This window comes from Gorilla gorilla, chromosome X (assembly GCF_029281585.2).
Source record: "Gorilla gorilla gorilla isolate KB3781 chromosome X, NHGRI_mGorGor1-v2.1_pri, whole genome shotgun sequence".
In the NCBI taxonomy this organism is placed as follows: Eukaryota; Metazoa; Chordata; class Mammalia; order Primates; family Hominidae; genus Gorilla; species Gorilla gorilla.
In genome coordinates, this window is record NC_073247.2 from 147,685,140 (window position 1) to 147,796,441 (window position 111,302).

The 111,302-nt window shown below is 42.1% G+C and overlaps 2 protein-coding genes across 3 annotated transcripts; both read left to right on the plus strand.

Moving 5' to 3' along the window:
- The first annotated feature begins 7,338 nt into the window (after nucleotides 1-7,338).
- On the plus strand, nucleotides 7,339-68,730 carry SLC9A6 (solute carrier family 9 member A6). 2 transcript variants are annotated; one of them, XM_055376466.2, is made up of 17 exons: nucleotides 7,339-7,682; nucleotides 16,487-16,686; nucleotides 19,758-19,835; nucleotides 20,134-20,210; nucleotides 20,507-20,619; nucleotides 23,770-23,875; nucleotides 32,109-32,250; nucleotides 34,616-34,721; nucleotides 35,017-35,105; nucleotides 38,328-38,441; nucleotides 44,266-44,377; nucleotides 45,963-46,116; nucleotides 50,527-50,616; nucleotides 51,768-51,798; nucleotides 55,045-55,124; nucleotides 61,682-61,787; nucleotides 66,055-68,730. In XM_055376466.2, exons 1-17 carry the CDS (start codon nucleotides 7,358-7,360, stop codon nucleotides 66,325-66,327), a joined length of 2,196 nt encoding a protein of 731 aa, XP_055232441.1. In that variant the 5' UTR covers nucleotides 7,339-7,357; the 3' UTR covers nucleotides 66,328-68,730. The 2 variants fall into 2 exon arrangements, with proteins under 2 accessions (XP_055232441.1, XP_030861647.1); XM_031005787.3 differs by lacking the exon at nucleotides 50,527-50,616.
- A 30,359-nt stretch (nucleotides 68,731-99,089) lies between these two features.
- LOC115932114 (glyceraldehyde-3-phosphate dehydrogenase-like) lies at nucleotides 99,090-99,893 on the plus strand. Its single transcript, XM_055375824.1, has 2 exons — nucleotides 99,090-99,628; nucleotides 99,749-99,893. Exons 1-2 carry the CDS (start codon nucleotides 99,090-99,092, stop codon nucleotides 99,891-99,893), a joined length of 684 nt encoding a protein of 227 aa, XP_055231799.1.
- The last annotated feature ends 11,409 nt before the right edge of the window (nucleotides 99,894-111,302 follow it).

The following is a 111,302-nucleotide window of genomic DNA, read 5'->3' on the forward strand; positions in this document are numbered from 1 at the left end:
TTGACTCTTCTAGCTATTTTTCTAAGCTAAAGAGGTTCCTTACCTTTTTAGTCTTTCCTAAAACATCAATTGCTTCTCTACTTTGACTATTTTAATTGCTCTTCTCTGGACCATTTCCAGATCTACTAATATCTCTCTTAGGGTTTCATTACTACATCTGCACAAAGTATCCTAGGTTACTTGTGGGAGGTTAATATGATTATTCATTTCAAATAGCCTTCCTAGCTGGGCACGGTGGCTCACGCTTGTAATCCCAGCACTTTGGGAGGCTGAGGCGGGCAGATCACTTGAGGTCAGGAGTTCAAGACCAGCCTAGCCAACATGGTGAAACCCCATCTCTACTAAAAACACAAAAATTAGCTAGGTGTGATGGCGCATGCCAGTAATCCCAGCTACTCGGGAGGCTGAGCCAAGAGAATCACTTGAACCTGGGAGGCAGAGGTTGCAGTGAGCCAAGATCGCACCACTGTACTCCAGTCTGGGCAACAGAGAGAGACTCCATCTCAAAAAAAAAAAAAAAAAAAATCGAATAGCCTTCCTAATGACACTGCAAATCTTATTTGCTTTTTGAGCACATTGGGTTGGTCTGTTCAGAAAATAAAGTGAAACTGATCCAATATTCCCATAGACTGTTCTTTTTGATAAATGTAGAAATTGACCCTTCTAGTCTTAAAGCTTGAAACTTATATTTGTTTGATCTGAGTTCCTTCCTCAGGAAAGGACCTTCAGGCCTCTCAAAAAAAAGCATCAAAGAACTGAAATTCACCAGACCACCACACCAGATACCACCACACCAAATTCCAGACCCCTCATTCGTCATGATTGCTTCCTTGCCCCTCCCTACTTCTTGTTTTCTTATACATTATTGCATTTCTTCCCTGCTTTGTAAACCCCTAGTTTTAGTCGGTCAGGGAGATGGATTTGAGACTGAGCTACTGTCTTCTCGGCTGCAGCACCCAATTAAAGCTTTCTTCCTTGGCAGTACTTATTGTCTCAGTGATTGGTTTTCTGTGCAGCGAGCAGCAGGGCCTAGACGGGACCCCTGGTATTTCAGTAACAAAACTGAAAACCTCAGCATCCTTATCCTGGGTACTAGCTGTGACCTATTCTTTGTTCCACATGAATATAGGCATTTTCTATACTACTGCCTTAAGTCCAAGTCTCTTTATACCTTCTCTTATTTGGCGCTCCCACAGCGTCAGTATTATGCATATAGCTCAAAAATCCATCATTGGTCCAGTCTTTACTCCTGAACTGCATAGCCAAGTTCCTAAGTGCCTATGTTGACATCCGTTCTTGGATATCCTACCAGTCCCTTAAATCCAACCTGTCCATAGTTGAGCTCTACTTTCTGACTCCCACATTAATGCTACTGACAGCCCTCTGTTTTTCAGTTATCCAGGTTCAAACCTTTGGAGTCATCTCTCAGTTCTTCTTCCTCAGGCACTCCCCACTCACCCACCCAATCAATTCCAAGACAGGTTAATCCTACCTCTGCATTGGCTCTTTGCATCTAACTTTCCATATGCATTCCTACTGCACCTGCTAAGTTAAGGCCTCACTACTCTTCAGCAAGATGACCTTTATAACCTCCTAACTGGCCTCCCTAGTACTTACCTTTCCACATTTCTTTTCTTTTCTTTTTTCTTTTTTTTCTTGAAATGGAGTCTTGCTCTGTTGCTCAGGCTGGAGTGCAGTGGCACGATCTCAGCTCACTGCAGCCTCCACCTCCCAGGTCCAAGCGATTCTCCCACCTCAGCCTCCCGAGTAGCTGGAATTACAGGCGCACACCACCACGCCCAGCTAATTTTTGTATTTTTAGTAGATATAAGGTTTCACCATGTTGCCCAGGCTGGTCTTGAACTCCTGACCTCAAGTGATCTGCCCACCTCGGCCTCCCAAAATGCTGGGATTACAGGCGTGAGCCACTGCACTCAGCCTCCACATTTCATTCACCCCCTTTTCTGTTGCCAAATTAATATTGGGGAGGTTTTTGACCAGGAAAATGAATGAACTAAAATTTTCTGTGGCATAGAGGACTTCCACAATATGACTTCAACCTAGTTTTTCAGCCTGTCCCCCAATACATGATTTTTTTTTTTTTAAGACAGAGTCTCACTCTGTTGCTCAGGCTGCAGTGCAGTGGTGCAATCTCGGCTCACTGCAACTTCAGCCTCCCAGGTTCAAGCGATTCTCCTGCCTCAGCCTCCTACCAATACATGAATTATTTAATTCAGTGTTTATCAGGCACCTCCAACGAATCAGTGGCTGTGTTGACTAAACTTATCTATGCTGTTCAAGCATCTAGTATTACACTGAGTGAAGCTCTCTTTTCAGTTTATCCTTGAATTGAATCTCTCTACCTGGAGAAATTTAATGTTATCTGCAGATATGAAGATTGCTTTGACACTTCATTAAATTTAAGAGATATTTATTTATTATTTTTAGAGTCGGAGTCTCACTCTGTTGTCTAGGCTGGAGTGCAGTGGCATGATCATAGGTCACTGTAACCTCAAACTTCTGGGCTCAAGCAATCCTCCCACCTCAGCCTCCCAAGTAGGTGGGACCACAGGTGCACACCACCATACCTGGCTAATTTTTTAAATTTTTGTAGAGATGAGTTCTCACTATGTTGCCCAGGCTGGTCACAAACTCCTGGCCTTAAGCAATGCTCCTGCCTCAGCCTTCTAAAGTGCTAGGATTATACGTGTGAGCCACCATGCTTGGCCTAAGAGACATTTATTGATGCACAGATATGTTTTATGAAGTTCCTGTTTTGGTTAGGCCTTATGCTAGATGCTGTCAGTAAGGAAATAAATGCCTAGTTCCTGCCTTCAAGATGCTCATGACCTGTTGAATGACGAACTTGTCAATCAAACATGACAGTACATCATGAGAGCTACTAGGATAGAGATCTTCCCAGGGGGCCATAGAGCCCTTTCTGAAGAGGGGCCTTGTATTAGTCTGTTCTCACACTGCTATAACGAACTGCCTGAAGACTGGGTAATTTATGAAGAAAAGAGGTGTAATTGACTCACAGTTCTGCAGGGTGTACAGGAAACATGACTTGGGGAGGGGGATCTCAGGAAACTTGCGATCATGGTGGAAGGCAAAGAGGAAGCAAGGAGTGTCTTCTTATGGCAGCAGTAAACAAAAAGCGAGGGGGAAACGCCACACACTTTTAAACCCTCAGATATCCTGATAATGCACTCACTATCACAAGAACAGCATGGGGGAAACTGTCCCCATGATCCAATCACCTCCCACCAGGTCCCTCCCCCAACAGGTGGGGATGACAATTTGACATGAGATTTGGATGGGGAGACAGAGCCAAACCATATCAGACTCCTAACTCAGCCTGAAGGCATCCTGGAAAATTTGGTGATCTTTAATCTGAGTTTCGTCAGACAAGTAGAAGTTAGTTAGGTGAGGAAAAAGTTGAGGACTATCCAAGCAGAAGGAACACATGGAAAGGCACATAGACGGCAGGAAACCACATGAAGCATTCAAGGAACTAGAAGGAGTTCAGAATGGCTGAAGCAAAATATATTTGGGAAATAAGCACGGATATAAGGGTGAAGAGACAGTCTGGAGGCAGGGTGTGTGGAGCATTGGGTGCCAGGCTAAGGAGCCAGAGCCAAAAGCAAGGCAGGGGGCATTAGAGGATTTGTGTTCCAGAAACACCCCTCTTATAAAAGTGTAGAGGAATGATTGGCAGAGACTAAAGAAGAGGTCAGCATATCTTTCTGGCAAAGGGCCAGATAGTATATATGTAAACTTTGCAGTCCACAGTCTCTTTTGCAACTGCTCAACTCTGCCCTTGTAGTGCTAAAGCAGCCATAGACAATAAGTAAAGGAATGGACATGGCCATGTCCAATAAACCATTATTGATGGACACAGAAATTTGAATTTCATATCACTTTCACATGTCACAAAATATTCTTTAATTCTTGTTTTCTCAGCCCTTAAAACATGTGAAAAACATTCTTAGTTTCAAGACATACGAAAACAGATAGCAGGCTGGATTTGGCCCTCAGACTGTAGTCTGATTTTTGATAATCCCTGGACTATCCCTGCACTCCCTGGATGGGAGTGCAGAGAATGCAGACAATTCCTTTGAGAAGCTTATCTATGAAGAGGAAAGGAGAGATAGTGCAGTAGCTGGAGGGGTGTGGATGAAAAGGTGTTTCTCAGAGGAGACCTGAAAATGTTCATGGAGAGCAGAAAGAGATGATAGAGAAGGAGCCACTGAAGATGGTGGAGGTGGAGGGCGGGGGTTGTGGGGGGCGGTGATTGTTGGAGTAGATCCTGGAAGAAGAGGAAAGGAAGTGATGACATGCAGAGTACAGTTTGGTCAATTCGCTTTTTTTTTTTTTTTTGAGACAAAGTCTCACTCTGTCACCCAGTCTGGCCCAGTATCAGCTCACTGCAACCTCCATCTCCTGGGCTCAAGCCCTTTTCCTTCCTCAGCCTCCTCAGTAGCTGGTGCTACAGGCACACGCCACCATGCCCGGCTAATTTCTGTTAATTTTGTAGAGACAGGGTTTCGCTGTGTTGCCCAGGCTGGTCTTGAACTCCTGGGCTCAAGTGATTCTCCCGCCTTGGCCTCCCAAAGTGCTGAGATCAAAGGCGTAAGCCACCATGCCTGGCCAATTAGCTTCATAAGGGAGAAGGAAATACTTCTTCCACTGTGGCTGGGGGGCGAAAGAAAGGATGGACACTGATAGGATATTTAAGTAGATAGCAGGGTAGGATTTTCCCAGAATGCCTTGACTTTCTCAGTGACAAAAGAAGCAAGGCTGGATTCCCGGTGAGTTGTCTATATGAGCAGTGAAGTCACTCAGGATGATGTCAGGCCTGGGGAGTGGGGTGAGAGGAGAGAGGAAGCCTGTGAACCAGATTCCGTAGTACTCAGCAAATGTGTAGGAGTGACCAGGAAGTCAATAAGTGAGGACCATGGGGAAGGAAAAGGTGTTAGAGCTTCAATGGAGGGTGGAGGGGTAATGAGTTTGAAACAATGTGAAACAATGGGAAGTGAGCACAGTGCCAACTCCTTCAGGCCACCTGATGCAGGGTGTGAGTTGTGTATACGTGTGTATATGTGTGTAGGACGGTGGGGCTGTGACCAAATGAACATGAACAACTTCCACTTGCAATAGCGTCAGAGCATGTGATATCCTGGGAGAGACATGGGTTCTGGTAATGAGAGGAGATGGAGGGGCCATCCATGCATTGACTGAGAGGGTTGAGTAGTATGTTTACAAGGAAGAACGTTCCAAGGAGCACACTGACTAAGATGGAAAGGGAGGGAAGTAGCAAGAGGAGAAACCCGGGTGTAGGCGTCAGAAGTATAGAGCAGTGCTGGATGGAGAGAGAAGTACATTCTCGGGGGAGCAGAAGCCTCAGGGGGATTGGCTGCCTGGTAGAAGTTATTACCATTTCAAGATTCCTCCTAGAACTCGAGTACAAAGAGATTGCTGAGGGGCATACTAAATTGCTGGGGCCACATAAACAGAGGTGGAGTCTGGTGCTTGAAGACATTTGCTGACTCTGGTCAGGGAAGCAATCTGTGGCTTCGGGTTTTTTTTTTTTTTCAAGTTCCAAACACTCAGTGAGAAGTGGGTTTATGCTGGGACAAAACAGCCTTGGAATGAGCAGTTAGCAGGTAAGCTCATTTACTAGGTCTTCTGGGGAGAGGATGATGGGGAGACTGGGAAGGAGCTTCACCTAGGTTTCTTGCTTCCACAAAGCCCAGCTCTGTGTGAACAGGACAGTGTGGTTCAAGTGGAGTCAGTGTATAGGGGAACAGGCAGCCATGAGGTTTCTTGGGAAGACACAGACCCAAGTACTAACAGCAGAGAATGAGCACACAGTCACTGGCTCTGATTTGGGACAGTTCCTGACCTGACAGGGACAGAAAGTGGAATTGGACATCGTTTGAGTGCTTTTTTTGTTTAGCTCATCATCCTGAGAGCTTAGAGAGCTGGTTAGTGAGGGTCAATACACACAGGGGCAGCTTGGAGTTGCCTGAGTATTACTTGTTTTAGCAAGGAGGTTATATGGCCATGAGATGGAAAGAACCATTTGAGAATCATGAGTTCCAGGCAGAATGATAGGAATTGAACTGATAGTGGTACCACTGATGGTATGAAGAATTTGAGAAGGAATTTGTACTTTCAGGGGGAATTCATTTCAAATGAGCTCATTTCAAAATATTTTTAGTTTTGAGGGTGGTAGGAGCCTCAACAGGGTATGCTCAGAATCCAACAGGTAGAGGCCTGAAGTTAGGGCAGCAGGCCAGGGCTTGAGACTTGTAGATCACTCATGTTGAAATCAAAGTCTTGAGAAAACAAAGAGCCCACACAAACTAAGGAGCGATCGGAGAAATACGGAAAAAGTAGGAAGTCACTGTTCTCAAAAGACAAAGCTCCAGTATGGAGGTGAGAACTGTGAAAATTCTGGTGAGAGAGGTTGGACAGGCTGAGAACAGAAAAAAAATACTGTCCTGAGGAATACTAAAGAGGAGAGATGAGAGATAGGGGTCAAGGGTGACTTCGGAGCTGGGGACATTTGCTTTAAAACAGCAGTAAAAAGGAGCAAGAGGAGAAGGAGAAATCCACCACACCACCCAGGATTTTTTCTTCGGGAGGGAAGTGTTTACGAGCATTGGGAAATCTAAGCACAAACCGATCCAATCTTTGCTGTAAGGTTGATGAGTTTCTGTGTACAGATTCCTAGCGTGAGAGATGACTTAGATGTTTACATGTAAAGAAAACCGACTACACAGACACACACATAATCCATACCTTTTGAGTCGATTGTTTTATGAACTGCTACAGTGCTCTGTGTGTGTGTGGTGTTTTTTTGTGTTTTTTTTTTTTCTTTCCCGATGAGGACAATACAAGGAGAATCCGATTTAAATTTAAATTACAGAGATGGAGATTGAGGCTCCTCCCAAGGGGACAATTTATCCTGTTAAGAGACACTGGGGGACGATATTGAGATGGGTTATGAAAGATCAATTCCCCTGAGAGCTCTGAGAATAGGATCAAAGTAGAAAGCGCAGTCTGCCTCTGCTTGATTACACTGAGCCGATGTTTCTTTAGCCAAAGGCAGTGGGCTAGTTTAGACGGCCTTTCATTCCCGGCAGCGCCTGTGGGTGCGTGTGACCTGGGACAGAGGGGCAAAGGAACCTGGCAGAGCGAGCTTGGGATGCCGCGGCCCCTTTAAGAGCGGCGGCGGCGGCGCGCGCTCCGACGGCTACCCCCGGGCCCCGCCCCTTTCCCGTGAGCCCTCGGGGAGTGGTCCGACCGCGGGCGGCCGCCGGTGAGGTAGGGGCGGGAGGCGGGGGGAGACATGGCTCGGCGCGGCTGGCGGCGGGCACCCCTCCGCCGTGGCGTCGGCAGCAGTCCCCGAGCCCGCAGGCTCATGCGGCCCCTTTGGTTGCTCCTCGCAGTGGGCGTCTTTGACTGGGCAGGGGCTTCGGACGGCGGCGGCGGAGAGGCTAGAGCCATGGACGAGGAGATCGTGTCCGAGAAGCAAGCCGAGGAGAGCCACCGGCAGGACAGCGCCAACCTGCTCATCTTCATCCTGCTGCTCACCCTCACTATTCTCACAATCTGGCTCTTCAAGCACCGCCGGGCCCGCTTCCTGCACGAAACCGGCCTGGCTATGATTTATGGCAAGTGCCTCAACCCTTGTCAGCCCCTTGGCGCTGCCCCTTTCTCTGCCCGCCGGCTGCTTCGCCTCCTCTGCTGGCCCTGCTCGGCCTACGTTCGGCTCCCCTTCTAATTCCTTCCATTTTCTGCCTCGCCTTCCCCCTACCCCGCGTTTCTCTGCCTCATCCCCTTTCCTCTTCAGCCTCGCGCCCCATTTTATCTGCCTCTCCACACCTTTTTCGCTTCCGACCCCACCCCCTTTTTCCTCCGCACCCCCACCCCCCACCCTTTCCCTGCCTACCAAGCTCGGGACCCGGGGCTGAGGATGGAAAACGAGTGGGCGCGGTGTCTGGAATTGGGCTGGGGGCTGGGGGAGGGGAGACACCATTGCGATCCATTTCTCTGGGGTGTCAGTTTGTTTAAGGTTCATTGAAACTGCAGTAGTATCTGTACTGCCCAGAATCTGGCGTTCTTTTGGAGCCAGAGTCGACCTTTACTCAACACCTAGCTCCTGCTACGCCCTGTCCTTTCGAGGTTGCAAAGGAAAATCTTATTCTTGTGGAGTCCGAAAAAAAACCCGGACGTGAAATAGGCTACAGAAGGCTTAGGGCATTTTTAATGACATCCCATTTATTGTACTATGCCTCTAATATCTGATATGGATACCTATGGTTGACCCTTCCAATTCAGGCATACAAAAGTGAGGACGAGGAAGAGTTAAGGTCCTTCCAGAAGTATAGTGTACTATACGATGATCAGGACAGTTCAGACAAACAGTAATTACAAACACCACGCATATGCAGTATGGGTGACTTGCTGTTGGCATGAGGTTATTGACCGATTGTAGAATAAATGGCTTCGATTCTTGTGTCTCAGTCTGCTTTCTGAGATTTATTATTATTATTATTATTATTATTATTATTATTATTATTTTGGTGACAAGGCGAGAAGGGGTAAATCAAAGTGTGGGCTCAGAGGCATTTTGAGCTGTGCTGGGGCCTCAAGAGGAGAAAAGAAGATACATATTGCCGACTGTATTAATCTGACTGTGCGGGTATTGCTAAAGAGATGAGGGCGGACAAACAATTCTTTCTGTGCAGTACATGTGTGAAGATTATCTTCATTTGGAACAGTTAAACCGATGAGCTTGTTGAGGTTTGTCTCTCAGACTTGCAGATAGGTAGATGAAGCTTTGGCACAAAAGACATTGCTCCATGCAAACCCCCGCCCCCTAGTAAATCCAGACTTCTGGAATGTGCATCTCTCAAGGATAGCAAGGAAAGGTAGTTGTGTGCCTCAGGAAGATGCATGAACTCAGGCTTATTTTTCATTTTTAAGAGAATACAGTTCTGAGCCTGCGTGTAAAATATCTCTGCTCACTAAGATTCCTAGTTTTTAGACATATTAGATGGTTTTTATATTTAATATGTTTTGCATTTCATTTGCAGTGCACCTTAAGCCAAATTGGCCAGATAAGCTATATATTTCTATATAATTTTCTGCATAACAATGTGTGATTTATTTACTATCCTCAACAAACATTTGTTGATAAACCTTCTATGTATTATGCTCAGAAAATACAAAGAGGTATAAGATCTTTGTCTTCAAGGAACTTATAGGCAGGTCATATAAAGAAAATAATGGCATCTTAAATTTGGTTAAATGCCAAATGAGTATTATAGAGTTAAAGTAATGAACTGATCAGAGATACTTCTTTTATAGAGAGAGATAGTATGATGTGGTAATTAAAGGTACAAGGCTTTAGACCAGAGGTCAGCAATTTTTTTTTTTTTCTGTAAAGGGCCAGGTAGTAATGATTGTTGACCTTGTATGGATACGTAGATCTCTGTCGCTGTTGCATTTTTTTCTTTGATTTTTTTTTCTTTTTATAAAGTTTTACAACATAAAAACTATTCTTAGCTCTCGGGCCATACAAAAACAGACCAAGGGCTGTAGTTTGCCAACCCCTGCTTTAGAATCAGACCTAGATTCCCGTCCCACTCTGCCCATAGGTATGTGTGATCTTAGACAAGTCCCTTACTCTCTTTTACCATCATCTATATGTTGGGGATGATGATAGTAGGATTACTGTGAGGAAGAAATGTTTTTAGACTAGTAACTGACCCTTAAGTAAATGCCCAAGAAATGATAACTGTGCTATTATTATTATTATTGCTGTTACAACTGCATTTTCTCAGATTAGGCCCAGAACAACTCTTTTAATTGGTCAGTCTCATAAGTCAAGGGACAAATACAGTCTTTTTAAAAGAATCAAATCGGGGCTTTGAATTGCCCTGGAAATATTTTCTCTTTGGTAGCTGATATCATTAACCTCATCTAACTCTAGGACTGAAGTAGAAAAGGATTACCGATTGCATTTTGTGAGGTTTCTAAGTTAATAAAAAGTGATAGAGTACCTTGGTGTTAGTATTTTTTGAAGGAAAAACAAGGGTATCTCTTGTGGAATGTAAAGTGCAAGAGTGTTAGTCTGGGAGTCAAATCTGGAGTTGACTTGGCGTTCTTTAGCCTGTCCTATTTTCTCATTGTGGGCAATGGGTGCTGTGGACCAAACAGCCTCCTAACTTAACTCGCAAGTCCAGTTCGAGAATAGATGGGATTGGGTCAAAGTTTCTTTCCTTCTTTCTTTCTTTCTTTCTTTCTTTCTTTCTTTCTTTCTTTCTTTCTTTTCCTTCTTTCTTTCTTTCTTTCTCTCTCTCTCTCTCTTTCTTTCTTTCTTTCTTTTTTTGTGGAGGGTCAAAGTATTTTCAATAGCATGAAAATTGAAGTTTTCTTTTTCCTTTTTTTATTTTTGATAGAGTGTTGCTCTGTCGCCTAGGCTGGAGTGCAGTGGTGGGGTCATAGCTCACTGCAGCCTCAACCTCCTGGGCTTAAGCGATCCTCCCACCTCATCCTTCTGAGTAACTGTGACTACAGGTGTGCATCACCACACCTGGCTAATTTTTTATTTTTATTTTTGTGGTGATGCGAGTGTGGGGGGGGTCTTCCCATGTTGCCCAGGCTGGTCTCAAGCTCTTAGCTCTTGGGCTCAAGCTATCCTCTCACCTTGGCCTCCCAAAGTGCTGGGATTATAAGTGTGAGCCACCTCACCTGGTCAGAAATTGAAGTTTTCTAGTCCTATTTATTGTCTGTTATTTTTCTTATAGCTCTCACAACATCATAGCTATCTTATTAATATATTATTTTAAAACCTTTATTTTTCGGCATGACTCTGGGGTCAAAATGGGATGCCTAGACCTCTAAGATTCAGCCCACTGGTGATCTTATTCCTGTGATATTGGGTTAGCTACGTAAATCCTGGAAAATGCTATTAAAAATAAGCTTTTCCTTTATCTGAGAAGCAAGAGTAAAAACAGTTTAAATTGCCAAAGTGGTCAGTTTCTAGATTGTAATATAGATCAATTGCTCCAGTTACAAACACACAATTGCAAAGTACCCACGTTTTGCTCCTTGGGTTAGCTTTCTTAAGCTTAAAAGTGAGTCACTGTTAGTAAAAGTTGTCGAGGTAGTTAAATTAAGTCTGAAAAGTGATCACTCACTACACTGTGCTTACAGATGGTATAAAAAGCAAAATATGGCAGAAATATTTGTATTGCCTTAAGCTTAAGGCATCCGAAGTCCGAGGTTTAACCAATGTGATTCATCAATAAATATTGATTAGATGTCTATGATGTATGGGATATGATGAGAAATACATGTTTGAGCCACAGTATCTGCCCTCAAAGCACTTATCATCTAATGACTATGGCTCATACCTTATTTCTCATCATATCTTTCACAAAACTAATCTGTAGAAATTGTATCAGTTTTGGTCACACTTAATTCCCTAGTGATGTTCTTCCTATATTTTTGACTATCAGAGGCTTCAGGTGTGATTGGCTGGAAGAATGGGCTGAAATCCATGAGGAAACCAGTCACTGCCAACTGGGAGAATCACACATTAGTAGGGCCTTGGGTGATGCTGATTTTTTTTTTTTATCACTGGGAAACTTTTCAGCACAGGAGGGTCAGGAATGTGTAGGAGGGTTAGGACCTCTCTGTTATCTCTTTGTGGTTGTGTTTTTTTTGTTTTTGTTTTTGTTTTGAGACGGAGTCTCGCTCTGTCTCCCAGGCTGGAGTACAGTGGCGCTATCTCGGCTCACTGCAAGCTCCGCCTCCCGGGTTCATGCCATTCTCCTGCCTCAGCCTCCCGAGTAGCTGGGATTACAGGCGACCGCCACCATGCCCGGCTAAATTTTTTGTAATTTTAGTAGAGACGGGGTTTCACTGTGTTAGCCAGGATGGTCTCGATCTCCTGACCTCGTGATCCACCCACCTTGGCCTCCCAAAGTGCGGGATTACAGGCATGAGCCACAGCACCCAGCCGTGGTTGTGTTCTTTGTTGCCTGTTAGTGGTCATTTAAAATTTCATAATATAAATATTTTCTGTGCCTCCCTCTATGTAGGAGGCTAGAAGTTTCTGCTTTAGTCTCTTAACAAAGCTCTGTTTTTGTATCCTTTCACTGAGAATTGCTTTGACTCTATGACTAGGATTTGGCCTTTTACAGAACCCTCGTTAACTTGATCTGTGAATTTTTTTCAAATAAATACCAATTTTTCAGATGCCCGGTGCCATAATAAAGGGATCTTGATTGTGTTTTCAACCTAAATAATTATTCTCCATGCTGTTGTTTTATCGACCAAGGTATGTGTTTCAAATTTTCCCAAGTGCTGAGCTCTCCTCAGGGTACCCAGTGATGCTTCAGCATAGGGTTGGGCAAACAGTAGAACCAGTGGGCACTCGGGAGGCGGAGGTTGCAGTGAGCCGAGATCACGCCACTGCACTCCAACCTCGGCAACAGAGTAGGACTCCGTCTCAAAAATAAATAAATAAATAAAATAAAATAAAAAGAACCATGGTTGGGCTTGGGGACATGGAAGGAATTTATGCTGCCATTATTAGCATTTGTAGTAGCTTGTCTGTGATTTTTGCATGTAAATATAAGGACAGCTTTTACTGAGCCTCTTAATTAGCTCTTGTGGAATAGTAGAGAAAAGAGCTGTTTCTATCTCATACAGGCAGAACGACTGGATCTACAGGCTTTTCTCTTCTAGGTTATGTCTGTCAAGCGCAGTTGCTATCTAACAGTCAGTTTTTAATTTTGTTTTTGGAGGTGAGATATTTTTAAAAGGTGTCTTTCGTTTATTTTAAATTCGAACCTTTGTTTAAACGTTTTTAAAGTTGGTGTCATTATACTACTGTTCACGAATGAATCATTACTACTCTAAAAAATATATGTGACTATAAATTGACCAGAAGGATCCCTCCTCTCTGCTCCCTCCCTGCTTCCTGGGCAACTACTGCGTTTTTTTTTTTGGACGGAGTTTTTGCTCCATTATCCCGGCTGGAGTGCAGTGGCATGATCTCGACTCACTGCAACCTCCACCTCCTGGGTTCAAGCAACTTTCCTGCCTCAGCCTCCCAAGTAGCTGGGATTACAGGTGCCTGCCACCATGCCCGGCTAATTTTTGTATTTTTAGTAGAGATGAGGTTTTGCTATGTTGGCCAGGCTGGTCTCGAACTCTTGACCTCAAGTGATCCACCCGCCTCGGCCTCCCAAAGTGCTAGGATTACAGGTGTGAGCCACTGCGCCCGGCTGGCAACGACTGCTCTTATACCTCCTCGTTTCTGCTTCATCACTTCTCACTTGGGTCTGGTTTCCACTCCTGCTACTCCACTGAAACTGCTCTTATCGAGGTCACCTATGGCCTCCTTGTTGCCAAACCCAATGGATACTTCTAATGCCTGCCTTACTTGACTTTACTGTAGCATTTGATAGTTTTTATCACTTCCTTCTCCTCAAAAATGATTTTTTTTCCTTTCTTCCTGACTTTGCCACCACTGGTTCCTTTTTTTTTCTACTCCTGTGGGTTTTCCTTCTCAGACTCCTTCATCAGCTCCTTCTCCTGTAGCAGCCCCTTAATGTTGGCTATTAATAGATCAAACCCCAGATCTATATCATAGTCTTCTTCCCATTTTATTCGCTCCCCTGGCGATCTCATCTACATCTGACTTCAACCATCTTATGACTGCACAGTGTATATCTCCAGTTGAGACCCCTCGCTTTAGCTCCAGATACCACATACTCAACTATGCGTGTGTCACAAGTACATCCAACTCAGCGTGTCCAAAACTGAATGTAGCCTTTTCCCCTGTAAATCTGTTCATCTGTGTATGTTCCTTACCTCATTGAATGCCCTTGTTATCCCCCTCAGTGCTCAGGCCAACTTACCCACCTGGTTACCAAATCAATTAAGGTTCCTCTTAGTCTTTCGTCTCCCTTCCTCAGTCACTAAATCTTCCTAAAATATAATACCTTCTAAAAATCCTTCTCCCCTCCTGTCGGTACTCTCTTAGGTTAGGACCTAAACTCTTATTGCCTGAATGCCTACAGTAGCCCTGTATCTAGCCTTTTAGACCCTCTTTAGTCTAGACCAGTCTTTCTAAAGTAGAAATCTGCTATCAAGCCTCTACCTTCTATGACTTCATTTTACTTTTGGGATAAACTTCAAATTCCCTTCCCCAACAGATAAGATCTTTTATGATTCAACTCCTGCAAATCTTTCAAACCTCAACTCTTGTCACTTTATAAGCCAGCCATACTGAACTACTTGATTCACTGGATGGGCTGTGTTGTCTCCATCCTTGACTGGATATGTACTACTATTCCCCTACTTGGAATATACCCATTTCTTCTAGTTTGTTACCTGCCCAGGTGACATCTCTGGAAAGACTTCCCTAATGTCTTACTCCCCCAGGGTTGCATAGTTATCTCTTTTCTGTTTTTATAATACCTTGTATACATATATATATATTGCATTATGATTGTTTATTCAGTCTGTTTTCACCAACTGGACCGAGTTTTCCTTGAAGGAGGTACCTTGTTTTCATCTCTGAACCCTGGAGGCCTACCTAGCATAGTACACTCATTCACATATTAAAAGAATGGCTGGCTAGTCAGAATGAAAGGCAATAGGAAGGTAAAATGCAGCTAGTAGTGGTATACTATGCATGGAGTTAAGGAAAGTTCCAGAAGTTTGGGTTTTATTTATAGTTGAGGTATGTCCATACAATGAAATATCGTTTGGTCGTAAAAGTAAATGAGGTTCTGATGCATGCTACAACATAGATAAACCTTGAAAATATTATGCTAAGTGAAAGAAGTCAGACACAAAAGGCCATATATTGTAGGAGTTCATTTATATGAAATGTCTAGAAAAGACAGGTCCATAAAGAAAGAAAGTAGATGAGTGGTTGCCAGGGGCTGTGGATTCGGGCATGGGGGAATGGAGAGTGACTGCTAGTAGGTATGGGGTTCTTTTTGGAGTGAAGGAAAATATTCTAGAATTAGATAGTGGTGATTGATATTCAACTTTGTGAATATACTAAAGACCACTGAATTGTACAGTTTTTAAAAGGATAAACTTTTGGTGTTTGAATTAGATATCAGTAAAGCCATTACTAAACAATTATAGTCGATCAATATAGTTTTATAGGGCTGGGCATGGTGGCTCACGTCTGTAATCCCAGCAGTTTGGGAGGCCAAGGTGGATGGATTACAAAGTCAGGAGTTCAACCTTGGTCAGGAGCCTGGCCAACATGGTGAAACCCCATCTCTACTAAAAATACGAAAATTAGCCAGGCGTGTTGATGTGAGCCTATAATCCCAGCTACTTGGGAGGCTGAGGCAGGATAATTGATTGGACCCAGGAGGCGGAGGTTGCAGTGAGCCAAGATCATGCCATTGCACTCCAGCCTGGGCAACAGAGCAAAATTTCGTCTCAGAAAAAAAAAAAATTTAGTTTTACAGTACCTAGAACATTGTGCATATTTGAATGTCAATAGGATGATCCAGCAATCTGTTTGATGTCATAGTGCCAGATTCAGGACTTCTATTCCATGTTTTGATTTTGAAGCAGATTTTTAAAATTAAAATCTGACCTTTTAGAAGTAGAAGAACTCAATCAACCTACAAATATTATTGACTTTTCAATTTGTTAAATGTGCATTGTTTGGCCAGTCATGTGCTTTGGGAATAAACTTGCGAAGTGCATTGTTTAAGTCTTATAAATTGATGAATGGAGGTGAAAAACAAATTTCTTTTTTTTTTTTTTTTTTGAGACAGAGTTTCGCTTTGTTGCCCAGGCTGGAGTGAAGTGGCATGATCTCGGCTTACTGCAACCTCTGCCTCCTGGGTTAAAGCAATTCTCACACCTCAGCCTCCTGAGTAGCTGGGATTACAGGCGCCCGGCTGATTTTTTGTATCTTAGTGGAGTTGGGGTTTCACCATGTTTCCCAGGCTGGTCTCGAACTCCTGAGCTCTCAGGCAATCCACCCATCTCGGCCTCCCAAAGTGCTAAGATTACAGGCATGAGCCACCGCGCCTGGCCAGAAAACACATTTCTAACACGATTGCACTGTCGAGTTGGGACACATTGGAGCGTATTCTGTCTACAGATGATTTGAAGATATTTTCTCCTTTTGTTACCTTCCTCATTACTTATTTAAATATTGATCTAGAAATGCAGCGATCTGTGCTGTTGTCCTAGGGAATGTTTTTCTCTCCTGTTTCACTGGATTATATGAAGATTGGGCTGTTTGTTGTATGAATTTAGTAATATTTTAAAACATAAATGCATTTCATCTAAAAATCAGTTCTGAGCTACAGGGAACTACCGTAAGAGATTTTCTCTTATCCATAGTTATGCGTGGGGTACAAAAGAAGTGGTCTCTGTTGGCAAGAAGAGCTTATGTTGTTCTTTTTTCCAGGTCTTTTGGTGGGCCTTGTGCTTCGGTATGGCATTCACGTTCCGAGTGATGTAAATAATGTGACCCTGAGCTGTGAAGTGCAGTCAAGTCCAACTACCTTACTGGTAAATGTTAGTGGAAAATTTTATGAGTATACGCTGAAAGGAGAGATTAGTTCACATGAACTCAATAATGTTCAAGATAATGAAATGCTTAGAAAGGTAAGTTCTTAAAGGAAATCTTTGAATCTTTTTTGTGTCTAGCAGCAAAATGATTCAGGAGAAAATAAGTAATGGATTTTTAATGATATTTAAAATAATGAGTCTTTTTCAATGGAGTAAAACCTCAATTAACAAATGTAATAATGTAAGGAAATGGATATGTCTGTACAACTCATTTTCTGATTGAGGTTAAGTAGTATAACTCTTTTTGTTTCTCTCTGGATTGTTCACAGCTTGTTGTGATAAATGGAGACTGGGATTGAGTTAAGCAGAATTTATAAGCGTTTCTTTCCATTTGCAGATGGTCCTTATAGTTTTCTTTTTCTTTTTATTTTTCTTTCTTTATTTTATTTTTTCTGAGATGGAGTCTCACTCTGTCACCCAGGTAGAGTGCAGTGGCATGATCTTGGCTCACTGCAGCCTCTGTCTCCTGGGTTCAAGCAATTCTCCTGCCTCAGCCTCCCGTGTAGCTGGGATTACAGGCGTCCACCACCACGCCCGGCTGATTTTTGTATTTTTTAGTAGAGACGGGGTTCTACCATGTTGGCCAGGCTGGTCTCCAACTCCTGACCTCAAGTGAATCCTCCGCCTTGGCCTCCCAAAGTGCTGGGATTACAGGCATGAGCCACTGCGCCCAACTGGTCCTTATAGTTTTATAGTACTTCAGCACATTGGCTTTATTTGATAATAACTAAAATATTCTATTAATATTTCTTTCAATTCTTTCTTGTCTTGCTTGTATTCTATACTGATCACAATTTAATCTTTCTTTGATTCACAATCTGACACAACTTCAGGGGCCCTAAGTGTGAGTCTGAGTTATTGTACCATGCTGTGCATAAAGCTTTATGTTAGAGTTTGAGTTGCAATTGTACTGGCTCCCAGAAATCCCTGGAGCTGCTTTCTCCTGTCTCCCTCATAGGTTTATCATGACGTTTCTCAATGCCACTTTGCTCATGTCTCTTTGTTTTCTCCTACCTTTGCTGTTTGCCTTCACTTCTGTCTGCTACATTGGCAGGACTTGACTTTTTTTTTTTTTTTTTGACACAGGGTTTTACTCTGTCACCCAGGCTGGAGTGTAGTGGCACGATCTCAGCTCTCTGCAACCCCCGCCTGCCAGGCTCAGGTGACTCTCCAACCTCAGCCTCCTTAGTAGCTCAGACTACAGGCACGTGCCACCATACCCGGCTAATTTTTGTATTTTTAGTAGAGTTGGGGTTTCACTATGTTGTCTAGGCTTGTCTCAAACTCCTGGGCTCAGGCGAACCACCCACCTCAGCCTCCCAGAGTGCTAGGAGTACAGGCAGGACTTGATTTTTATAGCTACTTGGTTGTGTTTCTGACCATCTTTAATGCTTTTAAAATTTCATATGAACTTGAGGTTTACCTTGCAGCAGGAGTTCTTTCCACCTGTGGAAAATTCCAATTCCTTAAAAGTTCTAGTAAACGAAGTTTTAGCATGGGTTTGTGTGTAGCTACTTTGTGTTCATGTCACATTCTACTGCAGCCTTATGAACAGAAGGGGGTATTTACATTTTTATGGTGACTAGGTCTTAAAATGAGTGGGCTATCGGAAGTAGAAATCTGAGCTGTACAGAAACTTTTTACTACAATATTATACACCTTTAGAGATGTTATCTATGTAAGAAATCTGTTTCTTTTGCCAACGATAATACTGTACTCTTAAGTTTTATATTACCAGTTTGGGGTTTCATTCATTCATTTATTTTTTGTTTTTGTTGTTTTTGTTTGTTTGTTTGTTTGTTTGTTTGAGACACACTCTCGCTCTGTCGCCCAGGCTGGAGTGCAGTGGCGCGATCTCGGCTCATTGCAAGCTCCGCCTCCTGGGTTCACGCCGTTCTCCTGCCTCAGCCTCCCGAGTAGCTGGGACTACAGGCGCCCGCCACAACGCCCGGCTAATTTTTTGTATTTTTAATAGAGACGGGGTTTCACCGTGTTAGGCAGGATGGTCTCGATCTCCTGACTTCGTGATCTGCCCACCTTGGCCTCCCAAAGTGCTGGGATTACAGGCGTGAGCCACCATGCCTGGCCTCATTCATTTATTTTTGGGATGGAGTTTTGCTCTTGTTGCCCAAGCTGGAGTGCAGTGGCACAATCTCGGCTCCTCCGCCTCCCAGGTTCAAGTAATTCTCCTGTCTCAGCCTCTCAAGTAGCGGGGATTACAGGCATGCACTACCATACCTGGCTAATTTTGTATTTTTAATAGAGATGGGGTTTTGCCATGTCGGTCAGGCAGGTCTCAAACTCCTGACCTCAAGTGATCCACCTGCCTCAGCCTCCCAAAGTGCTGGGATTACAGGCGTGGGCCACTGCACCCAGCCAGGCTTCTTTTATTTAAAGCGAAAATAATGTTCATGCTTTCTCTTTTTTTTTTTTGAGACAAAGTCTCACTCTTTCGCCCAGGCTGGAGTGCACTGGCGCGATCTTGGCTCACTGCAATCTCTGCCTCCCGAGTTCAAGCGACTCTCCTGCCTCAGCCTCCTGAGTAGCTGGGATTACAGGCACACGCCACCACACCTGGCTAATTTTTGTATTTTTAGTAGTGTTGGGGTTTCACCATGTTGGCTAGGCTGGTCTTGAACTCTTGGCTTCAGGTGATCCGCCCACCTCCGCCTCCCAAAGTGCTGGGATTACAGGTGTGAGCCACTGTGCCTGGCCCTATTTTTAACTTTTTTCTTGGTTTGTTTAGGTGGAGTCTTGCTCTGTCACCCAGGCTGGAGTGCAGTGGTGCAGTCTCAGCTCACTGCAGCCTCTGCCTCCCAGGTTCAAGCAATTCTCCTGCCTCAGCCTCCTGAAACATTTTTTAATGACATAGTATTTTAATACACTTTCCACAGATAGGCCTTAACTGATTGTTCCAATGCTATCTCCTGGTCGTTTGGTTGAGAAGTAGAACAGAAACTATCCTATATGAAATATTTTTAAGTTAGCACAGTAATGTTCTTGCCTTTGACTAGTTTAACATATAGTATTTTTTCTTTTTGATCATTTGATAATGGAATATGAGGTCTTCTAGGGAATTGATCTAAAATAACTCTTTATTTTAACAGGTTACTTTTGATCCAGAAGTATTTTTCAACATACTACTTCCTCCTATCATATTTTATGCAGGTTATAGCCTGAAAAGGGTAAGTCCTTTTGTCTTTCATATACTTTGAATAATCTTAAACTCAGTGGGCTTTGTCATATTTGACACTTCAGAAATGGGCTGTTCTTTCCAGATTACCCTCCTTTCTCCTCTCCTTATCCTTTTTAGATGCTGAAATTTATACCTGTACAAGAATGCTTTCTCTTATTTATCCTAGTGAATAATGCATTTAATCCTAGTGAATAATGCATTTAATATTAGCATAGCATAGAAAACCTTTTCTTTTTCGAGTAACTGGTAAGTATTCTAACAGTGTAACTTTTTTTTTTTTTTGTCAGAGACATTTTTTTCGAAATCTTGGGTCTATCCTAGCATACGCTTTTCTTGGAACAGCAATTTCTTGTTTCGTTATTGGGTAAGTATTTTAAGCTTAAAATACTTTGTAGCCTTCAAATTATAATTTTAAAATAATATATTTTTGATTTATGCAGTGTTATATATTCCTGACTGGGTCTAAAGACTTTTGCAATATTCATGTAGGTAATAAGTTGTTTGAATTTTCCTTAAGGCCAAAGTATTACCATATTTCAATGACATGAATTAAATTTGGGATTAGTCACAAAGTACTACAGTAAACCCATCTTCTTACTTTATCCTAATTTTTTTAACAGTTGATATTTTTTCTAAAGTAGGACTGTGTTTATTGAACAGGTCAATAATGTATGGCTGTGTAACGCTGATGAAGGTAACGGGACAACTTGCAGGAGATTTTTACTTTACAGATTGCCTACTGTTTGGTGCCATTGTATCAGCAACTGATCCAGGTATGTTTTATATGAGTGGAGTTTACATACTTGAGGTACATTGTTTTGCAGTCAAATACATGCGGGTTTTTCTTTCTTTGAGGTGTAGAATTCATGATTAGATACTTCCTTAGTACTATACTTTCTAATTGTGGAGGAAAAAACAAAATTCATGATTCCTTTTGGCTTCAGCACAAATTTGTTTTCCTTTTCCTTTTTTTTTTTAAATTACATTTGCCTATTACTGGTCCACAAGTTGACGCTGTTTCAACAAGGACTATAAGGTACTTTCTTCAGAAATTCATGTTGGTCTTTATCCCTAGTGATTGAGTATAGAAGAAGATGAACTAGATTATAGATTAGTTTAAATGGGTAATAATTATATATTTCCTTTCAAGCTTTTAGAAAACCAGTTCCCTAAAAATCTTTCAGTTTCTATTAAGCTGTATGCATTTAACAGTAAGAAAAAATGTTTACAGATGATTGTTAGAAGGCAGTTGTGCTAATACAGGTTTGATTTGGAGTCATTGGAGGACTTTAATATACATTAAAGAATTGTTTTTATAAAATTGGCTTTATGATTATACAGTTGTTTGTTTAATATTAACACAACTTGTTCCCCTGTGCTTTTAGTGTCAGATCTTCTAAAAGTTGTGTTCCAGAATGAATTTAATTGTACTGAGTTAGGTTTTAGTTTTCCTGATAGAGTATTAGTAAACTTAACAGCTACATTCAAATTAGGAATTTGGAGAAGACACAGAATGGAAAGGTTGGGGTAGGAACATAGACTGATGTTTTTGAACTAAGGATGAAAGTTTTTTTTTAGCATGCTTTAAGACTTTCGTTGAAGCTCATTTTGTTTTACTTTTTAACCTTGTAAGTTAATCATCTTTAATTGTCATCCAGCACAATTAAAGGTAGAATCCTAAGGTTATCTCTGCATTCCTGTGTTAACTCTGATAACACAGGGCTTTATGGGAAGGAGAAAAATGTGTTCAATACTCTATGAGAGATATTTTGGCTGGACACAGTGGCTCATGCATATAAATGCCAGTGCTTTGGGAGGCCGAGGTGGTAGGATCACTTGAGACTGTGAGTTCGAGACCAGCCTAGGCAACACAGTGACACCCTGTCTCTACAAAAAAAAAAAGAAAAAAAATAGCTGAGCATGGGAGTGCGTGCCTGTAGTCCTAGCTACTTGGGAGGCTGAGGTGGGAGGACCACTTGAGCCTAGGAGTTTGAGGCTGCAGTGAGGTGCAATGAGGCTGCAGTCTCATTCTGCCTGGGCGAGAAGGGCGAGACCCTGTCTCCAAAAAAAAAAAAAAAAAAGATTTTAAAGAATTAGTTAGAGGGCCATTTTAGAGAATTTGTGTAGTTTAGCATTTTTAAAACTGGAAATTAAATTGCTTCCTTAAAGACCACCAAAGCTGTCCTCTCATTGTTTGTAGCTACTCTCATTATCAACATGAAGGTAGGATGGTTTTGGCAAGGAGCCGGTGGTCTCTGGTTTCTGTGTCCTTTCATTATAAGCAAGGTTCTCAACTTTTCAAATCCTATGAGAAATCTGAGTCCATGAGTCCATTGGCTTGGCTACATTATTTCAGCTTTCTGGTTTTGTTTGATAGGACTATTGCCTGAATAACCCAAGCAAATATCTTTTGCTTATATAAAGTTGGACTGTTATTTTTTTCTGAATTATGTAAGCACTTGCCCCATTTCTATTATTTTGCCATTGTTAACTTGCTCTTAGAAGGGTGAGGTATGGGTTTCTTTTAGAAATTCTGCACTATTGCTCTACTCTCCTTCTCCCCCTCTCTTGATGAGCTTTGGTATCAGTATATTCCAGCTGCAATGCTTTGTAGTAGAAACTCTATCTTTTAAAATATACTGGACATGGTGGCTCATGTCTTTAATCCCAGTGACTCAGGAGGCTGAGGCAGGAGGATCACTTGAACCTAGGGGTTTGAGGCTGCAGTGAACTGTGATTGTGCCACTGTACTCCAGCCTGAGTGACAAAGCAAGACCCTGTCTCTTAAAAAAAAAATTAAATAAATAAAATGCAAGTTTCTTGTTTTTATGATTGGCATTTGAAAAGGCTCTCTCAGCTGGGTCTGGTGGCTGACGCTTGTAATCCCAGCCCTTTGGGAGGCTGAGACAGGTGGATCACGAGGTCAGGAGATTGAGACCATCCTGACTAACACGGTAAAACCCTGTCTCTACTAAAAATACAAAAAAAATTAGCCAGGTGTTCTGGCGGGCGCCTGTAGTCCCAGCTACTCGGGAGGCTGAGGCAGGAGAATGGCGTGAACCCGGGAGGTGGGGCTTGCAGTGAGCCGAGATTACGCCACTGCACTCCAGTCTGGGCGACAGAGCAAGACTCCATCTCAAAAAAAAAAAAAAAAAAAAAACAACAACAACAACAACAAAAGGCTCACCTCTGGTTATATTAATTTTTCATGTCTGCTTGGGTTTCTTTAGTAACTGAGCTATGTGACTTAGTAATTAAAGTTATAATATAACTTCAATCTCATCTGATTTTCTAAGATTTCTCATATAATTGCTTTCCTAAAAGGAGGATTTATTGTTTTTCTTCTTAAGCTGGAATATTCTCATAGTTGGCTTCTTATTAAGACAAATCCAGCAGCTGTAATTCTGGTCATAAATTTTACCCCAACCAAAAACTAAACCTATGTTTTCATTTCCTATTGTCTTTGCTAAACCTTTGTGCTTGCAATTTGTAAGTCAAGTACAAATGAGTTGTAAGGCCCAAAGAAACAAAGTTTGCAACATTAGATTCTTTTCATAATATTCTTCTTCATTAAAGATTAATGACTACATGGTCTATAAGAAATTCTGAATATATTCTTTGTGGGAAAGAAATGTACAAGACACGATTATTAACATCTGCGTGAAGAATGTAGGCCAACTCAGTTCTTCAGGGTTACTTTCAGCCATTTTTAAGAGAGAGAGGAGAAGTTTTTGCAGGTACACAATTAGAAAAGAAAAATATTTATATAAAATTACAGGGTCTTTAATATGGTAAGAGAATGTTTATTAGGATTGAATTCTAGGAGGAAATGAATTTCTAAATAACTCTGAGAGTCATCTACTGAGGAGAATATGTTATATTTGTAATGTCTAAGTATTCCTCTGACTCTTTTTACTTACTAGTGACTGTTCTTGCTATATTCCACGAGCTTCAAGTTGATGTTGAACTCTATGCACTTCTTTTTGGTGAAAGTGTCCTCAATGATGCTGTTGCCATAGTGCTGTCCTCGTAAGTGTTTGTTTTCTTATTATATTCTGAATATTAAGTGTGAGGGTACTAGGAACTGAAAGTCACTTATTGAATAAAGTACATTATGAATGGAAACATTTGGAAGAATGAGGCATTTTTTTCCCTCTTGAAGAAATCCATATTTTATAGATAAATTGGAAAATACAGGGAAGAGAAAAATAAGTACTGCCACCACCTAAAGACAATTACTGTAAACATTCTAGAACATTTCCTTTTTCTATGTATGATATTGTTACATAGTTGTGATTGTAGTATCTGTATAGTTTTGTATTCGGTTTTAACATTACAACATGAGCATTTAACTTTTTAAATTAGATTTAATATTTTCTTTCTTTTTCTTTTTTTTTTTTTTTTGGAGATAAGAGTCTCACTCTATCACACAGGCTGGAGTGCAGTGGCGTGATCTCGGCTCAATGCAACCTCTGCCTCCCAGGTTCAAGTGATTCTCCTGCCTCAGCCTCCCGAGTAGCTGAGATTATAGGCACCCGCCACCATGCCCGGCTAATTTTTGTATTTTAGTAGAGATGGGTTTTCACCATGTTGCCCAGGCTGGTCTTCTCCTGACCTCAGGTGATCCACCTACCTCGATTTCCCAAAGTGCTGGGATTACAAGCGTGAGCCACTGTGCCCGGCCTTAATTTTTTCTGAATACATAATATATTCACGTGGCTCATAAATTAAAGTCATGTAAAAAGTTACACACAGAAAATTCACACTCTTACATCTGTCCTCATCCACCTGTCCCCGTAGTTCCTTGTAGATAACTTTTTTTTTTTTTTTTGAGACGAAGTCTCGCTTGTATCCCCCAGGCTGGAGTGCAATGGCACAGTCTTGGCTCACTGCAACCTCCGCCTCCTGGGTTCAAGTGATTCTTCTGCCTCAGCCTCCTGAGTAGCTGGGATTACAGGCTCCTACCACCACGCCCAGCTAATTTTTGTGTTTTTAGTAGAGACGGGGTTTCACCATGTTGGCCAGGTTGGTCTCAAACTCCCGACCTCAGGTGATCTGCCCGCCTCGGCCTCCCAAAGTGCTGAGATTACAGGCGTGAGCCACCACGCCTGGCCTAGGTAACCATTTTTATTAGTCTCTTACCTATCTTAGTATTTCTTTATTCAAATGCAGGCACAACTGTGAATAAATAGTCTTATTTGCCTCTCATTTCTTATTTTTAAAGTCACATACTGTCTATCTTCTGGAGAACTTTGCATGTCAAAAGAGTGAATATTCTCATTCTTTGCAGCTATATAGTGTTCTCTGTGTGAACTGCATTATTGTTTATTTGCTCAGTCTCCTACTGCAGGACATTTGAAGGGTTTTTAATCCTTTGCTGTCCCAAAAGGTGCTGCAGTGATTAACCTTGAACTTACCTTGTTTTATACATGTTTAGGTATATTGGTAGGCTGAATGTCCCAAAGTGAGATTGGTAGGTAGGTTAAAGGGTAAAATCCATTTGTAATTTTGTTCGACATTGTTAAATTGCTCATCAAAGGAATTGTAGCACTTCGCACTTTCACCATTAAATTATTGGTCTGTTTCCTCACAGTTTCGCCAGCAGAATATTTGTCAAACTTTTATATTTTTGCTAACTTGATAATTGAGAAATATCTCATTGTAGCTTAATTTGTGTTTCTCTTATTTGACATAATCATTTCAAAACATTTTTAATCTCTAGAAGTGTTAATATATATTATAGATATGTAGTTATGTATTACTTATAACAATTTAATTGCAGACAATTTTGAATGAGCAATATTTTTTATCTAATTATAGAAAGTACTATACATGTTACTATAAGGTGTTTACAGGTTGAAGAATGAGTCTGAACCTCTGAGGAATTCAATCCTGCCTCCCTACTCTTTTTTTTTTTTTTTTTTTTTTTAAAGACAGAGCTTTGCTCTGTCACCCAGGCTGGAGTGCAGTGGCGCAATATAGGCTCACTGCAACCTCCACCTCCCAGGTTCAAGCAATTCTCCTGCCTCAGCCTCCCGAGTAGCTGGGACTACGGGCATGTGCCACCACGCCTGGCTCATTTTTGTATATTTAGTAAAGACGGGGTTTCACTGTGTTGGCCAGGCTGGTTTCGAACTCCTGACCTTAGGTGATCCACCTGCCTCGGCCTCCCCAAGTGCTAGAATTACAGGCGTGAGCCACCATGCCTGGCCCCTGCCTACCTACTCTTATTAGGCAAATATCTAACTCAATAGGCAGTTGCCCTTACTTCATACCAGAACTTCCTATGAGAGAGAAGTAAGAGCCCTTCACATTTTCTCTTTATTTTTATTTCTCTCCTTAATTTCCACTTTGTTAGTTATGAAAGAATAAAACATCACTGGCTCTGTTTTGCATAGCCTGATTGTCTTCTGCAAAGTTGGAAATTATTATTTCTGAGATGTAACATTAATCCCTTAAATGTTGTATATGAAGATATACAAAAGGCCATATCCTTTTTTGTGAATGCAATGTATGTAAATATTACCCCCTCCCCACCATATTTATTGCCAGATTTTTTTTTGCAGCTGTCTGCAACTAATATAAATTTAACTTGAGAAATAAAACCTAAAGGCTGTAACTCATATTGATACTGAACTTTAGCACCTTCAATGATGATAGGTGCAGAATAAGAGTTTTATATTATTTGAAGTAAGGGAGAAATGGATAGTATGGTTATAAAAAATGTTATAAAAAATGAAGCAACAAAGATTGTTGAAGCTTCCAGTACATAGGTACATGAGCGATTACCAGCACTACAAAGTAAAGAGAGTAGGTACAGGCAGTCACTTTTAGCATCGATTCCCTATCCTAGACAACTATTCTACTGTTCAGTCATCTTACTAGTAACTGTTGTCTTATCATTGCCCTAATGGCCTAATGGATTAAGAGTTAGAAAATCTCTGTTCTGGTCTTTTCTTAAACTGATGTGCCCTGAGCCTTAGTTTTTCCTATTAATAAAATTGCCTGTTTCCTGCATCTTTAGGAACAGTTGATTAGCGTTAGAGGAAAAGATAAAAACCCTCATTGAAAGATTTTGAGCTTGGAGTTATAAATAATCTATTTCCTGCAACGTTAGGAATAGTTGATTAGTGTGAAAGGGGTCAAAACCTCATTGAAAGATTTTAAGCTTGGGGCTGTACATACCAGTGTTGGTGAAGAATAAATGCTAAAAAGAGAGAGCCGGCTGGGCGCAGTGGCTCATGCCTGTGATCCCAGCACTTTGGGAGGCCGAGGCGGGCGGATCACCTGAGGTCAGGAGTTCGAGACCAGCCTGGCCAACATGGCAAAACCCTGTCTCTATTAAAAATACAAAAATTAGCCAGGCGTGGTGGCACATGCCTGTAATCCCAGCTACCTGGGAGGCTGAGGCAGGAGAATTTCTTGAACCCAGGAGGCGGAAGTTGCGGTGACCTGAGATCTCGGCACTGCCCTCCAGCCTGAGCGACGGAGCGAGACTGTCTCAAAAAAAAAAAAAAAAAAAAAAGAGAGCCCTTTCCATAGCATTTCTCACAAAGGGCCATACTTCTTCTCTTGCAGCCTTTCTCAAACAGGGTTTTCTGTGAGAGAATGAAGCCTTATAGGAAACAATTTGAGTGAGTCTTTTCTTATTTCACCTAAGGATGATAGCGAGCTAGTGCCATTTTAAATTTGTAAGAGATAATACGTTAACTCATTACAACCTCAGTGGGATTCTGGTGGAGAAGGACTGTATCTTGAGAGGAACATAACAGAGAAATTGTTAGCTCTGTGTCTTAATAGAGTTGAAAAAATGAGTTACTGCCCAAAAGCTGAAGGGAAAGCAGTTGTGTGCTCGCTGTGGGAGTTTACTAGCTGGAATGATCAGTGGTATCATGCTCATCATTCTTCATTTACCTTTTATGTGTTTTGAAGTGGGTTAGATGCAGATAGTCTACTTTGTGTTGAATTTTCTTAGTTTGAGGATTATCTACTGTCTGCATTCTGTGTAAGCAGCTTTGCATCAAAGGGGAGGGAACCCCTTTTTGAAGGAGTTCTGTTTGGCAGTTAACAGGTTAAGACAACTCATCTTGAAATTTATGTTGGAGGTTGTTTTTGTTTCTGTCTGTTTTTTTTTTTTCAACTTTTATTTTAAGTTCAAGGGTACATGTGCAGGATGTGCAGGTTTGTTACATAGGTAAATATGTGCCATGGTGGTTTACTGCACAGGTCAACCCATCACCTAGGTATTAAGCACAGCATCCATTAGCTATTCTTCCTGAAGCACTGTTTTTTTTTTTTTAACCTATTGGAGTAGCAGTTCTTTTATTTTATTTTATTTTTTAAAATAATGCTTTTAATCCAGTGAGAGTGAAGTGAAATTGACTCCCTCATACATGGCTGCATGAGGTAGATCTATATGTATATTGATATATTATGTTAGATACGATATATGTAGTTAGAGATAAAGTATACGTTGCATAGTATTCCACTGAATGGATTACCGTGATTAGCCTGGGGACCTAAATTCACATTAGTTTAAAATATGTTGTTTACAGTCGTTTATATTTTTATGAAAGAAGATGTACAGAGAGACAGCAAACGTGATAAACTGTTTAACTTCACTAATTACCAGAGATACATGCTAGGATCAGTAGCCATTTCTACCTATTCAATTAATAAGACATAACTTTTTTTTTTGAGACAGAGTTTTGCTTTTGTCACCTAGGCTGGAGTACAATGGCGCGGTCTTGGCTCACTGCTACCTCCGCCTCCCAGGTTCAAGCGATTCTCCTGCCTTAGCCTCCCGAGTAGCTGGGATTACAGGTGCACACCACCATGCCCAGCTAATTTTTGTATTTTTAGTAGAGGTGGGGTTTCACCATGTTGGCCAGGCTGGTCTCGAACTCCCAACCTCAGGTGATCCGTCCGCCTCGGTCTCCCAAAGTGCTGGGATGATAGGCAGGAGCCACTGTGCTCGGCCAGAATTGTTAATGATAATGACATAGTACAGTCATTCTTAGCCGGGGGCAATTTGCCACCCCCTCACCACACACACACAGGAGATATTTGACAGTGTCTGGGGGCATTTTGGCTGTCATCAATGGGAGGGGGTTCCTGTTGACATGGCCTAGTGGGTAGAAGTTTTCAATGCACGGGACAGCATTCCCCTCACCCCACCCCCATCACAGCCAACAAATAAATACCTGGCCACAAATATGAATAATGCTGTGGTTGAAAAACCCTGGTGTAGTAAAACTAGACCACTCATACATTGTTAACATTGAAATTGGTATTACCTTTTATCGCTATTTATGATAATGCTAAAATATGTTTGTGGCAAAAATTTAAAGCATTTGACTCAGAAAGTCGAAAATTCCTGAAATTTCAGCTCAGAAATAACCACTATTAGGATTTTAATCCAGACTTTTTCCATTAAGATAGTAGTATACATATAAATATGTTAATAATCTTTATAAACAATAAAGGCATAGTAGTATATATACTTTTCTGTAGCTTTTTAACTTGGATATTATACTATATTAATACCTCTATTATCACATTGGGTGGATGCATTACAAATTTACCTCTCCAATCCCCTATTGATTGATTAATATTTGGTATTTTCTAATATTGTATTATTATGACTAGCATGGCAGTGAGCATATTTATGTGTAAATCTTTGTGAATCCTTGTAAATATTTCTGTAGGGTATTTTTTAGGAGTAGAATTGCTAGGTCAATGGTACGATCATTAAAAAAATTGGGAGATATTATCATATTTCCCTCCAAAAGTGTAATGGAGACCTTTTGGAAGGCAGTGGAGCAACATGTAAAATGAGCCATAGGTATAGTAATAGTCTATTTTTAGAAACATAGTGCAAGGAATAGTCTAAAATATATAAAAAGCAAGAAGATGTTCTTTCAGTTATTTATAGTAGCAAAAATAGTAGAAGCAACTTTTAAATGTCTAACAATGAGGAAATGGTTGAATAAATTGTGCTGTATCCATTTGGACCATTGTGAAGTCTTAAAAACTGTAGTTATAAAGACTATGATTTTTTTTTTCTTGAGATGGAATTTTGTTCTTACTGCCCAGGCTGGAGTGCAATGGCATGATGTCAGCTCACTGCAACCTCCACCTCCCGGGTTCATGAGGTTCTCCTGCCTTAGCCTCCCAAGTAGCTGGGATTACAGGCATGCACCACCACGCCTGGCTAATTTTGTATTTTTATTTTTAGTAGAGACGGGGTTTCTCCATGTTGGTCAGGCTGGTCTCGAACTCCCCATCTCAGGTGATCCACCTGCCTCGGCCTCCCGAAGTGCTGGGATTACAGGCATGAGCCACTGCGTCCGCCCAAGACTATGAATATTTTTATGTCATTGTCAGTTAAAAAAGCATAATTCAAAACCACACATTCACTGTGATTACAGCTAAATAAGAATTAGCATGCATGTAACACAAAGAGGGGAAAGGAATACAGAAGGAAAATAAAATCGATCTATCAGGGTAGTGGAATGATGGGAAGATTTTTCCACCTAAACTGTACATTTTATTACTTTCAGGGTTTAAAAAAAAGTATTCATAAAAAATGCTACTGCCTCAAGATAAAATATCAATTGATACAGAAAAGATGAGTTAAGATTTCAATCCAGAGGCTAGTGTCTGCCTAAGAAAGAACAAAACGAGCCTGTCATCTGTTCTCAGCCCATCATGTTTCCCATGTGTCCTTATACATTTTAATGATTAAAGAATGAAATAATGATTAGTGTGAATCTTGAATTTACATGAACTAATCCAGGGAAAGCAACCTCAGGAGGCATGGCATAGATACTTTGTTCCAGAGAGCATTTTGAAAAATACCACCAAAGAAAAAGAAGATTGTATAGCAATTTTTTTCTTTTCTCCAGCCAGTTACTGTATTTTCATGTTATAATGAAATCAGATCTCATTTATGGTAGTGGGACCCTTTATATATATGTAGGTAAGGTAGCATGATGTTAAAGGCCATTTCATATTTATCAAAATGATATCAAATCTACTGTTCCAAAATGATCTGGTTACTTTGCACATTTAAACGTAAATGTTTAACATTTTCAATTTAGAGTGAGTCTCAGAAATTTCTGGATCCCATTATCAGAAATTAATATTAGTGCTATATTTCAATAAAATAAGTACAAATTGGGAGATTTTAGTTTGATCTTAGATTTTTTTTTTTTAACCTGGGAGATACGAAGAGAACTTGTACATGGTATAGCAAACATTTTTCAGCCTTGAATCAGAAAAAAACATTGCAGCAACCACAGGGAGAATTCATTATATTTTTAGGAATGTGTTTTTCCTTCTTTTCTTTGACGTGATTTGTATGATGTTGTTGAGTCTGGACTTTTTATAATTCTGGTCTCTCAATTAACTGAGATGAGAACTGATTTAGTAACGGTAAGCACCGTTGCCAAAGACCTGCTGGCAACAGCAATTTTCTCAGGCATTTCTATTTCCTGGGGTGGTAACTGTTATAAAAGAAGCTTTTTCAGACCAGGTTTGGACTGTGAGTTCAAGATGGAGAGCATCTCCTATAATTGCCTGTCTTGGCCTGGTATAGAGTGACTTTCTTTCAGAAGTTTGAGGTGGAAGATCCAGCTGGTTATGCTGAAAGTACTGTTGAGTGGATTCTAATTCCTTGGGAGGTCTTTCGAGTGCTTTTTCCTATAATAGTCCATTTCAGTGAATGAATAGATATTAGGCATTTGGCCCATTCTAGAATTCTAAAAGTTGGAAGGGTCCTTCAGTTACCTTTTTTTCTCATAGGAAAAACAAAATGTGACTGGGTTGAGTATTGAATAATGTTCTTTATGTTCTTATGCCTCTACTGGAAACAAGTGGGATTTTTCATTAGTTTGTTCACATTAGTATGTTAAGGCTTTCGGACACTCAGTACTAGTAATTCTGAAACAGAATCACAAAAGAATAATACTGCACAGTATCTTGGGGATGGGGGAAAAAGCTTGGTGCAATTTTCATATAGAGGATTTTACAATGTTCTACCTCCCCCCCCCCCCGAAATTAACATTTAAGGGAAAGCCAAGTTTTCTTGCTAGCCAGATACATTGCAGGATTTTTGGGTAATTTTGTCCTTATTTTGGCAATTCCAATTGAAAGCTTTTTTTCTTCTCCCTCTAATTTCATCTTTCAAGCTCTATACTACATAATGTTTTTTTAAAAGTAAAGGTTGTTTTCAGAAGTAAAAGCAGTCTCTCTTCTGTAGCTCAATAGTGGCATACCAGCCAGCTGGAGACAACAGTCACACCTTTGATGTCACAGCGATGTTCAAGTCTATTGGGATCTTCCTTGGAATCTTCAGTGGATCTTTTGCGATGGGTGCTGCTACTGGAGTGGTGACAGCTTTAATATCCTTTTGTTATATTTATCTTTTCTTGTTAACATAATATAGTAGTTGAATGCTGTATTCCGTTGTTTTTCCTAGTTCTATGATTAGAATTATGTTAGAATTATTAATCTTATAACTAAGTACTTGGTTTGAAAACATTAAGCAACAGTCTTTGCCAATAAATAAATAAAAGAACTGTATTGTTCTGCATAGGGTTTGGTGCCCTAAAACTTTCACTGCAAGTGTATAATTAGAGATGATATCTCTCTGAGGGTGAATTTTATAGTTGTAGATTAAATAGCTGTAAAGGTAGACATATTCCAAAGAGCCTCTGGGTGTTCTGTGTTGCTGGTCAGCCTGGCAGTCTTTTGCTCTTTGTTTAATAGGACAAATAGGAAATGTACAACAGCGATGCCGAATGAACAAAATGTGTTTCCTTGGTTAGGATATGTAAGAGTTCATCTCAGCTCTCCCGATTTTAAACTTTGTGCTCTAGAGCCCTGGACGGGAAGCCCAAAGGACCTGAGTTGTAGTCCTGGTACTACCACTTAGTCAAGTTATTCTTGTGTTCATGCAAAGGCCATTTTATCCCGGACTTCACCACCATGCAATATATCCATGTCATAAAACTGCACTTGTGCATCCTGAATCTATAAAAACAAATTTTATTTTTATTTATTTATTTGTTTTTTTGAGACGGAGTCTCACTCTTTCGCCCAGGCTGGAGTGCAGTGGCACGATCTCGGCTCACTGCAACCTCCGCCTCCCGAGTTCAAGCGATTCCCCCGCCTCAGCCTCCCAAGTAGCTGGGATTACAGGTGCGCAACACCACACCCAGCAAGTTTTTTTATATTTTTAGTAGAGATGGGGTTTCATCATGTCGGCCAGGCTGATCTCGAACTCCTGACGTCAAGTGATCCACCCACCTCGGCCTCCCAAAGTGCTGGGATTACGGGCATGAGCCACCGTGCCCGGCCTAAAAACATGTTTTAAACCCCCCACCCAAAACAAAAAGCCAGAAGGCATGTCTGGATCACCTGCTACATGTGCTGTGCTCTGTGTATCAAAGCTAAAGAAGACAAACATGACCTCTGCCTCCCTGGTGCTTTCGATATAGTGGCAGACACAAACATGCTAGAAGCTTTGACACTTCACCTCTTTGGATCTCAGTGTAGGAAATTGGAGGGTGGGGACGGTGGGAAAGAGGAGTGGGACCAGATGATGTCTAAAGAGTTTCCAGCTCTGGCCTGGTGCAGTGGCTCGTGCCTGTAATCCTAGCACTTTGGGAGGCCACGGCGGGCGGATCACAAGGTCGGGAGATCGAGACCATCCTGGCCAACACGGTGAAACCCCGTCTCTACTAAAAATTCAAAAAATTAGCCGGGCATGGTGGTGGGCGCCTGTAGTCCCAGCTACTCGGGAGGCTGAAGCGGGAGAATGGCGTGAACCCAGGAGGCGGAGCTTGCAGTGAGCCGAGATGGTGCCACTGCACTCCAGCCTGGGCGACAGTGCGAGACTCCGTCTCAAAAAAACAAAACAAAACAAAAAAGTTTCCAGCTATAAAACTTCTATGATACTTGTATAAAACAGATACGTTATTCTTTGTCAAGGACTTCTTAGTTTGGTATACTTCAGCCTTGTGCTGGAAGAGGCTTCTTTTATGGCTTTTTATAAGTGAACTGAGGCATAAAGCAGCAGTAAAAAGAGTTCTGAAGGTGATGCTAAGAGTGATAGTATCTCTTCCCCATTACAAGTTCCTTGAGGGTAGAGAGTATATCTTGTTAATCATTTTGTTGTAGTGCCTGGTGGTAGAAATGACTCTAGATTCTAGCCTGAGATTGGTCGTAACTCGGCACAGGCCCTTCCACTATCAGCTAACAAATACTTGTTAAACTAGTATAAAGCAGTGAAGTGCCTCAATTTCTTCATCATGGAATGAATGCTCTATATCATAGAAGTGGTAGAGGATCAAATTAGTGTAAAATCTCTTGGAAATTATGTATTTTTATAAATGTAAATTGCTATAATTATGGAAGCTGTCTAGCTTTGGGTCTCAGATTAATAGAGGTGGCATGTTATAGATCTGATCTGTTACTCCCATCTCTATCTATCCTTTACTGCATGGTTTCTGGCAAGGTGTGTGATACCCGTGAAACAACTGGAGTGGCTAAGCCGTAAGGCTTCCTCACTGAACGGAAGGCAGCTGACTCCTCAGTAAGATGCTCATTTTAAAAGTCTCCCTATTCTGGTGGTACCTTATTCTGAGATTTCTGTGTTAGAGAAGCTACAGAACCTTTCTTTCATGGTTGCCTTGCTTAAACTGTTATTTTTTCTAGTCACACTTTTGTGTTACAAGATCTCATTACTAGCCTTAACAGTCTTACGTGACAAAGTTCACCAAATTACGGGAGTTCCAGTTGTTGGAGACAGGCCTGTTCTTCTTGATGTCCTGGAGTACCTTCCTCTTGGCTGAAGCATGGGGCTTCACAGGTAGGTGACTTGCTCCCTTTGATTGTCAACCCTTAAAAGGAGTGACTTTGCCAGTCAATTTTGCTCCAAGTGGATCAGCTCCGTTAGTATTTGAACATACTTATTGTGGTTGGGATTTAGGTTGTTGCTTTAGAACATAAAAAAAAAAATTTCAGTGGAAGTGGTTCCTCTTAACAAAGTAAGTCACAAATGAGAATTTCCAGACAAAGCCTATAATCTACTGTGAAGAAAGAACCTCAGTATAAAAGGTGGGAACCATCCTTTTATGTGAACTTGGAATTTGTTGTCTTTATAGGTGTGGTTGCAGTATTGTTTTGTGGCATCACACAAGCACATTATACGTATAATAATTTGTCCACGGAGTCTCAGCATAGAACTAAACAGGTAAGAGGAACTTTATAGTTTGTGAATAGGCTTTTCCTTCTTTCAGCAAAATAGAAGTCTTTTTTACTAAAAAAAAAAAAAAATAGTCTTTGATCTGTTCAAGATGCTATCTACTCATTTTAGCTCCTCTTCCTTTGACTCTAAAAGTAGGTGGGATTGGCAAAATGAAGAATGACAGCATTTCGGGTGGAAATAGATCAGCAGAATAGCCAGAGACTGTTACTATTGTGGCTTCAATAACCAGTGATGTAGCTTCCCTTTCTCTCAGTGTTTTCCCAATTTAATGGCTTTTAAGGGGAATGTTTTGGAAGCTCACTCTGGTTTTACTCGAACTACTGCTGTGTGACGTAGATAAGGTTAACTTCTGATCTGACCAGACCTACTAAGAGATGACATAAAGATTAACTTCTGATATTACTAGACCTTCTAAGACATGATATAGATAAGATTAGCTTCTGATCTGATTAGACCTACTAAGAGAAGATCAACTTCCTTCAGTCCGCTCAGGTGCTGCAAAGCTACTATGTTTCCAGGAATGTCAGGGGACTAGTCAGTGGTCTGGTTTTATTTGGTACTGAATGATCAGTTGTGCAGGGTATCTGAAGGGAATTATAAAGGAGATAGGAATACAATTTTTCCAGTCTTAGGAGGTATGTGGGACAAATACATGAAAAAAGTGTAATGTCTGGAATAGAAATAGGTGCATACTTGATTATGGCTATAGTGAGAAACAGAAGGTTTAAATTTTGCCAAATGACAAGAAGGTTGTGGGATTCGCCTGAAAAGGAGTGGTGCTAAAAGCAGGAGCAACAGTATTTCTTCTTCCGGCTAGAGCCACAAATCAAGTTTATGACCTATGCTTTTCCCCAGCCCCTCAAAAGAGATTAGGCTTTTTCCCCCCAAGTGTATACATTAGGGCTACAAATCCTTTTTACAAATTAATTCAGTACAATAAGTAAAGAGAAGAAAATCAGCTGGCAGGGGGCGGTGGGGGAGGGGAGTCAGCATTTTTCCAGGTCATGGGAAGGGAATAAAAAACAAGAACAGGCTGGGCGCTGTGGCTCACGCCTGTAATCCCAACATTTTGGGAGGCCAAAGTGGGCGGATCACCCGAGGTCAGAAGTTCGAGACCAGCCTGGCCAACATGGTGAAACCCCGTCTCTACTAAAAATACAAAAATTAGCCGGATATAGTGGCTTGCGCCTGTAGTCCCAGCTACTCAGGAGGCTGAGGTAGGAGAATCGCTTGAACCCGGAAGGCGGAGGTTGCAGTGAGCCGAGATCGTGCCACTGCACTCCAGCCTGGATGACAGAGCGAGACTCTGTCTCAAGAACAAACAAACAAACAACAAAAAACTAGAACAGGGTAAGAGCTTCCGGTGTTGTTGGTGATATGATATGAAGCTTATGTACATTTAAGAAATATGAGGAATAGGAATCCTAGATTATGTACTTCAGATTATATGTCATAGAAGACATCAGAGAAGTAGGGGAAATGGTTTGAGGCTTGAGGATCTGGAAAGCTATCCTAGAAGAAACAGTACCCTTAGAAGGATGGGGAAGATTTAGGAAGGCCTAGGGGAGGCAGTACAGATAAAGGCAGGAATAAAAAGAAGGCAGTAAAGTGTAGAGCAGAGGGTGGCGGACTCCAGCCCTCCGGCCACATCCGGCCCTTGCCAGTGAGCTAAGAACGGTTTTCTTTCCATCCATTTTTAATTGGTTGGCAAAAGATCAAAAGAAGAATATGTTGTGACCCATGACAGTTATATGAAATTCACATTTCCATGTCCACCAATAACATTTTCTTGGCACACAGCCACACCCATTTTTTAAAATATATAGTCTATGGCTGCTTTTGTGCTTCACTGGCAGAGTGAAGTAGTTGTGACAGAGACTTCTTGGCCTGCAAATCCTCTCATGTTTACTCTCTGGCCATTCATGGGAAAGTTTGCCGATCCCTATGTTGCAAAGTAAAGCTGGGACTCTGGAGTCACTGTATTGTTTTAAATCCTGGTTCTACTACTTGCTGGCTGTGTGACCAGGAGGAAGTTCCATAACTTCTCTGTGCTTCAGTTTTGCCATCTTTGAAAATGGAGATAATAATAATACCTACCTCACTGAGTTTTTGTGGGATTAAAATGAGATAATGCATATGAAGTCCTTAGTATAGTATCGGACACACGGTAAAAACTGAAAAAGGTATAGCTGTTATCATTAGTATAAATAAGTAGTAATAATAGCATATTAAGTCATTTAAAGAAAAATAAATATACGCTTACTTATTTTAATTTTTATTCTCATTTTTGGGTAATAAGGCAACCCTGGTTTAAAGAGATTAACTAACTTGCCCAAAGCCACACAGCCAGCAAAGGGGAAGACAGGGCTCAAGCCTAGGCATTTTCATTCTTAAGCCCATGTTCTTAACCACTATTCTGTTATGTGTCAGAGGGCTCATAGTAACAAGCCATTGTAGATAACTCTGGTGGCCAGAGGGACACGAGATTATGAAGGGCCTTAACTTCATTCAGCAAGTATCATATACCGTTGCCAAGGCTATGATGTGAATGGGATGGGGCAGGCGGGCAGCAGGGTTTAGTTCTCCCCACAGATAGTTCTGCTATCCTACAGATCGATCTCTTCCACAATGTGGAAGCCCCTATCTGTAGGACGCTTACTCCCTATACGAGAGGAAGACCCACGCAAAAAGTGAAGTCACAGGGCAAGCCGGGAGTACGAGAGTTCTCACGAAGCACTCTATGCTAGGATCAGAAAGTTGAAATGAATCTTATAGCTTGCAAGAGGAAAGTATCTTGAAACTATCACTTTTAGAGATTCATTGGTTTGGGGGAGCTGGAGGATGAGGGATGGTTAGAGGTCCTTTCTCATCATTATGGGTAGGAAGTGATGAAAGTTCGACTAAGGCAGTAGCAGGGACACAGGAACATTAAAAAAAACTGACAGTTTGGAGGAAGAGGAGAGGAATAATTGAAGATGGGGCTTTGAAGAAGGGAAGCTGTTAGGGGAAATGAGGGGGCAACGTTTCTGGCTTTTTCTGCAGGACTAGAAATGTCGTCTCCACATTTGCTCCTTTCTGAACCACATATTTTGTGTGTATGCATGAAGTTTATATATATGAGTGTCTGTTTTAATATCTTAGTAATACTCATGCTTTCAAATTATGTAACTTTATTTGCTGGACTAATCTTTTACAATTTCATTTCAGTTGTTTGAGCTTCTCAATTTCTTGGCAGAGAATTTCATCTTCTCCTACATGGGGCTGACACTGTTCACCTTCCAGAACCATGTCTTTAACCCAACATTTGTAGTAGGAGCATTTGTATCCTTTATTATGTGTTTTATTTTGAAAATATTTTTAATTGAGATTTTCATGTGGGTTTTGAGTATGTGGTTCATAAGAATACATTTAAATATATACAGTTTTCCTCTGAGTAAAACAAATAAGGATTCCAGCTCTTTTTTCTAGTCTATTTATTTTATTATATTCTATTTCAATTTGTGGTTATTGCACAAATAATGTTGACAGATTAAAATGACAGACAAGTGTCCCACTGTTCTGCCAACCCCAAAAGATAAGTGTTTTCCCTTTATTACTACAGGGAAGGAGAGGTTGGATACTGGGGAGCAGTTAGCAGTCTGTGCCACAGGGCAGAAGGCGAAAGATAAGGAAATGTTGAATGAGGCCACTTTCTTTCTCTTTCTCTCCCTCCCCCAACCCCTCTCTCTCCCTCTCTCTTTCTCTCACATATATACAAAGAGTCTTATAAAAAAAAAACCCAACCTGGGCAATGTAGCAAGACCCCATCTTTACAAACAAAATTTTAAAAACTAGCCAGGTATGGTGGTTCATGCCTGTAGTCTAAGCTACTTGGGAGGGTAAGGTGGAAGGATCCCTTGAGCCCAGGAGTTTGAGGCTGCAGTGAGCTGTGATTGGGTCACTGCAGTCCAGACTGGGTGACAAAGGGAGACCGTGTCTCAAAAAAAAAAAAAACCAAAAAACCAAAAAACAGTTGGAAGGAAGAAACTGAGTATATGAAAGAGAGGAGGCAATAGTGAAAGCCTCTTGAGAAGGCAGGAATGAAATCCAAAGCATGTAGAGAGAAATTTTGCCTTCACTGGAAGGAGAGACAACTCCACCATGACTACAGGAGAGGATAGGGTATGTAGAAATGAAGGCACATTTGTAAGATGGAGCCATCCTCTCTGATGGCTTCTATGTTTATCTGTTAAGTAGGAGGTGAGATCATCTGCTGAGAGTAAGATAGGGAGTTATCTATTGTGTAACAAATTACCTTAAATTTAGCAGCTTAAAACAACAGACAGTTATTATCTCACACAGTTTCTGAGGGTCAGGAATCCTGGAGCAGCTCACCTGAGTGATTCTGGCTCCAGGATCTCTTAAGAGGTTGCAGTTGTGCTCTTGGCTGGGACTGCACCTTCTCAAGACTTGACTAGGGCCAGGGAATCCACTGCAAGCTCACTCAACTCACATCACTGTCAGCAAGAGGCTTCTATTCTTCACGTGGATATCTCCATAGGGCAGCTTACAACATGGCTTCTTCCCCCAAACTGAGTGAGCTGAGAGAGCCCTAAAATGAAAGCCGAAGTGCCTTTTGTAACCTAATCTTTGAAGAGACATACCAGCGTCACTTCCATAATATTCTATTGGTTATACAGACCAACCTGGTACAGTGTGGGTGGGGACTACACAAGGGTGTGAATACTAAGAGGCAGGCATGGTTAGGGACTATCTTGGGGGATGGCTTACACAGATCATAGGGATTTTGAGGAAGGTGGAGGTTCGTGAAATAGTTGTTGTAGAGAGTGGGAGAATAAGTTGACCAAAGAAACTCAACAGGACTGCTAAGAAGTACTAGGGATCCATTGTGTTTGAGAAATAGGAATTAGCAGTAGAACCAATCTGCCCCGTTGAATGACTTTGTCCAGCAGTACTTACTGTAAGCATGGAAAAAAGAGATAGTTGGCTCCTTCCAGGTTTGGAGTTTTTTCAAGTGGGTGCAATGAAAACAGAAGGACAAGAGATCATAGTGTTATTACATGACTGATGCAATCTAAACACTTCATTTAATGTTTAACATTAAAAGGTGTTATTAACATGATGATAAGAAGGGAAGTGAGGAAAGAAGACATTGTTTAAGGAAAGAATATAGGGATCTTTGGACTGAAGGTCCCAGTGCTATGGAGGAATGATCAGAGTGGGATAGTTGAACACGAAATATGGAAGGAGCAATTGTGGTCAGTGGGAATGTTTGAATAAGGAATTTTTAAAAGAAATATTTTAAAACCTCACATCAGAATGAAGATTCTGCCAAAGAGATTAGTGGAAGTTTTTTTTTTTTTTAATTAAAACTCTAGATAGGATCTCTGTTAGAAAGCGAAGTACTACTGAAATACTATTCTGCAGAGCCTTAGTCTGTGGATGAACTTTAGGCAAAAAAGATAAAGTACTGTTAATAGGAGAAGTTCTTAGCTGAAAGATAACCATGAGATCAGTAACTTAATGTCCTGCTAGTCTTGGAGAAAATTTGGAGCAGTAAAGTGGCTCGATCCACTATACTTAATCTGGAAACAAAGCTAAATATTCTCTGTAGGTTTCTGAGTCTGTTAGGAATTAAAATTCCTCAATACAAAATCCTACCATGAAAATGGCCTCGTAACAGGAGAGAGTTGCTCTGTTTCTGGCTATGTTAGTTAGGACATAGGTTGGTTTCATATGAAAAGATTCAAACTAATCCAGGTTTAAACAACATAGAAATTTCTTTCTTATCTAAAAATCTGAACTGGTATGGCAGTTCTGCTGCATAGGGTCATCAGGGACTGAAGCAATATTGTTGCTAACATCCTTAGGGACTTGCTGTTCTTGTGATCCAACGTGGCTCACCCCTGTCTGCCCATTGCCTTGAAGGGCTTGACCCAGAATGTGCACACGTCCCTTCCACTTAACATCATTGATTACACCTACTCACAAGGGAGGCTAGGAGTTATATACTTTATCTGGGTGGCTGCATAAAGATGAAAGGGAGGAGTGCCAACTACCAAGGAAGAAAGCAAGAACAGATGTTGGGGAGAACTAGCAGTCACTGCCACATTGGCCCACATGTTTGATGGTTACGTTTTCTTTTCTTTTTAGGGAATCACTTTTTAAAATAAATGTTTGATTTTAGAATAGTTTTAGGTTTACAGAAAAATTGTGAAGATAATACAGAAAGTTCTCATATGCCCCACACTCAGTTTCCCCTATTATTAACATATTAGCATGGTACATTTGTCACAGTGAATGAACTAATATTGATATTACTAACTAACGTTTGAACTTTATTCTGATTCCCATAGTTTTTCCCTAATGTCCTTTTTCTATTCCAGGGTCCCATCCAGGATACCACATTACATTTAGTTGTCATGTCCCCTTAGGCTCTGCCTGACTGTGACAGTTTCTCATATGTGTTCATTGTTTTTGGTGACCCTTGACAGTGTTGAGGGGTACTAGCCATGTATTTTGTAGAATGTCCTGCAGTTGGAACTTGTCTGATATTTTCCCCATGATTAGACTGGAGTTACATGTTCTTTGGGAGGAAGACCACAGAGGTAAAATGCCATTCTCATCACATTATATGAAGGGTATATACTTAATAATGTTGACGATAGTCTTAATCACTTGGTTGAGATAGTGTTTGTCAGATTTATCCATTATAAAGTTACACATTCCCCCCCGCCCCCCGCCATGTTGTACTGCGTGGAAGGAAGTTGCTATGAGCAAGGATTGAGGAATGGGGAGTTAGGTTCCACCTCCTTGAGGACAGAGTATCAGCAAAATTATTTGGAATTTTTCACACAGGAGATTTATCTATTCTTCCTCACTTATTGTTTTATTCAGTCATTTTTTAATTATTATTTTATTTTTTTTTGAGACAGAATTTCACTCTTGTTGCCCAGACTGGAGTGCAATGGCATGATCTCAGCCTACTGCAACCTCCGCCTCCCGGGTCCAGGCGATTTTCCTGTCTCATCCTCCTGAGTAGCTGAGATTACAGGCATGATCTGAGATTACAGGCATGCGCCACCACACCTGGCTAATTTTTATATTTTCAGTAGAGGCAGGGTTTCGCCATGTTGGCCACTCTGGTCTCGAACTCCTGACCTCAAGTGATCTGCACCTCTCAGCCTCCCAAAGAGCTGGAATTACAGGCGTGAGCCACCACACCCAGCCCAGTCATTTATTTATATCAATATGGATTCACTGATATTTATTTTATACTTTGAGTTATAATACAACTTTTTTATTTTCTTGCTGAAACTGTTCCAGCTTGGCCATTGAGAGCTCTTTTGGCAGGCTCTCCTGTGTGCCTTTGATATATCCTCATCATTGTTTTTAATTTTTATCCTCATCATTGTTTTAATTTTTTTTTTTTTGAGTACTTCCTTACTCCCTGGAACTATAAGATGCTTCAGGCTCATCTTGTATCTGTTCTGGCTCAGCCCAAGAATTGGCCATTTCTCCAAGAAGTCCTGGTTCCTTTTATTGGAGAATAGTATTAGAAACCAAAATCTGAGCACTAGGTGTGCTCAGTGTTACTTGGTGTCTTTGCTTCTAGGCCGTCTCAGCTGACAGATTGCTTCTAGGCTCTCCCAGCTGACAGAGCAAGGAGTTAGATATGTATATATCTATATATCCATATATGTAGATATATATACTAACTCATATATACACATATATCTATACATATTTCTGCATATAACCATCTGTATCTCTGTTAAGCTCAATATGGGTTCATACTGATGTCTCCAACTTTAATTCATTACCACATGGATGATTCTGGCCTCCTCCCCTTTCTGAACTGTAAACTCCCATTCTAACAGTAAGAAACCTTGTTGTCACCACTTGCCATCCATTTGCCTAATTGTTCAGTTTCAGTATACATGTATAATAGTTTCAGAATTGTTAACCAGTGTTCCCATGGAAAACAGCTTTGTCATGAGCATAGAATGCTTTTGTGCAGTTCCTTCTGTCTTTAGTCTTACAGATTTTTCTGTTTTCCAGAGTTACTTAGACCAACACCATTCCCCCCACCTTGTTTGTTTTGACACAGGGTCTCGCTCTTGTCACCCAGGCTGGAGTGCAGTGGCACGATCTCAGCTCACTGCAGCCTCCATCTCCTGGGTTCAAGCAATTCTCGTGCCTCAGCCACCAGAGTAGCTGGGATTACAGGTGTACACCACCACACCTGGCTCATTTTTGTATTTTTAGTAGAGACAGGTTTTTGCCATGATGGCCAGGCTGGTCTTGAACTCCTGGCCTCAAGCTATCCTCCTGCCCCGGTCTCCCAAAGTGCTGGGATTACAAGTGTGAGCCACCATGTCTGGCCTTGTTCTGTTTTTAATCTTAGATTTTCCCTTATATTTTTCTCAGGAAATGGGATGGAGACTGTATCGTGACTCCTGAAATAAAAATTGCCATCATAAAGCAGGAGTCCCATAGACAGCAAACTGGAGAAAAAGATACTAAAATTGGTTTCTAGTTAAAACCAATCTGAATTCACATTAAACTTTCCCTTTGAAGCAAGTTGGAAGTATAAACTTAGTGGAGTACAGTGGGGCTGGTAGCCATTTTAGTGCTGTGAGGTGGTGATTCAGCTGCCCTTTTCTTTGTTCTGAGGAAGGAAGGGGAAGTTTTCTCAGTATTACTCTTCTTCCTACCAACACTGACAATGAAAGTGAATTAACCTATTCTATTAATAATCTTAAAAGTATAGTAAAGAAACTGCTTTTAAACATGTTTCTCTTAATCTAGTAAATTTCCTGCATGTTACACTTGCTCTGTCTGATTTGGTAGCGACTATCCAAATGTGATTATTTTAATTTGAAGTAATTAAAATGAAATAAATTTTCAGTTCCTTGGTCACTCTAGCCACATTTCAGGTGCTCACCAAATTGGACAGTGCAGATATAGAAAATTTCCATCATTGCAGAAAGTTCTGTTGGACAGTGTTATGTTAGACAATGGAACCAAGAGACTGTGTGTTAGAAACTGAGTTCCCTAAAATAGTCTTTCACCATCTTGAATGTATAGTCTAAATAATATTAATAGTAAAATGAAATGATCCTTAACCTATTAATAATTTTAGGTTGCTATTTTCTTGGGAAGAGCTGCCAATATTTACCCCTTGTCCCTTTTACTTAATTTGGGTAGAAGAAGTAAGATTGGATCAAATTTTCAACACATGATGATGTTTGCTGGTAAGTTATAACTTTCTTCTCTTGCCCACCTCAAGCAACCATTCACAATGCGTATGCCAGCTTGATGTAACACTGAGATGTTATGCTGGTCATATAATACTCCTTTATTTTTATATTATTTATTTATTTAGAGACACTGTTTCACTCTGTCGCCCAGGCTGTAGTGCAGTGGCATGATCTTGGCTCACTGCAACCTCTGCCTCCCAGGTTCAAGCAATTCTCGTGCCTCAGCCTCCCAAGTAGCTGGGATTACAAGGCATGCACCAATATGCCTGGCTAATTTTTGTATTTTTAGTAGAGATGGGGTTTTGCCATGTTGGCCAGGCTGGTCACGATCTCCTGACCTCAAGTAATCCACCCACCTTGGCCTTTCAAAGTGCTAGGATTATAGGCATGAGGCACCACTCCTGGCCTATAATACTCCTTTAAACATTGAAGTTGCATCCTTGAATAGAAAAAGAAAATGTATATATATATATAGTGTCCCATTCCCTTCTGTGGGAATTTTTCATATTCTGATTCCAAATCCTTGGTTCAGAATTATGTCATACAAAGTGAGAAAGATAAGGATGAAGTCATTTTCAAACAAAAACCAGTAGGTGAATGTTTATAGCAGTTCTTTTCATAATTGCCAAAACCTGGAAACAACCCACTTGTCTGTCTCTCAGTGGTCAAATAGCTAATCAAACTGTGATACATCCATGCTATGGAATACTACTGTGCACTAAAAAGAACAAACAATTTACCCATACAGCATGGATGAATCTCAGAGGCATTGTGCTAAGTGCAAGAAGCCAGTCTTGAAAGGTTACCTGCTGTGTGATTCCCTTTATATGACATTCACAAAAAGACAAAGTCATAGCGATGGGGAATGCATCAGTGGTTGCCAGGGGTTTGATGGAGTGACAAGAGGTTAGACTAAAAAAGGGTAATACAAAGAAATTTGACAGGGGGAGGGATGATGAAACCATTCTGTCTTGATTGTAGTAGTAGTCACACACACCTCTATGAATTTGCCAGTATTCATGTGGCTATAGACCAAAAAGAGTGAATTTTACTGTTTGTAAATGAAAAGCGAATTTAAAAAAATTACTAAAACATCAATGCATGTCAGTAAGTAACATACACAAATTCTATTTCTATTTGTACTTTTTTTTTTTTTCGAGATGGAGTCTTGCTCTGTCACTCAGGTTGGAGTGCAGTGGTACAATCTCAGCTCACTGTAACCTCTGCCTCCCTGGTTCAAGCAATTCTGCCTCAGCCTCCCAAGTAGCTGGGATTACAGGCGTGCGCCATCATGGCCAGCTGATTTTTGTATTTTTAGTAGAGATGGGGTTTCAGCATGTTGGTCAGGCTGGTCTCGAACTCCTGACCTCAGGTGATCTGCCCACCTCGGCCTCCCAAAGTGCTGGGATTACAGGTGTGAGCCACCATGCGCAGCCTGGACATATTTAAGTATGTTAATATTTACTGCATATTTGTTCACATGCTTCTAAGTTTTCAGAACGTGCTTTCTTGCTCTGAATTTATGAAGCTTGCATTGGTAATGAGTTATTGAAGAAATACCTTTTCTGTTCCCCTGTAGGCCTTCGTGGTGCAATGGCATTTGCCTTGGCCATTCGAGATACTGCCACTTATGCACGGCAAATGATGTTCAGCACCACGCTTCTGATTGTGTTTTTTACCGTGTGGGTATTTGGTGGTGGCACCACTGCAATGCTGTCATGCTTGCATATCAGGTAAGTACTAAGTAGAGACCTCATTTTAAGATTAAATTTTAATTTGGTTTATTTTTCTGCCTGTTTTCAATTTTTAATCTTTGGAGAATCTGTAATGTTTTATTTTTTCCTTTTAAAAAATATGTAATATATAGTACAGAAAAAGGAAAATATATATGCAAAAGAAAAATTCATTGTTAAGACTTGGAGGGATATCTTTCCAGATCTTTTGCTATACATGCTATATATTTTTGACAAAAAGGGGCAACACTGAAGGTACTCTTGTAGCCTGATTTTTAAATGTAATATAGCATGGACATTTACATTGTAAATATATTTACATCATTGCTTTAATGGCTGCATATGTCCTGATTTATTTAATCAAATCCCTGTTGTTGGACTTTTGTATTGTTTCTAGGATTTTACTATTACCATTACCATTTGAGGATTTTGCTGTTACTATTACCGTTAACGATGTGAACATTCTTAAATGTATACACCACTGTGTACTTGTTTGATCATTTTTTAGAATGCATGTCTAGAAATGAAATTGCTTGTTCAAAAGGATATGTATATATTTAAGGCTTTTGATCAATATCACCAGGTCAGATAAAAAATTTGCCTTCCACCTGCAATGTATGAGACAATGCGGTTTACCCCAACCCTAATCACTACTAGATATTATCATTTTTCTCATCAGCACTGTTTTTAACCTAACAATCCAAAGCCGAGATCGTGAGGTCTTAGTCTTGAATGTGTACCAGTTAATGTATTCAATTTGAAAGCTCCCTTGTATCTCAAGAGTTCTGCATTTGTTTCCATGGATACAGCAGCCTATGCTGCTAAAGCCTGTGTAGATTTGAGTTCTGTGTTTGGCTGAAACTTCATAGACATTAAGAGCTACCAAGCTTCCAGAATACATAGGACTCATTAGAGAAAACAGTATTTCACACTTTATAGATCCTGTCCTCCATTTTTTAAAATTCTATTACACCTTTTTTAAGACTTCTAAAAACCAGCCAGCCCTAAATCACACTTTGAATGTTGTTGTTATTGTCTAAATTTCTCTTTACTATTCAAATCTCTTATAATTTCTGTGCTTTTATTGTGCATAGTATAAAATACACAAAAATAATGTTCTTATAACCTTAATTATTACTTTAGGGAGGACCTGGCATTTATTGAACACTTACTATGTGCTGGGCATTGTGCTAAGTACATTTTACATATTTATCCAAACATGATAACTCCATTTTACAAGTGATGAAATAGAGGCTTAGAAAGGTTCTGAGTTGTTCAAGGTCATCTGGATAATTAAATGGCAGGCAGAGGAGCCTCCAGTCTTTCTTAATTTCTTTTAGAAATTAATTTCATCAAATAATGGGCATGGTACATTTTGAAAGGACACAGTTCCTTTCTTTTCTCAAGAGCTTGTAGATGAAGACTTTCCCTCATTGTCCTAAGGATAACAAAATTAAATGTAAGAACAAACCAAACAAAATATCTACGCTTACCATCCCCGCAAAAAGAAAAGACAAAAACATACCTACTCATACAAAATTTAATCTACATCACTAGCTGTCAAAGCTCTTTGGCCGCATAGTGCTTGTCCTGTAACATAGTTGGTCACTTAATTATAATATTGTCTTATAGTCTTAGGTTACTTCTTATTTCCTTCTTGTTTTATTGGCATTATTCTTGGCCTCTTCGTGAACAGGGGCTGTATTTTAAGCTTCTCTTCCCTCCCCCCAAATTTGTCTAGTACAATTTTAAGGGCACTGCAAAGTCCTGAAAGTTTAAGATTCATGCAGACTTAGACTTGGCTTTGAGTTCTTGCCCCTTCACTGATGAATTCTGTGATCTTTGGCAAGTTCTTTAACCTTTTAAAGCCTCGATTTCCTCATCTGTAACATGTATGTTATAGTACCTACCTCCTTGGGTTGTTGTAAGGATTCAGTGAGCTAATATCTGTAAAGTTCTTAGCACAGCATTTCAAATTACCTTTTATTCATTCATTCAATAAACATTTACTGAACACCAGCCATGTGCCGGGCACTGTAGGTTACAACTCAGTGGTTCTTTTTTTTTTTTTTGGAGACAGAGTCTTGCTCTGTCGCTTAGGCTGGAGTGTAGTGGTGCAATCTCGGCTCGTTGCAACCTCCGCCTCCCAGGTTCAAGCAATTCTCCTGCCTCAGCCTCCCAAGTAGCTGGGACTACAGGCATGCGCCACCACACCTGGCTAATTTTTGTATTTTTAGTAGAGACGGGGTTTCACCATGTTGGCCAGGCTGGTCTCAAACTCCTGGCTTCAAGTGATTCGCCCGCCTCAGCCTCCCAAAGTATTGGGATTACAGGCATGAGCCATCTCACCCAGCCTCAGTGCTTCTTAACTGGGGAGAATTTTGCCCCCCGCCCAAGGGACATTTGGCACTTTCTGGAGACATTTTTGGTTGTCACAACTGGAAGAGGAGGCCGCTGCTGGCATCTAGTGAGTAGAGGCCAAGGATGCTGCTAAACATGCTACAATGCATAGGACAGGCTCCTCACCACCTGCCAACAGAGAATTATCTAGGCCAGAATGTCAGTAATGCTAGGGTTAAGAAATCCTCCTCTAGAGAACCACAGTGATCAAAATAAGATAGAAAAGGTTCCTCGACTTATAACATCTATACTTTAGTGAGAGAAGACAGACAATAAGCTAGTAACACATAAATGAACCTGATAACTGCAGATGATATTAAATGCTGTGATGGGAATCGGGCAAGGTACTGTGATAGTGACTGGGGATGGGGGTGTATTTGATACAAGGAGGCCAGGGACGGTTTCTTTGAGAGGTTATATTTGAGTTCAGTCTTACCTACGTGACTAGATGGTGCCAGTTAAACAGTCATCAGGAAGAAGAGCAGTCTAGGCAGAGGGAAGAGCAAGTTGTACAAATGTCCTGAGGAAGGGACAAACTTGGCCTGTTGAATGAACAGGAAAAAAACTCTCATGGCCGGAGTATAGTGACTGAAGGGTAGATAGGAAGTGAGGTTGGCAAGATCCTATGGAAGCAGGGGTTCTGCACACTTACTGTCAAGGGCCAGAGAGTAAATATGTCAGGCTTTGGAGGCCATATGGTCTGTCTCAGCTACTCAACTCTAGTGTGAAAGCAGCCCTCGACAATATATAAATCAATTGGTGTGGTTGTATCCCAGTAAAACTTTATTTACAAAAACAGAAGAGGTGCTGATGTGGCCCGTAGGCTGTACTTTGTGGACCCCTAATGTATAGTCTTGTGGAACATGGTAAGGGATTTGGATTTTAAAATACAATTGGAAATCCTGGAGGATTTTAAAGCAAGGGAGTGACATGAAGTCATTTACAGTGTAAAAGGTTCACTTTAGCTGTCATGTGAACGGTGGATCCACAGTAAATTTGAAACAGCCAGCTATTCCCATGTCCTTTCACATAGTTTGTGACAGTCACATTTGGCTCTCTGTCATTTACTACACATGCTTTGCACTTCTGCGTCTCTGAGCCTTTGCTCATGCTGTTCCCTCTGCCTGGAATGCTCTTTCACTGTCAGTAAATGACACAGCTAAGTGCCACCTCCTTTTCCCTCTGTTCTTTTCCCTCGGAACCACTCTTATGTTGGTGCAACATTGGGCCTCTCCATTGTAGCACTTATTTTATTCAGTCTTGTAATAATATTGTTATAAGAGCTGCCACTTAGTGTTAATGTTTCAGATACTCTTTTAAAAGCTTTTCATACATTTTCTCATTAAATCCTTGCAGCAACTCTGTGTGGTGGATATTAGCCCCATTTTCCAGGTGATAAAGTGATGATTTATAGGACTGCCTCACTTGACTGAGTTGACACAGCTAGAAAGCAGCCAAGTCCAGATTTGAACCCAGAGCTCCCTGATAGAAGCCCTTAGGGATCATGCCCTAGTTGTGTTGGTTTCCCCCACTAGTCTGTGAGTTCCTTGAGGGCAGGGGCCATGTTTAATTCATTTCTAAGCCCTGTGCCTAGTACAGTGCCTGGCAAATAATAAGTGCTCTATAAATGTTTATTACATTAACTTAGCTTCTAATAAGGTACCATCTATTACAAGTGTGCTATCTTCAGGACCACTAGATGTCACTGGAGATGCATAAATGTGGTTAGAGTTTAATGTGACTGAGAAGATGTTAAAACAGCTCCTGGCCATTTTAACAAAGGAAAAATGAGCCATTCTTTGAATTATGAATCTGGTCATAGCAATCTGTTTTCAGGTCCTTGACCATGGTTCCCTTGCTTTCCAGATGCAGCCTTGCATCATTTTCTCCCTTCAGTGTTATTTGTGTTCTGGGATGCTACTGCTACAGCTTCTAGTACTGCTATTTTTTCTGTGTTGTCTGTAGTAGTTAATTTAATCAATAAACATTTGAGCACCTATTGTGTGTCAGGTACTGTGCTAGACTCTGGGGATACAGAGATGAATTGAGACATGGCCTTTACCCTCAAGGAACTCACAGTCTTTTTGGGGAGACCGACAGGTAAATATACTCTACTGTGCTAAGTATCATAATAAAGGACTGTAGAAAGTGCTGCAGATGCACAGAGGAGAAAATGATTCTGCTTGAAGGGGTCATAGAATGGTTACTTTGGAACTTGAAAATCGCTTAAAAAATGAGGGAAAGCACATTGCAGCTGGAGAGAATAGCATGAGCAAAGGCATGGGAGGCTCAGGAGAGGATGGATTTCGGGAGATGAGCAGGCAGGTATAGCTAGAATGGGGCATGTAGAAGAGAATGATGGGAAATGAGGATGGAAAAGTAGGTTGGAGTGGGGTGGGGATGCTAGTTTGTAGAGAGTCTTGAATGCCCCACAAAAGACTTCAGACTTGACCCTCTGGGTTGTAAGCCACTCTCAGAGTCCTTTGTCAAGGGAGTAACACAGCGAGCTCTATGCTGGCGACAGCTGACTCTCGGGGAGAGCCTGGCAGCTGGAAAAGCTTCCACGACAGAGCCCGTGAGCCTCAGGATGAGGGCTGCCCTTGAGCAGTTGGGATGGAAAGGAGAGAAGACTTGAGAGACCATTTAGAGGAGGAATGAACAGAGTTTGTGAGTGCCCGTGTTTAGGGAATAGAGAGGAGCCAGAGAACTTTGTAATGAAGCTTTTCCCTGGGATACAGAAAGCAGGAATTTTAAGCAGATAAAACAAGAGTTGTGAAGAAGCAAGGCTAATGTCTATCCATTAGCCTATGAAAAACCTGTAATTGGACCCTTTCTTCAGTCATCGTAACAGAATGTTGCCATGAGAGCTGCGAAGTGAATTGCACTGTGCCATCCTTGTTTTTGGAGCTACCCGGTAATTCTTATTTAGCAACTGGGGCAGTGCTGCTCTCCCTGATTCCGCTTCGAGTGGACCTATATTCGGAGAAAAAAATGCTGTTTTTTTCTGAAACTGGTAAGTAAGATTGCAGGAAGAGAATCATGGGTACACCCTGCTTGCCTTAGAATCCAAGCTGTTGCTAAGGAAAGTGGCAGGAGCCAAAAATCTGCATCAACAGCTATAGAGAAGCAAGAAAACATTAACCATTCCATAGCTTCTGTGTTGAGAAAAGTAGTTGCCTGACAATGTACATGTGTGAATAGACCATTTTTTGGCTTCAAAATCTCATTTGCTCTTTGTCTTTCTCCTTTAGGGTTGGTGTTGATTCAGACCAAGAACACTTGGTAAATATGCATTTTTGTTGTTCCTGGCATTTCTGTCAAATGTGCAGTCATTTGGAAAGAAAACAATCTACTATAAACTTCAACCTTCTATTTAGATCCTGTCCTCTTTGCCTCAGCTTTGGAGGAATGATATCATTCCTGGCTTTTCTCACTGCTCCATAGAGACAAAACCAAGTTTGCCACAGTGCCATAGTGTGTGGTTATCAAGGGTGACAGCTTTCATGTCTCTGGGCCATCCTGCCTGGGCTTTTGTCCCAGAGGAGAGCAGTCTTTTAAGCACTCCTGGGTTTTCGAGTGACTCCTCTGGCACGGGGAGGCTTTTTCCACTTTGGTTTGCGCATGATGGCTTGTCTCTGATGTAAGCCCCACTCCAGCTGCTCTTCCTGTGTAACTTTCAAATCGGATGACCAGCAGCTGCCCTAGAGAACTGCCTAGAAGCTTTTGAATCTTCAACCAGTCTTCCCTGCCTGCTCAGGGAAACGCACTTTCTTACCTTGCCCCTCAGCCTTGGCCACGTTTCCTTGCTTCCTTCCTTCTGTTGTGTCAGTTTCTCAGTCGTTGCTATGAACTTGAGCCCGTTGGACTGAATGCATTGTAACTCGCTGCCCTCTCTAGACTGACTACCCTTGTCTGGTATTTTCCATCTGTTTTTCAATTGCTTCTGAGCACCATTGAATATGTGCCTCCATATCAGACGTTAGATGAGAAATCACAGAAATTAGATTTTTGAATATGGAAAGCATCTCTTTCAAAACACAATTTTTTTCTTGTCAGAAACAAACCACAGTCAGTATATTTGTCTTCAGGGTGAGGTTAAAAAAAAACATTTCTCAGATTCATTTCCTAAATGCTAATTTTGTTAGCTGTTGAGTGATGAGTGTGAATGTATGTATGAGATATAGTAAGTACTTGACTCTTGTGGTCAAAGCCTTAAAGTAGAATTCCATGGGCTTGACATACTTGTAAAAACCAAGCTGGATAAATTCCCATGATGCCGGGCTCCTGGTGTAGTGTCCAAGGGGTGATAATTCCTCAGTGCCTCCTCCCTGTGTCAAAACAAGAATAAAGTTAATCATGCAGTTCAAAAGACAAATGCTCGATCGCTCTCTGTGTAAGTCTCCACCAGCTGTGTCACCTGTGTAACCACAGAGGAGAAATGGAAAAGGAGTGACAGGGAGAGAGCCAGGTAGGTGAGTGCCAGTCGTGACATATAGAACAAAGGACCGTTTTTTTTCCCTTACCTTCAAAACCCTATGGCTGGGCTGGGCACGGTGGCTCACGCCTGTAATCCCAGCATATTGGGAGGCCAAAGCAGGTGGATCACCCGAGGTCAGGAATTCGAGACCAGCCTGGCCAACATGGTGAAACCCTGTCCCTGCTAAAAATACAGAAATTAGCTGGGCATGGTGGTGGGTGCCTGTAGTCCCAGCTACTCAGGAAACTGAGGCAGGAGATCGTGCCACTGCACTCCAGCCTGGGCAACAGAGCGAGACTCTGTCTGGAAAAACAAAAACAAAATAAAAAAAAACAACCCTGTGGCTGTCTTGGTTATATTGTTCCTTTAATATTTTGAATGTCCACGAGAAAGCACAGAGGAACATTATACTAAGTATGGAGTGTGTGGGGGTGGGGTATACAGGTGTTCATGTGGTGAGGGGTGGTGAAATGTTGTTCTTCAAGAGGTGGAGGCACAGAAAGATACTTCTATGATGTGAAAGGAATTGCAGGTGTTCTTCAGCTTTCGTAAGCCCATACAGTGTTTCCAAACATTTTTGTGTTATATATAAGTTGATACATGACACGTGACATGTTGAAGCAGAGAGAAATTTATTTTGAGCATTAGGAAGAACAGGAAGAAGCCAAAACCCAGAATCTAAACTCTGTGCTTTCTTGCTTATTTATTTATTTATTTACTTACTTACTGAGATGAAGTTTCACTCTGTCAGTCATGCTAGAGTGCAGTGGCACGATCTCAGGTCACTGCAACCTCCACCTCCCAGATTCAAGCAATTCTCTTGCCTCACCCTTCCAGGTAGCTGAGACTATAGGTGCCTGCCACCAGGCCCAGCTCATTTTTTTGCGTGTTTTTAGTAGAAACGGGGTTTCCCCATATTGGTCAGGCTGGACTCGAACTCCTGACCTCAAGTGATATACCCGCCTTGGCTTCCCAAAGTGTTGGGATTACAGGCATGAGCCACTGTGTCTGGCCTAAATTCTGTGCTTTTAGAAAAGAAGATTATGGAAACATAGAACATGAGCACTGGAAAGGGCCTTCAGAATTCTCTAACCCTCATCATGTTTTTATACATGAAGAAATTCGGGCCCAGAGAGAGAAAGGAACTTGCTTAAACTACTTAATGTCAATAAGCTGGGACTGGAAGCAGATTGCCTAACTGCCCAACTGCTGACTGCACCATATTACAAATAAAGACACAGTTTATATTTTTGGAAACTTTTAGAAGACGGCTACTTGCTATGTTAGTTTCTCCTCCTAGCTGGTCAGGCTTACCATGGAATTTCCCTACTTGTTTTTATTTTGCTAGTGTTTCAAGAACATAGTAGCAACTTTGAAGTTGCTAGTTATTTTCGAGATCCATGACGACTTCAAAATATAGGGATGTTGATGTGATATTTTCTAAGGTGCTATTATTACATTGAGAGTTAAGTCTTTCAGGTTCAGTACATGAATTATACCACATTGATTTTTTTTCTTTTTTTTGAGACGGAGTCTCGCTCTGTCGCCGAGTCTGGAGTACAGTGGCACGATCTCGGCTCACTGCAACCTCTACCTCCTGGGTTCAAGTGAACTTCCTGCCTCAGCCTCCTGAGTAGCTGGGATTACAGGCACGCCCCACCACGCCCGGCTAATTTTTGTATTTTTAGTAGAGACGGGGTTTCACCATGTTGGTCAGGCTGGTCTCGAACTCCTGATCTCGTGATCTGCCTGCCTCGGCCTCCCAAAGTGCTGGGATTACAGGCATGAGCCACCGCACCCGGCCCCCACATTGATTTTTTAAGTGAGAGTAGATTCGTAAGTTAGCAAGCAGCCTGAGTAATAGAGGTGTTCAGAAAAACATTTCAATTTCCTATTCCAAAGCTGCAATATACAAGCTATTAAATTTCTAATATTACCCTTGTTGGAGAGTGTCTTATAGTAGCCTCTATTTCTGATTCTCCAAAGGAATGGCTCTAAATAAATGTTCATATCTTTGTATAGATATTGATTTCTGTATTATCTATCTGCAGGGTGTTCCTGAAAATGAAAGGAGAACTACCAAAGCAGAGAGTGCTTGGCTTTTCCGGATGTGGTACAACTTTGATCATAAGTATCCTTAATTGAGGAAAAAAAAAAAAAAGGATAGTGTGGACATAGATAATTACAGTTTAATGGAACAAGTGTTTTGACTATTCTCTTCCTGGAGCGGAATATAAAACCTACCTTTCATCTTCCCTTTCCCCATCAGTGCTGTGGAAAAGGAAACCCACACAGACAGATTCCTCTTCAAACCCATGAAACCGTAGGGACTGGTCATTTCAGAAGCTGGCTGTGTAAAGGGAACCAAAGCCCAAATGACATACTTTCTTTGATATATAGGTTTATTTATTGAGCAAACTTTAATATTTGTTGTCCTTTAGCTAATTTAGTGAATCCCACAGAAGGTATTTCTTGGTTCTTGTCTGCGTACTTGGCAGGGTAAGAGAGGAAAGGCTTGGGAAAAAGCATGAGAATGAAATCAAAATGCGATAATGTTCAATACTGCGTTGTTCAGCAATACACTTTTTTTTCCCCTGACCTTTCCAAAGACTAGGAGATTCTCTCTGTTCAGCATGCCACAGATAGCTAATGTTTTTGTTTGCCAGATTTCCTTCTTGCCCTGTTGTAAGTCTGTTTCATAGCTGTACTTTGAGTAGTGTTGATATTCTATAACCTCTTTAAATCAGGGATCCCCAACTCCCGGGCCGCGGACCAGTACTGGTCCGTGGCCTGTTGGGAACCGGGCCACACAGCAGGAGGTGAGCAATGGGCCAGTGAACATTACCACCTGAGCTCCGCCTCCTGTCAGATGAGCAGCATTAGATTCTCACAGGAGCCCGAACCCTGTTGTGAACTGCACTTGCGAGGGATCTAGGTTACATACTCCTTATGAGAATCTAATGTCTGATGATGTGAGGTGGAACAGTTTTATCCCAAAACTGTTTTGTTCCCAGCCCCGTCCATGGAAAAATTGTCTTCCACAAAACCGGTCCCTGGTGCCAAAAGAGTTGGGGACCACTGCTTTAAATCATGCCTTTTAAACATTTTATCATTATTAAAATTAATTTCTTATTTGAAAATTCACCTAGCAAAAAGAGCCATGGAGTTCTTTCAGGCTCTGATTTATCAGTAAATGATTCAAAACTTGGTTTATGTTCTATTGAAGCAAATTGGAGACAACCGTGTAAGAAATTTGTCCTTGCTTTCAACTTTCTGATGAAAGCCTTGTATATTTAAGAAAAATCACTTGACACTTAATGATTAGAAGCTACTACTTACCATGTTCTGTTTGGTAATTTTTGCATTCACTGCTTGCAAGTACTTCAAAATTAAATTATTATATGGAAACAAGAATGCAAGCATATCTGGGGTATTAAGACTCCCATTAGAGAAAGAGAGCCTGGCTCTTAAAATTTTTTAAAGATTATGTCATTACTTTTGGCTCCATTGTCAGGGTTTTGGATATAAGCCACTCTCATATCTCTTGGGGCTTTTTCATCCCTCTAATTTAGCAATAATTTTTTAGTGAGTTTTCTGCATAAAATGTTTTGTACATTTTCTACATAATATATAAAACAGTTCAATGATCCTAATGTTGAGAAAGCGTAGAATAATAGCTTATTCTTCTGTATATTTTATGGAAGTAAACACCAAGGCTTGTTTGACTCAGTACTGCCCTATTAAGTCCTACTCAATGAAGACCTGATCATTTTAATACCTAGTGCCCTGATATAATTAAATATTCATTATTTTAGATTTCAGTTCATTTGTGTAGGCAAATGATTTGTTATAATTGAGATATAACTTGAATACAATAAAGTACACGAATCTTAAGTGTACAGCTTAATGAATTTCAACCTGTGTCAACAACTGTGTGCCTCCCACCCATACAAAGATACAAATGAACATTCTCTATCCCCCTCCACAAAGGGGTAACCATGATTCTGACTTTCATCAACATGGGTTAGTTTTACCTGATTTTGATCTTTATATATATGGATTCATATATTAGGTATTCATTTCTGTCTTGCTTCTTTCACTCGACATCTGTGTAATTTATCCCTATTGTTTCATGTAACAGCAATTCATTCTTTTTTTATTGCTGTAGTAGGGTAGAGCTCTGTAGTAGGAATATACTACAGGATTTTTGTTTTAAACCAGTCTACTGTTAATAAATATTTGGGTTGGTTCTAGCTTTTGGCTATTACAAAAACCTGCATGAATATGTATCTTTTGGTGGACATAGCACTCATTTCTCTTGGGTATATACCAAGGAGTGCAAAGAGTGGAATTTAGGACAAGTATATGTTTAACGTGTTTTTTGTTTGTTTGTTTGTTTGCAGTAGCGTCTGGCTCTGTCACCCAGGCTGGAATGCAGTGGCACAATCTTGGCTTACTGCAACCTCTGCCTCCCAGGCTCAAGTGATCCTCTAAACACAGCCTCCTGGGTAGCTGGGACTCCTGGTGCATGTCATCACGCCCAGCTATTTTTTTTTTTTTCTCAATGTAGAGACAGGGTTTCACCATGTTTCCCAGGCTGGCCTTGAACTCCGGGACTCAAGTGATCCACCCACCTCGGCCTCCCAAAGTGCTGGAATTATAGGAGTGAGCCACTTGCCCGGCCTGTTTAGCTTTAAAACAGACATTGCCAACCAACCAGTTTTCCAGAGTGATTGCAACAAGTTTAATTGGTTTTAACCAACTTGGTGAATTTATGATTATTTCCATCAGCAAATTAAGGGAGTTCTATTTTTCAGCCTTTTAAATTTTAGCCATTTTGATGGGTGTGTAGTGATACCTCATATGGTTTAATTTGCATTTCTCTGATGACCAGAGAGGCTGAGCACCTTTTCTTGTTTTTTGACCATTTAGATATCCTCTTTTGTGAAGTCTAAGTCTTTCATCCATTGTTTAACTGAGTTGTTTTTTTCTCTCATTGATTTATAGTTCTCTCTGTATTCCTGAATTGGGTTTTTTGTTGTTGATTATTGTATTTTTTCTCAGTCTGTAGCTTGCCTTTTCATTTTCTTAATCCTGTATTTAAGGAGTAGAAGTTCTTCAATTTAATGAAGTCTATTATATTTTGTTTATTTTTAAGATAAGTTCCCACTCTCTCACCCAGGCTGGAATGCAGTGGTGCAATCATAGTTCACTGTAGCCCCAACCTCCTGGGCTCAGGTGATCCTCCTGCCTCAGCCTCCTGAGTAGCTAGGACTACAGGTGCATGGCACCACATCCAGCTAGTTTTTAAAAGTTTTTTATACAGACAGGGTCTCACTTTGTTGCCCAGGCTAGAAGTCCATTTTATTCACCTTTTATGGTTAGTGTTTTCTGTGTCTTAAGAAATCTTCCATATCCCAAGGTTGTGAAGATATTTTCCTGTTTTCTTCTAGAAGTATGATTGCTTTAACTATCACATTTAAGTCTTTGATCCATCACAAATTCATTTCTGTGCATGGTGAGAGATAGTGGATCGAGATCTACTTTTTTCCATATGCATATCCAGTTGATGCAGCACCATTTATTGAAAAATATCATCCTTACCCCACTGAATTGCAGTACAATCTTTGTTGTAAATCACCTGGCTGTATAAGTGGGGATAAGTTTCTGGACTCTCTTTTTTAATCCTGTTTCTCTATTTTTATATCAATACCACACCCTTTTTATTACTGTACTTTATAATAAGTCTTGCTATCCAATAGAGTAATTAAAATCTGGCTTTGTTCTTCTCCAGTATAGCCTTGGCTATTTTGGGTGCTTTGCGTTTTCCTTTAAATTTTAGAAACAGCTTGTCAATTTACACACATGTGCATGTACACACACACACACACAACTGCTGGCAAGTTTATTGGGTTTGTATTGAATCCATAAATGAATTTGGAGAGAAATGATATCATAACAATATTGAGACTTCCATATCATAAACACAGCATATTGCTCCACTCATTTAGGTCTTTTAAAATTTCTCTCATTAATGATTTGTACTTTTCAGTACACAGCTCTTGTACATTTTCATTAGATTTATTCCTAAGTATTTGATGTTTTTGATCCTATTGCAAATGGTATTTACTCTGTTTTATACTTGTTTGATGTAAATATATAGATAGAAAATTGGATATTTATTTATTTATTTATTTATTTATTTATTGAGACAGAGTCTCACTCTATTGCCCAGGCTGGAGTGCAGTGGCGCAATCTCGGCTCACTGCAACCTCTGCCTCCCGGATTCAAGTGATTCTTCTGCCTCAGCCTCCCAAGTAGCTGGGACTACAGGCGCCCGCCACCACGCCCAGCTAATTTTTTGTATTTTTGGTAGAGATGGTGTTTCACCGTGTTTGCCAGGATGGTCTCGATCTCCTGACCTCGTGATCTGCCCGCCTCAGCATCCCAAAGTGCTGGGATTACAGGCGTGAGCCACTGTGCCCAGCCTAAAATTTGATTTTATATATGGACCTTGGGTCCAGCAATCTTGCTAAGTTCACTTATGATTTCTAATAGATACTTTTTGGTCTTCTATATACATAATTAAATGATCTATGACTAATTATTTTTTTTTTCTTTTCCAATCCCTGTATTTCTTTTTTGTGTCTTTTTACATCAGCTTTTTTAGGGGACTTCTTCAGTGCAATGCTGAATATAAGTGATGATACAGGACATTCTTATCTTATTCCTGACCTCAGAGGGAAATTTTTCAATATTTCACCATTAAGTACGATGTTAGCTATACGTTTTTGGATATATCCTTTAGCAGGTTAAGAGCATTCTCTTTTATTTCTAGTCTGCTGAGAGTTTTTATCATGAGTTTTTGTCTGCTGAGAATTTTTAGTATCAGATGCTTTTTCTGCATCGAGATGATCATGTGTTTATATTTTTCTTCTTTAATCTGTTATTTTGATTTTCATTGATTGATTGTTTGAATGTTAAACTAGTCTTGCATTGCTGGAACAAATTCCACTTGGTCATGATGTGTTATCCTTTGTGTATATCTCTGGATTTAATTTGCTAATATTTTGCATCTGATTTTTGTGTCTATTTTTATGAACAATATTGGCTTGTGATTTTTTCTTATAGTGTCCTTGTCAGGTTTCTATAACAAGATTAAGCTGGCCTCATAAAATGAATCGGGAAGTATTCCTTCATTTTCTGTTCTCTGAAGGAGTGATAAGATTAGTGTTATTATTATTTTTTTTAATGTTGGGAAAGTTTTACCAGTGAAGCCATTTGAGCCTGGAGCTTTCTGTAGGAGAAAGTTTTTAATTTCATTAATAAATACAGGACTATCTAGGTTTTCTTTTCTTTTTTTAAAACCATTTGTCAACATCTGGTGAGTTTTTTTTTTCTAAGGAATTTTTTCTTGTAGAGTCAAACATCAAGACTTGTTAGCCTCAGTACTACCCATTCAGTACCAGAAGATGAAGACCTGGTCATTTCTTTACTCAAAACACTAGTAGAATTCATCATTCCAGTTTTTTAGTAGCTTTGTGTTTGGCCAGATGTTTTATAAAGCGTGTTTATATACAGTGTTTTAATCTTTACTTAGAATTTATTAATATGAGGATTCATGAAATTTTCTCTGACTTTCTCATTTTTAATTGAGAACCATCTTAGGGTCTCATTTTAGAAAATGAGGAGGGAGGGCATGGAGGCTCATGCCTGTAAACCCAACACTTTGGGAGGCTGAGGTGGGAGGATTGCTTGAGGCAGGCTCAGTTCAAGACCAGCCCTAGCAACATAGCGAGACCCTGTCTTTGCAAAAATCAAATAAAAAAAAATTAGTTGGGCATTGTGGCACGTACCTGCTATGATCACCCACTGCACTCTAGCCTGGGTGACAGAGCGACACTCTGTCTCAAAAAAAAAAAAATAAATGAATAAAGAAATAAAGTGGGGAATTTGTGTGTCTGTATCCTTTTCTCCTTTTTCTTGTGATTCCCTCTTTTTTCTTTTGAGTGTCATATATTCTCATGTCTATTTTTATTTTTTGGCAAATAAATGAATACTGAGATGAGGGCCTATGATAAAGGGCCTCATGATACATAGTTTTTTAAAATGTCTTGAGATTTGACTTGCCTTTCCTTCTTATAGCTTCCTAAGTAAACAGTCAGTCTGATACTGAAGTTTCAACTTATAGCATGCAAGAGGCCAGCTGAATTCACAATAAATGATGAAAACCATTTTATTACTATGTTCTACTGGAACATTTAATTTCCTCTCTGGCCATTAACATTGTTTACTTTCTCCCTTATCTCCTTTAGTGCTCAATTTACAGTGATGTTCCTTTTGGTTTTAATAAAATCAGAAACGCAATGTGATGTAGTGGAAAGGGCACAAGATTTGAAATTCAGACCAATTTGGGCTAGCAGATTGGTCCCCATTTACCTCATTGTGTAGCTTTAAGCAGGTCATTGACCTCTCTGAGCCTCAGTTTCCATATCTGTGAAGTGGAGATGATAAAATACCCCTTTGCTGTTTCACTGCCATCATGTGAGGAGGAAATGAGACCATAGATGTGAAAGCCCTTTGCTGTCCTCCAAAGTGGTTACTATACTGTGATGGTGATTATTATCAAACGAGTTGCTCTTTTAAATTTGTAAAGAAAGGACCACAGCTCTTCCTTAACCACCGCAGCTATCTGAAGCCTCTGCTGACCCACAGTGGGCCTCCGCTGACAACAACACTCCCTGCCTGCTGTGGACCCATCGCCAGGTGCCTCACCAGCCCCCAGGCTTACGAAGTAAGTTGGTTTTATCCAAAACTAAATTCTTCAGTAAGTTAAATTTATCTGCTCTGTGGATGAGTCACTGGTTTTATTTTATTTTGGTTTGGTTTTTTGCCTTTGAGGTATAAATTCCATGAAAGGGAATTTAAGCATATTTTGCTCAACCAGAAAATACACTGAAACCTATAAATATAATTCACAGCCTTTGAAACAGCATTTGAAAACAGATATAGAATCGTGCCTCATCTTACTGTGGGTGATTTTAGTAAATAGTTCTATTTCCCTGCTGGCTTTCATTTCTTTGCAGCATGTGTCCTGAGCTCAGCACTAAATGTGTATGCTTTCATCCACAAATGAGGGTTGTCTCAGTTACATTTTGAGGATTTTAAAACAATTTTGACATCCCTAAAGTGCAACAGATTGTCTATTATTTCACACCTCCCAACCTTTGGATGTTTAGGAAAGCTATCTGCCTCTGTTCCACATTTCTGGGACACATGAGCATATCTAGATAGAATCTGAATTCCATATTTTTTCCTTAGCTACCAAAATGTGATTGGTAATTTGATAAATATTGCTACTAAGAAAAAAATAACAGAAATGCTAGCTGGCCTTTGTTTTTAAATGTGCACGTTTTTATTTTTCAAGTTCTTTTTTAAAAACCTTCCATTCTGGCCAGGCGTGGTGGCTCATGCCTGTAATCCCAGCACTTTGGGAGGCCGAGGCGGCAGATCACCTGAGGTCAGGAGTTCAAGACCAGACTGGTCAACATGGCGAAACCCAGTCTCTACCAAAATTACAAAAATTAGCTGGGCACAGTGGCGTGCACCTGTAATCCCAGCTACTCGGGAGGCTGAGGCAGGAGAATTGCTTGAATTGGGGAGGTGGAGGTTGTAGTGAGCAGAGATCGTGCCACTGCACTCCAGCCTGGGTGACAGAGTGAGACTCCGTATCAAAAAAAAAAAAAAAAAAAAGAAGAAAAAGAAAAAGCCTTCCATTCTAAACAAACCTTTCAGAAATAATCTATGACATCATATAGGCTCCCCTGTTAACAAAGCCCACCAGTTTTGACTACTTAGGTGCAACACGCAGAACCTTGAGAGGGGAAGCTGTAGTGAAGCTGTGTAGACATGCACCACACACACCTCCCTCCCGGTGCCCCCATTCCCTGTGAGTGAACCTCATGTGAAACCAGATTGTATAAGAAATGGACAGGAGAGAGTAGGCAGAGTAGGGGTGGCATCTGGGCCAGGGAGGAGCATCCTACGGCTTTGTGTTATGTCGTGTCAGTGCATGTTTCTGACAGACTGTGCCTGTGAGATGGGGCACACACCCCATGTTGCCCCTCCTCTCCCTTCCACATTGCCCAGGCTCGCCTCTCAAACATTGTCTCCATTTCCACCATGCCCTGTTAACCCACATAACTGTGCAGAGAAGTCAGCCAGCTCTGTTGGTTCAGGCAGTGAAGCTTGGCTCTTGGATTCCAGAGACCCACTCGCTGTCACCAAAAGCCAGAAGAGGTCCACAACAACCCTGTGTCCTTGGAATGTAGCGAAACACAACAGGCTCCCTAGAGCAGCTGTAACAAAGTACCAAAAACCGAATGGCTTAAACAATAGAAACTTATCATCTCTTATTTCTGGAGGCTAAAATCCAAAGTCAAGTTGTTGGCCGGGTCAGTTCCTTCTAGGCTGTGAGGGAGAATCTGCTCCAGGCCTCTCTTCTAACTCCTGGTGGCTTCCTGGCTATCTTGGACCTTCCTTGACTTATAGATGCATCACTATGTATCTCTACTTTCATCTTCACATGGGGTTCTACCTGTGTGCATGCCTACTTCCGTGTCCAAATTTCTCCTATTCATAAGGACACCAGTCATATTGAATCAGGGCCTACCTTATTTCCAAACAAGACCCTATTTCCAAACAAGGTGCTAGGGGTTAGGACTTCAACATCTTTTGGTGGGGGGTTGGGGAGGGACACAATTTAACCCATAACAACCATCACACTTAATTTTTTTTTTTTTTTAGACAGAGTCTCGCTCTGTCACCCAGGCTGGAGTGCAGTGGCACGATCTTGGCTCACTGCAACCTCCACCTCTCGGGTTCAAGCAATTCTTATGCCTCAGCCTCCCAAGTAGCTGGGATTACAGGTGTGCACCACCACACCCAGCTCATTTTTCTGTATTTTTTAGTAGAGACGAGGTTTCGCCATGTCAGCCAGGCTGGTCTTGAAATCCTGGCCTCAAGTGATCCACTCACCTTGGCCTCCCAAAGTGCTGGGATTACAGGCATGAGCCACTGCACCTGGCCCAAATGTAATTTTTTATATTATCTTTGTTAACTGCTTTTTTTAGTTATAAAACTAGCAAGCTCATGGCCAAATATCCATACAGTATGGAATGTGCAAAATGAAAAATCAAAGTTGCCTTCCTCCTACCTGCAGTCCTCGAGGCAGTCTTTATTATAGGCTCACTGTGGATACTTCCTGATATATTTTATTGCAAATTAATATGTGTATATATGGCTTTGTTATTGTTTTACACAAATGGGATTATAATAGGCATATTGTCCCATTACTTGCTTTTTTTTTCAATTACTGACAGATCATGGATACCTTTATATGTGGGTATATTAGATGTCTTACCTTCTCTTTTCATGGCTACGTCCTATTCCATTTCATAGCTGTAGCAAAATTCATGTATTCAATCTCTTATGGATAGATGTTTCAGTCATTTCCTTTTTTGCTATTATAAACAATACTTATAGTGAATATTCTTTTACATATAAACTTACCTAACTATGTAAAAGTATATAGAATAGATTTTAAAGGTAAAATCACTGGGTCAAAAGGCATGTGCATTTTAAAATTTGATAGATATTGCCCCAAACCTCAAACTTAATAAAGACATTAGAAGGTGCTGAAGAGCCCCTGTGGACCTGTGAAGGAGCCACAGAGCTTGCAAGTATTGCTGAATTAAGTGATAGATACTGGTTAGATAGACTTACTGTCCTAACTAGATTAGACAAGAAGGGATTTGGGCTGGTTGGTGGATATGAGTTTGTTTGTTTGTTTTTGAGATGGATTCTGGCTGTGCTGCCCAGGTTGGCCTCAAACTTCTGGGCTCAAGTAGTCCTCCTGCCTTAGCCTCCCCAGTAGCTAGGACAATAGACATGTGCCACCCATACCCAGCCGTTTATTTTTCAGTTCACACTTTTTTTGGTCTTTGAGTATTTAGGGGAATTTCTAGCAACAGCAGATTAAATTCCTTTTTAGATTTTGTCTAATAGTCTTCTCAGTCTATTTGATGGTCTTAGACAAATTCAAAATTTTCAAACAGACATGGGATTTAGAAAGCTGGAGAATATACTTCCCTCAAGGAGCATCAATGACAGACTGTTTTATGCTAGATCAATGTGAATATTTAGAATGATCCTTTCTCTTTAGAGTCATTTAGAAAAAATGACTCGTTCTGTTTTTTAAAAGTAATATATACTCATTATAATAAAATTTCAGATAATACAGAAACATAAAGAAGAAAAGACTTTTCTATACACACATTTTTTATTTGCCAAAATGGGACTATGTATTCCTGATACTTTTCCCTTTTGTAGAACCTTATTTAAGTATACTATTTTGGTCATAATATTTCCATGAGAACCAAAGCTTATGGAGCTGCAGTGAGGGCTTGATATGTTTCTCTGTACCCCAAACTGTATTAGGTGGTTGGACTATGTAGCATTCACCCTGTGTCTTCACCACATGTGAATCGGTCTGCTCCCGCCACACACTAGACTCTAAGCCTCTTGAGGGCAGATCGATACACACAGTTATAGCTCAAGGGTAAGTGCCACTACAGGGAGAGGGCCAAGTATAGGATGCCACGAAAGCACACAGGAAGGACAGCTAACCTAGTCCTAGAAGCTCAAGGGAGACTTCAGAGCAAAAGTGATAAAAGGATGTTAGTCATTTGAAGGGAAAGAGGGGTCATGTAGAAGGACCTGAAGGTAAGAGAAAGCACGAGGAGTCTGGGCAGCTGTCACACTTCAGTCTGGTTGGCAGACAATGGGGCCTTTGGTGTGGGAGGGGCAGATTGTAGCAGGAGAGGAACTAAAGAGGCCAAGTCACGCTGTATTTTAAGCCAAGGTATGGACTTTAGACTTTATCCTGAGGGCAGTGGACTACCACTTAAGGGTTTTAAATGGGGGATCCTCGAAAATACTCCTATTGGAAATGTCTCTTGAACTTCTCAAAAATTCTTAAATCTTACTTTATTTGCATTTAGAACCAGGAACAGTTGAAAGATGATGATTCTGATCTTATTCTCAATGATGGTGACATCAGTTTGACATATGGAGATTCTACTGTGAACACTGAACCGGCCACATCCAGCGCCCCAAGGAGATTTATGGGAAACAGTTCTGAAGATGCCTTGGATCGGGAGCTTGCATTTGGGGACCATGAACTGGTCATTCGAGGAACACGCCTGGTTCTTCCAATGGATGATTCTGAACCCCCGCTAAATTTGTTAGATAATACGAGACATGGTCCAGCCTAAGCTTACTAATACTCACTTAGTGATTTGTAAAATTTGCACATGTGATTGTGAAGAAATTTGTACTACCTAAAAGTCCCAGTGCATGTCTCTGAATGTGTAAGCTATATAAATGCTATTTATATGGCATAGAAAGAATATAAATATCCTGTACATGGCAGATTGTGAACAAACTATATTCCTTTAAGTTTTCCTGGTTGCACTCTGTAGACTGGATCTGTTTTAGGAAGTTACTTTCACAGTGATGTTGTGTGTTCTGTTAGTTTTATGTCTCAGTTAAAGTATAAAAAGTGACGGATTTTCTCTTTCTTAAACTTACCTGACACTTAACCAGAGTACCAAGTTCTCGTGATGTGAATTAATTTTTTTGTGTGCTAGGGGAGGGAGAGTGAGGAGGGAGTGTTATTTCCTTGGGAACCTAGGGAGGAGAGGTTCCTTTGTTGGGAAACTTTTGTTGATAGCTGCTGCCTTTGTCCTGACTGTTTTCTTTCCCTTTTCTCTGGTGGCCTGTTGTGGTGCAACGAGCTGATGGCATTTGATCTTGCCCCATTCAGGTTGGGGAGTGAAGTGTGGGGACCCTTTTCCCCCGCTTGCTGTGAAAGCACAGATTCATTGACTACAGTACACTGTTGTTCAGAAAAGAAGGCTGCAAATGACTTCTGAGACTTTATGTCTTTTCTTCCAGACCAAGACCGTAGAAGGAGTCACATCTAGCCGGCTTAGCCAAAGTACAGGTGTATATAGTTCAGGGCACTTGATTTAGATTTGGAGGGGCTGGGGTGGGCAGAGAGCAAGAGGCGAGTAAAGAGAATGGTGGTTTCAGAGATCTCTCTTCCCAAATGTGTAAATATTCTATACCAGATAAATTTAAATAAGAAATTTAATTGCTGCTTAATTTTTGATTATGTACTTTATCTGTATAGCAGGCTTTGTCGTCAGAAGTTTTTATATCGATTTAAATTGCTGCTCTTTAGCAGCCAAACAGGAGCAAAATGTAAAATTTTTGAACTTACTGTGTCTAATCATCATTTGTTAGTCTGTAGTTAATGTCAACAGTTAATTTATGAACCCACGATCGTTCCACACTGCACCAAAGTCAGTCATAAGAGAAATCGAATATTCTGGAGCACTGATTGCAGCAGGGTGGCTCCTTTGTGTGCAGCAGGTGTAGTAGTCTTCATTTTCATGGTACTTTTTAATATTAATTACCTAAGCTGCCATGCATTTTTTTTTTTACAGTTCTCAAGGAAGAGCACAGAACAATTTCTCATTTCATATTTGGAGTATGAAAGTAGATTCTATTTTGTAATGCTGATAATACCTAAAGGTGCATTGAATGCTTGGAAGAATGCTTTTTGATGTTGATTTTGACCTGTTCATGATTCAGAAGAAAAACAAACTTTTTTGGATTTTTTTTCCCTCAGGTCTGAGTAGCATTGCCTTAAATCTTATCCAGTTAGAACATTAGTTTATTTACATGATGTTCAGATTTTCCAGTGAAAAATACCCTTCTGAACAAAACATGTACTTACTCTCCAAAAGGCATCTGTGCTATTGCAAACACTCCTTGAGATTTTAAGGGAATTCTAATGTTGTACCCTTTCGTGGCAGCTTTGACTGTTGGCATAGCCATTTGTTATGTAGTGGTAGCGACTTTCCTGCTATGCAGGAATCCCTCCCATGAAGTGTATGTTTTACATGATGTGTGCCTCTTCACGCAGTAAATAGTTTCTTGTTAATGTATGTTTCAGGAGTTTGAACGTCAGTGTCATTTACCCACAAAGTTATTCAAGTTGTAAAAGGTTATACAATAATTTAACAACTACCTTTTTTATTCTGTCGGGTTACTGACCTCACTTTATGTAAATACTTCGCATGACAAATTCAGTAACTCGTCTATTTCAGCATGCATAAGACTTTTCACTAGGGAAACTGATAAAGCTTGAGTCAACTAAATCTGCCTTCATACTTTATCAAGGGGAACCAAGCCTGCTGTGCTTACATCAGCATCTGGAAGACTTTCCTCTCCTCTAATCTGTGTACACATCTCCAAGCAAGGAAGAAAAAACAAACTCTGCTCAGACGCCTATGAAACACCTGAATGAATTTTGATGAAGTACAGTCTGAGTTACCATCTTGCACAAGTAGAACTGCTCTTGGACTTGTTTTCCTGTTGTTTGTGGAACCTACGCGTTTGAATGGCTTGAACGTTGCATCTTTTAAAGTTATTTTTTAAGGTTTCTTGGCATTTATCCTAGTTGTCCGTGTTTGGCAATGTGCTGTTAAAGTAATAGACTTTTAATCTTTATGTATTTTTTGTTTTCTCTGGAGTACTTGGACAGATGTTATAGTGGTTTCTTTTAGGAAAATCTGTCATTAAAAAAGTTATAGCCTTGCAAATAACCACTCACAGTATTTGAGTCACAGTTTATTCTAGTGAGACGTAAAGAGTGCTGACTTCATTTATTTTTCTACCTATATACCTAGTGGAAAAGGGGAAGACTAATGTTTTCAAATAAACAAACAGAAACCTAACAGAACTTAACTTATGGGTTGGCAAATTTTTGGTGCTTATGTGTAAGGGTGGATGTATTTGCTTATGGTCACAATTGGACTCTTTAGGAAATATGACTCAAAGCTGTCAAATTCTATTACATTGATTTGTAGCCTGTTAGCTTAGTAATGGATAATGTTATAAAAATGCTGGTATGGGGAAAGAGAATTCTATATCCAGTTAGGTGGGAAGGCAGTTCCAAGTTTGGCTAAAAGCATGATCACACAAATACAAATAGTCCTCCTTCCAAGTTAAAGACACGCCTCTCTGTGCATGAGAAGTTTTATAGGCTAGAGTTTGCTGACTGCAAGTTTGTCTAGTCCAGCAATGGCACCAACCACACTGTCTGTTGTGTTTTCTTGTCATCCACTCCAGCTTCCTTGTTTATGGCCCAGTGAGAGACATTGGTGGGGGATGGTCCACACACAACAAGCTCTTTTCTTGAAGGAACCCATGTTTTCTAATTCTCTACACAAAACCCTACATTAGATCTGAGCAGGTACAGTTGTTAACCTGACCCAATGCAGGAGTATAATGAGATGAGAGTCCCCGACAGGACGTACGCCACACAGATGATGTAGTGTGAGGCTTGAAAATAAATTGGAAATGATAATAATAGTTCTCATTTTTGAGCCCTTCTTAGGTACTGGTCATGTGTATACAAGGCATTTTAAAATCTATATTTTAATTTAATCATGCATTGAGGGCACATTCTATCATCCTCAGTATACAGATGAAACTGAGGTGCAGAGAAGTCACACAGCGAGTAAGTGGCAGAGTCAGGACCCAAGTCAAGTCTGACTCCAAAGCCCAGATGCTTACTACTCTGCTGGCCCCAAGGGCAGGCTCTGCTGATTCATCCTGATTGTAACCAGAAGGATGAAGGGAATTGCAGAATTGCTTTCTAGCCTGCTGCCCCCGACCTGCTTGTCATCAGGCCAGGCTAAGGCATGAGTCTCAGCTCTGTGCTTCCACTTGCTGCTGTGTTCTTGGCTGTCTTGTTGGCGTTCCCTGATTGGGAGGGTCCTCGCATTCATAGCAAAGGGCCCTCCAGTGTCTTGTTGGGCCCATGGGCGAGCAGCCTGCCTAGCAGCATTTCTTCATGCTCTACCTCCCAACATTATCACCAAGGGGCCCGGATTTTATAGCAGAGTTTGCAGTCCTGAACAATGGCTTTGCATCCCCACAGTTAAGCATAGTAGAAAAAGCCCAGGCTCTGGAGTGACACAGACCTGGGTTCAAGCCCAGGCTCTGGAGTGACACAGACCTGGGTTCAAACCCAGGCTCTGCTGCTTGCTTATTGTGTAATGTTGACCACTTACTTCACTGAGCCTTTTAGTTTTCTCAGCTGTAAAGTTAATTCATTCAAGAAATATCTGAGTGCTTACTTTGTGCCACACACAGTAGAGATAGCAGCAAATAACTAAACAGTTCCAGCTCTCATGGAGAGTATTCTACGGGAGATGTAGCAATCTCATGGGGTTCTTAGGAATCATTCATGCAGGAAAGACTGATTGCCTTCTTGCCTTCTAGCAGGGGGGGATATCTTGTTTTTATGTTTTGTTTTGGTTTTGGTTTTTTGTTTGTTTGTTTGTTTTGAGATGGAGTTTTGCTCGTTTCGCTCTTGTCGCCCAGGCTGGAGTGCAATGGTATGTTCTCGGCTCACTGCAACCTCTGCCTCCCGGGTTCAAGCGATTCTCCTGCTTCAGCCTCCCGAGTAGCTGGGATTACAGATGCCGGCCACCATGCCGGGCTAATTTTTGTATTTTTAGTAGAGACGGGGTTTCACCACTTTGGCCAGACTGGTCTCAAACTCCTGACCTCAGGCGATCCACCCGCCTCGGCCTCCCAAAATGCTGGGATTACAGGCATAAGCCACCGCGCCCAGCCGATATCTATCTTAAGTAATCAACAAATAAAAGAATCGTGGCTATGTGCGGTGGCTCATGCCTGTAATCCCAGCATTTTGGGAGGCCAAGGTGGGTGGATCACGAGGTCAAGAGATTGAGACCATCCTGGCCAACATGGTGAAACCTGGTCTCTACTAAAAATACAAAAATTAGCTGGGCATGGTGATGTGCGCCTGTAGTCCCAGCTACTCGGGAGGCTGAGGCAGGAGAATCGCTTGAACCCGGGAGGCAGAGGTTGCAGTGAGCCGAGATTACGCCACTGCACTCCAGCCTGGTGACAGAGAAAGACTCCATCCAAAAAAAAAAAAAAAAATTGTAAGTGCTGGCTGGATGTGATGGTGTGCACCTGTAGTCCCAGACACTCAACCCAGGAGGTTGAGGAAGGAGGATTGCTTCGGGCCAGGAAGTCAAAGCCACAGTGAGCTGTGATCACACCACTGCATTCCAGGCTGGGCAACAGGGCGAAAGCCTGTCTCAAAAAAAAAAAAAAATGCAGGACAGTATGAGAGGGTACTGTAATCTGGTGGTAAGGGGACTGGGGAAGATTGTCCTGATAAAGTGACATTTAGACCTCAAGTAAGTCAAGGGTCAGCCATGTGAAGCAGGGTGAGGACAAGGATCATTCCAGGCAGAGCAAACATTGATATTCCACCCGACCTTTATTCAGTCAGAACATTATTGAGTGACAAACACACCACATGCTGTGCTATCCTGTTTACATAGTGAGGAATACCATAGACACAGGCCACCCTTGCGGCATTTACAGGTTAGTGGGGAAGACAGTAAGTATCCAACAATTACATAAGCAGAGCAAGGAGCATCTTGAACCAAAATCTGCCCCCGCAGCATCCTCTCCCTCGCCTCTGTCCCACCGGATCTCTTAGGGCGAGTTCACTCCCTGCTTTTGTGTTGCCACCTTCAGACATTTGAAAGGAGCTGGTATGTCTTCCCTGAGTCCTTCTGTCCCCATGCAAAACAACCCCATTCCCTTTCTGTCTTCAGGACGTCTTCCAGAAGTCCATTATTCTTTTATGAACGCACCCAAGCGCACACTGGCTTTGTTTCAGTGGCTTCCTCACATGCTCATCTTACAGTGGGTGGACTGTCCACAGAAAATCTGAGCCAATAGTGCCCTGCCCTCATAGAGCTTACATTCCAGTCAGGGAAGGCAGACCGTAAATCAACATACACACAAAATCATTCAAGTTGGGTAAGTGACAAATAGGAAATGAGATAGAGGGTGATGGGTGTGCGGAGGCAGGGTGGTTGTAGGAGGGACATTCAGGAGGTCTTGCTTAAGGGCTAACATTAAAACCAAGACCTGAAAGAGCCAGCCAGGCAGAGAACAGTGGAAGAGTGGTGAGAAGGTCTGGTTTGGGGTAGATGCTCACCGCATGTTTGTTGAAAATGAGTGAAATGCTCTCCTGACCTTTATGGAGCTGGATTTTGAAGTCCAGGGTGGGGGAATAAGGAAGCAAGAGGGTAACAGTCAGGAGGCCTGAGTCCTAGCCCTGCCTGCCACCAGGCACTTTTAGGAAGCCACTTCAACCTGCCTGAGCCTGTCTCTTCCTTTATAAAATGATGGCAGTTCGCTGAGCTATTACCATGTGCCAAGCACTGTGGTAGGTACTGGATACTGGTTCCAGCCCCAAGTCACTGCCAGGCCTATTGCGGGAGGATCAGATGAAGTGATGTACGTTGAAATGTTTTGACTGGGATTCAGAAGACTGTCGAAACCGAGTCTGAATATTCGGTAAGGTTTGCTGATGAGGTGCTATTTGAATAAAATACGGAAAAGTCTTTGCAGACCATGCAGCTACTTTGGGCTGCTTTTCTTTGGAATCTCCAGTTTAGCAATTTGGAGGTGCCCCAAGTGGTTGCCACGGTAAACACTGAATTCTGAGAACTGGCTTAGTTGGGGCTGTCATGGCTGGAGCCCGAACTCCATGAGACCTGGCAATTTCTGGCCAATTCTGCCCAGTGAAAGAACCCTTTCCTTTTTTTTTTTTGAGACGGAGGATCACTGCAACCTCCACCTCCCGGGTTCCAGCAATTCTCCTGCCTCAGCCTCTCGAGTAGCTGGGATTACAGGCATGCGCCACCACACTCAGCTAATTTTTTATTTTTAGTAGAGACAGAGTTTCACCATGTTGGCCATGCCGGTCTTGAACTCCTGACCTCACGTGATCCACCTGCCTCGGCCTCCCAAAGTGCTGGGATTACAGGCATGAGCCACCGCCCCCGGTCAAGAACCCTTTCCTTTACCATGAACCTGTACTGCAGTTGCAGCTTGAGGAGAGGACTCCTGTCCTCCGTATCTCTGTAGGACACCAGGTTGGCTCATTTTCCATTTGCTGCTGTCTGGTAGGCACTGGGTCCTGCTAAAGAGACACAGCTTAGTTGTGCATGTCACTTCTTTTTCAGTGATGAAAAAATGTATTGAAAGCTCTCTGCGCACTTCTTGGAAACAAGGTTTAATTTCTCCAGATTCGTTGGAATTTTGAAGTGGTTCACTGTATGTTTAAATACAAATCCTACAAAAACTGCATGAGAAGTATTCAATTTTTGGTTGCTTTGGGAGTCACGAGTCTTTATTGCATGATTTTTTTTTCTGTTCATTTGAATTTCTTATACAGCTGTGTTCCCATGTGGACTAGGCAAAAAGCATGTGAGCTGTTTTTTCACCAGAAAAAATCTGGAACACTTCTGTCAGATAATAGAAGTTGCCTGTTTTTTCAATCTTAGAGTTGGTTTCATGTGAGAAAGCAAGATAATGGCAATTGGACCCCCGATTGTGCTACAAAATTGGTTTTTTAACACTTTTTTGAAACTCAACAATCAAAGTTTCATTTGCTGAGGGGAACGAAAAGGTTGATATTTAAACACTCCAGTCAATCAATATTTTGCTTACTAACATCCAGTCAATAGACACTGAGAACCTCACCTGGGCTGAGCCCTGGGCCAGGCACTGGGAACGCAGAGGTGACAAAATCATAGTTTCAATTGAAAAACAAATGCAGCCAATTAAGTAAGAGCATTGCCATTGTATGAAAAGCATTAGAAGGGGGGCGCTGAATGAAATTCAGATTCCTCTCCTGCTGCTGCCTATGGTGGGCAGAAGAATGGTCTACCCAAAATATCCACACCCTAATCCCTGGAACCTGTGAATATGTTCAGTTACATGGCAAAGAGAATTAAGGATGTTAATGGAATTAAGGTTGCTAATTAGATGACCTTGAGGTGGGAGTTTATCCTGGATTATTCGGCGGGGGGGGGGGGGCGGGGGGGGGCCCAATCCCCTTAAAGTGGGAGAGCCTTTCCTGGCTATGGTCAGAGAAAGAGATGTGATAACAGAAGCAGGGTCAGCGAGATGCTACGTTACTGGCTTTGTTTTTTTTTGTTGTTGTTGTTGTTTTGAGACGGAGTCTCATTCTGTCTCTCAGGCTGGAGTGCAGTGACAAGATCTTGGCTCACTGCAACCTCCACCTCTCGGGTTCAAGGATCCTCCTGCCTCAGCCTCCCAAGTAGCTGGGACTACAGGTGCATGCCACCATGCCCAGCTCATTTTCGTATTTTTAGTAGAGACGGGGTTTCACCATGTTGGCCAGGCTGGTCTCGAACTCCTGACCTCAGGTGATCCACCCACCTCGGCCTCCCAAAGTGCTGGGATTACAGGCGTGAGCCACTGTGCCTGGGTCAGGTTGCTGGCTTTGAAGATAGAGGAAGGCAGCCTCTAGAAGCTGGGAAAGGCAAAAAAAAAAAAAAAAAAAAAAAAGGATTCTCCCCTAGAGCCTCCAGAACAAACACAGCCCCACTGTCCCCTTGATTTTAGTCCAGTGGGATCCTCGTCAGACTTCTGACCTACAGAACCATCAGGTGACAAGTGAGTGTTGTCTTAAGCCAGCGGTCCCCAACCTTTTTGGGACCAGGGACTGGCTTCATGGAAGATAATTTTTCCACAGATTTGTAGGGGGGGAGAAGGGGGGATGGTTATGGGATGATTCAAGTGCATTATTTATTGTGCACTTTATTTCTATTATTATTACATTGTGATAGATAATGAAGTAATTATGCAACTCACCATAATGTAGAATCAGTGAGAGCCCTGAGCTTGTTTTCCTGCAACTAGACGGTCCCATCTGGGGTGATGGGAGACAGTGACAGATCATCAGGTATTAGATTCTCATAACGGGTGCACAACCTAGATCCCTTGCATGCACAGTGCACGATAAGGTTCGCCCTCCTAGGAGAATCTAATGCCACTGCTGATCTGACAGGAGGCAGAGCTCAGGCAGTAATGCAAGCAATGGTACTGGTACTGGTCTGTGGCTTGGGGGATGGGGGCCCCTGTCTTAAGCCACTAAGTTTGTAGTATTTTGTTATGGCAGCAATAGGAAACTAACCCACTGCCTTTGAAGGAGAAACTATTGTCTCTGATGCTATTTTATTCTGAGTTCTGCTCTGTGCCAGGCACTGTGTGTAGTGCTGCAGATACTGAACTGAGCAAGACCCAGACTTCAGAGTCTGGTGGGAGAGACTAGCAGGTATACAGATAACCTTGGTGTGGTGCAAGAGAAGCCACGATGGAGAAGAGTCCAGGTGACAAATGCCAGGCTGGAGAAGGTCCTGCCATTTCTCTGACATTAACATTAACCTAGCTCTTTTTTTTTTTTTTGAGACGGAATCTCACTCTGTCACCCAGACTTGAGTGCAGTGGCACAATCTTGGCTCACTGCAACCTCCGCCTCCCAGGTTCAAGCGATTCTCCTGCCTCTGCCTCCCGAGTAGCTGGGATTACAGGAGCGTGCCACTGCGCCCTGCTAATTTTTATATTTTTAGTAGAGATGGGGGTTTTGCCATGTTGGCCAGGCTGGTCTTGAACTCCTGGCCTCAAGTGATCCACTCACCTCGACCTCCCAAAGTGCTGGAATTACAGACATGAGCCACCTCACCCAGCCTTTTTTTTTTTTTTTTTTTTTTTTGAGACAGCGGCTTGGTGCAGTGGCCCATGCCTGTAATCCCAGCACCTTGGGAGGGCAAGGTGGGCAGATCACTTGAGGTCAGGAGTTTGAGACCAGCCTGACCAACCTGGTGAAAGCCCATCTCTACCAAAAATACAAAAATTAGCTGGGCATGGTAGCAGATGCCTATAATCCCAGCTTCTTAGGAGGCTGAGGCAGGAGAATCACTTGAACCTGGGAAGTGGAGGTTGCAGTGAGCCTTGATCATGGCACCACACTCCAGCCTGGGCAAGAGAGTGAGACTCCATCTCCAAAAATAAATAAATAAATAAACAAACAAACAAACAAACAAATAAGACAGGGTCTTGTTCTGTAGCCCAGGTTGGAGTGCAGTGCCATGATCAAGGCTCGCTGCAGCCTCAACCTCCAGTGCTCAAGTGATCCTCCCACCTCAGCCTCCCAAGTAGCTGTTTATTACAGGCACGTGCCACAAAGCCCGGCTATTTTTTATTTTTTTATTTTTTATAGAGACAAGTTCTCGCTATGTTGTCCAGTCTGGTCTCAAACTCCTGGTCTCAAGCAATCCACCTGCCTCAGCCTCCCCAAGGATTGGGATTATAAGCATGAGCCACTGCACCCAGCCTAACCTAGCTTTAACTAGCACTTTCACATTACTCACTGGTGTAAGAATTTTTCCCAGGCCACCATGCTCAATATGTTACCAGGAGTGGCAATGTATGGAAGACATGATCATACAGGGGTTTTAGAAAGATCACTTACTGTAGCTACGGTGGAAAGGATGAATTATTTGGAAATGGGTAACAGTGGACACAGAGATGATGGTTAGAAGACTTGGTCAGGTGAGAGAGAATGGTGGCCTAAGCACAGAAATACAGTAGGGGTCGAAAGGAGGGGACAGATGCAAGAGACATCTGGTTGGTGTCGATTTGGAGACTAGCCGTAGTGAATGGGTGAGGGGGGCAGGTTACAGTGATTACCGGCAACCTGGATTGGGCAAATCAGTGGATGGAGTGGTGGGAATCATAATTTTAGAAGATACCTATTAGGACCAAGAGATTGAGAGATGTAGCGGTCAAAGCACAAATCTAAATTTGTTTCTGGATCACTTAGGTAAGGGTAGGTGGAGCCCAATTAAGAAAAGAGGGGAGGGAGAGGAGGGCTAAGGGCCCCAAACCAAAAGGCTGGGAAAGGATACGAGTTTGAAAAACATCAGGGTTTGCCATCCATTCTCTCATTATAACCTAAAAACATCTGGAGCTTTTTGCTATGGGTGGTGTCTGGGGAAAAATAATTGCTTTAACCAAAGTACAATGGATGGAGGAAAAAATAAATTTTTTTCCCTCCTTACGAAAAACAGAAAGCTACAGAAGTTCTCAGGGAATGATGGGCGGTGTTATTAGGAAACTTTCAAATGTACGTCACTCTGGATTTCAGTGTATTCACCTCCAGTCTGGCCAGAAGAATGAAAATATATGTTGTGGGCTCTCTAAAACACAGTTTTTAGCATTTTCCAGAAGGGTCAAGGGCCAAGGAATGAATACTGGATGTGGAAAGGAAGCCACGGCTAGTTGGCCAGTCTCTTTCTGGTTCTGTGTGGGTTTGCATGCAAGCTAAGAGACTGCTTCGCTTTTTGCTTTTCCTCAGAAGCTGTTGCAAGAGTTCTCAAGCAAATCCAATCTAGTGTCCAAGCCCTCTGGTATGCTGTTCTCAAACACTGTGTGCCACTAGCTTGCTGAAACAGTCCGTGCCTGACCTGTTGTCTTTATGGAAGTTTGAACCAAATAGCAACTGTTGGGATGGAGGTCATCCAATAGGCATGGATACAAACTTTCAAAATATTGGGCTTTGCCTCACTAGAAGGAAATCAGCAAGTGACAGTATAACTGAAAAAAGAAAGCTTAGGGGCCTATATTAAGATGAAGGAAACATCTGGTTTTTGTTTTCTCAACTTTTATTAATTCATCAGAGGTGTGAGTCACCAGTACACTCAGCCAATGTTTCCAAAATGAAGTCCTCATTGCCTCCGGAGTGGCTGGGAAAAGTCACTTCAGAACTAACTTGAGAGAAAGATGATGGACAAAGAGATGTCTTTTTTTTTTTTTTTTTAAGAAATGTAGTGCTGGTCCTGATACGTAGAGGTCTTTCCTAAAATTGCTTGTGTTAAACCCCAATTACATTCCTTCCTCGGCAGGAATTTATTTCTTCACCCAGAAACTGTAGGACTGATGTGCTGACCTAAAAAACATACATTAAACGCAGAACCTCCCCTTTACCTACAAAGGCAGTCCAGGACAAAGCTGGTTATTCTATGTAACAATGGAGCCCACAGCTCTGCTCTCATTACACTGAGCTCTGTTCTTTCTGACCCATTGGTAGGGATGTCAGTAGTGTGATTCCAAACTCTGTTTCATAGGAAACCAATGACTTGATTATACAAATTCTTCCTTCATTCCTTCTGTCTGATCTAGAAAGTCAGAGGTACATCAGGCATGCTGCCTGCCCTCAAGGAGCTCACAGTCTAGTGGTGAAGATAGCCTTGTATTAGATACATGGTTTTAGAGCTCAGCATTTATTAGATATGTGGTTTTAGAGCTCAGCATTTCTAGTTTGTAAATGTAATAGATCAAAATGGCCATTTTTTTCTTGTAGAGAACTTCATGCCATCTTTTCATTATGCCCTTTAGCAGGATCAATAGCTTATTATTAGATATTTTTGGTATTTCTCTGATTTCTCCACTGATTTTATTTGAACAAGCAGCATCTGTGCATGTAGTTTCTGTACCACGCATTTGGAGTCACTTCTAAGGATGAACAGAAGAACTTACAACGTAAATTAAAAACAAAAGTACCTGGCACACTGCTTCTATCTGTGCTGAGCCAGTTGCCACTTCCTCTCCATAACACTGGTATATTATAGAACTTTTTCTTGTTGTTAGGCTAAGGAAGAAACGAAAGGGTAGCTTCAGGCCAGTGGCTCACACCCGTAATCCCAGCACTTTGGGAGGCCGAGGTAGGTTGATCACCTGGGGTCAGGAGTTCGAGACCAGCCTGGCCACCATGGCAAAACCCCATCTCTACTAAAAATACAAAAATTAGCCAGGCTTACTACAGAGGCTGAGGGGGGAGAATCGCTTGAGCCTAGGAGGTGGAGGTTGGTTGCAGTGAGCCGAGATTGTGCCATTGCACTCCAGCCTAGGCAACAAGAGCGAAACTCCGTCTCAAAAAAAAAAAAAAAAAAAAGATAGCTTCAGATACCACTCTAATTATACAGCATCTAGAGTCTGTACTTATAGACAATGATCCAATTCTATATCAAATAAAGCACAAACCAGGTCTTAAATATTTTAATGACATGACTGAATTCAAATAACAGTGTGTAGTTGGGTAGTTCAGGACAGAAATTTCCAGCTTGTGGGCATTGTAGTTTCTTACTCTAAGATAGTCTTTATATCGTGTCCCTTGTAGTAAACGAAAACCTCAATCTTTATAAAGAAAATGATGTCATCGGCTTGCCCTTTTCTCTAGTCCCCATCAGATTGAATTTAAATATGATACCGGCAAGAACAACAGAGTAAATGATCAGTTTGTGATGCATCTGGTCCAAGGGGGATTATTTTGACAGTCTGTTCTAACCATACAAACAATGTTTCCAATAAAAAGTTTTATTAGGTGTTGTCACAGATATAAATGTTTCATAAAGATAGCACTCCAGTTGTAAATCATACTTGAAATCATTCTAAAGTCACCTCATTAGATACCAAGAAAAACTATGTCTTTCACATAAATTCTGGTCTCGAGTGACTTTAAAAAAAAGGAGCAAAGAATAAAAAAACAGAACTCAAGCCCCAGCCATCTAAGGCTGAACTTTAAGAGAACTGACAGGAATAAGAAAATTTCCCTTGTCTGTTTTTGTAATCTTTTTAAGATCATACAATTCAAACATTTCATTATCTTCCTGGGTCCATCAGATTCTCCAGAAATGATGGAAGTGGAAAAATAATCTAAACTCACTTTTTAGAAAAACTCGGGCTCATTGGCCAAGCGTGGTGGCTCACATCTGTAATCCCAGTACTTTGGGAGGCAAAGGCTGGCAGGTCACCTGATGTCAGGAGTTTGGAACCAGCCTGGCCAACATGGAGAGACCCAGTCTCTACTAAAAATACAAAAATTAGCCGGGCCTGGTGGCGCATGCCTGTAATCCCAGCTACTCGGGAGGCTGAGGTAGGAGAATCGCTTGAACCTGGGAGGTGGAGGTTGCAGTGAGCTGACATCACACCACCACACTCCAGCCTGGGCGACAGAGTGAGACTCTGTCTCAAAACAAACAAACAAAACCTCTGGCTTATTGAAGTATGATTTATATGCCATAAAATTTATCCTTTAGCATATAGCTCTGTGAGCTTTGAAAAACACAGACAGCCGGGTGTGGTGGCTCACGCCTGTAATCCCAGCACTTTGGGAGGCCGAGGTGGGTGGATCCCCTGAGGCCAGGAGTTCGAGACCAGCCTGGCCAAAATGGTGAAATCCCGTCTCTACTAAAAATACAAAAAATTAGCCTGGCGTGGTGGCAGGAGCCTGTAATCCCAACAATTCAGGAGGCTGAGGCAGGAGAATGGCTTGAACCCAGGAGGCGGAGGCTGGAGTGAGCTGAAGTGAGCTGAGATTGCAACATTGCACTCCAGCCTGGGCAACAAGAGTGAAACTCCATCTCAAAAGAAAAACAAAAAAGAAAAAAGAAAAACACAGACATGTAACTATCACCACAATCAACAGACGAATCGGGTTCATCTCTCCAAAAACTTCCCCTGTGCCCATTTGTAGTTAATCCCTTTCCTCACCCTGGGCTTCTGACAACCACTGACATATTTCCTGTCCCTGTAGTTTTGCTTTTTCCAGCATGTCATATAAACAGAAGCATACAGCACATAGCTTTTTGCAGACCTGCACTTTTGAAATTAATGACATTGTTTTCAGATTATAAAAATAATACATGTTCATCGTGGAAAAAATTAAAATATTTAAGAAATGAGACATGAAAATGCTGCCCAAACATAACCATTGTTAACATTTTAGTGAGGCTTCTTCCAGTCTTTTTACTCTATATGCATATGCACCCACACATTCAGAAACTTTGGAAAATTGAAATCCTACTGTATATAAGATTAACTCTTCCTTGAGAGTGAAAGGCAAGAGCCTAATCAATGGGCTGAGGGATAGAAAAGAAACAGGCACAGAACAAGATGCAGAGGAGTAACTTTCCAGGCTGCCTTTGGAGGCTTGGTGCCCTCTGCATTTGGTTTCCCAGGCTGCTTGCATTCACTTGTTTTAAACAAAGACCATCTTTTGTTTTTTAAAATTGTTTTGTAGGCAAAGGGTCTTGCTATATTGCCCAGGCTGGTTTCAAACTTTTGGGCTCAAGCAATCCTCCTGCCTTGGTCTCCCAAACTACAGGGATTACAGGCGAGAGCCACCACTCCTGGCCATCTTTTCGATTTGGATGCTGGCTTTTTCGTGAACTGAAACAAACACATTCCCAGGTTGAGTTCGATGCTGGTTCCTCTGGGGACTGACAGTGCCCTGTGCTCCTCAGCTGCAGAGAACTCCTCTCACTACATTAGAATTGTTCATTTATTTTATCCATCTCCCCCACTAGACAGCAAGCCATAGGTTCAGACACCCTTGTCTCAATCGTCTGATTTCCCCCAGTGTTAGGTATGTTGCTCAGCAAAAAGTAGATACAGGAACCTACCAAGAATGTGAGGGATGAACAAAGGAGCGAATGAATGAACAAACCAAGATCAAACATTCCCTTTACTGGACTAGTGACTGCCACTCATTTTCTTCTCCTCTGCTTTACCCACAGAAGAGGAAAAAATACCTTTTTGAGCATTACTCTGGTGGCTGTCACAGAAGGGGTGAATTCTGCTTTCAAATGTTTTGGCATTTTTTTGACTCACAGCTACACAACCTGACAAGATAGCCAACTAGCTACTTCTCATGTTTCTGTGGCATGCCTCATGCACTGCTCCGTGGAGCCGACCAAAACCGTACTGGCTAGGAGATGTAAAGTGCCAAAAAACGGACCTGGCAAGGAGAAAGAAGAGGTGATCTGCTTGGAGTTGCCATTGGTGGGCACACAAACCTGTGAGTGGCTCGTGCGTGCTTCTCCATGGCCATGCAAGCTTTTGCCCTCCCTGCACTTTACAGGGCTGGGAGAGAATGGAAAGTCTATGTTTAAGATCAGGATAAGCTCACGTCTGTAATCCTAGCACTTTGGGAGGCCGAGGCGGGTGTCTCACCTGAGGTCAGGAGTTCGAGACCAGCCTGGCCAACATGGTGAAACCTCCTCTCTACTAAAAATACAAAAAAAAAAAAAAATTAGCCAGGTGTGGTGGTGGGCACCTGTAATCCTAGCTGAGGCAGCAGAATTGCTTGAACCCGGGAGGAGGAGGTTGCAATGAGCCGAGATCCCGCCATTGCACTCCAGCTTGGGCAACAAGAGTAAAACTCATTCTCAAAAAATAAAATAAAATAAAAAACAGGATAAGTTGAGAAAGAAGAAGGTAAGGAGAGGGAGAAAGGGAGAATTACAACAACAGAATTAAGGCCATTGTTATTTTCCCCTTTGATCTGAATCGTCGGCTATTTCCCGCATGTAATAATAATAGCGGTTGTCTCTTGTTGAAGCACCTAATCTGGGCCAGGCACAGGGTTAAGCCCTTTATAAGCATGGCCTCATCGAATCCACAGAACAACTCTCTGAGCTGAGTGTCATTGCTATCCCCTTTCTTGCCGATAAGGAAGGAACTGGGGCTCAGAGTGGTTCAGCGAAGGTCCAAGATCACACAGCTACTTAGCACAGTGCCTGGCCTACAGTGAACACCCTGTCAATGGTAGCTGCCATGGCGATTATTACTATGATTAATCATAAGAAATGGCTGGTGCCACCATCGGCTCAAAGCAGACTGAAGTCTCAAGGCCCAAAGCAGGCTCTGAGGTGCAGACTCCCGGGTGCCTGCTCAACAGGCATGAGGACCTTGACTTCCCTTTGTGCTTCTTCAAGACCTGGGATGGTGGCTCCTTGGGTGGTGGGGAAAATGATGCCATACTTGTGTCTGGCTCCTTCTTGGTTCCCACAAATGTCCTTAACATTTTCCATTTTCTGAGCGGCTTTTGTGAAACTGCTCTGATGTGGTTGACAGAACTTATAGTGGGATCCAAGTCAAGCCTTCCTCCAGAGGAAAGTTGGAAGCCTTTAAGGGTCTTGTCAGTGCTCACGTAGCCCACAGCCTCCTGCCTAGCATTGCCCAAGGCCAAGGCTTCCCGGCAGTCAGCTCTGGATCACAGCACACTCATTGATTCCTGCGCTGTTTCCGGGGGTGGGAAATCAATCCCCTATCGGCCTGGCTTGGGCTTGCTGGGCCTTTTCTCCAGGGAGAGTTTCGCTGGGGCCTCTGATCTGCACGTGATGCTCTTCATGGTTCAAGGGCTGCCGTGTCCAACTCAAGATGATTTCCTTTTCCGTGTTTTCTGCAGCTTTTTTTTTTTCAGGACCCTAGAAAAACTTTGAAACTTAAAATTACTCGTGTGCCAGGAATTCCCACAGCCTCCTTGTGAGGGGTAGGTGAGCACCATATGCTGTTTATACAAAAATAAATGGCTTCCCCCCATGAAGCACATGGGCCCAAATCACTGGCTAACCCCCTTTTTACCTTAGCAGCTGGAGCAATGGCCCTCTGGATGAGAATGCGTACGCAGATAGAAATTTGGCTCTAAAAAGCCCTGAACAGTTTGTTTGTACAAGAGCTTGGTCTCCTAGAGAGGCAGGTGGTGGGCAGGCCAGTGTCCCTCTGTGGGACTAGCTGAAGAAAGCAGGAGAAGACCAACATGCAGTGCTGGACAATTACCTTGTCCCTCCCCGGGGCAGACTTTCAGGGAGGTCGCCTCATCCTAATCACCACTTCCCCAACATCATGAGCCCTAGGACTGGGTGCAAAGGAGGGGTATCTCTCTTTTTGAACTTAAAGTACTTGAAGTTATCGCTTCACTTGGGCAATAGATGTCTATTAATTCATTCCTCAATCAATTATTGAGTACTTACTATGTGCACATCTGAAATTGTACCAAGTGCAACTCCAACCACTTGCCCCAGTGCTGACCCAACAACAACACTGGGCCAAAGCTAAAAGTTTGGAAGTGATGGAGGCTGCAAGTTGACAGCCTGGGCAACTAGAAAGTGAAAGTGTCAGTTGCTGCATTTCGATGGGATTTTATTCACGCATGTATTCATTCATTCATTCATTCAACCAAGATTCATGAGTGTCTACTGTGTGCCACATAGTGTGCTAGGCACTAGGGCTATCAGAAGGGAGAAGGCCAGCTCTAATCAAAGGGAACTTCAGATAACAGTAGCTAACATCTACAGAGTGTTTATGTGTGCCAAGCACCATCATGAGATGCCTTCTCTCTTTTAATGCTCATTCCAGCAGTGGCAAGGAGGTCCAGACAGATGGGGAAACTGAGGCTCAGAGATTTTACTGACTTACTCAAAGTCACATAGCCAGAAAGTGGCAGAAGTTAACTTGCAAAATCCAAGTGAGCCCAAGGGCCTGAAGCTGTGTTCTTTGCTGGTTACTACACATTACTGTACATTACTGCCTGCTGCAGGGATTAGCTAGCTGCAGCCCACAGGTCGAGTCCAGCCCATTGACTGTTTTTGTGCTGCCTGAGAGCTAAGACTGGTTTTTGTATTTTTAAGTGGTTGTAACAAATCAAAAGTATATTTTGTGACACATGAAAATTATATGAAATTCACATTTCAGTGACCATCAATAAAATTTTATTGGAACACAACCATGCCCATTCATTCATGTCTTGCCTAAGGCTTTTTCACTACAGTGGTAGAGTAGAACAGTGGTGATAGACCTATGGCCCGCAAAGTGAAAAATGCTTACTATCTAGCCCTTTACTGTCACTGACAGAAAAGGAAACAGATCTCAGCCCGTCTCTGAGCTCAGGTGGTCCCCAGAGCCCTGCCTCCCTATCCCAGCTCTTCCTCAGCAACTCAGAAAGACCACCGGGGAGACTTGAGTGAGCATTTCAGATGATGGCTGCCTTTGAGTTATTTCCAGCACTTCCTTCAGAGTCTTTGAGGCTGAAATGTTTAGGGTGGTATTAGGTTTTTCATCAAATGTTTAGATGAAAATGTAGACAGCCGACTTGGGGTTATTTGTGAACAAAGCCCTGAAGGCAAATCTTATTGGTTTTTGCTGAGAGGTGCCAAATTATCTCAGGCTCCACTGGGAGCTGCTTGTGGGGCCTTATATGGGCATAATCTCCTAAGCCAGGCTTGCCTCACTCTGAGGCATGGTTGGATCCACTTTTAAGGTTATGTGTGAACATTTCTTGTCTTCCTGTTTGCTCAAGCTGTGGGGAACTTGGCTTTTGCCACACTTTAAGGGAACATAAATGCTGTCCACTCTGAGCACGTTTTATTTGTATGTCAAAGATGACAACTGCCTTCCTTTTGGAATTCTTCTCCCTTTATATTTGTCTGTAGGTGGAAGGAAGCATTTTTGTAAGTGCTGGAGTCGGGGAGATGTCGCTTCATTATCCTAGTTGCTTCCTAGGATTAGTGTGTCTGAAGAGACGTTGATAAAGGAAACATTTACTGTGTGTCTATAGGCAATGAATGTGTCTGAGGCATTCCATGGGTGTTAGCTTACTCAAACCTTGCAAAATGCCTTCACTCACTCTTTCAACAGGTATTTATTGAATGCCTACTAAATGCCAAGTCATGTGGTAAGCCAAGACAGTAATGGGGAGAGCTACTCCAGACTGGGAAATCAGGAACGGTCTCTCAGAAGACATTTAAGATGAGGTCTGAAGGATAAGAAGGTGCTGGCTGGGAGACTCTTGGTAATTGGATTGGAAATCTTGGTGCAGACATTTGAGTTAAGAGAGTTAATGAAAGAACTGCGCCAGCAACTCAGTTGACCAGAGCCCCATGCTGAGGAACCCAAGGCTACTGGGGATTTTGTTCTAGAGACCTCAAGATGGAACCCTAACCTAGGCTTGCCCTGGAAAATATAGCTCTGGTCCAAAGGAGATCAGCTGAGCAAGTGAGGCTCCCCCCACTATTGGACACCAAATTCTGCAAATGTTTATGGGGCTGTTCTCATAAGCCCAGCACCACCTAGGTTTTGGGAATCCAGAGACAAATCAGAGAGCAAGGAGCTCAGGGTCTAGTGGAGGAAATAAGTCATATAATCAAATAAATGACTCGACGATGTACTAGGTACAACAAAAGAAATATGTATAAGATCGCAAGGTAGCACAGAAGAGGGGGTGCTGAACACACTTGGGAGGCCCAGTAAACAGCCAAGGGAGGCTAAATTTTGAAGAGCCAGAAGGGCCCTTCCAGAACAAGAAACCTGCATGACCAAATGCCCAGAGACACAAAGCCACATGCCAGAGGCTTCATGCCACTGGGTCTTTGGGGAATAAGAAGACCTGTTATTTTCGAGCCTGAAGTACAAGGTAGAGAGTGGTGGACATTGAGATTTCAGCAAGGGCAGTTCAGGGCGAGCTTTGGGAATAAGTGTTTCGGATTTGAGCCACACTAAAGGTATGTAAACACAAGAAAGGAGATGTCTCTGTTAACTTGCCTTGATAATGCCCCTCTTGTTACCTAATCCCACTGGTTTCAACTTCATCTTCTGGGAACCTATGGTATTTCAAAGACACTGCCTGATCCCTTTCTAGACAAATTTTATGCTTTTGGAAGTGTCATTTCCCCCCTAAGTACTTTATACTGTTTTCTTACAACTTTCCAAAGCATCTGCCATATGGTATTTCTCCCAAGTGAGAGATTATTGCCTCTTTATTGGGGGTGGGGGGAGCTGAAATGAAGTCATCTGTCCACTGAAGTGACAGCTGCAAGCAGAGATGTACTCTCTAGGCAGCAGGCCTGCCGTCAGAGCCCAACCCGGTGCGCCTTCTCCAAGAGCGGCTGTCCCCTCCCAGCCTCCTGTCGCCGCTTTCCCTTTCTTCTTGCTTCCTGTTATATAAGAGCATTTTTGCAGAGATGAGCTCTGGGCTTGTTCTGAATATTTTAGGTGTCAAACATCCTGTTTTTCTCTGAGTAATGTGACCCTGTCAATGACCCACTGCATTTCAGAATGACATCATGGGATTCAACCGAGAATGGTTGAAGAGAAGTGATTATGGGAGCTCAGGGACCTCTGCTTGCCCCTTTACCTTTCAGCAAGTTGTTTGGAGATGTCAAACAAGAAGTGTGCAAACGAGTGTCTGCTTTGCACAAGAGCAGGGGTTGGCAGACTAGGAACTGCAGACCAAATCTGGCCCACAGAGCAAATCCATTCCCAGCTGATTTTGCAAATAAAGTTTTATTGGCATTCAGCCATGCTCATTTGTTTGAGTATTGTCTAAGGCTGCTTTTGCACTGCAATAGCAGAGTTAAGTTATGTAACAGACCCCATATGGCCGGCAAAGCTGAAAATTTTTACTATCTGGCCCTTACAGAAAAAGTTTGCTGAACCCTGTGCTAAAGCTCTCTCCTCCTACACCCTAGGAAGAGGGCACATGGATTTAGCGTGCTCTCATCCCATGACTGAGTACCCGCCCATTCCTTTCCCCTCTTCCCCAAACACCTGATACAACAAAAAAGGTAAAGGTTGATTTTCAACAAGCATATTGGGGCTTTTGTATGTATTAAATGTCATCAGAACTTGCACATTTATTAAATGTGTTGCCTTTCTAAGAAGTTCCCTAAAGAAATTGCACACACTTAGGCTAGGCACGGTGGCTCATACCTGTAATCCCAGCACTTTTGGAGGCTGAGGCGGGCAGATCACCTGAGATCAGGAGTTCGAGACCATCCTGGCCAACATGGTGAAACCCCGTCTCTACTAAAAATACAAAAATTAGCTGGGAGTAGTGGCACACACCTGTAATCCCAGCTACTTGGGAGGCTGAGGCAGGAGAATCACTTGAATCTGGGAGGCGGAGGTTGCAGTGAGCCGAGATCACGCTATTGCACTCCAGCCTGGGTGATAGAGCAAGACTCTTGTCTAAAAAAAAAAGAAAGAAAAAAAAAGAAAAGAAAAACGAAATTGCACACTTATTCCAATGTGGCTGCCAGTGTGCCAGACATTGCAGGGAGTACTCTTCAGAGCCAAGCTATGTGACACCTGAGAAAATCCACTTCACCTTCTTTTTGGACCCAAAGTAGTGCAGCCTTGTTGGAACATCTGCCTAGTTGCCATGGATCAATGTTGGCTTATTTTTTCAAACAACAACAAATTCAGCACTAAGGATATTCCAAGGAATTGGTTGCATGTTCTGAGGTTAGTTCCTTAAAAAGTGCTCAACATACGATGTCTTCAGAGGCAAGGTATCTTCACCCAAGGACTTGAGAGTCAAAGTTAGACTTTGGAAACAACTTTTGGAATTGTAGTGCATGTTTTCAGCATTTGGGCCATTCTATGTCTTACAAAATGAAATGTTCAGTGTGTGGCTCTCTCCTCTCTATTTAGGGACTGTATCCATACTTCAAAGGACTTTACCATCTGTCTTGTATTTCCCCATCTCTTCCCAGCTGCTGTTAGTGGATTTTGCTATGGCATGGTGCATTGTACCCATTTGGCTAATAATGGCATGAGCTGAGGGTTGAGGAAGCCCTCTGCTCAGTTCCATTTATCACAGCCAAGTTTGGATAGGAAAGAGTCCCCTAGGAGCTGGAATGTGGTATACTATGGATGGGTATGTCAGCATTCACTGGTCCTGCTCATATCATGGACCACAGTGTGCTCTGGACTGCTGGGGTGGAGGCGGTGTGGAGTTTGGTGGTTTTAGAAAACCGTGAAATGCCTACTTATTGCTCCACATTTTTGCTTTCTCATTATCCTTAAGCCCATTCCACAATGGGGTATTGGTGTGGTCACTCTTGAAGCAAAAAGATAACAAGTTGCTTTTCAGCTTTTTTGGTCATTTCTTACTTCTTTTCCTCCCCGCCTTTGCATCCAGAGCCACTGTCTCCCACACGAAACGTCTTAAATTTTTATGAGCTCACAGTTGCTTCACTGATTTCTGTGCTGCCAGAGTCTGAGATGCAGGACTCAGTGGGGACTTGCTCAGATCTGTTTGTGTATATACTTCCCACTAAACTCGATGTGCTTGCATGAGTGAGAATAATCAAGTGCATTATTCAGAAGAAAGGAAGAGTAGGGCTGGAGCCACAAGAGCAAATCCCTCCCCAGTTCTCCTGGATTTGCACCACCCCACCTCACTACCCAGTTCTGGATCAATCAGAGGTAGCTTGAGTTGAGAGGCTCTTTTGTTCTGAGTTTTTTGTTGTTTTTTTTTTTCTACAGAGACCAGAATTTAAGCTTGAGCTGCTATCTCGCCTGGGGAGAGGAGTGGGACCCAGTCCTGATATTATGGGGCCCAGTCTTTGTGTCTTGGTGCCCAAAAGAAAGCTGAGACCCTTAGACCACTCATGGTGCAGAGAGAGGAGCTGGTCACACCATATATGTGTGTACTACACATTTCTTCATGAACATATATGCCTTTTGCACACATGGTGACCTGGTCCCACTGGACCTTTCCAAGGACAGGAATGATGTCTTCTATTGTTTGTGCAACATCACACATAGACTAGTGTCTTGGACCAGAGGACACATAGTCTGCTTAATTGTCTACAACAATATGTAAATAGCAAGCAAGTGGGACTTTGAGGCGTTTGTTTTTTTTATTTTGAACTTAATTTCTATTCTGGTAGTACTTAATAATCAAGTAATTTGTCTGTGAATCCTCCAAGGGTCGAATCCCACAGGACTTCCATCAATCAGCCAGCATCCAAAGGAACTTGTGCTTTGTTCATAAAATGCCTGGCATCACTGGTCCTTGGGAGATGGCCAAACTGGCATGGCTCGCCACCAAAGAGAGGGGTGGGGGAGGGACTCTTGGCTAGAGAGCTTTTCGGCTTGCAATTTTAAAAAAGGAAAGTGGGTAACTTCAGAACTGTTTACTGGAAGGCACAGGACCTCAGTTTTGATGCTGAGAGAGGGAGAAGTTGTCTTGGCAAGGGCTCTGTTTCCGTTTACTTCTTAGTATTCACAGGGGTAAGGAGCCCTGTTTAGTAGGTTGGACACGTTCTGGTGGGCAAAGCTTCTGGAGGTGGAAATGATGGCTCTTTGTTCTCACTTGGGGAGGTTGGGGGGTTGTTTGAAGACAGCTCAAGGCCGGACAGAGATGCAATGCAGGGACTCTTAGCCCACATTCCTCCTCACTGCCTTCCAGAAAAGCTGAGATTGTTCAAAAGGACCATTAGACCTCCAGAGAGCTCAGCCTTGCCCTGGGTTCTATCATTAGCCAATGGTCTACTGTTTTTCATGAGTGTCCATGTGTCCATGTGTTATCTGTGTCCCAGGTCTTACCTGTCACTGACTAACAAGTCTCCAGCACCGACCCAAATTTCTAAAAAGCTGCCGTCTGCCAGCCTCTCCCTTCAGCCTGCCATAGGGGGCAATTTGTTTTTTTCTTCCTATATCAAGAGTCTGCCCCATTTGGAAACATAGAAAAAGAACCTTCCCTAGTGTCCTCCTTTAATTAGGGCCAGAGGTGATGCATGCTGGGAGAATGTAGGCCACCCCTAGGGAACATCTGATGACTTATCTTAGATCCCAGCTGGGGCAGCACAGGCTCCTCACTTGGTTTACCATTTCCACTTGAGGATTGCTGCTCTCCTCTGAGGGTTACCTTTGATTGTTTGATTGACTGATCATTCACTATCAGTTCATTCATTCAACTTATCCAACACTCATCCTACCACATTCCAAGCATTTGCCTAGATGCTGTGTTACAATGTGGGGCAAAACCAGACAAAGGCCCTGTTTCTATGGCATGTATATTCCTGCTGGTGAAAACAGCTAATAAACAAAAAAGAAACACACAAACATGGAAAAGATCCAAGAGTGGCAAATGCAACACAGAGAATGAAAGTACGGTGATGTGATAGAGTGACTGGGGGGCTAGCTCAGATAGCATGGTCAGGACAACATCCATGAGCAGAGCAGACTTCAAACAGCAATCTGAAGGATAAGTAGCCAGACTTTCAAAGGTGAGGGTGAGGAGTATTCCAAGTATAAGGATGAGCTGTTGGAAAGAGCCTGCTATGAGCTAGACCTGACATGCAGAGGGGAACAAAAGAGAAGAGGTAATTCCAGCTACGTGGGAGAGTAAGGTGGGAGGATCACATGAGGCCAAGAGTTTGAGATCAGCCTGGGCAGCATAGAGAGACTCTATCTCCAAAAAAGTATTTAAAAATTAGCTGGGTGTGATGGCTCATGGCTGTAGCCCCAGCTACCGAGGAGGCTAAGGTGGGAGGATCACTTGAGCCCAGTAATTGGGAGGCTGCCGTGAGCTATAATCATACTACTGCACTCCAGCCTGGGCAATGCAGTGAGACCCCCTTTCTAAAACTATTAATAATAAAATTAAATTTTTACAAAAAGAGGGAAGACATCCCTTCTCCCCAGTGCTAATAATTTAGTTAGGAAGACAGACGGATAGATAAGCAGTTACAATGCAGTTAGATCAATGCTATGACAGGAAAAGCAGACAGAAAGCTCTGGAAACATAGAGTAAAGGTTCTGAAGGCTGAGTGTAAGGATCGGAGAAGGCTTCCTGGAGGAAGAGGCATTTAAGCTGAGTAGAAGTTAGCCAAGTCAACTGGGAGAGGATGTGTGGTGGGAAAAATGCTCCCCTGTCTAAGCAGAAGGGACCACAAGTGTGAAGGGCCACTACTCACAGTGCAGCACATATCTGAGGAACCAAGAAATGCTCACAGAAGTTCAGGAAAGGGGAGGGGTTATGGGATATGAGACCGGAGACCAGACACGGGCATGTTATGGATTTGGGATTCTGGTTCTGACAATAATGGAGAAGCCATTAAACAGTGTTATGCTGGGGAGAGAAATAATCCAAATTATGTTTTGAAAAGACCATGGCTCGGCCGGGCATGGTGGCTCATGCCTATAATCCCAGCACTTTGTGAGGCCAAGGCAGGTGGATCACCTGAGGTCAGGAGTTCGAGACCAGCCTGGCCAAAATGGTGAAACCCTGTCTCTACTAAAAATAAAATACAAAAATTAGCCAGGCCTGGTGGCACATGCCTGTAGTCCCAGCTACTTGGGAGGCTGAGGCAGGAGAATCACTTGAACCTGGGAGGCAGAGGTTGCAGTGAGCCGAGATTGTGCCACTGCACTCCAGCCTGGGTGAGAGAGCGAGACTCCGTCTCTCTCTCTCTCTCTCTCTCACACACACACACACACGCACACGAAAAAGAAAAGAAAAAGAAAAGACCATGGCTCTTGCTAAGGGGAGAGTGGGCTGGAGGGGAGGAAGGCTGGAGGCAGTAATATCAGTTAGGAGACAAGTTCAGGCACTCAGGTAAGAGAGGGTGTTGGTTTGACCAGGGTGGTGGATGGAGATGAAGATAAGTGGACAGATTCATGAGACATGTAGAAGGTAAGACTGACAGGGCTTGATGAGGTAGTTGTATACGGAGGTGAGTGAAAGTGAAAGAGGAGTCAGTGATGCCCCTGAGGCTTTTGGCCTGAGCAAGTGGATATCGGCTGGTACTATTTAAAGAGATGGCAGAAGTTGAGCACTGTTGTGCATTCCTGTGGTCCCAGCTACTGGAGAGGCTGAGGCAGGAGGATCACCTAAGCCCAGGATTTCGAGGCTGCAGTGAGCTATAATGGTGCTACTGCACTCCAGCCTGGGTGACAGAGCAAGACCCCATCTTAATAATAATTAATAATAATAATAATAATAATAATAAAGAGATGGTAGAGACAGAGTATGATATATGGTGAGGAGATGGAGGCAAGGTGAGAGCTGTGCTCGGGACATTTTGAGTTTGAGGAGATGTCCAGCAGGCGGATGGAAATACAGGGGAGTGTTCTGGCCTAGGAAGAGCTGTTAGTCCAGAGATGAGAGTTGTGACAGTCAAGGCCACGGGAATGGAGAGGAATGCTAAGAGAAACAGGCACATTTAGAGGTCACCACATTTCGAGGTCAAGTAGAGGAGAAGGGAGAGTAGCCAGTGAGATAGAAGAAAACCCAGAAGTTGTTTATTTGAAGCAGATGAGAGGAAAAACTGTTTCAAGGAGGAAGAAGCTGTTCACGTGTCTAATGCTACTGCTGAGCCTTCAGATGAAGACAGTAGAATGACTGTTGCATTGGCTACAGGGAAGCCATTAGTGTCCTTGACAAGATCTATTTCAGAAGAGGTGAGGGGGCAAGGAAGCCTGATAGAAACAAGTGGAGAAGGGCATGGGATGTGAAAAAGTGGAGCAGCAACATTTGCAGGTTGTGGTGCAGTCTGTGGTTGCCGTCCTCCTGCCCTGCTGCAGGTCCTATGTGTATGTATTTTTAAATCAATGTATTTAAGTACTATAACAACCACAATAGTAACTGACCTCTGTAAAGGAATGTTTAGGTTACTAAACACTTTTACAGGTTATCTACTCTACTTGCCAGTTTTTACTTACAGTTTTCAACCAATATTGCCTTTCAAAAACAGGAAAAGATAATCTTCACTTAACCAAGATTAGCGTTTTTCATTTTCCCCCGAAAGTCCAGAATGGGAATGACTTGACATTGAAAAGCCTTACCAACAAATTAAGGAATGACATGTAGGCAGCACAGTCTTTCAAGGGGCTATTTTCCAAAAATTCATTTAAAAAACAGTTCTTGGCTGGGCACGGTGGCTCACGCCTGTAATCCAAGCACTTGGCCGAGGCAGGTGGATCACCTGAGGTCAGGAGTTTGAGACCAGCCTAACCAATATGGTGAGGCCTTGTATCTACTAAAAATACAAAAATTATTAGCCGGGCGTGGTGGAGTGTGACTGTAGTCCCAGCTACTAGGGAGGCTGAGACAGGAGAATTGCTTGAACCCGGGAGGTGGAGGTTGTAGTGAGCCCAGATCGCGCCACTGCACTCCATCCTGGGCAATAAGAGTGAAACTCCATCTCAAACAAACAAACAAACAAAAAATCAAAGATGACTTAAAAGACTGGAGAGACACAAGAGTCTTGGATACGAAGACTCAGCATAGTAATGATGTCAGTTATCCCCAAATCTACGGATTTGACATAATTCCTATCAACATCCGAATAAATAAAATAAAAACCAGTTCTTGTTCCAAAAGTAATTGAAATACACTTCTTTTTCATCAGGAAAACAGTGTCTAGGTTCCTAAGATGGCCCACAAATGCCCATTTTACCTCCCACAATTCTGCTGAGCTGCAGTTCACACACATTACACTAGCCTACGTGTTGGGGCAATTCCCTCTGGAATTGGTGAATTCCACCAATTCCCTCTACTCCTTTAATGAGTATGATTTGCCTAAAAAGCCATGTCAGGAATTCTGAAGTCACCCTAGACCTCTTCCTATCTCACACCTTCTATATCCAACTGGCCACTAAAGCTTATCATTACTACCCTTCTCAAATCCGCCTCACCATGCCGTATTTCCATTGGCTTTTACTTGATTCACGTCCTGAGACCTAGTCTCCCTCATAGTACGTGAACTACATAGTACATAGTACATGGAGTGAGGAGGCTAACATGCCTTAGCGGGATGATGGTTTCTCGGAAGTTGGTAGATTAAGAGATCAAAATATGGAAGGGGATATCCATGTTGGCAAGGATAGATTTGACTAAAATGTGCTATGTCCAGTGAACGAACAAATGTACTATGCAATGTTAAAGATTTTGAGTACTGGTGAATATTCGTATGGAGTTGGTTTTGTATGTAAGTGTAATATTGATGTATTACAGTTGATTAGGAGATTGCTAATACTTGCTTATATGCATGTACTGTAAGCTGTTTAGTACTATAAGCCTTATGTATGTACTATGTACAATCAAGCATTAATAGTACTATATATTATTCATGGGGACTAGCAGGTTGGTAGCCAGGTGGCCAGGCCTCCATTTCCTCTGCCTGCTTTTTAATGATTAATATTCCTCAGGCTCTTCTCTTTGTAAAAGTCTCATCAGGGGTGGCACTACTGGACCATCTACCATGGCAACTATGAATTCATATTTTCAGCACTGATCTCTCACGTGCTCCAGATCCACAGATTCAATGATCTATTATACATGTTTGCGGACAGCTAAAATTCAATAGGTTCATTTTTTCTTTCTTCCAAAAAATCTACCCCACCCCCTAGCCACCACCAATTCCCTCTACTCCTTTAATGAGTATGATTTGCCTAAAAAGCCATGCCAGGAATTTAGAAGTCACCCTAGACCTTTTCCTGTCTCACACCTTCTATATCCAACTGGCCACTAAAGCTTATCATTACTACCCTTCTCAAATCCACTTCACCATGCCGTATTTCCATTGGCTTTTCCTTGATTCACGTCCTGAGACCTAGTCTCCCTCATTCAAGTCTATATGCAACCAGATATGATCATTTCTCTGTCTTCCTAAAAGTTCAGTAGCTTCCTATTGTCTGCAGTAGCATTTCTCAAACTGGCAAAAGAGTACCTTCAAAATTAAACAAAAAATTTCAAAAACCTCCCCCACATGAATTGAACTGGATTAAACAATGTTAAGCAGGCCTCTCACTAGCAAGGTTTTGAAATCTTACAATGCACAATACTACATATTTCCCTGTCATGAGGAATCGGGGTGGAGGGGAGCCCCAACTGGGTTCCAAGGACAAAGTCAAAACTTATTGCAAGACATGTAAGATCCTACAGACTCTGGCCCTGCCTAGCTGTCAACGTGATCTGCCATTCATCAATGATTATCATTCACCCATTACAAACCTTACGTGTCATTCACTTACAACACAATCTGTAGTTCTTCAAAGAGCCCTACTGTTTTCTGACTCTAAATCCTTTATATACAATATTCTTTCTGCCCAGAATGCCACCCTTCTCTAACTTAGTCTGGTTGAAGAGTTCCTACTTGCTCTTCCAGGGCCAGCTCAGGCTACTAAACTTTGATTGTCCCTTCCACCTCCTAGCAGAGGACTCCTTCAACCTTTGTCCTGCCTCTGCAGATATCAGAGCGCTTGTCCAACACTACTGAATTTAGAGACTAAAAACCTTAAAGGTTGGGAACCAGGCAGGCATCCAGCAGTGTAGCTGAATAAAGGAGACAGGGCAAGACTCGGGAAAGAAGGGGTGGAATCCCTCTTCTTTTTCTGGGCAAAATTTGACAACAAAGTAATTTTGTATTTGGTATGCTCCTACATCTCATCCCTATCCTCCTTTCCCAGCTCTCCCAATACCCTGTGATATGGTTTGGCTGTGTCCCCACCCAAATCTCATCTTGAATTCCCACGTGTTGTGGGAGGGACTTGGTGGGAGGTAATTGAATCATGGTAGCAGGTCTTTCCCGTGCTGTTCTCGTGATAGCAAATAAGTCTCATGAGATCCAACGGTTTTAAAAAGAGGAGTTTCCCTGCACAAGCTCTTCTCTTGTCTGCCGCAATGTGAGACATGCCTTTCACCTTCCGCCATGATTGAGGCCTCCCCAACCACATGGAACTGTAAGTCCATTAAACCTTTCTTTTGTAAATTGCCTAGTCTCGGGTATGTCTTTTTCAGCAGCATGAAAACAGATCAATACACCCTGTGTTCCCAGGTCCCTTAGTGACCTCATGAAACTCTATACAACCCCCACCACAGCACTCTTCTTCAGATCAACTACTTGCTCTTCCTCTTAATCCGAAGCCCTTCTGTTCAGAAATTATTTTATTTTATTTTATTTTATTTTAGACAGAGTCTCACCTTGCTGCCCAGGCTGGAGTGCATTGGCACGATCTTGGCTCACTGCAACCTCCGCCTCCCGGGTTCAAGTGATTCTCCTGCCTCAACCTCGCGAGTAGCTGGGATTACAGGCTCCCGCCACCATGCCAGGCTAATTTTTTGTATTTTTAGTAGAGACAGGGTTTCACCATGTTGGCCAGGTTGGTTTTGAACTCCTGACGTCAAGTGATCCACCTGCCTCGGCCTCCCAAAATGCTAGGATTACAGGCGTGAGCCACCACACCTGGTCCAGAAATTGATACATAAATGTGTGACAGCTTCTTGTGGCTATTAACCTAAGATGAATCTCTAAGAAACAAAATTTAAAAAGAAGTATGGAGAGGATAAGGGTGGAGCAGGCACTGTAACACACAGAAAGGCCTGCTACAGGTTCTTTGCCTGGAAACTAAGATCAGATCCTCAGTGGGCTGCGCAGGGGAAGTCATTCCAGAGAATTTTATGTTCAATCAACATGTAACACCTAACACGCTCCTACTTGACACAGGCACACTCTTTCCTAAATGCATTCCATTCCCTCAACTGTCCAAAGTTCCCATAAGGAGTCCTACTATGTGCTAGGAATCCAGCACATGCGTGATAAAACTCCATCATTCTTTTTTTCATCGTTTTCAACTGGCTACTATTAAGTGCACCATATGGGCCCTGAGAATGAAGCATTGAAAAAGGCAAATTCATGGCGTTTACAATCTAGTGGAAGAGACAGATAAGGAAAACAATAAATAAACGTGCCATTTTTCTGACAGCAATGAGTGCATTCAAGAAAATAAAACAGGGTAATAGGATAAGTAGTGATAGGGCAGGGGAGTGACAGAGTGTGAGAAGGGCTCCTTTAACCAGGATGGCAGAGAAGACCTCTCTGTAGGGAAGACGTTTGCATTCTTTTTTCTTTCTTTTTTTTTTTTTTTTTTTTGAGATGGAGTTTCACTCTTGTTGCCCAGGCTGGAGTGCAGTGCCGTGATCTCCGCTCACTACAACCTTTGTCTCCTGGGTTCAAGCAATTCTCCTGCCTCCCAAGTAGCTGGGATTACAGGCACCCACCACCACTTCCGGCTAATTTTTGTATTTTTAGTAGAGATGGGGTTTCACTATGTCGGCCAGGCTGGTCTTGAACTCCTGACCTCGTGTTCCCTCTCCTCAGCCTCCCAAAGTGCTGAGACTACAGGTGTGAGCCACCATGCCTGTCCGATGTTTGCATTCTTAATAGAGTTCTATTTGTCTCCTTCCTCACAATGACAACCATAACTACATCTGCTGCTGCCACTGCCACAAATACAATCTCTGCTAATATTACCACTGCCACCTCAGTATCCATGAGGAAGACCCTTCCACCTGTGGCCTCTTCGTTCCTTGACTTCCTCTCTTTCAGTGATCTTGTCCACCCTGACCCACCTCAGCCACTCACTTCCATGATCATACCCTAGACCTGACCATTACCAATTTTTCTACCAAAACTTTCAATGTCTCATTGCAAGGCTAGATAGGAGACTACCATCTTCTCCCTGTCCAGCTCGCTCTCACTAGTGACTCTAACTATCTTTGCCTGCATGAGACGTCCAATCCATAGATCTTCCTTTGTTTTCACTGTCCCCCACCCACTTGATGTCCTCTCTCCCCAACTTACTGAGCTTTCCTTCGATGCTTAGTCACTGTAATCACTCTCTTGCATACATTCCAGCTCCTCACCCTCCTCACATCTGCATACTCACTTGACAAAATCCCGAACCTGTTTCGATTCAACTCTCTGCCTGCTCTGCACCTGCAGCTGACATGTGGCTGAGGGAAAATACAAAACCACGATGGCTGATGACTGGTCTCACTTTAAATTAATGACTGCTAGCCACAAGTGAGTCCTTAGAGCTGCGTGCCTGGCAACCAAACTAGTTCCCCAGATATTCCTTCTCCAACTCTCCTCAAAGACTGTTACATCTATTCCTCTCTCTTCAAAGTGCCAACACTCCCTCTCCCATCCTCACTCTCAGCAGATGATCTCATTTCCTATTTTATTGAGAGAATAGAAGCAATCGGAAGATTAAACAGACTTCTCAAAGCTCCTACAACCAAATATGTTACAATGGAAGAGGTGTCTCCCATCTAGGGGCAACTCTTCCACTTGTCTACTAGATTCCCACCCCTCTCACCTACTCAAGAATATGGCTATAACATTTCTCCTGTCTTCTAAATCATTAATTTTTCCTGCTCTACCAGATCATTTTCATCAGTGAACAAATGTATCTCTTGACCCACTTCCCTCTCTAACAACTGCCCCATTTTTTCTCTTTCCTTTTACACTAAAGCTTTGAAAGTGTTGTTTCCAAAGTCTCTCCCCTACTCATATTCTTCCTCTCTCCTCTCTCCCTCCTTCCCCCCACCGATTCATGTTTTTCTATTCCTCTTGGACACTAGAACTGATCCACTGCATCTTCTTGTGCAGTGCTGTCCATGTCCCTGAGACACCATGGTGAAAATGAAGGCCAGAGTAAACGAGTTGGCTGTATTGGGTTCCTGGTCACCAGGACTGCTTTTAACTCTGGCAAAGTGTATATTGTCACCACCAATGACCCCATCATTGACCTCAACTACATGGTCTACATGTTCCCTTCTCATTCCACCTATGGCAAGTTCCATGGCACCATCAAGGCTGAGAATGGGAAGTTTGTTATCAACGGAAATCCCATTGCCATCTCCCAGGAGCGAGATCCTACCAAAATCAAATGGGGTGATTCCGGCATTGATTATGTTGTGGAGTCCACTGGTGTCTTCACTGCCATGGGGAAGGCTAGGACTCATTTTCAGGGGGTGGGGGGAGCCAAAAGGGTCATCATCTCTGCCCCCTCTGCTGATGGCCCCAAGTTTGTGATGGACATAAACCATGAGAAGTACCCAAACAGCCTCAAGATCGTCAGCAATGCCTCTTGCACCACAAGATGCTTAGCCCCCCGGCCAAGATCATCACCTGACCTGCCTTCTGGAAAGACCTGGCAAATATGATGACATCAAGAAAGTGGTGAGGCAGGCATCTTCACCTGCCTTCAGGAGGGCCCCCTCAAGGGCATCCTGGGCTACAATGAGCACCAGGTTGTATCTTTTGACTTTAACAGCAACACTCAATATTCCATTTTCGATGCTGGGGTTGGCGTCACCTTGAACGACCACTTTGTCGAGCTAATTTCCTGCTATGACAATGAATTTGGCTGCAGCAACAGGGTGGTGGACCTCATGGTCCACACAGCCTTCAAGGAGTAAGACCCCCCAGACTGCCAGCCCCAGCAAGAGCACGAGAGGAAGAGAGAGACTGGACTCTCAGCTGTTGGGGAGTCTCTGCCCCACTCAGTCCCCCACCTCACTGAGATTCTCCCCTCCTTAACACATTTTCATGCCAGGCCCCCTGAAGAATGGGAGGGGCCTAGAGATCCTCACCTTGTCATGTACCATCAATAAAGTCTCCTGTACTCAGCACCCCCCAAAAATCTGATCTCAAGAATTCTTAAGAAATGTAACTCCATGAGATTTACAAGACTTCCTAAGTTCTACAATGAGAATTCCAGTTGTACCAGCAAAAATGTCTGGAACCATAGGTACAGAAAAGTATAAGGCCATACATTAAGATTTTTCTATTGCATTTTAAAATGTATAGTTGTTGGGGTTTTGGGAAAAATTATAAAAATAGAGAAAACTACAGAAAGTAACATCATACTTATGTTCCCATTATCCAGGACTAATGACTGTGAATATTCTGGCATATTAGCCTCATGTATTTAAAATTTTTATTGTGGAGAATTTCAAACACATATAAAAGTGGAGAAGAGAGTAGAAGGAATAGTATGATCAATCTCCAGGTACCCATCAGTCAACTTCAAAAATGATCCTGCCATGGTGAACATTTTTTCATCTGTTCCCTTACCCATTTCCCTCACAAATTGTTTTGAAGGAAGCCCCATATATTGTATAATCTTAACTACAATATAATCAGTATACATCTGTAAAATGTATCTTTGATATCCTCTTCACATTTATAATAGCCTCATGATGTCACAATTTTTTTAAGTTTGTTTAAATTTGGTTCCAAATAAGGTCCACACATTGCAATTACTTGATATGTGTCTCTTAATCTATAAGTTCTCCTGACATCTCTCTCTCTCTCTTATTTATTTATTTTTTTTTTTTTTTTGAGACGGAGTCTCACTCTGTCCCCCAGGCTGGAGTGCAGTGGCACGATCTCGGCTCACTGCAACCTCTGCCTCCTGGGTTCAAGCGATTCTCCTGTCTCAGCATCCAGAGTAGCTAGGATTACAGGTACCCACCACCATGCGCAGCTAATTCTTGTATTTTTAGTAGAGACGGGGTTTCACTATGTTGGTCAGGCTGGTCTCGAACTCCTGACCTTAGGTGATCCACCCACCTTGGCCTCCCAAAGTGTTGGGATTACAGGCATGAGCCACCGCGCCTGGTCTCTTTTTTTCCCTTAAAATGTATTTGTTGGAAAAACTGGCTGTTTATCCTATAGAATGTTCCACAGTCTGGAGTTTACTACTGCATCCCTGTGGTGTCATTTAACATGCTCTTCCATCGTTTGAATTTCCTGTACATTGCTGGTTGGATCTAGAAGCTTAATCAGATTTGGGTTTATTTTTTTGGCATGATCACTTCATTGGTGGTGGTGTGTCCTTCCATTAGGAGGTACAGAGTTGTCATAATGTCTCTGTGTGATGTTAGCAGCTGTTGGTGCTCCACTGGGGGTTGCAAAGTGGTGATATTAGAATTCTGTCATCCCATCTTCATTTATTAGCTGGAATACTTCTATAAAAAGAAATGTCCCCTCACCTACTGTATGTTTCTATAGAAAGGCAGGAAAGATGCTTGATTTCTTCCCTTTACTTAGCAGTTTTTAAAAATAATGAGCTGGGGCTGGGCACAGTGGCTCATGCCTGTAATCCCAGCACTTTGGGAGGCTGAGGCAGGGAGATCTCTTGAGGTTAGGAGTTTGAGACAAACCTGGCCAACATGGTGAAACCCCATCTCTACTAAAAATACAAAAATTAGCTGGGCATGGTGGTACACACCTGTAGTCCCAGCTACTTGGGAGACTGAGGCAGGAGGTTCGCTTGAGCCCGAGAGGGGGAGGTTGCAGTGAGCCGAGATTGCACCATTGCACTGCAGCCAAGGTGACAGAGTGAGACGCTGTCTCGGTAATAACAACAATAATAATAATAATAAGTTTGTTCCTTAGCAACCTCCAATAGTGAGATTTTTTTCCCATCTCACTACGGCAGGCTTTCACCCTTCACCATTCCACCTAAACAGCTCTTGTCAAGGTCATCAATGATCCTCATGATGTTCAATCCAGTGATATAGCCTTCCATCCTCAACATAGGTGAAGTGTCAACAGCATTTGACACATTCTTTTTGCAACATTTGTTTTTTCACTTTCTTTCTAGGATAATCTACTATTGGTTTTCTTCCCATCTCCTTCTCTATCTCCTTTGTTGATTTCTCCTCTTCTGCCTGAGTTATTTTTTCTAACTGAGATATAATTCACATACCATAAAATGTAACCTTTCATAGTGTACAATTAAGTGTTTTTTGTGTGCTCACAGAGTTGTGCAATCATTACCACTAATTCTAAAACGTTGTCATCACCCCAAAAAGTAACCCTTTATGCATTAGCAATCACTCTCCATCCCTACAGCTGTGCCTCTGACAATTATGAATCTACTTTGCATCTGTATGCATTTGCCTATTCTTCTCCTTCACTTAACATTGGAGTGCTCCAGAGCTCAATCCCTTTTCCTTTTTATCTATCCTTAGTCCTTGGTGATCTCATTCAGCTCTATGGATTTACATACAATCCACACAGTGATAACACCAGCATGACCTCTCCCCTTAAACTCTAGATTTGGATACCCACCTGCCTATTTAATCTGTCCCCATGGATATCTAATAGACATCCCAAACTTAACATGTTTCAAAACTAGCTGCTGATCTCCTAGAACCTGCTCCACCTGTGTAGCCTTTATCACAGATTTTGACAATCTTATCCCTCCAGTTGCTCAGGCACCAAAACCTTAGAATCATCTTGGACTCCGTCCTCTCTCATTCACACCCCACGTCTACTAAATCGGGAAAGCCTGTTGGCTCTAACTTCAAAATACAGTCAGAATCTGACTATGTCTTACAACCTCCGCTGCTATTACTCTTTTTTTTTCTTTTTTTTCTTTTTTTTTTTTGAGACGGCGTCTCGCTCTGTCGCCCAGGCTGGAGTGCAGTGGCGCGATCTCGGCTCACTGCAAGCTCTACCTCTCGGGTTCACGCCATTCTCCTGCCTCAGCCTCCCAAGTAGCTGGGACTACAGGCGCCCGCCACTATACCCGGCTAATTTTTTTGTATTTTTAGTAGAGACAGGGCTCCACTGCTATTACTTTTATCCAAACCACCATCACTTCTCATCTAGTTATTTCAGTGATCTCCCTGCTACCACCCTTGTCCCTTCTACAGTTTATTTTCAACACAGCAAAGGGTGATTCTTTAAATATATGAGTTAGGTGATGATGATCATGTTATAATAATACCTTTTCCACCTGCTACATGCCACGCCCTACAAGGCCTTACATGATCTGGCCCTGCTACTCTCCCTGTCATTCATTCATTCATTCATTCATACCACTCTACACTGGCCTCCCTGCTGCTCTGAACCACCTCGCCAGCATGCTTCTATTTCAGGGCCCTTGAGTTGCTATTGTCTCTGCCTGAAACACACTTCCCTCAGGTATCATCATGGCTCCTGGTTCACTTATTCATTTCTTTCAGGTCTTAGCTCCCTTGTCACCATCTTAGGTGACCATCCTATCCAAAACTGCCACCCACCCCTAATCCCAGCATTCCCTATTCTCCTGCCCTGCTACATTATTCTCCATAACAATTATTATCTTCTGACAAACTATGCATTTGACATTTTTGTTTATTGTTTGTTTCCCCTCCATATATTTTTTTAAAAATTTTTATTTTAAAAGAATTATGCAAAAATAGAGATGGGGGTCTCGCTAGGTTGCCTAGGCTGGTCTTGAGCTCCTGGGCTCAACTGATCCTCCCACCTCAGCCTCCCAAAGTGCCGAGCCAACTCCGCAGTAGATTTAAGGTCTCCTGTGAAAAGATTTTGGTGACTTTATTCTCTGCTATATTCCCAGCACCTAGAACAGTGTTTCACAAAAAGGTGCCCAATAAATATTAGTTAAATGACTGAATAATAACACCAGTAACCAATTAACAGACACAAACTGTGTAGTTAGACAACTCACATTCATGATATCACTTCGTTTTCATAACAACCCCAGGAAGGTGGATTATTGTCCGTATTTTACAGATGAGGAAACTGAAGAGTTGAGTGAATGTCTTAGATACACACCTCTGGTAAGTGCCAAAATGCCAAATCCAGCTTCAACAGGGTCACAGTACAGCTGTTCTTGCCCCCCTCAAAGTGCCTTGCCCCAAAAGATGATTATTCTTTTTTTGAGACGGAGTTTTGCTCTTGTCGCCCAGGCTAGAGTGCTGTGGCGCGATCTTGCCTCACTGCAACCTTCGCCTCCCCAGTTCAAGAGATTCCCCTGCCTCAGCCCCCTGAGTAGCTGGGATAATAGGCATGCTCCACCATGCCTAGTATTTTTTTTTTTTTTTGGTATTTTTAGTAGAGATGGGGTTTCACTATGTTGGCCAGGCTGGTCTCAAACTCCTGACTTCAGGTGATCCGCCTGCCTTGGCCTCCCAAAGTGCTGGGATTACAGGTGTGAGCCACTGCACCTGGCCAAAAGATGATTATTCTATGGGTATTCCAGACTCTTAATGCAAACACGTACATGGACCCAAATAATGAGATTTCCATTTTAGGAGTTATCCAAAGGCAGGCAAGGCTTTGTAGGTTTATTTTGCTTTAGTGGCTGTGCGTCTTTGGAGGTACAGCCACAAAGGACGAACTTGGTCCTGTTCAGACTTCAGAGATAACAGAACTGACATATGCATCAGTGGGAAAGAACAATGTGACAGGAGTAGGAGATTAATTTTTTTTCTGGAGTGAAAATTGTGTACAGCAGAGGCAATTTATCGTGTCGTATCATCACTGAAATTATCTCCCTGCTGTCTGCCAGCCCAGCTTTGCTTCAGTGGTTTCCTTAGTGTTATTTAAGCAAATGAATTATGTTTGCTTCTAGCTTTACTTGTTTACATATTTTGTGCACTGCTTTGGTAAGAGAATGCATTTTAATAACTTTTATGTATCTAATAGTCATAGATATTTGTAACAATATTTTTGCAGTCATATAATAAAAACAAACATTGCATTCTTGACAGGGTCAGATTGACCATCATTTGCTAGCATAATCCTTTATCTTTGATGTCAACAGCACTAAATTAGATACAGTTTAAGCAAAAACACTTGAGCATAAAGACTTGGTAGGTTTTTCACACAGCTGGACTTCAGTTTTGGAAGGTCAAGGAGAGTATAGTTGAAGAGGATGTTTTTAAAGGGGTCATAATAAGGCCTGTTTTAATGCTGCTTGAAGGACGTAAGATTTTGAAATGGGAGGCCCCATAAATGGACTGGAGAATCTACACAACATTTGGAACTGGTCTCTTTCCTCCGAAAATATAACCTTGGAAGTTGGTATTAGCTCAATTTTACGGAGGCATCTTTGGGAAATTGCAATAACCTTGCCCCTTGCCTTCTATTTCTCATCCATTTCTAGTTAAAAAATGTTTACAGGCAGCCCCACTGACCACTTTTAAGAGACTGTAAAGAAAAAGTAATGAGCGATGATTGAACATAGGTATTAGCATGTTTCTTTTCTCAATATCTTTGAAATTCCAGCTATCTTGTGCAGGAGCCCAGGCATTAGGATCTTTTTATTTTATCTTATTATTTTTGGAGAGTGGGGGTATACAGAGTCTCACTCCTTCTCTCAGGCTGGAGTGCAGTGGTGCGATCTCGGCTCACTGCAGCCTCCACCTCTGGGGTTCAAGTGATTCTCCTGCCTCAGCCTCCCGAGTAGCTGGGATTACAGGTGCCTGCCGCCACGCGGGCTAACTTTTCTATTTTTAGTAGAGACGGGGTTTCATCATGCTGGCCTGGCTGGTCTCGAACTCCTGACCTCAAGTTATTCACCCACCTTGGCCTCCCAAACTGCTGGGATTACAGGTGTGAGTCATTGCACCTGGCCTATTTATTCATTATTATTTTTCAGACAAGGTCTGGTTCTATCACCCAGGGTCGAGTGCAGTGACGTGATCTCAGCTCACTACCACCTCTGCCTCCCAGGCTCAAGCAGTCTTCCCACTTCAGCTTCCTGATTAGCTGGGACTACAGGCATGTGCCACCACACCCAGCTAATTTTCGTATTTTTGTTTTTATTTATTTATTTATTTATTTATTTATTTATTTATTTATTTATTTTTTTGAGACGGGGTCTCCCTCTGTTGACTTGGCTGGAGTGCAGTGGTATAATCTCGGCTCACTGCAATGTCTGCCTTCTGGGTTCAAGTGATCCTTCTGCCTCAGCCTCCCAAGTAGCTGGGATCACAGGCATGAGCCACCGTGCCTGGCCAAATTTTTGTATTTTTGTGTAGAGATGGGGTTTCACCATGTTGCCCAGACTGGTTTCAAACTCGTGAGTTCAAGCAATCCACCTGCCTCGGCCTCCCAAAGTGCTGGTATTATAGGCATGAACCACTGTGCCCAGCCTTATTTTATTTTTTAAAACTTATTTTAGCAACAGGGTCTTACTCTGTTGCCCAGGCTGGAGTGTAGTGGTGTGATCATGGCTCACTGCAGCTTCAATCTCCTGCGCTCTAGTGATCTTGCCTCAGTCTCCTAAGTAGCTGAGATTGCAAGGAGTTTTCTTCTTATTACAGAATTCAAGTTGGCATCACCATCACATCTACCTGTAGGCTGAGCTCTGCCCTCCAGAGTGAACAGATATGCCCTCTTCCATATGTTAGCCCTTCCAATATTCAAAATTTAAAAAACCTCCCATGTTCCTTCCTACACTTTCATCTCAAGATCCCCTGTATATAGCAAGGTAAACTTTCTCATTACCATCTTAATTTTTGGCCTATATATCCTCTTAAGTTTGTCAGAAACTTTTGGGTAGCGTTTCATCTGGTCTCTAAACCTAAGTCCAGTTATAAAGAAAATAACTGGCCAGGCGCAGTGGCTCACATCTGTAACCCCAGCATTTTGGAAGGCTGAGGCTGCCAGATCACTTGAGGTCGGGAGTTCAAAACCAGCATGGCTGACATGATAAAACTCCGTCTTTACTAAAAATACAACCATGCCTGTAGTCTCAGCTACTCGGGAGGCTGAGGCAGGAGAATCACTTGAACCTGGGAGGCAGAGGCTGCAGTGAGCCAAGATCACGCCATTGCACTCCAGCCTGGGTGATGGAGTGAGACCCTATCTCAAAATAAATAAATCAAATATCATTATATTAAATGTACAACTGTACTGTAAAATAAAATTCAAATGAGGCAACATGACTTCCGAGGGCTGTTCACTGCCAGAAAATAAACATTTTGTTTTACAGTTAATTTCTTCATTTATACACTGAAATACCTCACGCTTTTCAAAGGAAATATATGCAAAAAAACGTGGGGCAGAATTGAATAAATTGAACCTCAACACTCGATTGTTTCAGGATATGAAATCTCAAAAATCTTTCTGTAGTGGCTGGTGATTGGCGCTTGTGAGAGTTTAGTGTCCTAAAACAAGCTCTCGGACAGATTATCAATGTGTGCGTTTTTACACTGAAAATACCACAAAAGGGCTGGGCAAGGTGGCTCACGCCTGAAATTCCAGCACTTTGGGAGGCCGAGGTGGGTGGATCACTTGAGGCCAGGAGTTTGAGACCAGCCCGGCCAACATGGTGAAACCCCGTCTCTACAAAAAATACAAAAATTAGCTGGCTGTGGTGGCGGGCACCTGTAGTCCCAGCTACTTGAGAGGCTGAGGCACGAGAATCGCTTGAGCCTGGGAGGCAGAGGCTGCAGTGAGCTGAGATCACGCCACTGCACTCCAGCCTGGGCAATGGAGCGAGACTCTGTCACAAAATAATAACAATAATAATTAAATAAAGGAGAATAACTCATTGGACTTTTGCTCAACATTAAAATTGTTATATTCATTAGAAAGATAGTCAGAAGGCTTTACTTTATTTTCCTAGTTAAGAATTCTTTCAACAACACCATTCTGTCCTACATGAAATAATTAGGGTTCAAAGAGATTTGAAAATGTTGGGCTGGAACCAACAAGATGAAATATAAGAGATTTCGTGTCTGCTAAAGCAGCTTAAATTACATGAACTTTTAAAATTGCCATGTCACATGGCTGACTCACACAAAACTTGTGGTCATCTAAAGCCCCTATGTCTTTCTCTGTGGTGCCAAACAGGTCTTTCTCATGTTCCACTTTAAAAGTATTAGACATTATAGATTATCTTATTGGTTTCAACTTATTTTTCTTGCATGTCTGGATTTTAAAAAAAATTATTAAAGTATAACTTACATAAAGTGCATAGATTTTAAGCGTAACACAGCTTAACACACACACACACACATATTTTTTATAAAACCGTCACTCAGATCAAGAAACAGAACATTACCAGCATCCAAAATGCTCCCTTGTGCCCCCTTCCAAGATTGGTTTTGCCTGTTTTTGAGCTTTGTATAAATGGAATCATACAGGACATACTTGTTTGTGAATGGCTTTTTTGTTGCTTGTCTTTATGTCTGTGAGATTCATCCATACTGTTGCGGATAGCAATAGTTTGCTCTTTTTCATTGCTAAGTAGTAATTCATTGAATGAATCTATTTTTTAACTTTTTTAAATATTTTGAGACATAGTCTCACTATGTCACCCAGGCTGAAATGCAGTGGCACAATCTTGGCTCGCTGCAGCCTTCACCTCCGGGGCTCAGGCAATCCTCCCACCTCAGCTTCCCGAGTAACTGGGACCACAGGTAGGTACCAGCAAACCTGATTAATTTATTTATTTTTATTTTTTGCACAGACAGGGTCTCACTATGTTGCCCAGGCTGGTCTTAACCTCCTGGGCTCAAGCCATCTTCCCGCCTTGGCCTCCCAAAGTGCTAGCATTACAGGCGTGAGCAACTGCACCTAGCCAAATGAATCTAATAAAATTTGTTTATCCATTCTCCTTGATGGAAATTGTGGATGCTTCCAACTGCCGGCTAATATAAACAATGCTATAATGAACATGCTTGTACACATCTTTTGGCAATACATGGATTTATATTAGGTATAAACCTGAAATGACACTTGCTGGATCATAGAGTATATGTATGTTTAGCTTTAGTATATATTGTCAAACATTTTAAAAAGTGATTGTGGGCCAGACGCAGTGGCTCACACCTATAATCCCAGCACTCTGGGGGGCTAAAGAGGGCGAATCACTTGAGCTCAGGACTTCGGGAGCAGACTGGGCAACAAAGTGAGACCCCCATCTGTACAAAAAATACAAAAATTAGCCAGGCGTGATGGCACGTGCCTGTAGTCCCAAATACTTGGGAGGCTGAGGTGGGAGGATGGCTCAAAGCCTGAGAGGCAGAGGTTGCAGTGAACCATGATCACACCACTGCACTCCAGCCTGGGTGACAGAGGTAGGCATTGTCTCAAAAAAAAAAAGAAAAGTGATTGTGGCAATTCACACTCTGTGATGTTGTTTTATATGTCCTTGGTTAGGCTATAGTCTTCAGTTATTCAATCAAACATCAATCTAGGTGTTGCTGTGAAAGTACTTTCTAGATATGATGGAAGTCCACAATCAGTTGACTTTAAGCATGGGAGATTATCCTAGATAATCTTGGTGGGCTTGATTCCGTCAGGTGGAAAGCCTTAAAAGAGCAGAACTAAGGCTTCTCAGAAGAAGAAATTTTGCCTATGGATAGCAGATTCAGCTTATGCCTGAGAGTTCCAAACTGCCCTTTTTGTCAGCCTTCCCTATAGATTTCAGTCTTGTCTAGCCAGATTCCACAATTGCATAAGCCAATTTCTTGCAATAAGTCTCAGAATATATCTCCTATTGGTTCTTTTTCCCTGGTTGAATCCTGACTGATACAAATTTTGGCATCAGAAATAGGGTGCTGCTGCAACAAATACCTAAGTATGTGGAAGTGGCTTTGGAATTGGGTAATGGGTAGAGGCTAGAAGAATTTTGAAGAGCCTGATAGAAAAATCCTACATTGCCTTGGATAGACTGTCGATACAAATATAGATGTTCAAGATTCTGTCAGGAAGGGCTCAAAAGAAAGTCAGGAGCATGGTAGAAAAACCTGTATCTTCTTAGAGAATACATATGTCATTACAAAGAAAATATTGACAGGACACCATACCTTCCCCATTTTTCTTTTCTTTTCTTTTTTTCTTTTTTTCTTTTTCTTTTTTTTTTTTTTTGAGACAGGGTCTCACTCTGTCACCCAGGCTGGAGTGCAGTGGCACAATCTCAGCTCACTGCAACCTCTGCCCCCTGGGTTCAAATGATTCTCGTGACTCAGCCTCCCGAGTAGCTGAGACTACAGGCGTGTGCCACCATGCCTGGCTAATTTTTGGATTTTTAGTAGAGACGATGTTTTAACATGTTGTCCAGGTTGGTCTCAAACTCCTGACCTCAGGTAATTCACCCGCCTCCGCCTCCCAAAGTGCTGGAATTACAGGCGTGAGCCGCCGCACCCGGCTCCATTTTTCAAATATAGATAAATCAAAATTTACTTTTAAAAAATGTTCAAGGGATCCACAGGTAAGCAGGAAAAGAGAAACAGAGGAATGAGAGACAGAGGGAACAAGGAGAAAATAAATAATAAAATGCCAAATAAAGTATAACAGATCAATAGTTATATTAATGTAAGTGATCTAAATATGCCTATTCTGTTTCTCTGACAAACCCTGGTAATACACTTCCCATCATGTTAGCAAGCTTATATTAGCCAGATACCAAAACAGACAGATAGTACACACACACACACACACACACCACTACACATCTATATTGTTCCTGATAGACACAAAAACCCTTCACAAAATATTAGCAAATAAAATTCAACGATGTACAAAAATAATTATATACCATGAGCAAGTGAAATTTAATCCCATTTTGCAAGGCTGGTTCAACATTTGAAAATCAACCAATGTAAATTCACCATATCAACAGGCTAAAGAAAAATCACATGATCATAATGATTATGTCAATTGATACTGTAAATATATTTGACAAAATTTAACACCCATTTATGGTTTAAAACCTTTCAGAAAAATGGGAATAGAAAGAAAATTCCTCAACTTGATAGCAAGCATGTATTAAGTTGGTACAAAAGTAATCGCTTTTTTACCATTAAAAGTAATGGCAAAAACTGGCCAGGCACAGTGGCTCATGCCTGTAATCCCAGCACTTTGGGAGGCCGAGGCGGGCAGATCACTTGAGGTCAGGAATTTGAGACCAGCCTGGCCAACATAGTGAGACCCCTTCTCTACTAAAAATACAAAAATTAGCCATGTGTGGTAGTGCACGCCTGTAATCCCAGCTACTCAGGAGGGTGAAGCAGGAGAATCGCTTGAACCCGGGAGGCGGCGGAGGTTGCAGTGAGCAGAGATCACATCAC

What these genes read in the sequence shown, in the direction of transcription:
- LOC115932114 (XM_055375824.1), top strand. Translation starts at nt 99,090, where the DNA reads ATGTCCCTGAGACACCATGGTGAAAATGAAGGCCAGAGTAAACGAGTT. An exon ending in CTGCCTTCTGGAAAGACCTG is followed by an intron (nt 99,629 to 99,748) that starts GCAAATATGATG and finishes TGACTTTAACAG; the next exon opens with CAACACTCAATATTCCATTT.
- SLC9A6 (XM_055376466.2), top strand. Translation starts at nt 7,358, where the DNA reads ATGGCTCGGCGCGGCTGGCGGCGGGCACCCCTCCGCCGTGGCGTCGGC. An exon ending in CAGGTTATAGCCTGAAAAGG is followed by an intron (nt 19,836 to 20,133) that starts GTAAGTCCTTTT and finishes TTTTTTTGTCAG; the next exon opens with AGACATTTTTTTCGAAATCT. An exon ending in CTTTTTGGGGAGACCGACAG is followed by an intron (nt 50,617 to 51,767) that starts GTAAATATACTC and finishes TTTCTCCTTTAG; the next exon opens with GGTTGGTGTTGATTCAGACC.